The following is a 144,179-nucleotide window of genomic DNA, read 5'->3' as shown; positions in this document are numbered from 1 at the left end:
GAGTTCAGTGGGCGCGCACCGGAGTCAGCTGTACACCCGAGCTGTCAAGGGCCTATTAAGGCCATTTAACAACCAATTAAGCTAATTAACGGAGCTGCCCATCCAACCTTAATGTTGGCGGGCAGGCGAAGAGCCCAGGCGGCCTTTGCATTTATCATGAAACCTCATCCATGGGTGGGATGAAGTTTCATGAAGATTGTTAAAGTTTAATAAAAATTTTTAATAAAATTCATTGACATGTCCCAGCTCATGTGACACTGTCACATGAGGGGACATGTCTTAAAAAGTTTTTCTCTTTACAAAATTTTCAAATATCAAACTAATCTCCCTGAGGCAGCTCTGTGCCTCAGGGAGATTTCTGCTCTCTTTCGCACGCATGCCCCGACTCAGCCTACTCCTCCCGCCCACACAGCACTTCCAGGTGCGCATCATGCTGGGAGGGCCTTAATTGGTTTGCCCACGTAAAATGGTGGCGCGGAGCCGATTGCAGGCGGCAATTGGCTATGCACCCGCCCGCGCCCGCTTCTGTCCAACCCCCCCCCGATAGGGACAAAATTCTCCCCTATGTGTTTTTAGACGTTGGCCCATGAGTCATTTGGCTGGAGAGAATCCATTAGCTAGAGGTGTGGCTTGATAATGTAACAGGGCTGAATTTCCAGAATTTCAGGTCATTCACAAATTGTGGACCGTTATCCGACATGATTTCATTGGGGAAACCATGGATATAGAAGATGGTCTGCAGTGCTCTGATCACTGACTTGGCTGTAGTGACGTGGAGCCTGCCTGCTTCCAGACATCTAGGGTAATAATCTACAGCAACGAGGTGTGTCTTTCTTTGATGATCAAAGAGGTCGAGCCCCAACTACTGCCAAGGTCAGTGTGGAAAAGCTAATGGCACCAGGCTCCGTGGGTGTCTGGCTGTTAATGCAATAGGTGTGACAGGGTAGGACAAAATCTTGAACAGCTTGTGTGATGGATGCCTGGCCACCGCACAGATTGGCATGTACTCTGTGCTTTGCAATCCCTACGTGGCATCCATGGAGCCTGTGGAGGATCTTTTCTCACGTGGACTTAGCAATCACCAAATGGTGATCAATAACTAAGAGGTTAAAATGCTGTGGATGCTGGAAATCTGAAATTAAAAAAAGGAAATGCAGGAAAAACTCAGCAGATCTGCCAGCATCTGTGGAGAGAGAAACTCTGTGGATAGAGTTCTGAAGAAGACTCAAACGGACTCAAAACGTTAACTTTGTTTCTCTCTTCACAGATGCCATCAGACCTGCTGAGTTTTTCCAGCATTTTCTATATTTAGGCCACTTTGCAGGCAGAACTCTAGTACTTGAGAACATTCCACGTCCATTTTTTGTGCTCATTGGACATCTTGGAGCTTCGTGGTGGAGATAGGTTCATTACAGTCATGGAGAATGCTGCCACTTCACAGTGTGAAATCCAAGGCAATAATTTGGTATACTGTGGCTCAGGAGAGGGCAATAGCCATGGATTGCAACTTCCCTGGAAGCATCAAGTGAAGACGAATCTGTTGGATGCGTAGGGGCATTTTAACAATCTCCGTGGAATTCAAGATTACCCTCACCTGGTTTACCATCCCTAGGAACTGCTGGAAGTTTGTGATATATGTCAGTTGGTGAAAATGGGTAATGGCCTTTGTTTTGTGAGGGTCCACCATGACCCCATGTCTTTTGATGTTATGGCCTAGAAATTTGATGGTGGTCTTGGTGAATTTACACTTGTCATTCAGCATGAGGCCTGCATCCTGGAGGGCCTTAAGAACTTCTCAGACCCTATGGTCATGCTCTTGTCTTGTGGAGTCATGGATGAGGATGTCATCCATGTGTCAGATGACTCCTTGTTTTCCTTCTAGGATTGTGAACATGGTGCACTGGAATATCTCCGGGGCAGATGAGATGCCGAAAGGAAGGCGCTTAAAACAAAATCGGCCAAAGTGTGTGATAAAGGTTGTCAGCAGCCTGGCCTCCTGGTTGAGAGGTATTTGCCAAAACCCACTATTAGTGTTGAGTTTGGCAAAAAGGACATTTTTGGCAAGCTTCGTCAAGCTGTCGTCTACAGACACCATTGTGTGGACCTCCCTCTGGACTGCTTTGTTTAATTGCGTGAAGTCCATTCAGCTTAAGTTGAGCATTTGGTTTGGGAACTGTAACCAGCCTGGAACACCGTCGGGTTGGTTGTGTGACCAGTGAAATGAGACCCCTGTGCAGCATGTAGTTAAGTTCCTCCTTGACCTTCGGTAGTAGAGGATGTGGTAGCCTCCTGGGAGTGAATAGGCATACCGGCATGGTGTCTGGGAGCAGTGAAACATGATATTCATTTTTTAGCTTACCCAGCCCCTGGAAGAGCCGTGAAAATTCCTGGCGGAATTCAGTCCTGATGTCCGGTCAATGAGCGTATCTATTTTTTGTAGAGTGCCCAGTTGTATACACATATTCCTGCTGAGTAAAGAGATACTTTGATTACGCAGAATGCAGAGGGTCTCTGTTATCTGTTGCTCCTTGTGGGATAGAGTGGCTGTGAGCTGACCTTTGACATGCAGGTTAGTTCCCCCTGGACCTGGAGTTTAATATTTGATGACTGGACAGGAACTGTGTTGAGTCATGCTAAATGATCAGCCAGTGTGGATACCCCAGGGCCTATATTGAGCTTATAGTGGATTAGAAACCCTTTGATTTCTGAAGTGACTGAGCAAAAGTGTTGGCAATGGTCTCGTACTTCTCCCAGGAAGTCTGAGATGGCATTTGTCTTTTTGTGGTCTATATTCTGGGAGAACAGTGAGCTGCAGTTATTCTCTTGTTTTCTCCGCTTGTTAGAGGTTTTAAATGAGCAGAACCACTTGAAGTGCCCTGTCCTCCCACGTTGGAAGCACTCTGCACCCTCTGCTGGGCAGTCTCACAATCTGCATTGGCTCTTTGCATTGCAGCATAAATTGTTCAAGATGACAGTAGTACAGATCCCAGCTTTCTTGGCCAGTTTGGTGGGCTTCTGCGTGACCAGAGCTACTGCATACGGGCCTAAGGGATGAGTGGACCTCATCGATGTCTTGGTGTGTTGGAGGGTGATAGGCTGAATTCACGTACTTGGACCGAGATGACTAGTGCCATGAAATAGTTGAGTGAAAACGCAATTGTCTGTTGCGGACCCTTGTTCGCGAGGACTTGCTATGGTGCACAAAGCGGTAAGAAGTGATCTGACCAATTCTCTTGGTTTGTGGGACTCATGGTTGAAGCATGTTTGCCCAAAGTGGTGTCCTGAGATTAAGTAAAACTGTGTCGAACGCTTTTAATGCAGAGTGAAAATCCACAGAGGTCTCATTGAGCCTCTGGCTGCTAAGGATGCGGTCTGCGATAGGTCCTATGAAGTAAAGGAACAAACCGACCTGGAGTTGTTATGCTTTGTCAAGGAAACCCGAGACTGCTCGGTACTTCAAGAGATTATAGTGCCATGTCTTCCAATGGAAGGCTTTGTGCGGGTCCTCGAGACTTTCAAACTGGCAGGGTAGGGGCAGTGGCTGCTTATCCAGTGCTGCTATCACTACCCTTTTTCAATTAGCCTGTCACTTAGGCACACTTGCAGGATGTTGGTCTGATCAGGGATCGTTGCCATTGTGGTCTGTGGGTGTTCCTTCAATGGCACCAACTCTTGCTTAGATTGGTGTTACCGCCGCAGATACCATGTGTGATGGAGGCGGTAGGTCTTGTACCTTATGAAGAGAGACTGTAGCCTGACTCAGCGGGTTACTCAAAACTAGTTTATTTATGCACAATATATACAAGGTGGGTTGCTGAGTAGGCACGCCTGCTCTGAGTGATGCCTGTCTGCTATACAGAGTCTCTAGCACATGACTGCTGATGTCATAGATACATCATAGTCTACATCATATATTAGCATATCTCTTCTATTAACCCCTTACAGTACAATGTCTATGTATTTTTAACAAATTCAACTTTAGTAAAAAAAATTTTAAAAACACTTTAAGTGTGGAAGATGATTAAATTGAAATTTGTTTCAAACTATTAATAACTCATTATTTAATGTAAAATTTACATGTTTGAACTCCGCCACAACCTTTTGATGTGTGCCGCTAATTATTCTTTCAACAATCTTCCTCAGAAAACTTGTTTAGTAACTAGAATTTCTATCCATGCACTGTGAAGAATTGAATTTTGATGTGAGTTGCTGTCCTCACTGGGGTTTTGCAATTTGGGTTTTGAAGACACAAATTTGTTGCACATCATTTGCTCTTTAACTGAATAAAATGGGGAAAGACTGCAGAGAGAGAGAGAGAGAAAGGGGAGCTGGATGCTAAAGTTCACATGACCAGCTCAGCCCACATGGAGCATAATCATGGAGGGATTGGGAGTGTACCATTTGTGGCAGTGTGGGGTCGTCTATCAAGAAGACTGCCAATTCTGGGGAAGGAGGAAATTGGATACCTGATGGTGGTGGTGGTCAGAGGCCTGGTGATGGGTGAGGTTGGAGAATTTGGGAGAAAGTCGTGAGGGAGGTTTCCTGACAATTGGAAAGCTCAGCTGGTCAGTGTTAAAGTTGGAAACTGGAATGACAATGAGGTGCACAGTCTCATTGTCATATTTAAAGTTCCAAGCTATGACATTTAAAGCTGCAAGTGGGCAGACTGGAGGCAGGTTTGAGTTAGGAAACAGATTTTTCAGACTTTAACCCTGCCAGAGCCAAACCCACCCGTTTTTCTTAGGGTAGTATTCCACCCAGTAAGTCAAAAGGCCTGAGGAATAGACCAACAAGACACATTGGCAGAGTGGGACAGTTACCCAAATAGCATTTATGCATTAATTTAATTTAAAGGGCATGATGTAGTAACCATTTCAAAGATCTGGCTGCAAGCTAACCATCAACATGAGGCGATAGCACAGTGGTACTGTCGCTGGACTAGTAATCCAGAGACCCAGAGTAATGCTCTGGGGACCTGGGTTTGAATCCCACCATGCCAGATAGTGGAATTTGAATTCAGTAAAAAATCTGGAATTGAAAGTCTAATGATGAAACCATTGTTGATTGCTGTAAAAGCCCAACATTGGGTTCACTAATGACATCTCACTTCCTCCAAATAAAAGGTGTGGCTATGGGTACCTGCATGGGCCCCAGTTATGCCTGTCTCTTCATGGGATATGTAGAACATTCCTTGTTCCAGTCCTACTCTGGCCCCCTCCCACAATTCTTTCTCCAGTACATCAATGACTGCTTCAGTGCCGCTTCATGCTCTCGTCTGGATCTGGAAAAATTTATTAATTTTGCTTCCAATTTCCACCCCTCCATCATTTTCACATGGTCCATCACTGACACTTCCTTGACCTCTCTGTCTCAATTTCTGGTGATAGAATGTCCACCAATATTCATTATAAGCCTACCGACTCCCACAGCTACCTCGACTACAGCTCCTCACACCCCGCTTCCTGTAAGGACTCCGTCCCATTCTCTCAGTTCCTTCATCTCCGTCGTATCTGTTCTGATGATGCCACTTTCCAAAACAGTTCCTCTGACATGTCTTCCTTCTTCCTTAACCGAGGTTTTCCACCCACGGTGGTTGACAGGGCCCTCAACCATGTCCAGCCCATCTCCCGCACATCCGCCCTCACACCTTCCTCTCCCTCCCAGAACCATGATAGGGTCCCCCTTGTCCTCACTTTTCACCCCACCAGCCTCTGCATTCAAAGGATCAACCTCCGCCATTTCCGCCTACTACAGCATGATGCCACCACTAAACACATCTTCCCTTCACCCTCCACCCGGCGGCTTTCCACAGGAATCGTTCCCTCCGGGACACCCTGGTCCACTCCTCCATCACCCCCTGCACCACAACTCCTCCCATGGCATCTTCCCATACAACTGCAGAAGGTGCAACACCTGCCCCTTTACTTCTCCCCTCCTCACCATCCAAGGGCCCAAACACTCCTTTTAAGTGAAGCAGCATTTCACTTGCACTTCCCTCAATTTAGTCTGCTGCATTCGTGCTCCCAGTATGGTCTCCTCTACATTGGAGAGACCAGATGGAGACTGGGTGACCGCTTTGCAGAACACCTTCGGTCTGTCCGCAAGCATGACCCAGACCTTCCTGTCGCTTGCCATTTCAACACTCCACCCTGCTCTCATACTCACATGTACATCCTTGGCCTGCTGCAATGTTCCAGTGAAGCTCAACGCAAACTGGAGGAACAGCACCTCATCTTCCGACTAGGCACTTTAGAGCCTTCCGGACTTAATATTGAGTTCAACAACTTCAGATCATGAACTCTCTCCTCCATCCCCACCCCCTTTCCGATCCACTTTTTCCTATAATTTATAATTTTTCAAAAATATATTTTTCTTTTCCCACCTATTTTTAAATTTATTTCGATCTATTGTTTTATCTCCACCTTTTAGCCCATTTCGATCCCTTCCCCCCACCCCACCCCCACTAGGGCCATCTGCCACTTGCTTGTCCTGCTTGCTACCCTTAATGTCCCCACTAGCACATTCCTTAGCTAATATCACCACCGTCAACACCCCTTTGTCCTTTTGTCTTTGACATCTTTGGCATTGTCTTCTTTGCCTCCACCTATCACTGGCCCTCTATCCAGCTCTACCTGTCCCACACACCTCTACCAGCTTATATTTCACCTCTTTTCTCTATTTCCTTAGTTCTGATGAAGAGTCATACGGACTCGAAATGTCAACTGTGTTCCTCTCTGCAGATGCTGTCAGACCTGCTGAGTTTTTCCAGCTATTTTCAATTTTATTTTTGTTTGGGTTCACTACTGTCTTTTAGGGACATTGCCATCCTTACCTAGTCTGTCCAGCAATGTGGTTGTGTCGCGGAAAATGGAGTGAACACTCAGACCCAGGACGTTTGTCTTGGAAGTCTTTATTGAATCATGATATCATGGAGAGCCCAGCAGCAAACAATGGAGCTAGCCGGCATTCTGAGGAAGCATCAGAGTACACACATAGTTATAGCAAAAGCGTACGTAACAGAGGTCATGCAAATTACAAAGTTGCTTGACCTTTAGTAATTAATAACATTGAAATTTGTCTTTGGCATGCATACAATTGTTCTATCTTAGCTTATAATTACACAGAACCTTGAGTAGTTATGCAAAAACCTTGAGTAGCCCATCTGGCGTTTAGTCATCTGGACAGACAACAGATAGCATGACTAGGCCCTGTCTCATGTGCTGACTAGCTTGGTTTCAAGGGTGTTTGGTAGTTTGTTCATTATACTTGCTTTCATTCCTCCATAATAGCTGACAGCGCAGGATTGTCTATTACTTGACGTACTGGTGCAAGGACACTTCGTTGTAGTATTCCACTATGGTTTAACTACTTAACCCTTTGTTATCCTGTAGATGTATTTTATTCTCCTACAGGTTGACTCTTAACTGCTAGTAGCGCAGCAAGCCACATTGTATCAAACTGCTACAAAGCCTCAAAAAACTGGATGGACCACCCGGCATTGACTTAGGCACAAGAAACGACAACGACAAACTCAGCCCTGTCGACCCTTCTAAGCCCTCCTTACTAACAGCTGGGGGCTAGTGCCAAAATTGGGAGATTACAGACTTGTTGTCCTAACAGAATCATATCTTACAGATAATGTCGCAGACACCATCATCATCCCTGGGTATGTCCTGTCCCACCCGCAGAGGTGGTATACAGTGGGAAGGGAGCTGCCCTGGGGCTCCTCAACATCGACTCCAAAATCTCATTGCATCAGGTCAAACATGGGCAAGGAAACGTCCTGCTGATTACCACATACCTCAGCTGATGAATCAGTGCGCCTCCGTGTTGAAAAACACTTGGAGGAAGCACTGAGGGTGGCAATGGCACACAATGTACTCTGGGAGGGGGACTTCAATGTCCATCACCAAGGCCAGGATTTCCCAGTCGGCGAGCAGGGGGCGGTGCATGCTCGCCAACCCATAAAATGACAAATGGCGAAACTCCCGATGTCATCCCACCTCATTTCAATTTTCAGGTTGGGTGGGGCTCAGCAGAATCAGCCGCGCACCCGCTGACCTGTCAATGGCCAATTGAGGCCATTGACAAAGTAATTAACGTGATTAGTGGTCCTGCCTGTCCAACCTTAAGGGCAATAGAAAAAGCATGAAAACTCATCCACAGGCGGGATGAGGTTTCATGTAGGTTTTTAAAAATGTAATAAAAGTGTATTTAAAAGTGATGGACATGTCCCAACTCATGTGGCAGTGTCTCATGAGGGGACATGTCAGGGAAATTTTTTTTTCTGTTTTTAAGATTCTTTGTTGTGGAGCTGATCTTCCTGAGGCAGCACTTATCCTCAGCGAGATGAGTGCGGTCTTTTGCGCGCATACGCGAAAGAGCGCACTCTCGGCTCAGGGAATCCTCCCCCACCCCAGCCCGCACAGGGAGCGCATAGCACTTCCTGGTGGGTGTCATGCTGGGCGGGCCACAATTGGCCCGCCCACATAAAACGGCGGCGCACCCCTGATTGGGGGTGCCAATCGGAGGTGCGCCCGCTCTCGAACTTCCCCCCCAACGGGGGGAAAATTCTACCTCAAGAATGACTTGGTAGCACCACTACTGACTGAGCTGGCCAAGTCCTAAAGGACAAAGCTGCTAAACTGGGTCTGCTGCAGGTGGTGAGGGAACCAACAAGAGGGAAAAACATACTTGACGTCATCCTCACCAACCTGCCTGCAGCATCTGTCCATGACAGTATCGGTAGGTGTTAACACCGCACAGTTGTGGAGACGAAGTCCCACCTTCACATTGAGAATACCCTCCATTGTGTTGTGTGGCACTACCACCGTACTAAATGGGATAGATTTCAAACAGATCTAGCAACTCAAGACTGGGCATCCATGAGGCACTGTGGGCAGCAGCAGGAGGATTGCACTCAAACGCAATCTGTCACCTTATGGCCCAGCAGATTCCCCACTCTACCATTCCCATCAAGCCAGGGGATCAACCCTGGTTCAATGAAGAGTGCAGGAGGGCATGCCAGGAGCAGCACCAGGCATACCTAAAAATGAGGTGTCAACCTGGTGAAGCTATACCACAGGACTACTTGCATGCCAAACAGCATAAGCAGCAAGTGATAGACAGAGCTAAGAGATCCCACAACCAATGGATCAGATCTAAGCTCTGCAGTCCTGCCATATCCAGTCGTGAATGGTGGTGGATAATTAAACAACTCACTGGAGAAGGAGGCTCCACAAATATCCCCATCCTCAATGATGGGGGAGCCCAGCACATTAGTGCAAAAGATAAGGCAGAAGCATTCGCAACAATCTTCAGCCAGAAGTGCCGAGTGGATTATCCATCTTGGCCTCCTCCAGAAGTCACTAACCTCACAGATGCCAGTCTTCAGCCAATTCAATTCACTCCACGTGATATCAAGAAACAGCTGAAGGCACTGGATACTGCAAAGACAATGGGCCTTGATAATTTTCTGGCAATAGTACTAAAGACTTGGGCTCCAGAACTTGCCGTGCCCCTAGCCAAGCTGTTTCAGTACAGCTACAACACTGGCATCTATCCAGCTATGTGGAAAATTGCCCAGGTATGTCCTGTACACAAAAAGCAGGACAAATCCATCCCGGCCAATTACCGCCCCATCAGTCTACTCTTGATCATCAGTAAACTGATGGAAGGAATCATCAACAGTGCTATCAAGTGGCACTTACTTAGCAATAAACCCTCTCACTGACATTCAGTTTGGGTTCCACCAGGGCCACTGAACTCCTGACCTCATTACAGCCTTGGTTCAAACATGGACAAAAGAACTGAACTCTCGAGGTGAGGTGAGAGTGACTGCCCTTGACATCAAGGCCGCATTTGACCCAGTGCAGCATCAAGGAGTCCTAGCAAAACTGGAGTCAATGGGAATCAGGGGGAAAACTGCAGTGGTTGGAGTCATGCCTAGCACAAAAGAAAATGGTTGTAGTTGTTGGAGGTCAGTCATCTCAGCTCCAGGACATCACTGCAGGAGTCCCTCAGTGTAGTGTCCTAGGCCCAACCATCTTCAGCTGCTTCAGCAATGACCTTCCTTCCATTATAAGTTCAGAAGTGCGGATATTCGCTGATGATTGTACAATGTTCAGCACCATTTGCGACTCCTCAGATACTGAAGCAGTCCAAATGCAGCAAGACCTGGATAATATCCAGGCTTGTGCTGACAAGTGGCAAGTAACACTCGTGCCACACAAATGCCAGGCAATGGCCATCTCCAACAAGAGAGAATCTAACCATCGCCCCTTGAAGTTCAAAGGCATTACCACAGAATCAGAGAATTGTTACAGTGTAGAAGGAAGCTATTCAGCCCACTGTGTCTGCACCAGCGCTCTTGCCATCACTGAATCCCCCACTATCAACATCCTGGGGGTTACCATTGACCAGAAACTGAACTGGACAAGCCATATAAATACTGTGGCTACAAAAGCAGGACTGAGGCTAGGAATCCTGCGATGAGAAACTCACCTCTTGACTCCCCAAAGTCTGTCCACCATCTACAAGGCACAAGTTAGGAGTGTGATGGCATACTGTCCACTTGCCTGGATGAGTGCAGCTCTCACAACACTCAAGAAGATGGAAACCGTCCACAAACATTCACTCCCTCCATCACCGAAAAACACTGGCAGCAGTGTGTAGAAGATACACTGCAGGAATTCACCAAGGCTCCTTAGACATCCCCTTTCAAACCCACAATCACTTCCATCTAGAAGGACAAGGGCAGCAGCCACATGGAAAAACCACCACCTAGAATTTTCCCTCCAAGTCACTCACCATCCTGACTTGGAAATATATCAATCACCATTCCTTCACTGTCGTTGTGTCAAAATCCTGGAACTTCCTTCCTAACAGCACTGTGGGTGTAGCAACACCACATGGACAGCTAGGGATGGGCAATAAATGCTGACTCAGCCAACGAAACCCACATTCCGTGAATGAATATAAAAAAAAGTGGAAGCTAAATATTCCAAGCCATAGGATCTTTAGAAAAGACAGGCAAATTGGGAAAGGAAGAGTGTAGCGGTATTAATAAGGTGTACAATTACAGCAGCAGTAAGAAGAGATTTCATTAAGGCAATAGAAACTCTATGTGCAGAATTTTGTAGTCCTCTGTAGATGGGTGCCTGTTAAATTCTGCCAGTGTACTTCCCGCTCCCTATCTGCCCCCGACCTGGCAGAGATTTTGGGGATGGGGGTTGCCTAGGGTGGCGCGCTCAGCCTCACCTAAATTGAGGCACTTAAGTAGCCAATTAATGGCCACTTAAGAGCTACTGCCCACCCAGCCGCAGCTGTTAGGCTGGTCGGAAGAGGTCAGGGCTGTGAGGGAGGGAGCAGGACTAGTTAGCCTGCTCTGCCCTCGGGTGCAAAAGGGAAACATCCCCAAAGTCTCCTCCCCTCGGATGGCCCTCTACCCCTGGCCTTTGCAACCCGGCTCCCAGCCCAATGCCACCCCTCAGGGCCTCCTCTCCACCCTGAGCTCATGGCACTCTGATCTGTAGGACTCAATGTTGTCCCTGCAGTGGCCACACTCCCAGTGGCATAGCTTATGTATGACTTGTGTATGAATGTGGCACAATCAGATGGCCAGTAGCTCTCTGATGAACTCCAACCTGAGTTGGAGGTGGAAGGCCTCACTCCAGCCAATTAACTCTTCATGGAGCATTAAATGGCTGCACGGCAGCCAGCAGGAGTGGGGTTGCATTCCCTGCCAACTTTTTCGGTGCGGGGTGGGAAACCATACCATCCAAAAGATTGATCCGGCCCTATAGATAGAGTTAAGGAATAGCAAAGAATGCAACTCTGTTGGAGTTGTTCATAGAAGTCCTGATAGTGGTGATGCTGTCCAGGGGAAGTGGGGGATGGGGGAGATGTATAAATATGATGATCAGAATAGCATGTAACAAAAACAGTGTGGTATAATGGAAGAATTTAATTTCCACGTTGACTGGGAGAACAGAATCTTGAATATATTCAGGATAATTTTCTTGAATAAAACTACTTAGAACAGACAAAGTACCTTATGTAAATTTTAGTGATGTGTAACAAACTAGGAGTGGTTAACGATCTGATAGTAAGGAAACATCCTGCAAATTGTGAGCATAATGTAACTGCAATTGATAATAAATTGGAGAAGGTAAAGAGAGAGTTACAAACCATAGTTTTGAATTCAAGCTGTTCGTGGGTAAATCTACAAAGTAATCAAAGGACTATTTGTACAATACAAGTACATTCAAGACAAAGGTAAAGCTCAACTTGCGTAGTTAAGCAACCGTGGTCAACAAATAAAATAAGATACAGTATCAACTAAAAGAAAAGGCTTTATATAAAGACAAGGAAAACTTGCACTCCAGCACACTGGGAGAGCTATTAAAAAGCAACACAAAGAAAATAATATCAGGTGCCAAAAGGGAATATGAAAAATGCAAGAGATATCAAAGCTAATGACAGAGGTTTTTCTGGTAAATACATTAAGAGAAATAGAATAGTACAGGAGAATGTGGGTTCATTAAAGGCAGGTGAAACTATAATGGGGATAATAAGGAAATGGCAGATTTGTTAAGTGATTTTCATTTTCACAGTGCAGAAAGAGGACAAAATAATGTACTGGAATTACTAAATGTTAGCTACAAAATGTAATCAGAAAAGACTAATAGAATGTTGGCCTTCACCTCAAGGGAGGTGGAATACAATATTAAGAAGCTGCTCTTATCAGATTTCAATTATATAGTATTTAATTCATGGTCTCAATATTAACTGCTCAAGACTGCCAAACAGGTTTTAGACCTTTCCAATTACATACAGAAATACATAAATTCAAGTGCATTAAGGTGCTTCATAATGCACCTATGTCTATATATTACGTTATAAATGGAATTATTACATATTTTCTTTGAATGATTTCCAATATTAACACTGATGACTTAACGGGAGATTTTCTCTCTTGGTCTGATTTTGGGTGTATCCGGAATGAGCAGGAATATAAAATCTACCCACTCTTCAACACCTTTCACCAATCTCAGATTTCTCATCAAAAGTGAGCACAGATATTCTATACATCTGCTTAAATATAGATGGTCATATTAAAATAAATCACAAATTACAGAAATAAATAACAAGGTGTACTTCCTGCATTTTGTACCACAGCAACATCGGAATACCAAACGTTCCTGGTGACACCATTGCTGTTCTCTAAGACAATCAAGTCAACTCCCTGACCTGAAATAAATTTCCAAGGCTCTGGGCGGAATCGTCCCAGATTTGCACTAAGTGCGTTAGCGGGCAGGAAAAAGAACATTTTACCCTCCAGCCACAATGGTGGCTTGTCATGCCGTATTTATTTTATTCATTTGCGGCATGTGGGCGTCACTGGCTAGGCCAGCATTTAATGCCCAACCCTATTTTCCCACAGTGCTGTTAGGGTGGGAGTTCCAGGATTTTGACCCAGCGACACTGAAGGAACTGCGATATATTTCCAAGTCAGGCTGGTGAGTGACTTGGAGGGGTCCTGCCAGGTGATGATGTTCCTATTTGTCTGCTGCCCTTGTCCTCCTAGATGCTAGTGGTCGTGGGTTTGAAAGGTACTGTCTAAGGACCCTTGGTGAGCTCCTGCATCTTGCAGATGGTACACACTGCTGCCGTTGTGCATCGGTGGTGGAGGGAATAAATGTTTGTGGATGTGGTGCCAATCAAGCAGGCTGCTTTGTCCTGGATGGTGTTAAGTGGCTTGGAGGGGAACTTGCAAGTGGTGGTGTTCCTATGTATCTGCTGCCCTTGTCCTTCTAGTTGGTAGCGGTCATGGGTTTGGAAGGTGCTACGTAAGGAGCCTTGATAAGTTTCTGCACTGCATCTTGTAGATGGTATACATTTCTGCCACTGTTCATCAGTCATGGAGGGAGTGAATGTTTGTGGATGTGGTGCCAATCAAGTGGGCTGCTTTGTCATGGATGGTGTCAAGCTTCTTGAGTGTTGTTGGAGCTGCACTCATCCAGGCAAGTGGGGAGTATTCCATCACACTCCTGACTTGTGCTTTGTAGATTGTGGGCAGGCTTTGGGGAGTCAGGAGTTGAGTTACTCGCCGCAAGATTCCCAGCCTCTGATCTGCTCTTGTAGCCACAGTATTTATATGGCTAGTCCAGTTCAGTTTCTGGTCAATGGTAACCCCCAGGATGTCAGGGCTCCTTGATGCCACACTCAGTGAAATGCTTGTTGTCAAGGGCAGTCACTCCTATCTCATCTCCGGAGTTCAGCTCTTTTTTCCATGTTTGAACCAAGGCTATATTGTTCCAATCCCACCTCATTATTCATGCATTCCTGGGAAACACGCCGTTTCAATGGCAGGCGGGGTCCAATTCGCCCGCCCTGCCATCACCTCGCTGCTTCATTATGCCGAGGGCCACATTTAAGTGCAGCCACACGCACACCTCTCAGTGTTTCCAGCCCATGACTGCTACAAAAGAGACATGACCCCAAAAGGCAAGATCACTGCAGCTCCAGTTTAGTGGCACACCCCTAAAGCATCTTTTGGATGCCGTGGAGGCCTACCATGATGTCCTCTACCCCTGCTCTGGCCACATGGGTGGCAGCATCATTACCACTCTGGCTTGGTAGATGATAGCAGTGGTGGTCAAGGCCAATGTTGCACAGAAGATGTTGGCCATCCAATGCAGAAAGAGGATGAATGATCTCATTTGTGCCGGCATGCTAAGGCAACCAACTCATCACTCTAAACTCACACACTCAAGCCCATCACACATTCACTGGCATCTCACTCACCGCCAACTCATGGGACATCGCCATCCATTCTCACACACGTGTCCTCATATGTCCATCTGGCCTCATCTCTGCTGGAGACTGCCTCCTCAGCCCTCACCATCTTGAGGCCACTTGCACAGATCAACTTGTGCCCCCACACACACCCTGAGATACCCCCCTTGTCCAGTACAGCCCTCTCCCTGCAACCTGTTCCCTTGCCTGATGCCACTTCTCCCCCTTCCCCAAGCAAGCCCTAGCCCTGCAGCCATTGAAATGCCACCACCACCTTACGGCTGAACTGGTAGGTAGAGACCTGCCTGTGGAGCCCTTTAAAAGTGATGTGATGCTGCCTGCGAAGCCTGGCACTGATGACTGCGAGTACTGCCCAAAACAAACCTCGAAGCGCTGAGTGAAGTGCAGCTCACCAGGTCCACGTCATTTATGTGCAATTGTGAAGCACATTGATGTGCAATCACGTCAACACTCAGATGATCCAGCGTGGGAGGATGATTCTGGTCAGCTAGGTTTATAATGATATACAGGTGATTTACACGAAGTTCCCGATGTCCGATGGCAGGAAACGTGGGCAGACCAGATGATTGCAAACTGGTTTCACAACATTGTGAAACCGATTTTTGTCCTCCTCTCCATATTGTCCGCTCACGCCGCCAAACACGCCCAACGCCAATGGGCACGGAAAATTCTGCCCCCTATTTCAGCTGACCCAGAGGTAACCAGCCCTATTATGCTGCAGCAAGTGATGGGGCCTGCCATCGCAATTTTCCTCCCCCTCTCTCCATGTTAATTGCAGGAGGAAGCAATTCGGACTGAACCCTACCAATCTTAGCTAAATGACCGTAACTGTGGGGAAATTGGCTAGGTCAGCAGGAAGCCACTGGAGTGAATGGGAGTCCTGCCACTCAAACGCCTGTTGATCTTCAGCCATGGTGAAAAATCTGCCTCCCATCGTACATAGGGCAGTATTGAAAGATCCTCGTCAAAATGACTAGCTGATAAACTACGTTTAAGCATCCCTAAAAATGTTCTAATAGCATTGTTAAAAATCTAATAATCTAATGCTCACAAATATTGATTTTAAATTAAGGTTCCCTGGCTGGCTGTTTTCAGCTTTACCCCTAGTTTGCTGTTTGCCTATGGCAGGGAAGGCATTGGGAGATTTCCATATGTAGCGTCAATCTTTCCAGTTTAGAGGTATTGCGTTTGCACCTATTTTATTATCTTAGTAAAGATGGTTTGCTTCATGTAAGGAAATCAGGTGGCTGCACTACAGAGCAGGAGAAGTCCAAGGCTTAAAGATTTAATCTAAGCAATTGAGCAGGTTCAACTTCATCCATCCCCAAGCAAAGTTTGAGCAAAGTTGAGAAAGCCATTTTCTTCTGCTGGATGCTTTGAAATTTAAGGTGAGAGGAGGAGAGAAATACATGGAAATTAAAATATGGTAACATGCCATTTGGCCCAATTAATTCATGTTGGCAATTTTTCTCCACATGAGCAATTGTACAAATCTCATGTTCTTACACTGTTCTCACGTCTCTTTATTCTAATCTGCTGCAAAGTATTGATATTTTCACTGCTTTGGTCAACAATTCTGATGGTATATTTTGCAACCTCACAACCCTCAATGGAAAGAAAAACCTTTTGCTCTCTTTCCTAAATCTCTTATATTTAATCTTATATTAACATTCCCTTGTTCTATTTCCCTCATTACTGGGAACAGTGAGCTGGGTTTTTGCTAACGAGTTGGGAAATTTTGACCTGGCAGCCCTGTCTCCACATAAATAGCCCCCACGTGCATTATTTTCCCTCCCAGGGGACGGGGGTGGGATTGAGTCAGGTTCACCAACCCCAGCAGCAGGTTGAATGTAGCCACAGAGGCAGGTTAGTGCTGAGAAGGCCCTCCCCAGTTCTCTGGGGCTTTGGCTCAGTTGTGTTAAAGAGTGTTAGGCCCTCTGATCCTCACCCCTCACACGCAGCCACTTCCATGAACACATGCACTCCATGCCCCCAAGCCACCTCCAATACCACATGCCCCTTCTATGCCCCTCCATGTCCCCCTGCATCTTCTATGCCCTTTCCATACCCCCACATCACCTCCATGTGGCACTCCCCTTCCATTCCCTACATGCCTTCCCTGCACCTTCTATTCCCTCCATGCCCTATATGCCGCTTCAATGCCCTCCAGGCCCCCTACATGCATTCACCCAGTATGCACTATTTACAGAACCAATGAGCCAAATAATAAGTGATAATTCTTGAAAGGCTCATTCAAAAATCTCTTGAATATAACCGTTGCTCTTGCAACCCTATCCGGGAACTGATTCAATAGAAAGAGATGGCCAGTCATCTGTTTCTTCAGATGACTTCATTATGGATGTTTTTCTGAGGTCTAAAACTCACTGATGGGTTGGCTTAGCAAGGATCTGTTTAGACATGTGGCAGTGGGATATTTGCTTTGGTTGACATCTTTATGAGGTTATATTATTCTTTCTTTGATTTGTTTTTTCAATGTATCTATGTTTATTTGGACAAGATTAAGAGGTGTGAAGTGAGGGAAAGCTTCTGTTATTGATGCAATAATGGCTCTATCCGATTAACACTTCTTTAGGGTTGTGAGAGCAGCAGTTTTTTTCAAAGGAGATTTTGAATGGATGTTTCCTTCATAAGTATTTCAAGAATTGCCACTATTATTATATGGCTCATACTCTGTACATAATACATACTGGATGGATGGACATGAAGGTGGCACTGGGGCATGGGTAAGACCTTTTAAGCATACATTTTAAAAGGTTCCCAAATCTAAACTATGGTTCACGACTCCAAAAAGGGGCCATGAACCATGAATTCTTGAGAAGCTGTCTCAACTCTATGAGAATTGTTGGGGGGAGGGGATGCAGTTTGAGATTCCTACCCCCACAACGGAATCTGTCAGATCAGGAAAATTGCTGGTACAGGGAATGGGGACAGCAATCGCAAAATTTGGTCCTGTTGCCATTTTTAAAGACCTCCAGAGTCCACCAAACTCTACGAAAATCTGACAGTCTCTTATTTTCCCTGATCAAACCTTTAAATCTTTCAATAATTCAATAAAATCATCCCTTTAAATCTTCTATTTTAATGAAACAGTCCCAGTTTTTCAAGTCCTTGTTCATATTTGTACTTCATCCCAGGCAGCACCTGAGTGAATCTGATCTGACAGATTCCATTGCAGGGGTAGGAATCTCAAACTGCATCCCCTCCCCCCAACAATTTTGTACCCTCTGTTGCCTCAATATCTTCCCAATAATGTGGAGACTGTAACTGCCCACAGTACTCCAGTTGTGGTCTTTCTAAGGTTCATTTACAATTACATCACATATTTTAGAATACAAATCTCTTGTCATAAAGCCCAGTAAAAATTAGCATTTTTAATGACATTATCCACTTGAGGTACTGTTTTTAATCTTACCAACCTGAACCCCAAATGCCTCTGTATTTCCACATCATCCAAGAAACAGGTGCTTGTGCACATCTTCAGTGCGATAGGAAGATTAATTAGCTCACTGTTGTATAGGGAGGCACTGTGCAGAGTCTGCATTTGTGGCTTCTCAACCTCCGTTACATTGCTTCTGCTTTAGATTGCATGGCATTCAAATACCGCATCCTTGATCTCAGGAAGACTGTTTAATTTTATCTTGGAGATCCACAGATTTGCTGATTTCCCAAATTCATTTTCTGTCTCTAATGCCAGTTGTGCTATGAACCTAATTATCTGTAGTCTTTTTTATCTGAGGTTATAAAAACCTGATCCAAGCATAACATTTTGACAAAATTCAAGATGTTATATATCATATGGAATTTTAAATTTGAAATAATTTTATTCCTTCTGTGAAGCTTTTGATGGTTTCTCAGCATCACTGAATACGTTCTTAATTATGTATTGTGTATTCACATTTTTAACCTCCAGTCCCATGAGTCTCAAGCATTTGTACTTGCAGAATTGTAACCATGATGAATTCAAGTTATGTGCTAGTTATTTTTCTATTAGGTAAGGAAAACACTGGGGATATACTGTTTAAAATACACAAGAGTATTAATTATATTATTGTTAATCAGAAGCCTCAGGCCTAGAACTGGGTCAAATTATCATTTCTCTGGCAGTTTGTATTTAAGGCAGTTCTATTCCTAAAGATTTGTAACTTTAATAAGTTACTATTTCTCAGAAATGCATTTATGTTTAAATATTGCATTTTCCAAGGTTAACCATTGCATTGTACGATGGGATCTATAATTTGTAGGAGGTTGTCTGAACAGATGACTTGTTGAATGTTCTGTTGGGTCTGTTGCACTGACCCTGGTTTCAAAGTTTGTAAGTTTTAAGTCAGGCCCTAACTGAAAGGGAAACTGAAACCTCAGGTTTCTGGGGAAACTGAAACTGGTTGAAACCAATAAAGACACAGAATCATCTGAGCTCACAGCACCTAGTGGCACAGCACAGGCAGACTGAAGAAAATGAAGGCTTACCCAGGAGTTGTCAATAGGCAAGTATAAGGTTGTTGTAGCTGTTTCTGTTACTTATAGTATTTGACTGACCGGGCTTGGCCATACAGTGCACAGGGCTATCACTGAGGGTTCGGATATAGGTGCTTCTGGTGGATCCACACCATAAAGACTGTTGTAAGCACAGTTATGGAGGTTTTGGAGAACTATGCCATTTAGTTGAAGATTGTACCCATGGAACTTGGATTGATTGGGAACTGCTGTTGGATGATAATTAATGGATAAATCTTTGAAGGAGCTGGAATTCTACCTGAGGAAGATCAGAGCATTGGAGAACCTTGTGGCTGAAATTGTTGTCATATATGTTAAGTAGACTACCTAGCAAATCTGTGAGATCTTTCTTTGTTGTATCTGCTATTTAATGTGAAATTATCATATATATTGACCATGATTTGCCTGTTACTTCAGATTTAAATTCTATTAATTTTGGTTTGATTGTTAAAGTGAAGGTTATAAAATGTGAAAGCTTGTCCATTGGCTTCTCATTGGGATCATTCAGTAAAATTTGCTTCTTTTGGTTTGTTGATCGCCACAGGGATGTTTCTGAGAACTTGATACGTTATGCAAAATGTTTCTGTTAAACTCTTAGGTATAAACTGTCAGTAGGGTAATTTCTGGTGAGATCATTTACCTCTGGTTAATTGCCCAATGGCTACAAATAAAACATCATGTGACTAAAAGTTCATTCATGACAACCTCCTGAAAATTGCTTTAATATCATTTTGATACAATATTACTGTATTACATAATGCATTGGGTTTATCTGCAACATATTAAATATCTTTAAGAACTGCTTGAATTAAAATATAACCAACATTTTAATAAAAGATAAACAATTGAGGTGAAATTAAGATTTTTATTTTAACAGTACTTCTTTAAATGCCATCCCGTGCCATTCTATCCTTCCCATACCATGACTCTCATGCCATAGCCATCTCATTTCTTTTATCCCTATTATATCAACCCCATTCCATCCCCCATCATCTTCCTATGCCATCCCATTCCCCATTCCATACCTCCCAAGATATCCCAAACCCCTACCAGGACACTCACTTTCCCCCTCCCATGTTATCCCCTCCTCTCCTGCCATCTCTACCCCCTCCACTCCCATGCCAACCCTCCTTCCATGCCATCTCCCCATCCCCTCTCCCATCTATCTCACCTCCAACCCCTTCCATAACATCCCCCAACTCTTCCATCCCTCATGCCATCCTGCCCCCACCAATGCTATTCCAACTTGAATGTGGCCCTCCCCATGTCATTTACTCCACCGCCCCTCATTGTCAATAGCCTGGTAAGTGCAAGGTTTGAAGCAGCAAGTCCCACAGGCCAGTAAGGGGCGCTGAGGAGTGGCGCAAGCCAGGGGCCAGTAGGGGAGGCTGGGGAGTGTAGGCCAGGGGCCTGTAAGGGACCCTGGGGAGTGGTGCGGGCCAGAGGCCAGTAAGGGAGGCTGGGGAGTGGTGCAGGCTAGGAGTCAGTAAGGTAGGCTGGGGAGTGGAGCAGGCCAGGGGCCAGTTAAGGAGGCTGGGGGCCAGTGCACTGTATACACGTCAATCTGTTTTTTTGAAAGTCTGGTGGGTACGGGGATCAATTATTACAGTCAAGAGGAAGGCTGCTAAAAGGTAGTTAAGAGGCTTAGTCAAGTAAAAAAGCAAAAGCGTCCTTGGAAGATTTGCAGCACTCTTTTCCAAAAATGATACATCATTGATGGAGTCATTTAGATTCGAGGGCACACACTTTACCATCTTGAAAAATGGATTTTACAGCATTATATAATCTCCAAGAGTGCTCTATAATGGGTTAGCAAGCCTCTAGAGGACATCGCACAGGAGGCTGGTCCAAATTTTGATTTATATCAGTGTTAAGTAGTTCTGATTGATGAAAACTTCAACTTACACGAAGATCTTTGGAGATGCAGAGGGAAAAGACCAAAAAAAACACAAAGGCCAGGATCTTTCCCTTGTCAAGTGGGGGTGGGCGGGAAGCCGCCCGCAGCCCGCGATTTAATTGGCCCGCCAGCATGAGATGTGTGCTGCAGTGCTCGGCGCTGCCTGTGTGTGGGGGGTGGGGGGGAGGAGGGCGAGAGTGCAACTTTGTGCATGAGCGCGAGTGCACACTGGAAAAGCTCCCTGAGGCACAGAGCTGCTCCGGGAGCTGTAGGGTTTCGCAAATTAAACATAAAGATTTTTAAAATGTTAAAAACATGTCCCCTTGTGTGACTCTGTCACATAAGGGGACGTTAGAAATTACGATGAAATTTTTTTATTTTATTTAATGATGGATTGAAATCTCACCCCACCCGTGGATGAGGTTTCGCAAAAAAATGCAAAGGCCGCTTGGCCTTTTTGCCTGCCCGCCTACTGTAATGTTAATGTTGGATGGGCAGCAAAAAATTTAATTTGATTACTTTTTAATGACCTTTTAATTGCCGACTCCTGCGCATGCCCGCTGACCTAAATATCGCACGAGTGCGCGATGACATCGGGACGCTCACCCGACATCATCGCGTGTCATTTTATGCTTGAGCGGGTCGGACCCACGCCCGCCTGCTAAGCGAAAAATCCTGCCCAAAGACTGCTTTAGTCTTCTCATCTTTCTTCAGTAATACCAAAGTCCCATTGTAGCTTTAGCTATTATCGAATAAAACATTTCCAGAAAGATTTATGCTTTGGTTCAGAACTCTAAGAGTTTTTTTTCTTCATTCATGGGATGTACTGGCTAGGCCAGTATTTATTGTCCATATCTAACTGCCCTTGAGAAGGTGGTGGTGAGCAGCCTTCTTGAACCGCTGCAGTCCATGTGGTGTAGGTACACCTACAGTGCTGTTAGGGAGAGAGTTCCAGGATTTGACCCAGTGACGGTGAAGGAATGGAGATATATTTTCAAGTCAGTATGGTGAGTGACTTGGAGGGGTCCTGCCAGGTGATGATGTTCCCATGTGTCTGCTGCCCTTGTCCTCCTAGCTGCTAGTGGTCGTGGGTTTGGAAGGTACTGTCTAAGGAGCCTTGGTGAGTTCCTGCATCTTGCAGATGGTACACACTGCTGCCGTTGTGCATCGGTGGTGGAGGGAATAAATGTTTGTGGATGTGGTGCCAATCAAGCAGGCTGCTTTGTCCTGGATGGTGTCAAGCTTCTTGAGTGTTGCTGGAGCTGCACTCATCCAGTGCAAGTGAGGAGTATTCCATCACACTCCTGACTTGTGCCTTCCAGATGGTGGGCAGGCTTTGGGGAGTCAGAAGGTGAGTTACTTGTGTCAGGACTCCTAACCTCTGACATGCTCTTGTAGCCACATATTCCAGTTCAGTTTCTGGTCAATGGTTAACCCCAGGCTGTTGATAGTGGAAGATTCAGCAATGGTAATGCCATTGAATGTCAAGAGGTGATGGTTAGATTCTCTCTTGTTTGAGCTGGTCATTGCCTTGCACTTGTGTGGCGTGGATGTTACTTGCCACTTGTCAGCCCAAGCCTGGATATTGTCCAGGTCTTGCTGCATTTGAATATGGACTGCTTCAGTATCCGAGGAGTTGCAAATGGTGCTGAATATTGTGCAGTCATCAGTGAACATCCCCACTTCTGACCTTATGATGGAAGGAAGGTCATTGAAGAAGCTGAAGATGGTTGGGCCGAGGACACTACCCTGAGCAACTCCTGTAGTGATGTCCTGAAACTGAAGTGATTGACCTCCAACAACCACAACCAACATCCTTTGTACTAGGTCTGGCTCCAACCAGCGGTGAGTTTTCCCCCCGATTCCCATTGACTCCAGTTTTGTTAGGGCTCTTTGATGCCATATTCGGTCAAATGCTGCCTTGATGTCAAGGGCAGTCACTCTCACCTCACCTCTGGAGTTCAGCTCTTTTGTCCATGTTTGAACCAAGGTTGTAATGAGGGAAAGAGCTGAGTGATCCTGGTGGAACTCAAACTGAGCATTAGTGACCAGCAAGTGCTGATTGATAGCGCTGTTGATGATCCCTTCCATCGCTTTACTGATGATCAAGGGTAGTCTGATGGGACGCTAATTGGATTTGTCCTGCTCTTTGTGTACAGGGCATACCTGGACAATTTTCCACATTGATGTATAAATGCCAGTGTTGTAGCTGTACTTGAACAACTGGCTAGGGCCGCGGAAATTTCTGCAAGCACGACAACCCAGGCTGACATTCCAGGGGGAATGTTGCACCGTAAGAGGTGCTGTCTTTGAGACGAGAGGTTAAAATGAGGCCCCATCTGTCCTTTCAGGTGGATGTAAAAGATCCCATAGCACTACTTCGAAGAAGAATTACCCCTGGTGTTTTGGCCAATATTGATCTCTCAATCAACATCATGAAAACAGATTATCTGTTATATGATAAGTATTTATCATATTGCTGTTTGTGGGAGTTTGCTCTGTGCAAATTGGCTGCCAAGTTTCATATATTGCAACAGTGACACTTCAAAACTCTTCGTTGGCTGTAAAGCCCTTTGAGATGTCCAGTAGTCATGAAAGGTGTTATATAAATGCAAGTCTTCCTTCCTTTATCAAACTGTAAGATAGATTTGAGGATAAAGAATGGCATTGTTAGGATGAAAGCCTGTCACTGACTACTCTGGAAAGGGAAATCAGTCTCATGAGAAGCAAGTCCTTTTGGCAAAGGATCTCATGGATACTTGATTTATGCAACAGGCAATGATTAAGCCAGTTATGGTACTGTGCTTAGATATCTAAACATCACGTTGCAGGTTGCAAGCTACCGATATAGGATCTTTCACCTTCCTGAAGACAATTAACTGTCATGGAGCCAATATGGAGATTCTTACACTTGGGACACCAGATGCTGTAAGGAGTTTTTTTTTAAATTAATTCACAGAATGCGACTGTTGCTGGCAAGGCCAGCATTTGTTTCTCAACTCTAATTGCCCTTGAGAAGGTGGAGATGAGCAAACATCTTGAGCCCATGGCAGTCTGGTATAGGTACACCTATAGTACTGTTAAGAAAGGAGTTCCAAGTTTTGACCCAACAACAGTAAAGAAACAGCAATATGATTCCAAATTAGGATAGTGTGACATGGAAGGGAATTTGCAGGTGGTGGTGTTCCCATGTATCTGCTGTCCTTGTTCTGCTAGGTGATAGAGGCCACCAGTTTGGAAGGTGCTGTCAAAGGAGCTTGGCAAATTGCTTTAGTACATCTTACAGATGGTACATACTGCTGCTACTATGCACCAATGGTGGAGGGAGTGAATGTTTAAGGTGGTGAACGGGATGCCAATCAAGCATGCTGCTTTGCCCTGGAAGGTATCAAGCTTTTTAGGTGTTGTTAGAGCTGCATTCATCCAAGGAAAGAGAGAGTTGATACTTGTGCCTTGTAGATGGCAGACAGGTTGTGCCGAATCAGGAGGTGAGTTACTCACCACAGAGCACCCAACCTCTGACCTGCTTTTGTAGGCACAGTAATTATGGCTGTCCAGTTAAGTTTATGGTCAATTGTAACCCTCAGGGGAATTCTGGGGAATTCAGTTATGGTAATGTAACTCTTTCGAGTACATTCACAGTTCTTGACTTTTTTTGTTCAAGTCCTGGAGTGGGACATGAACCTACAACCTTCTGACTCAAAGGTGAGGGTGCTATGAACTGAGCCACCTGAGCTGACACCTCTGTGATGCTAATGTAATTGAGCATCAAGGGGAGATGGTTAGATTATTTCTTGTTGAAGATGGTCATTGCCTGTCACATGTACCATGAATGTTACTTGCCACTTATCAGCCCAAGCCTGAATGTTGTCTAGTTTTTGCTTCATTAACACATAGACTGCTTCCAGACTGAGAAACACATGCTTACATACCCAGACTTCCATATCTACCATAATTGGATTTGAGAGAGAGGAACCAATAAGGCTGAAGCTCCCAATCTCCAACTGGCAGTACAACGATTTGATGAGATGTAATTGAAGTGCACCCACAGAATTGTACCATGCACCATGCTGTTACCAAGTAGCTATTGATAGCTGCTGTCCACCCGACTTGGCTCTGTTGCCATGCCAGCCACTGCAAGGCAAAAGTGATCAGCCAGAGTGAGCTCGGCGAGATAAGAGGGAAAATTGCTTGTGTGGCTATAACCAAACAAGCAGTGAAAGCTACCCAGTACTTTGGGGTGGTAAACTCTGTGGTTTTATCTAGTTATACTCCAGCAGTACCTCTGATCCCACTTATCCTTGGCCCTTGCTAACCCGCGCCTTGGGGTTTAGACATACAGAGCGAGGATCCACACAGCGAGAGTTGATTCTAATCGCTCAGGTTCCTCTGGTGGTGTGGTCTGTTACCCAGGAGACGCTGTCCTTTATACTCTCTCCTTCACCTTGCCTGTGCCAGCCGGAGGTTGATTCCTCTATGATCCCGGCTCCTTTATGATCTCGGCTCCGGCCTCTATGATCTCGGTTGCCGAGCAGCGACAGGACGCGGCTCCTGGCCCCGGTGCTGGACTCTCCTCCTGGGCTCCGGGTACAGGAGCAGAGCAGCTCCGACCCTCACACTTGGCTCTCTCACTGCGGGATCCTGAGCTTTGGGAAGGGGAAGCTGAGGGTGCAGCTGCGGTCATGGCTCCGGCTGTCAGCCTGGCCCGGCCAACGGCGCCGATGGCTCAGACTGTGATCCCCTATGTGAGGGGGCCCGAGGACCGGCATTTCTTCACCAGTTTCCAGGAGCAGGATAATGTCGCGTTCACCCGCTGGAGCCCGGACGCGTCGGCTCCGGACGAGTTTTACCCGCTAGCTCCACACCGACGTGAGGTGCAGCTGCTGGACGTCAGCTCCGGCTTCAAGAGCCCGGGAGCCAGCGCCGAGGCCGGCACCAAGAGGATCCCCAACTTTGCGTTTTACAGAGAGGCCGGCGGGGAGTGCAGAGCTCACACCGCCATTCCCGTCAGCTCCCTCCTCCAGCAGGATTCCGAACCCGGCCGCTGGAACTCCAGATCCGTGTCAGCGGCAGCCATCCGAGCCAGGGTGGGAGGTACAGACTGTGAGATAGGGGGAGACTGCATCATGGGGGTGATAAAGGAAAAAGACCATAAGATGTAGGAGCAGAAGTAGGTCATTCGGCCCATCGAGTCTGCTCCGCGAGTCAGTGAGATCATGGAGGATCTGATAATCCTCAACTCCACTCTCTTGTCTTTTCCTCATAACCCTTAACTCCCTCACTGATTAAAAATCTGTCTATCTCAGCCTTGGATATACTTAACGACCCAGCCTCTACAGCCCTCTGTCATAAACAATTCCACAGATTCACTACCCTCTGAGAGAAGAAATTCCTCCTCAGCTCTGTTTTAAATGGGCGCCCCCTTACTCTGAGATTATGCCCTCTGGTCCTAGACTCTCCTACGAGAGAAAACAACCTCTCAGCATCTACCCTGTCAAGCCCCATTATATGTTTCAATAAGGTTGCCTCTCATTCTTCTAAACTCCATTGAGTACAGACCCAACCAACTCAGCCTCTCTTCATAAGAAAACCCCTCTATACCCTGGATTAACCTAGTGAACCTTCTCTGGACTGCCTCCAATGCCAGTATATCTTTCCTTAGATCAGGGTACCGAAACTGTTCATAATATTCTAGATGTGGTCTAACTAGTGGCTTTTATAGTTTTAGAGTCAAAGAGTCACAGAGGTGTACAGCACAGAAAAAGGCCCTTTGGACAATCAAGTCTGTGCCGGTGAAACAAGTACCTAACAATTCTAATCCCATTTTTCAGCACTAGGCCCATAGCCTTGTATGCCATGGCATCACAAGTGCATATCCAAATACTTCTTAAATGTTATGAGGGTATCTGTCTCTACCACCCTTTCAGGCAGTGAGTTCCAGATTCCCACCACCTTCTGGGTGAAAAAATTCTTCCTCACATCCCCTCTAAACCTCCTGCCCCTTACCTTAAATCTATGTCCCCTGGTTATTGATCCCTCCACCAAGGGGAAAAATTTGTTCCTTTCTACCCTATCTATGCCCCTCATAATTTTACACACCTCAATAATGTCTGCCCTCAATCTCCTCTGCTCCAGGGAAAATAATCCCAGTCTATCTAATCTCTCCTCATAACTAGAACTCTCCAGCCCAGACAACATCCTGGTAAATCTCCTCTGCACTCTCTATAGTATAACCACATCCTTCCTATAATGCTGATTCTAGAACTGAACGCAAAACTCTAACTGTGGCCTAACCAGCATTTTATACAGTTCCAGCATAATCTCCCAGCTCTTATATTCTATGCCTCGGCTATTAAAGGCAAGTATCCCATATGCCTCTTAACCACCTTATCTATTTGTCCCGCAACCTTAAGGGACCGGTGGACATGCACACTAAGATCCCTCTGATCCTCGGTACTTCCCAGGGTCCTACCATTCATCGTGTATTCCCGTGCCTTGTTTGTCCTGCCCCAGTGCATCACCTCACACTTATCCATTTGCCACTGATCAGCCCATCTGACCAGCCCGTCTATAACCTCCTGTTATCTAAGGCTATCCATCTCACTATTTACCACCCCACCAATTTTCGTGTCACCCGCGAACTTAGTGATCAACCCCCCTACATTCAAGTCTAAATCGTTTATATAAAGCACGAACATCAAGGGACCCAACACCCCATTGGACACAGGCACCTAGTCACAAAAACACCCCTCAACCATCACCCTTTGCTTCCTGCCACTCAGCCAATTCTGCATCCAATTTGCCAAATTGCCTTGGATCCCATGGGCTCTTACCTTCGTTATCAGTCTCCCATGTGGGACCTTATCAGAAGCCTTGCTGAAGTCCAAGTGGACTACATCAAATGCATTGCCCTCATCTGCACACCCGGTCACCTCTTCGAAAAATTCAGTCAAACTGGTCAGACATGACCTCCCCTTTACAAAACCATGCTTACTGTCCTTGATTAATCCCTGCCTCTCCAAGTGTAGATTAATTCTGGCTTCAGAATTGCTTCCAATAGTTGCCCCACCACTGAGGTTAGACTGACTAGCGTGTAGTTCCTTGATTTATCCCTTCCTTCCTTCTTGAATAACAGTACCACATTGGCTGTCCTCCAGTCCTCTGGCACCTCTCCTGTGGCCTGAGAGGTATTGAAAATTATTGCCAGCGCCCCTGCTATCTCCTCCCTTGCCTCATTCAACAGCCTGGGATACATTTCATCCAGGCCTGGAGATTTATCTATTTTTAAGCCTGCCAGACCACTTAGAACCTCCTCCCTTTCTATGCTAACTTCTTTAATTATACCAAGACGCCCTATTTTTCTGCTCCATTCCCTTTGAACTAAAAGCCAACATTCCATTTGCCTTCCCTATTACCTGCTGAACTTGTATGCTAGCTTTTTGCGATTCATGCACGAGGACCCCCAAACCCCTCTGTGCTGCAGCTTTCTGCAGTCTTTCTCCATTTAAATAATATTCAGCTCCTCTATGCTTCCTGCCAAAGTGCATGACCTCACATTTTCCCACATTATATTCCGTGTGCCAAGTTTTTGTCCACTCACTTAACCTGTCTATATCCCTTTGTAGGCTCTTTGTGTCATCCTCACCACTTGCCTTCCCACCTATTTTTGTGTCATCCGCAACTTGGCGATAGTATAATCACTTCCCTCATCCAAGTCATTAATATATATTGTAAATAATTTTCGCCCCTGCACCGATCCCTATGGCACTTGATTAGTTACAGGTTGCCATCCTGAAAATGTCCCCCTTATTCCAACTCTCTGTCTCCTATTAGTTAGCCAATCCTCTATCCATGCTAATAAACAACCCCCAACACCACGGGCTCTTACTAAGTAGCCTTCTGTGTGGTACCTTATCGAACGTCTTTTGGAAATCCAAATATATTACATCTACTAGTTCCTCTTTTATCTATCCTGCTTGTTATCCCCTCAAAGAACTCTATACTAAATTTATCAGGCATGATTTCCTCTTCATGAAGCCATTCTGACTCTGCTTGATTATATTATGCATTTCTAAATGGTCTGCTATTACATCCTTTATAATAGACTCTAATATCGAATGGATAATGGGGATGGATCAGGGACTAGATAATGGGGATGGGACAGGGACTGGATAATGGGAATTGGGGAGAGATTGGATAATGGGGATCAAGGGAATGGATAATGGGGATGGGACAGGGACTGGGATAATGGGGATAGGGAAGGACTGGATAATGGAGATAGGAAGGACTGGATAATGGGGATGTGGGAAGGACTGGATAATGGGGGTAGGACAAGGGATGGGAGAAACTAAATAATGGGGACAGGGGAGAGACTGGATAATGGGGATGGGTAGGGAGTAGATAATGGGGATGGGGTAGGGATTGGGTAATGGGGACGGGGCATGGACTTGGTAATGGGGATGGGGCAAGGACTGGGTAATGGGGATGGGGCAAGGACTGGATAATGAGGACTGTGGATTGGGAAGGGATAGGAGCTGGGTTTGGGGATCGGGTAGGGGCTAAATGGTGAAAGTGGGGTGGAGACGGGATGCTAAGGTCTGGGTAACTGGAGTTAGTGCAGGAGGTGGAAGCTGTTGTTGGAGTCTAGGAGCAGTATGCCAGGGGGTGAAGGCCAGAGCTTGGGTGGGGACTGTAGCAGTGTGGTGGGGGCAGTGTCCTTTGTGTGAAATTTGGGTAGTATTTATCTTCATGAATGACCATTGTCTCATTCCCTTGAACCATCCCGCCCAATGATGATGCGTGTTCCCCACATTAGTTTTCATTCTCGCAATATTTTGTTTCATATATTGTGAGAGTTTTGGTAAAAGAATGAATTTAGCATCATGCACAGTTAATTGCGCCCTAAAGTCTTTATTTCTGCACCTTTAACTTAGGACAAGTGAGGCCAACCTTTCTGGAGCCATAAAAGGAGGAATTGTGTCTGCACCAAGTGTATTTGGGCCCTTTAGTATTATGGCTTCATCCTGGGAAAGCAAGGGTAAAAGTGGGACTCTGCCACCACTGCTGGACAGAAATGAGGGTTTTTAGGTTTGAGATTGCTCTAGTAGTATTTCACTTTCTTACTTTAAGACGCTAACCACCTTGCTGCCCCCTCACCACTCCCTCCTCCCTTCCAAGAGCATCAACATTCAATGCCATTTACTATCAATATCTTTGAGTGACCATTGTGCAGAATCTCAACTAGACTAGACAGATAACTGGCTATTATAGCAGATCTGAGGCTAGGCATTCTGTGATGAGTGGCTCACCTTCTGACTCTCCAAATTTTTTTTATTCGTTCATGGGATGTGGACGTTGCTGCCTAGGCCAGCATTTATAGCCCATCCCTAATTGCTCTTGTTCAGAGGGCATTTAAGAGTCAATCACATTGCTGTGGGTCTGGGGTCACATGTAGGCCAGACCAGGTAAGGGTGGCAGATTTCCTTCCCTAAAGGACATTAGTGAACCAGATGGGTTCTCACCACTTTTAAGGTACAAATCAGGGATATGATAGAATACTCTTCACTTGCCTGGTTGGGTTCAGTGCAACAACACTCAAGAAACTTGACAGCATCCAGAAAATGCAGCCCTACCTGATTCTATCCACCAACTTAAACATTCACTCTCTCCACTATGGGCATACTGTGGTTGCAGTGTGTGCTATCTACGGAAATCTCTGCAACAAGTAGCCAAGATTTCTTCAGCGGCACCTCCCGAAAGATGTTCTCCACCACCTGAATGGATGAGAGCAGAATTACATCCACATTTATTGCCATTCTTTCATTGTCCCTGGGGCAAAGTTCTGGAACTACCCATCTAAAAACATTATGAAAGTACCTTCACCACAGTCGCAGTTCAAAATTAAGGCCCACCAGCATCTCATCAAAAAGATGTGGGAGGGTTGTGGGGAAGAGGCGAGTGGGGGAATCAAAGATTGAATCCATGTTGAATTCTGGACCTGATCTTGTAATGCTGGTATGTTCACCACAAAGCCAGTTCCACAGAATTGGACAACATGGATTAAGCAATTAAGGATGAAGTTACACAGAATACTCAACAAGGGATATCACATTACTGTTTTCATTCATTTTTAATACTATTCTGTCCAGTGATATAGATGCTTATTGTAACTTCAACAAAAATCCATATGCTTTGTCAAGAACATGTTGCAATGTGACTTCCACCATTCTTTGTAACTTAAGAGTTGTGAAAACAAAAACCCCAGTCATCGAATATTTAGAATGGTTGGCTATGACTTTCCAAAAATTGCAATAGCCCCACCAATACACAAGAATGAATAAAAGAGAAACAGTTAAGCTATGAAACAAAACCACTGCTGATGCTAATATGCAAAGGGCTATTCTCACTCTAACTGCAGCAAAAGCATTGCACGCACAGGAATCAAAGCCACTTTTGACACACATGGGGCTGGATTTTAAGATCATGACATGCTAGGAATGAAGTGCTCCAGTAGTTTGCAGAAAACCCAGGGCCAGGACTTTACAGCCCCTCCCGCCCGGCAGGATATTACGGTTCTGCCAGGGAGAGACAGGCAGCGGCGGGGCCGTAAAATCCTGGCCCAGGGATCAGTGAAGCGCGCCTGTCAGTGGCATTTTAACTCAGTCACTGCATGACCACGTCATTTCCAGGTTTCCCGATCAATTAGAGTCAGTGAGTGTGATGATGACTCCCATGGCACAGCTTCAACTTCAGGATTTAAAGGGGCACGCCAAAGTTGCAATTTGAGTGAGTTTGGACTTGGGAGCTAAAGGGAAGAAATTAGGAGAGTGGAGTTAAGGATGGCAAAGGCTGTGTCTTGGTTCAGTGATGCCTCCCTGCATGTGTTGCTGGGGGCTGCGAGGAGCCAGGGTGATAGACTGTTCTCTAGTGATAGGGAAAGATGGCATGGTTGGTAGCAGGGAAGGTGGTCACCAGCAGAAGTGTGGTGCCATATTCCTGGATATAATAGGAAGAAGTTCAATGGCCCAAGCAGGGCAGACAAGGTGAGGTCAATGGCGCATTAAGTTGCATCCTGCGCATATCACCTCAACCTCCTCACTCCACCATCTCAAACCTACATCAGCATATCACTCCTGAAACCTACTCACCATGGAAATACACTCACCCTTCTCTATCTGTACACTTTCTCACATCCCCACCTGCCTGTTCACCACTGGTCTTCACTGTCATCCTCTCCCTCGTAGTCACCCTCAACAAATGTTTTCCATACATTCATTCAGCACATGACATCACTTTCACTCAGGTCTCTTTTTTCCCTTCTTACAGAAGAAGAGAGAAGAAAAGAGCACAGATTATGAGAGAGAGAAAATCTGAGGTGAATCCTCTCCATATCTCACAGCTACCAAGTGCAGAGGTGGAATAAGTGGAATCTCAGCATGCCTATCTGTCGGAGATGGGGAGCTGAGGCCCTCTCAGCTACCTGGTGGCAGAATTAAAACTCTTACAGCCACAACACTCACTCATATGAACTTGATGTCAACAGTGAGTGAAATATGATAATGTGCATAACGATAACATCAAACTTGCCTACGTTGATCATAGTCATTCATGCAATTTATCTCCCACGGGCCCGTCACATGTGCCACATGAGGTGATCCAGCTGGCAGCTGCTGCGGTTAACTCCTGAGAGGAGGTCACTCCCTCTCAGAGTACACCATCACAAGACACATTCTGACCATGCACCAGCTCGGTTTAGTGGGACCTGTAAGGAAGATGGTTGGCAGTTGATGCTCACAAGTGAGCATGAACACATGTTGGAGACAGGGAGACCAGTGGAGAGTCAGTGTTGAAGGGGGCGAGATATTCCAAGCCCTGCTCAGTTGAACACAGATGCTTTACTTGGGCTGTTGATGAACAGGCTACTTGTGAAGCAGCAGCAGAGAGTGTCCAATGTACTGGCAGGCATTCCAGCCACACAGTGCATGCTTGCAGAGAAATTGGAGGAGTCTGTTTCAAGCATGAGTGGTATGTTGAAGTTTTTTGGGATGATGTCTTTGCCTATGGAAAGAATGCTCTCAAATGTGGCAATAATGCAAGCACATGCAGGCATTCGTCAATGGTTTACAATGCCACCTAAATAAGGCAACTGAAACCCTCGCCTTGGCCATTCAGCGCCCCATTGATCTGCAGCAAAATACTCCCCAGCTCTTTACTAGGAGGAAAGTGTGGCTGTGCCATGAGAGGATTGATGCTGGAAGGGTGAATGGAAGTGGAAACACCGCACAGAGGCCTGAATTTTCAGCTCGGCAGGAGGGCACGATCGCCCGGTTGGGGAATGGACCGTGGACCACGATCAGCTCCTGACCAAGATTTCAAGCTGGCTGGCCAGTTAATGGCCAGCCAGTGTGAAAGGCACACTGAAATGCTCAGCGCTGCCGAGGTGGGGGCAGGAGGAGGGTGAGCACTGAGGTCAGCGCAGGTGCTGGGGAGCACTCACTGAAAGCTCACTGAAGGCAGAGGGCTGCCTCAGGGAGCTGAAGAATTCAAACCCAATAAAAACTGATTTAGTTGACCCTGTGTTCAGGACATCCTTTAGGTATATGACTACTCGGGGGAATATAATGTAGGAAAATATGAGGTTATGCCCTTTGGCAGGAAGAATAGAGGAGCAGAATATTATCTAAATGGAGAAACACTGCAGAAGGCTGCAGCACAGAGGGATTTGGGAATCCTTGTGCATGAATCCCAAAAAGCTAACACACAAGTTCAACAGATAATAAGGAAGACAAATTGAATGTTGGCTTTTATTTCAAAGCGAATGGGTTATAAAGATAGGGAAGTCTTGCTGAAACTATACAAGGCACTAGTTAGACCACATCTAGAATACTGTGAACAGTTTTGGTCCCCTTACCTATGGAAAGATATACTGGCATTGGAGGCAGCCCAGAGAAGGTTCACTAGGTTGATCCTGGGTATGGCGGGGTTTTCTTATGAGGAAAGGTTGAGTAGGTTGGGCCTGTATTCATTGGAATTTAGAAGAATGAGAGGCGAACATATTGAAACAGATAAGATTCTTAGGCGGCTTGACAGGGTATGCTGAGAGGTTGTTTCCCCTTGTGGGAGAGTCTAGGACCAGAGGGCATAACCTCAGAGTAAGGGGGCGCCCATTTAAAACAGAGATGAGGAGGAATTTCTCCTCTCAGTGGGTAGTGTATCTGTGGAATTCTTTACCGTAGAGGCTGAGTCATTAAGTATATTCAAGGCTGAGATAGACAGATTTTTAGTCAGTAAGGGAATCAAGGGTTATTGGGAAAAGGCAGGAAAGTGGAGTTGAGGATTATCAGATCCGCCATGATCTCATTGAATGGCGGAGCAGACTTGATGGGCCGAATGGCCTACTTCTGCTCCTAGCCTTATGGTCTTATGGAAAGTCTTTGCAATAAATTTTCCGTGGCCCTTTGGAAGATTGGACATGCAGATAATACACCAAAGGTAGGCGTCTGTATTGGTACAGGCCCTTGGGTGTGTTGATGGTTACGTACCCTCTAGATGTACTATCCAGCTCTAGCTGTTGGTGTGCATGGCTCATGTCCAGTTTGGTGTAGGTTTTGCCTCCAGCTAGCTTTGAGTACAAGTCCTTGGGATAGGATATTGGTGGGAGAGCACACATTTAAATACCTAAATGAAGGTACCAAGCCACTGAATCTGGAACAAACTATGGCTCATTGAAGGCATACACTGGAGAGTCAATGAAGATAAAGGGCATCGCCACAGTAACTGTGTTCAGTAGGCAACAGCTTCCAATGATCATAGTGACAGGTGAAGCCAGATTCAGTGGCTTGGTACCTTTATTTAGGTATTTAAATGTGTGCTCTCCCGCCAGTGTGGTCGAAGCTCCAATTCACCTCCATGATTAGAGGCTTCCCATTCACTTGAATGGTGACAGTTATTGGTTCAGTTTTTACTGCTTGACATTGTATAGGGAATAGATATCAGTATCGGCAGCTTCTGGTTCTATTGTATTATGCACTTCAATCATCTTGGTTTGCTGCTTGATGGGCTGTCTCCATTTCTCCCTGCATTGTTTTATAACGTGCCCTTTTTGTGGCAGTAATAGCATTCTCCCTTCTTGAATCTGCAGGTTTCCGGTACATGGTTACCCCCACATCTGTAACAAATTAACTTTGGAGTCACCGCTGAAATGCTTCCACTAGGCCTTTTCATTTTTCAAGCAGCAGAGACTGCCTCTTGCTTTGCTGCTGTCTCTCTGGTTTTTGCACCACACTTGACGGCAGGTTCTCACCCCAACTGAAGAACGGCGCCATGTTGCACACTCTGTAAGACCTGTGAGTCCCTCGCAGCAATTTCCATGGCTAGCGCAATTTCCATGGCTTGCTTCAAATCGATGTTAACTTCTGCGAGTAAATGGCACTGAATGACATCATTGTGAACGCCACGAACCAACCGGTCCCTCATCATGTCATTAAGTGTATCTCCAAAGTTGCAGTGCTCGGTCAACTGCTTCAGCTTCACTATATAAGTTACGATAGACTCTCCCAGGACCCGTTAAACTTCTGCATCATTACCGATGGCTTCGGCTGAAAATGTGTCTTCACGAGGTCTACCAATGCGTTAAAGGATTTAGAATTGGGCGCATTTGGGGCCATTAGATTGTGGATCAGGTTATACGTTCAATCACAACAGCCTTGCACCATCTTCACTTTTGCTAGTTAAACACTCCTGCCCTCTACCCTATCACATACCCTTTTGTTCCTTTCCTGACCCATTTTCCACAGCTTTGTACTAGTTCAAAAGCTGTTTAGTTTGATGTCTTGCAGTACTGATGAAAGATCATTAATCTGCGATGTTAACTCTGTTTGTCTCTACTGATGCAGCTTGACCTGCTGAGTGTTTCCAGGATTTTTTTGTTTCTATTTCACTCATCCAGTAAGGGCTCTGTTGATAAACATGCAGTAGCAATTTTGCTAAGGCCAGGAGTGGGGATGAGGAAATAAGATGGAAAGAGATTTTGTTTGCAGCATGCAGGGTTAAATAGTGGATTTGTGAATACTGTGGAGTTTTGTTTCATTATGTTTGGGAATCAGGAATTGGTTATAGTGAACTTTTCCACAGGTGGTTAAGTCGGTGTGTTAGATTCCGTAACTGAATAAATTGTATGTGGCCTGTCAAAGAGTGTGATTGATGAAATGATGGTCCTTTTTAATTCCATGTTTTTTTAACAGGAATATTAATATGCTGGTTAATTGTTGTGAATCTTTTTTAAAAATAATTTGATCAGCAAAACGCTTTCAATAGCATCCATTGTCAATGAGTTTCTTTGTTTAACTCTTCCATCAGTTCAAGAACTTAAAGATGGAGAACTGAATGCAGTAGCAACACATTCAGTGGAGAATTACTGATTGAAGTAAAATAAATATTTTTTTTTAGGTTGGACAAGTCCAGTCCGAGTGACACCATCACCACACTTAATTCCTGATTCTTTCAAAACCCATACTTTTAACTTCAATGTGGATCCTTCAGTTCAGGTATGACCAGTCAATACAGTGTTAGAACACAGATACTTTAATACAAAGTTTTATGTTGTGTTTGAACGTCAGTCTACAATTAATTATGCAGTTTTTAATCCTTGTCTTGTGTATTGTAAAATGTGCCTTATCTATATTGTATCATAGACTTCATATGATGCAATATCTGAAAGTACGAGAGATGCAACAGCAAGAAAATATATGTATGCAACAACCACCCAGAGGTGAGCAAATGTCATTCTGTTTAACCATGACGATAAATGCTGTTGAAATTTCTCTGCCAAATTTGACACTTTATCATATAAGATTGTCTGACTGTTTAATTTACATACATGCTTTTGGCCAGGAATATGTAGAACATTATGGCAAATTGCTTTTTAAAAATATGGTTTACAAAAATGCTCTTAGTTCCTCTCTAATTTTGAAGCACAAATTATGCTAATTCAGAACATGCCTCATGAAATATGATTAATATACGCTATATCACTTAGATTTTCACACTGACCTTTTCCGTCTTTATGGGCCAGCTATCATAAAAAGATTATCCTAGAGTTTCCGTTCCTTTACATGAATAATGTCAATGTAATCTTGGCAGAACCAATAATACCAGACGACTGGGTAATTTTAAACAGCCAAAAACACTTAGGTTTATGTTTTCCACAACTTTTATGCTGGTTTAAGATTAATTTTGTCAAAATGTCCACAAAATTGGCCCTGCCTCCAGGTCGACATTGTGAGTTTCTGCTGATTATGCTGGTGAGGAAAAGCTCTTCAAATTACGTTGATTTCCTTAGTTGCATAAGCACTACCAGGCACGTTTTAAAGTTTTTCATATCAAAATATATTGAATTTACTCATAAACTGACAGTTGTATACCAGTGAAAGTAGTAAATGGCTCATATCTTTTATAAGTCATTTTCAGGGATTTTAATTCAGGCTACTCACAGGTAAAAAGGAAGAGGCTGTACAAGCGTCCCATCCTTAATGATGCAAAAGACAAGGCTGAAGCAGAAGCAACCATCTTCAGCCAGAAGTGCCGAGTGGTTGAGCCATCTGGGCCTCCTTCTGAGGTTCCCAGCATCACAGACACCAGTCTTCAGGTAATTCAATTCACTCGTGATCTCAAGAAACAGCTGAATGAATTGTGTACTGCAAAGGCTACAGGCCCTGACACCTCTTGGCTGTGGTACTGAAGGCTTGTTCTCCAGAACTATCTGCACCCATAGCCAGGATGTTCCAGTACAGCTATAGCACTGGCATTTAACTGACAATGAAGCAACTTGCCTGAGTGTGCCCTGTCCATAAAAGTAGAACAGAATGAATCCAGCCAACTACTGGTCTACATTCAATCATCAGCATAATGATGGAAGGTGTCATCAACAGTGCTATCAAGCAGCACTTATTCAGCAATAATCTGCTCACTCTTGCTCAGCTTGGATTCTGCCAGGGTCACTCGGCATCTGATCTCATCATAGCCTTAGTCCAAACATGGACAAAAGAGCTGAATTCAAGATGTGAGGTGAAAATGACTGCCCTTGATATCAAGGCAGCATTTGACCAAGTGTGCCATCAAGGAGCCTTAGCAAACTAAAGTCAATGGGAATCAGGTGGAAAACTCTCCACTGGTTAGAGTCATACCTAGCACAAAGGAAGATGGTTGTGGTTGTTGGAGGACAATCATCTCAGTCCTAGGACATCGCTGCAGGAGTTCCTCAGGGTAGTGTCCTCGGCCCAACCATCTTCAACTGCTTCATCAGTGATCTTCACTCCATCATAAGGTCATAAGTGGAGATGTTTGATAATGCAGTGTTCAGTTCCATCTGAAACTCATCAGATACTGAAACAGTCCATGCCTGGATACAGAAAGACCTGGATAACATTCAGGCTTGGGCTGAGAAGTGACAAGTAACTTTTGTACCACACAAGTGCCAGGCAATGACTATCTCCAACATGAGAGAATCTAATTATCTCCTTTTGACAATCAACAACATTATCATTACCGAATATCTCACCATCAACATCCTAAGGATCATAATTCATCAAAAATGTAACTAGACCACTCACATCAACACTGTGCCTGCAAGAACAGGTCAGAGATTGGATATTCCATATCGAGTGACTCACCTGCTAACTTCCTAAATTTTGGCCACCATTTACAGACACAAGTCAAGAGTGTGATGGAATGCTCTCTACTTGCCTGGATGAGTGCAACTCCAACAACACTCAAGAAGCTCAGCACTTTCTAGGACAAAGCAGCCTGCTTGATTGGCACCTCATCCACCACATGAAACATTTATTCCCTCCACCACTGACACACAGTTGCTGCAGTATTTGCCACCTAGAAGGTGAACTGCAGCAACTCCCCAAGGCATTTTTAACAGCACCTTCTAGAAGGGCATGAGCAGCAGATGCATGGGAGCACCACTGACTCCAAGTTCACCTCCAAGCCACACACCACCCTGACTTGGAAATATATCACTGTTCCTGGCCCAGAATCCTAGAAGTCCCTCCCTAACAGCACTGTGATGTACCTTCACCACACGTAATGCAAATAGTTTAAGAAGGTGGATCACCACCACCTTCTCAAGGACAATTGGGGATGGGAAATAAATGCTGCTCTTACCAGCGACTCACTCATCCCATGAATGACTAAAAGAACAAAGTCCCCTCACACCTGACTTCAAATGAGAAAGAAGAGTGCTTGCATTAGGAGCTACATGATGGTAACAGTGGTCCTCACATTTCTTTTGGGGTTCTTTGTGCACAACTCAAGCCTAAATTGGGAAAGTTTACTCTGTCTGAAAAGTAGCATTTCAAGCACTGTACAAAATCATTGCCATTCTGTACATACCGGGTAGAATTTAATCTGGGGGGCAGTGGCCCTGATGGCTGGCTGGATAGCAAGGGGAAACCCCATGTCAGCTGTCTTCATGAGCCCCGACCCGATTCTGGAGCCATCATGCAATTAACTGCCCGGCATCGGAGCTCCCATCCCTTTAAGGATGGAGATCACGCCTCAGAGAGTCTTCAGTCTCAGCAGTACCACCAGGAGCAGTGACATAGCTGGGACTGTACCCAGCCTGGTACAGCATTGTGGACACTGTCCTGGATCCCATGTGAGTGCAGTTGGGCTCACCATGTCCAGTCAGGCAGGCCCCACCCTTAAGTGGCCCTTAATCACTTGGGAGCCTCAATTGGCCACTGAGCAGGAAGGCCGTCCTCAACCTTTCCGCCTCTGAGTGAATTGCATTGAATCGGCAGGCGACGGACACTCTACTCCTGCCTTCCCTCCTGACTCTATGACACTACCTGCCTCCCAATCCCCTGCAGGAGGTCAGATTAAATTCTGCCCATTGTTTTATTATACCTCAGCTGTATAATTTTTATAATGATAGACCTAAATGGTGTTGGTGTATTTGGTGACTGCTTTTGTGCCTTCGGAAATGATGTGTTTGGCCAGTTCCCCTGGCAGCGTGATGCGGATGGTGCTCTGGATCTCCCTGGACGAGATGGTGTGGCGCTTGTAGTGAAAGAGCTGTGAGGCCTCAGAGGCGATGTGCTCGAAAATGTCGACAATGAAGGAATTTATAACACTCATGGTCTTGGACGAGATCCTGGTGGAAGGGTGGACCTGGGTCAGCACCCTGTACTCGTAAGTGGTCTAGCTCTGCTTGCAAGACTTCTTGGTGACTTTAGTAGGAAAAGTGTGGGGTTGGCAATCAAGGGACAGCAAACAGATGCTGTTATATCAAAGCCAAGGTGCTCTTCCGTTGTTACCAAATTTTTCACTGAAGTCACCAGCCGTGCATGCAAAGGGTAGCTTTGTTTCTCTAAGAACAATCCAGCCAACATTCCATCTCTTTCAAATAATGTGTGCATCATATAACGTTGCCTCCTACAATCTGCTTGCTGAATAATAACCACTGATGTGCATAATATTCCTAAGGTCAGGTGTGACCTGAATATTAATATAAAATAAAACCTTTCTCCTCATGAGGCTATGAAGTTGATTTGAGAACCATGATGCCGATTGTCTGTAATGCATCGCACTCAGGGTGTGGTCAAAATGTCTCTAGGATCATCGCACTTGCATTTGTTGGTTCCTCACAAGCACCTCCCCCTTATCTCAATTATGCACCATATTTGGAACCCTATTCTTGTTTTGTTGCTATATTCAAAGTCAGCCTAGCAGGAATTACAAATATTGAAGAAAAGTATTGTCAATGGGAATATCAAAAGTAGAACATTTCCCAGAAGAGCTGAGTAAAGCAGGGAACAAAGTGAACATGAAAACACAGGAGTCTTTTAAAGATCTTTACCTTCTCCCTTTAAAAAGCTGATTTTAGCAGACTACATTACAGAACTCCTGTAGGTCCATTTTTTACAAACAAGGATTGTGTTGTGGGCAGAGCCTTGGTAAAGATGTAAAATGTGAGGCCTCAATTAAAAAGGGAATTTTAATATTTAAATGAGCTTATGCATTATTCACCTGCAAACTGCCCGACAACCAATTTTCATCATCAGGGTCACTGCCTGCAAGACCCCATCAGTAATGCAGTGTGCTCACAAAATCAGAACATGGTGTAAACTAGCATTTGGATTTGACAATAAATATCCCGAAGTGGTTATTGTGGGGAGCTCAGCAAGATATTTTTCTACATCTAACTTTAATTATGATACTTCTTGTATATGTATGCAAAATACTTACATAGTACTATAAATGAGATTTCATGAAGTAACTCAAGCTGGGACCTAGGATAAGTTGAATTGGAGCACTTGCCTTTCATGGAAATAATGCTCAGAAACCCTCAGTAGCCTTCAGCCTCCCTATTTCTGTAATCTCCTCCAACCTCACAACCCTCTGAGATGTCTGCGTTGCCTCTTTGTACATTCCCAATGAAAATTGCTCTACCATTGGTGGCCATGCCTTCAGTTGCCTAGGCCCCAAACTCTGGAATTCCTTCCCAACACCTTCCTGCCTCTCTACCTCACTTTCTGCCTTTAAGACACTTCTTAAAACCTACCTCTTTGACTAAGCTTTTGGTCATCTGACTTAATGTCTCCTTCTGTGGCTCAATATCATACTTTGTTTTATAATGCTCTGATGAAGCCTGTGGTACGTTTCATTATGTTACAGGCACTGCATAAATACAAGTTGTAAAATTTACATTTCTGAGACATATAGGATTAATGTGATGCACATACCTGAAGTGATAAGACTTACATCTACACTACTTAGACATGCATTTGATTATCTCAGTAAATGTGATTTCAGACATCCCACTCACAATACTTTTAGTATAATATTTATATAGGTAAATTAACATTGATGTAGCTTCATATATTTCTTTTCAGTACAAAAATAATTAACATATGTTGTACCATAATTCCTGTCAATGATAAAGATACCATAAAAAACAGTGCTTAAAAGTGTGATTTATTTTTTTAATTTATCACACCATATCCATAGATCTGAAGTGTCAATCATTAAATACCGATTATTTTCAACAATTCAGAACGATTGGATTGGAATTTGCGGGCAGTAGCGAAGCAATGGCATTTGCTGTTGGCCTCAAGGAAAGCTGCCCGTAAAGATCAAGCATCCCATGGTGCGACTTTCCCCTTTATTGATGTGAGTTTGAATCTGGCATCAATTCAAGGGAATCTCAAGGCATCAAGCAGCATCAAACAGGGTAATCAGCCGGTCACATTGAAGTATTCTTACAGACTGCAAACTAGGAAGCAAAAACCATTGAATCCCTTCAGTTTTAATGTTAAATTTTACTGATAGTCAAATAAATGATTGGAACGTACACATAGGCCAGGATTTTACGGCCCCTCCCACCCGGCAGGATGTTACGGTTTTAATGAATTGTTTTAAGTTAATGAGACATGCCGCAGCGGGGCCGTAAAACCCTGGCCATAGAATTAAGGGAGAAGCTAAAACGACATGAAATAAAAATAAAATAATTTTCAAAACGTGTTATTTCTTATCATAATGGAGAAATATGACTTCAACATATATAAAATTACTCTTTCAGAGCCAGTGGAGCTCTTTAACAGTAATTATAACCTTACTATGTTGTTAAAAGCCCAGTTACACCTCATTCATCAAAGTGTAAACTTTTCAAGGGTTTTCACAGTGAGCATAAGAGTACAGGATTGGAAGCTCTCATCAGCTCAATTATTTCCAATTGTTTGCATTATGAGAGGACCTCAACAGTGCTCTGCAGAAGCACATAATCGCTGATAGCAACTTCTCAATTTCCACATATAACTCTGCATATGCAGATTCCAGAGGTTGCTGTCAGTTTCCGAAGATTAGAGGCAGAATTTTGCTCTTGGTGGGCGGGCGGGCCCCACTGGCTGCCCCTACAGGTGGGCAGCCGACCCCTGCTGCCGAAACGGGGCCCGCCGCCATTTTGAGTTGGTGGGCCAATTAAGGTGCCCAGCGACCTGCCCGACAGGAAGCGCTATGCGCTTCCTGTGCGGGGTGTTGGGGGGGGGGGAATTCCCAGCTGTCAAAGTGCGCTCTTTCGCGCATACGTTCAAAAGAGCGCACTGCTCCCTGAGGCAAAGTGCTGTCTCAGGGAGTTTACTGACAGGTAAGAAAAGTCAAAAAATAGACAAATATTAAAATTATTAACATGTCCCCCTCATGTGACAATGTCACACGAGATGGGACATGTTAATAAGAAACACATAATGTTTATTAATTTTTTAAAAAATGGACATGAAACTTCATCCCGCAAGTGGATGAAGTTTCATGAATAATCAGAAGCCCGCTGGGGCTCCTGGCCTGCCCACCAGACTTAAGCTTGGACGGGCAGGGTCTTTAACAAGGTTAGTTAGCCTGTCAATGGCCTTAATTGGCCATTGACAGGTCGGTGGGCAGACAGCTGATTTTGCTGTCCGCCCGCCTTCCTGAAGATTTAAATGGACTGGGACGATGTCGAGGGTTCCTCCCGATGTCATCCCGCGTCATTTTCCCCTTGGCGAGCGGGCCCCGCACCCAAATCTCCGAGGGGAAAATCCTCTTGTAGGTATGACGAATGCTGACATCGGATGCTGCAGTGTTGTTGAGCTCACAAGCATGTTAATGGAATTTGCAACCTCTTTCATGCTGGCAAGGATGGGCTCCAAGGCCTGTGCCATGTTGTTGCAACTCAGCAACTTGCCAAGGCTCCTTTAACAGCACCTTCCAAACTTGTGACATCTATCATCTCGAAGGACAAGAGCAGCAGATGATGGGAAAACCACCACCTGCAAGTTTCCCTCCAAGCCACACACCATCCTTTCCTCTCGAAAGGCTCTCTGGGTACCTATACCAAATGGACTGCACAATTCAAGAAGGCAGCTCATCACCACCTTCTTGAGTAATTAGAGATGGGCAACAAACGCTGGCCCTGCCAGCAATGCTCACATCCCATGAAAGAATAAAAAATTGCTCCTGGACATTGAATGCTTGCTTTCTGACAAACTCCCCAAAGCAGGAAGGATTTTATTGTGCATACCCATCAGCATTCTCCTGTAGGCTGCCCCGTTGAAATGCTCATCTGAGTTCTCTGAAGTGGAGCCAGTGCGTGACCTCCCCCTCTGATGAGCTAGCACCTCTGTTACCCTTACCCCCTTCCCCCTGACTTGGCCACAGCCCACCTGTGCCCAGTGTCTCACCACTTGCAGACTCCACTTCTAAACTGTCCTCTAAGATATGTCTATATCTGAGCGTGTGGCTTCAGGTGTGAAGTTTGGTGGCGGTACTGTGTCTTCATTAATGTTCCATGTAAGCCTCGTGAACATGCAATGTGCAGCAACTCTGAAGGTACTGAGCCGGCTGCTTACAAACTGCCCCCTTTAAGATACCATGCATGTATGGCCACGCAAAAAAATTAAAGCATCTGCACACAAAAATGGAGAGGCTGTGCACAACAGAAAAAATTAGAATGAACATTGGTCTTCATCTTCACTCCTCTGTTGATGTTCCTCCTTCAGTATCTGAAGGGAAAAAGGCAGAAGGGCAAAGTTGTGGTGTGGGGACAGTTTTACACCTGCCGCATGTTCACACCTCAGGATTATGGTTGAGAAAACGATTTAAAATACTAATTTTTCATACAATGACTCAAGCTTTTTGTTTTATTTCATGTATAATATAAAAAGAGTTACAATTTTGGAAACAATTTTATGTAAAATCGACTTGTAAGCTCAGAAGATAGTAAGAGTTGAGTGGGAGGTGAGATGTGAGGAGGAGGATTTAGCATGAGGACACCATCATCTTTGATGATTTCAAGTTCACTGCTGGCCGTTGCATTCACTAAACTTGACCACTTGTAAAGTCCTTGAGTCTTTCGGCACTGCATCCAGATCCTCGGGGCTTGACTCCTGATGTTTACCTCCACAGATTTCTGCTCCTACTGCCTTTTGAGCACGTGTCTGGAGGGCCTCCTGGCCCTCTGCAGATACAAGACACCTCTCCTATTTTCCACCTCCTCCCACGAGGCCTCCAGTGCAGCATTCAAAAATCTTGGAACCCGGGTTCTCTCATGTTATTGTCATTCTTCATTGTTCCCCAGTTCAGAGTAACTTTCTGCACAACTGCTAGGACCTGCTGCAACACAACAGACTTCCCATTTAAATGGTACAGAAAAACTTTTAGCAGTACAGTTTAGTTAGTGATGCTACGAAGTTATGATTTTAGGCCCCCTGCCAATGTCTGTAGCGATTAGTAGCATGGTCAGTGCAGGCTACATGCCACTCTCCCACTTTTTCCCCGTAGCCCAGCAAATATTTTCTCTCCAGATAATTATCCAACTCTCTTTTGAAAGCCTAGATTGAACCTGCCTCCACTACTCTCTCAGGCAGTGCTTTCCAGACCCTACCAACTTGCTGCGTTAAAAAGATTTTCCACATGAAGTTGTCTTTCTTTTGCCAATCAGCTTAAATTGATGTCCTCTGGTTCTCAGCATTTCCACCAATGGGAACAGTTTCCTCTTATCTATTCTGTTCCAACCCCTTATAATTTTGAACACCTCTATCAAATCTCCTCTTAGTTTTCTCATCTCCAAGGAGAACAGCCCCAGCTTCACTATTTAAAAAATAAGGGGTCGCCCATTTAAGACAGAGATGAGAAGACTCCAGAGGATCGTCAGTCTTTGGAACTCTTCCTCAAAAGGCAGTGGAAGCAGAGTCTTTAAAATATTTTTAAGGCAGAGGTAGATAGATTCTTGATAAGAAAAGGGATGAAAGGTTATCAGGGGTAGGTGGGAATATGGAGTTGAGGTTATAATCAGATCAACCATGACCTTATTGAATGATGGAACAGGCTTGAAGGGCCGAGTGGCCTACTCCGGCTCCTAGTTCGTATGTTTGTATGTTCTCCGATCCACATAACTGAAGTTCCTCATCCCTAGAACCATTCTCATGAATCTTTTCTGCACCCTTTCTGATGCTTTCATATCCTTCCTAAAGTGTGGTTCCAAGAATTGAACACTATTTTAGGCCAATTCAGTGATTTATAGAGGTTCACCCATGGCTTCCTTACTTTTGTATTTAACCTTTATTATAAAGTCCAGGATCCCTTATGCTTTGTTAATCACTTTCTCAACCGGCAAGCCACCTTCAATGACTTGTACACATTTACCCCAGGTTTTCTGCTCCAGCACCCCCTTTAGAATTTTATCCTTGATTTTTTATTGCCTCTCTTCATTCTTCCTACCAAAATGAATCGCTTCACACTTCTCTGCATTAAATTCATCTGCCACAAGTCCACCCATTCCACAAGCCCATTTATGAATCTTGAACTTTAATCCTATCCTCCTCAATGGTCACATTACTTCCAATTTTTGTGTCATTTGCAAATTTTGAAACTGTATGCTGTACACCAAATTCTAGGCCATTAATACAGATCAAGAAATGTAGGGGTCCTACACCGACTCCTGGGAAACCTCACTATATGCCTTCTGTCAGGGGACTGAAACCTCACACTATGGGCAGAGTCTTTGGGCCATTGAGCGGGCCCGGGTGTGGCCAGGAAACGGTCCGCCACCCATAATCGACCCCTGGCAAATTAATGGCCAGCCAGCATGAAACACAAGCTAAAAGGCTCTGCACTGCCAAAGAGGAGGTGGGAGGAGGACGAGCACTGAAGTCTGCGCAGGCATGGGGGAACGCCCAATGAAGGCTGCCTCAGGGAGCTGAAGAATTTTAAGATCAAAAAGAAAGATTTGGAAATTCTGAAAAAAATGTTCCCACATAGGTTTCACTCACATGAACATAAACATAGTAAAAATTATGTCAAAGCATTTTTATTAAACATTTTTTTAAATTAATGTTGGAAACCTCATCTTGCCTGTGGATGAGGTTTACTCAAAAATCCAAAGGCCGCCTGGCCGATTCACCCACCCGCCAACCATAACGTTGGATGGGCAGCGAAAAATCTATCTTAATTAATACTTTAATGGCCTTAATAGGCCTCTTAATGGCCAAAGGGTGTGCTGCCGACGCTCGCATGTGCCCGCCGACCGAAATATCGTGCAAGTACCTGATGATGTCGGGACGCTCACCCGACATCATCACGCGCTATTTTATGCCCAACGGGTCAGGCACGCACCCAGCAGCGCGCGGTAAAATTCTGGCCTATATAGTTTTATAGAATATGTATAGATATCCTCATGGCTAAGTTCTAAAATTTTAAAAACTGGACAAAGACCTTTTAAAATGGCTGAAGCTATGCCTGTCTATAACCCTTGAACAAAAGGAGCTATCATGGCAGTATCGCAGAAACTTTCAGCTTGTTATCTCTGAAGAGACACTAACAACTCCCTGTGAGCTGCAGAGATCAAATTCATAGGCATTTCATAACCCAGATGGACCAAGTGGAAGCGATCTGTTTGCTAGGACAAAGGACCCTGCAACCTTCTTTTCAAGTCACAATGGTTGGAACGTTTAACCATCTTGGGAACCCAGACAGAGGAATACACATCCTTTGTCAAAGACACCGTGAAAAGGTGGGAGTCATGTGACATAGACCTCTAGCTGGTGGAACCAGTCATATTGCCTTGCTGTACTGCAAACTCAGTCTGCCATTTTACCATCTAACTAGCAGCAACACAGAAAGGGAGCTTTGTCCAGATTGAATACCTGGTCACATCTACACTGTTTCAGCTGGAACTTCTGTATCATCACCTGCAAGACTGATTCATCTCTGCATGCCCTTCCCATCGTGTGAAATCAACGCCACCAAAAAAGAGAATTATACAGTATCAGTTTGTAGCCTGCCGACCTCACTGAAGGGTAACCTCATTGGACATTGATTCTGTACTCCGGAACCCATGTAAAACATCATTTCCTTTATCTGTGGCCTCTGTACTGTTAATCTTTCTTTCCTCCATCCCTTTTTTTACTGTATGAGGGCAAAGGGGGCTACATTTTGACCCTCCTCCCGTGTTTTGAGTTCATCCTATCACAAATTTACTGTGGGGTTATTAATTGAAATGGGATCACGCCAAAGCTGAGGGGTTAGGAAATATGCCACCACTTTAAAAGGGGGAGCAAATCAAAACACCTTTCTGTTTACGGATGGGTGGTGCCAGGAGAAAGCAGCGTGGTTAAAATTAACCCCCTCCTGTCCATAACACTTCCTTCAGTCTGAAATACAACTATTCACAACTACTCTGTGTTTCGTGGTACTCAGTCAACTTAAGATCCATGCGACCACTGTCCGTTTTATTCCATTTATTTAACTTTGCTGACAAGCCTGTTATGTGGCACTTTATCAAATGCCTTTTGCAACTCCACGTACACCACATCAATTGCATTACCCTCATTAACCCTCTCTGTTACTGCATTAGAAAACTACAGCAAGTTGGTTAAACATGATTAGCCCTTAGCAAACCTGTGCTGACTTGCCTTAATTAATCCGTATTTGTCAGAGTGACTGTTAATTTTGTCCTGAGTTACTGTTTCCAGAAGCTTTCCCATCACTAAGGTTAAATTGATTGACTTGTAGTTGCTAGGTTTACCCTTGTGCCCTTTTTGATAAAGGGTGTAACACTTGCAATTCTCCAGTCCTTTGATACAACCCCTGTATCTAAGGAGGATTGGAAGATTATGACCAATACCTCCACAATCTCTAGCCTTACATTCATTAGTATCCTCAGATACATCTCATCTGGTCCTGATGACTTATCAGCTTTAAGTGCAACCACCTTACCTAATACCTCCTTTCTATCGATTTTTAGCCCATCCAATATCTCAATTTTCACTATGACTTGGTCAGCATTTTCTTCCTCGGTAAAGACAGATGCAAAATACTCATTATTATCCCAGTAATGCCCCTTGTCTCCATGTATAAATCCCCTTTAGGATCTCTATTCAGCCCCACTCTTCCTTTTACTGCCCTTTTACTCTTTATATACTTATAGAAGACTTTTGGATTCCCTTTTATGTTGGCTGCCAATCTCGTCGCATTATCTGACTTTGCTTCTCTCACTTGCGTTTTCAATTCCCCTCTGAACCTTGTATACTCAGCTTATTCTCAATTGTATTATCAACCTGACATCTGTCATCCACGCCCTTTTTTTGCTTCATCTTGTTCTCTCTTACGTTATACAGGGAGCTCTGAATTTGTTTGCTCTACGTCTCCCCTTCAAGGAAATGTACTTTGACTGTACCCGAGCCACCTCTTTAAAAGCACTCTGTTGTTCTGTTATAGTTTTATCTGCCAATCTTTGATTCCAGTTTACCTTGGCCAAATCCGTTGTCACCCAACTGATGTAGGTCTTTCTGCAATTAATAATTTTCCATCTGGATTGCTCCTCATCCTTCTTCATGGTCAAGTTAAAGCTTATAATACAATGATCACTGTTCCCTAATTGTTCCCCAACTGACATCAGATTCACTTGACCCACCTCATTGCCCAGAACAAGACCCTGCAATACCTTCTTCCTCATTTGAATGGAAGCATACAAAAGTAGAAAATTCTCCCAAAGTCACTTTAGGATCTCTTCTCCCCCTCTGTCCTATACGCTATTACTAACCTAATCTTTATTAAGATAATGCACATGCCCCATTAGAACTTATATAATTCTTTTACCTGTCCATAATTTGCTTGCAAATTTGTTCTTCTAAATCTTTCCCACTAATTGTCGGCCTATAAAATATATCCCTCAGTGGCGTAATGGTACACCTGTTGTTTCTTAGCTCAAACTGAATTGATTCTGCCCTTGACCCCTCTAGGACATCTTTCTTCAATACTGTAACATTCTCCTTAACCAATAATCTTCCTCCTTTCTTTCCTTCCTTAATTTTCCTGAACACTTTGTATCCAGGAATATTTTGTGCCCTATCCTACCCTTGAACAGAGCTTTGATCTTATTCGTTGGTAATGGAATCACTTTGTTTATCACATGCTGCTTCTGCTGTTTAGCATGCATGTAGTCCTCTGTTGTTGCTTCATCAGGCTGGTACCTCATTTTTAGGTATGCTTGGTGCTTCCCCGGTCATTCTCCCCTACACTCCTCATTGAACCAAGATTGATCCCTTAGCTTCATGGTAATGGTGTAGTGAGAAATATACAGAGCCATGACATTACAGTTTGTAATGACTATAATTTTGTTGCTGCTGATGGTCCACAGTGCTTCATGGATACCCATGTTTTGATCTGGTGAATGTGTTCTGAATCTATCCCATTTAGCATTGTGGTAGTGCCACACATCACGATGAAGATATCCTCAATTTGAGCATGGGGCTCCATCTCCACAAGGACTATACGGTGGTCAGTGCTACCAGTATTGTCACAAACAGCTTCATCTGCCACAAGTAATGCTATGTAATGCTACCCCAGTGGCTGTAGCATGTGGCTAGTAGAAAGATACTGACCTTTAGCGGAGAAGACTGCAGATGGCCTTGATGATCCCCTTGAACAACACTGGGTCTAGGAGACGCAGTTGCAGACTTGACCATTTCAACGTGGGTAGCACCTGCCTGGGTTGGCTGGCTTGGAAGCCACGGCAAGAGCACTGAGAGAGTGCCAGGGGTGGGATAATGAATGCTGCTTTTCTGACAGAGGACAGCACATTGTGCTCTTGGAACCACTACCCCTCCCTTGAGGTGGAGCCTCAGCAATTCCAGTAATCTATTAGAGGACATTGCAATCCACAGCCACACTAACAACTGCCTGAGCTTCTGTGGCAGTAAGCTGATGTTGCATGGCAGCAGTCTGAGTTTCTACTGTGGCACTCAGATGATGTGTGACTGCTGCTTGTGCTGCAATGGAAACTGCAACATCAGCCATAAGATACATTATGGTTGAGTCCACAAGTGGGCAAACTATTGGCTACCACTTTCATGCTGGAAAGCATGAGTTCCAAACTCTGTGCAAACCCATGTGCCACATTGTTGCTGGGCTGCTCCATGCTCCTTGATTTGATTGCAGACTTTCTGGCAGGCTTTCCAGCGCACCGAGCTTTTTGTTGTGCATGGTCATCCGCCTTCTTTTGTACTTTGGCCCATCAAAGTGCTCATCTGAGGCCCTGCACCAGGGTCCATGTGCGAGCTCACCCTCTGGTATACCTTAGGTATATCCCCTAAGAAATGCCGTGTCAGAGCCGATGGATTTGATTGGGAAGCCAAATGTGCTGTGTCTTCAACTTTCCTCTCTTGCTGGTGTTCCTCCACTACCTGACCAGCTTGCACCTCTTGGATTTCTGAAAGGAGAAAGGCAGAAGGGGGTAAAGCCGTGGTGCAGGGAAGGAGAAAAGTAAACATTCCATGCTTGCACCATCTGCAGATTTGAATCAGAATAGATTGTGGGATGAAGGGAAGTGGGATGTGAGAAAGAAGATTCGATATGAGGACGATCATAATACCATATATGCTTGTGTAAAAGTCAAGTTCCTGAGACTGAATTTTTAGCCAAACAGTAGGGGTCGACTTTTCCATGAGTAATAGTTTCAAGGAGTTTAAACCCACCCTCTCCCATCATCTTGCTACCACAGAGTTGCCAGGCCGGAGACTTCCTGCCTACCAAAAATGCAGTGTAAAAGGAGCCAAAAGGTATTTTTATCATTGAATTTTTATTTATAAAATAACAATCGCCATGGCGACTCATTAATTTGTGTACCCTACATTCATCAAATTTCTCAAAGTAATCAAAAACAAAAGCCATATATACAAATTTATACAATTTCATTCCGTTTTTTTCACAGTACAGAAAGAATACTTCTCATCAGCAGAGCATGCACTGAACGTGTATTAAAAGCCATAAAAATCACCCTCCTCTTTGTCTTCAGAACCAAATAACATGCCTTGTTCTGCTTCTTAAATTGCGTCATCATATTCCTCTTCATCAGCAATCATGTCATCATTAGCCTTATCATTCCACAAATAATTGTCTTCTGTGCTATCAAGTGCATTGGATATCTAACATTCCTTGAATAATTTGATGACAATCTCCATTCTGATTTCACCCCAGACCTCTGCAACCCATTCATACAGGGTTGCTAACATCAGAGCCGGTGTGCTGCCTCCCTTGGAGAATGTCTCCTCTCCTTCGACCATCCAGTCGTTCTACTTTTTTTTTCATGCCATCCTTGAAGGTTTATTTAGAGAGACATCCAGTGGTTGAACAAAACAGGTTAGACCACCATGAATCACTGCAACATCACTGTTTTGTGATCTAACTTCAGCAACAACACCACTGAGAAATGTGATCTGAACATGTTCCAGATGAGAAGATTTTTTTCTTTACGTGATCCTTCTGGTCAGAAACTCTAAACTTTCCTCAGCCATATTATCAAGCAACCGTCATCCACTTATCCTTATTGTGAATGTGAACCCTTTTTGGTAATTGCTGTTTTGAGATGGTTTTCTCTTGAATATCAGCATTGGCTTAAGCTTTAGCCCATCACACATACACAACCAGGCAATGATGAACCTACTCTTCTTATGGTCAGTTGCCTTTATTAACACTGCTTTCTCTCCAACTTTGCGCAGTATTTAACTGACTGGCATGTGAAAATTCATGGGAGTCTCATCGATGTTCCCAATACAGGCCAATTTGTATCCATTCTTTTGCTGATTTTTGATCATGAACAGCTGAAATGCAGTAAGCCTGTCATCAAGTTCTGCTGGAAGATGCTGTGAAATCTTGGTCTCCTGTCACAGTGCAAGATTGTTTCTCTTCATTAACCTATTATACCATTGTTTGTGTCTTTTGCTGTTATGAAAAGGGGGATATTTGGGTTTTGAAATGCAACAGGACAACATATCCTACCTGGCTTACCTTAATCATGTGACCTCTGCCATGAGATCGTCTCTCTGTAAGCAGACATCTTGATGAGTTCAATAAAAGCCCCACACTGAGGAAGACACTGAGAGAGTGCTGCTGTCTTTAAAATTACAACACGGTGTCAGAAGTGGGATAAAATAGAGTTTTGAAACCTTGGAAATTCTTCAGAGAAGACACAACTCACAAAGGCACACATAAATGTTCAAATCTGCTAAAAGCTGCTGAAAAAGGACAAGGAAAAGCAAGCAGATACCAAAAGGTGCAAGTAAAAAACTGGGCGAGTTAAAATGACAGTAAACTTTCCACTCCCAGCTCCAGTAGAAATGAAAGGTGATAAAAAGAGAACTGGCAGTTTTTCCACTTGCAATGGCACAACTATGACCGTGCAGCAGATTTAATTAATAAGCTGGAACCGATAAGAATAGCCACCCTCTAACATTGCTGGAGTTGGTGGGGGTGGTGGGACAGCTACAAATTGTACACCACCCTAAATCCAACCGACAAAGAAAACAGACAGCAGAGATTTTGAAAGCCTTTAACAAATGCTTTGAACCCTGAGTGAACCTTATGTATGAATGCTATGTATTCAACACTAGAGTTCAAATGAACAGGAAATCATTAATCAGTATGTGACTGCAGTAGCACAACTTGCAGAATCATGTGAATTCAGGCAGCTAAAAGTTGATTTGATTAAAGACCGAATAGCCTTAGGCCTACGAGACCCCTCAGTGAGAGAAAGATTATGCTCAGGAAAGCGATAGACGTGTGTAAAAATGCAGAGCCTATAAAACGTCAGCTAGAGTACATGTATGGCAGAATATGGCAGAATAGACCAGGAGATACATTATGCTGAGAGGCATTCCAGGCCGAAAGAGCAGAACAATCACGGCTAAAGTGAAGGATTCAGATGCTGCAGTGAAGGGAATACTGCAGAGGACATCATACAAAGGAAAAGAAGGATTGCCTAGTGTGGGGAAAGCAGTGTTTTAATTGCAAGAAGCAGAATCATTTCACACACAAGAGTTCAGTGAGAAAAAAGCAAAACAAGCCTATACAGATGGCCACTGGAGAGGTATCAGCAGAAGAGTCTGATAAAGAACTATACACGATACAATAGGTTGGTTCCGTTAAGTCTATTGGTGAGAAATGGTTTATGACAGTTACAATGATGACTGCAGGAGGAGAGTATCAAGTGAACAAGAAGTGTCAGATAGACACTGGTGCGTCATGCAACACCATGATCTTCATAGACCTGTGCGAAGTAGCTCAGCATGGCGATCCAACACTGAAGCACTCGAAAATTAGGTTGAGGCTATATGATGGCATGATACGCATACTGAGAGGACAAATTAGTCTGAGAGCCCAATGCAATGGCAAGAAGGAAGATTTAGAGTTCCAGATCAAAGATGGGATGCAACAGCCACTCATCTCAGCTGGAGCAAGTCTAAAGCTTGGCTGGTAACACTAAATGTGCCGACAGAGATTCAACATGAAGCAGCAGCTCAACATGATCTGGAAGTCATCAACCTGGCAGAGACATTGAATTTGACAGACAAGGACCTTGCTCAAATCAAGTGAACTACCCAACTTTCCAAGCACTACAAGAAGTAGTGATGAAAGGATGGGCTGAGAGCATCAAAGACACACCTGTGGCCACAAGAGCATATTGGGCATTCCAAGATGAATTGACAGCCCAAGATGGCATCTTATACAAAGAAAATAGAGTCATTATCCCTAAGGAGATGAAAGGAGAGATGCTGAAACACATCCATGCAAGCCATCAAGGAATTGAATCTAGTCTGAGAAAGGCATGAGAAGTGCTCCACTGGTCAAACATGAGCAATGAAATTAAAGACCACATCGGCCATTGTGATGCTTGTAACAAGTACCAAGCTAAACTCGCTAGAGAGCCATTGATGACACATGACATCCCAAACAGACCAAGGATGAAACTAGGAGTAGACCTCTTCACTATAGCAGGAACTGAATATCTTATCGCTATCGACGACTATTCTGACTACTGGGAGTTAGACCAGCTGACTTCAATGATGACAAGAGAAATAGTAGAATGCCTGAAAGCACATTCAGTCATTACAACATTCCAGACATTGTGATGAGTGACAATGGTCCTCAGTTCAGTTGTTTCACAATGGGTTGGGAAATTCAACACTATACATCATCTCTGCACTATCCCCAATTGAATAGAAAGGCTGAGATGGCAGTGAAAATCACCAAAGGAATCACCAAGAAATCGAGCAAATCACAGAATCACACAGTGGGGAAGAGGCCCTTCGGCCCATCGAGTCTGCACCGACACGTGAGAAACACCTGACCTACCTACCTAATCCCATATACCAGCACTTGGCCCATTGCCTTGAATGTTATGACGTGCCAAGTGCTCATTCAGGTACTTTTTAAAGGATCTGAGGCAACCCACCTCCACCACCCTCCCAGGCAGTGCATTCCAGACCATCACCATCCTCTGGGTAAAAAAGTTTTCCCTCACATCCCCCCTAAACCTCCTGCCCCTCATCTTGAACTTGTGTCCACTCGTGACTGACCCTTCAACTAAGGGGAACAGCTGCTCCCTATCCACCCTGTCCATGCCCCTCATAATTTTGTACACCTTGATCAGGTCACCCCTCAGTCTTCTCTGCTCCAACGAAAACAACCCAAGTCTATCCAACCTCTCTTCATAACTTAAATGTTTCATCCCTGGCAACATCCTGGTGAATCTCCTCTGCACGCCCTCCAGTGCAATCACATCCTTTCTATAATGTGGCGACCAGAACTGCGCACAGTACTCCAGCTGTGGCCTCAGTAAGGTTCTATACAACTCCAACATGACCTCCCTACTTTTGTAATCTATGCCTCGATTGAATGCCTTTTTCATCACCCCACTAGCATGTCCCTCCGCCATCAGAGATCTATGGGCACACATGCCAAGGTCCCTTTGTTCCTCAGAACTTCCTAGTGTCATGCCATTCATTGAATACTTCCTTGTCAAATTACTCCTTCCAAAGTGTATCACCTCACAATTTTCAGGGTTAAATTCCATCTATCACTTATCTGCCCATTTGACCATCCCGTCTATATCTTCCTGTAGCCCAAGACACTCAACCTCACTGTTAACCACCCAGCCAATCTTTGTGTCATCCGCAAGCTTACTAATCCTACCTCCCACATAGTCATCTATGTCGTTTATATAAATTACGAATAATAGGGGACCCAGCACAGATCCCTGTGGTACGCCATTGGACACGGGCTTCCAGTCACTAAAGCAGCTTTCTGTCATCACCCTCTGTCTCCTACAAATCTAGCACAGATGTACACAAAGCAGTCCTCGAGTGGAGAAACACACCAACTGAAGGCACGGAAAGTAGTCCAGTCCAAAGACTAATGTCACACTGCACCCAAACTACTCTTCCAATAGCAAAAAAGTTACTGAAACCAGAAGTAGTAACAGGCGTGAGTGAAAAAATCAAGGTGAAATGGCAGAAAGCCAAACTTCATTTTGACAGGACTGCCAAACCATTGCCAGAGCTGAGCATTGGAGAGCCAGTCAGGGTACAAACCTTCAACACTCTCAACAGGATTCAGCCCACGTAGAAACTTGGGACCTGCGTAGGGAAATTGTCAGCTCGATTGTATGTGGTAGAAGTGAATGACCAAATATACTGCATATACAATCAGCTAGTGATTCCCCTTGACCACAGTCATCCAGTCAGGAAGAAGGGATCTCACTAGCTGTACTGAGTACAGAACTAGCATCAATCCCAGAGATCCACATGTCCCCAGCACGGCAATGGAACCACAATAGTTACCATGGCAACAAGTCCCACGGGAACGACACTCTGCGTAGAGGGAACATCAGCCAGACAAACAGCCAATAACAATATGAATGTGCATCATTAAGAGACCTGCACAATTTAACAACTATGTATGCAATGCATGTGCAGTGACAGACAAGAATAACAACCAGGTTGTTAATGCGTGCAAATAGTGGTCGCATTGTGGATAATTTGGGTAACTCACGTTCATTAGGAAAAAGGGAATGTTCATACCTTTTGTTCGTTATGAAAAGGGGGATGTTTGGGTTTGAAATGCAACAGTGTTACATGTCCAATCTGATCTGCCGTAGTCATGTGACATCTGCCACGAGGCAGTTTCTCTGTAAGAGGACACCTTGATGAGTTCAATAAAGACCCCACTCTGAGGAAGATACTAGGAGAGAACTGTTATCTTTAAACACAAAACAAGCATCAGGGCTATCTTTGAAATTTGCAATGCCTAATTTTCTTACTTGTTTCATGGTGAAGATTCAGATAGATCCAGGATAAACTGAGAGCCCATTTTGGCAATATCATTGGCTGTAGCCACATGCAAGTTTTCCCCTATTTGCACATTTATTCTTAGGCATCCTCTTACGCTGTGTGGAGAGCTTCCTCCAATCTCTAACGTTCTTCTCTGATATCTTGAATACTCTAGCTGCAGCACAGTTATTTTTCTGCTCTGCAATTTCAACGACTGTAAGTTTGAACTGAGCTGTGTATCTGCTGTTCCTCCTTATTACTGTGTTGCTATATTAGAGGATCGGATTGGCAGAAACGCAGCATGCATTAGTGAGGTGGCAGCCTTGAGAGCACTTGTTGATGTGTGCAGACACGAGGAGCTGAACAGCTGCCTTTGACGGTGTGCTATTCTATGATTCTATAAAAAGGTTTGCACCAGGGTGAGTTTGACTTCAGCGGCGAATGGGTGGTAAGTAGAAAGAGTTTGGAATTTTTGGCCAAAAGTCAGGGATCATCTTTTACACAGGATCAATGATTACTATGTACAATACGTTGATGAACTTATTAGTCTGCAGTTTTGCTTATGAGCAGATTGACTAGCACCATAGTCTTAACTGGAAACATGGCCAAATTAGGATGATGAAGTCACTTATCTGTATCTAAAATGTCACAGCATCAAATGATATGAGTTTGGATTTTCAAGAATGCCCAGAATAACTATTCTTCCTACAAATGTTCCGAGAACAACTCTAGTTTTTGTACAGTTCACCTGACAAGGTAAACTCGGTTTGGCATCCTATGTGACAGTGTATCCCCCCTCATCTTTCTGGGCCTGCCTCCAGCTTTTAACATGATTGGCCATACCATCTTCCTCCAGCCTCTCTCCTCTGGATGGGACTACCCATGTCTGGTTCCATTCTTGTGTATCCAGTTGGAGTCAGAGAATTACCTTCAATGACTTCTCTTCCCACTCCTGCACAATTACTCTAGAGTTCCCCACGGATTTGTTCTTGGCCCACTCCCATTTTTTGTTTACATGCTGACCCTCGGTGACATTATCTGAAAGGAAAATGCAACATTATATTTCACATTGCAAACTTATGACGCCCAGCTCTACCTCATCACTACCTCTCTGAACCCCTCCACTGTCTCTGATGTATCATTCTGTTTGTTCAACATCCCATCCTGGATGAACAGAAATTTTCTCCAGCCAAATACTGGGAAGACCGAAGCCATTGTCATTGTTTCAGTCACAGAGCCCGTTCCATAGCCACTGAGTCCATTCATCTCCCTGGTCACTGTCTGAGGTTAAACCAGACCATTCACACCCTTGACATCCTACTTAACCTTAAACTGAGCTTCTGACCACAGGTACAATGCATCACCAAGACCACCTACTTTCAACTTAATAACATTGTCCATTTCTGCTCCTGCCTCAGCGCATCTGTTACTGAAATCCTCATCTATTCCTTTGTTACCTCTAGACGTGACTATTCAAATGCCCTACTTGATGATCTGTTACCATTCATAAACCTAAGCTGATACAAAACTCTGCTTCCCATATCCTAACTCTCACCAAGTCATGATCACTGTGTGTGTTCATTGACCTATGCTGGCTCCTGGTCCAGCAATGCCTCAATTTTAAAGTCCTCATCCTCAAATCCCTCCATCCGCTTTATCTCTGTAACCTCATCCAGCTCAACAATCCTCCTCTAATTCTGGCCTCTTGCACATCCCTGGATTTAATCGCTCCACCATTGACAGCCCTACCTTCAGCTGCCAGTGGAATTTCACCCCCCCCCCCCCCCCCCCCCCCCGCCAAGCCTCTCCTTCCTCCTTTTAAGACCTTCCATAAAAATCACCTCTTCAACCAAGTTTCTATCACCTGTCCTAATATCTCCTATGTAAGTTTGAGTCAGAACTTTTATTCTCTAATGGGATGCAGACATTGCTAGGAAGGCTGGCATTTGTTGCCCACCCCTAATTGCCCTTGAACTAAGTGGCTTGCTCAACCATTGCAGAGAGCAGTTAAGACATTACATTGCTGTGGGTCTGGAGTCACATGTAGGCCAGACCAGGTAAGGACAGCAGATTTACTTCCCTAAAGTGGATTAGTGAATCAGATGGGATTTTATAACTACCAATGACAGTTCCATGGTCCCCAATACTGAGAATAGCTTTCAATTCCAGATTTACTAATTGAATTTAAATTTCACCAGCTGCCATGGTAGGATTTGAACCCATGTCCCCAGAGCATTAGCCTATCAATTACTAGTTCAGCCATATTACCACTACACCACCATCTCCCCTTCATGTCTGATAATGGTACTGTAAAGTGCTTTGGGAAGCTTTATTACATTAAAGATGCTATTGTTGTTGTAGCGTCTTATCCAAAACACTGCATCTCCAATAGTGCAACACTTTCTTCAGTACTGCTTTAAGGTATCAGCCTGGATCAGGGATTCTCAACAAGGGATCCACTGCCTATGGAAAGGAAGGTTAAAAGGAATGGCCCAAAGCTTCAGATTATTTCTAAAATGGTTTCACATGGGCTTCCTATGGTACAAAAATGGTGGATCATCTTTCATAGAATAATCAAAGGAAGCCAGTCATCCCATCATTTCTGTGTCAGCTCTTTATTTAATTGTATACCACATTTTTATACAGAAAAATATACATACATAGATTGACAAGGATCTGTGGAATTTTTATAATATAAGAGAGAATCCTCAAAATCAAAAAGGTTGTGAATCCCTGGCCTAGATTATGGGGAGAATTTTCCCCCGTTGATCGGGGGCGGGTGCGGACCCAATCGGTGCCCCCGATCGGGTCCACGCTGCCATTTTACGTGGGCAGGCCACGCGCCCAGAAGTGCTGAGTGCTCCCTGTGCGGGGGGAGGGTTCCCTGAATCGGGGCCTGCGCTTTTTCGCGCATGTGCAGAAATCTCCCTGAGGCACAGAGGTGCCTCAAGGAGATTAGTTTAAGTTTTAAATATGTAAATAAAGACATTTTTAAAAAATTTTAAAAGTCCCCTCATGTGTCACATGAGCTGAGACATGTTAATGAATTTTAAAAAAGTTTCATTCAGTTTATAAACACTTCATGAAACCCCATCCTGCCCATGGATGAGTCTCCATGAAAAATGCGAAGGCCACCTGGGCTCTTTGCCTGCCCGTCAACCTCAAAGCTGGACGGGCAGCATTCTTAACTGCTTTAATTGATATCTTAATGGCCTTTATTGGCCGTTGACATTTCAGCAGGCGTGCAGCCGACTCCAGCGCGTGGCCGCCGAACGAAATATCGCGATGAGTCCGGGATGCACGCCCGACATCATCGTGCGTCATTTTACGCATCGGCGAGTGGGCCCCGCCCCCGCTTGCCGACCCGAAAATTCTGCTCTATGTGTCTAGTCTTCGCCTTATGACTCACAGGTGGCAGGTTTATTAACCAAGCCAACCTGACAGTTGCTAAGAACATTTTTTAAGAGAAGTAAAACAAGATTTGACCCTGAGGTGAGCTTCCAACCTCAAATCTGTGCCATCTCTAAGATGACTTTTTTCCACCTGCATAACATTGCTCGACTTTGCCCTGTCTCAGCTTATCTGCTGCTGAAACCTTCACCCATACCTTTGTTATCTCTATACTCAACCATTCCAACAGACTGCAGGCTAGCCTCCCACATTCTACCCTACTTTGAGGTCATCCAAAACTCTGTTGCCTGTGCCTTAACTTGCACCAAGTCCCATTCCCTGATCACTCTGTACTTGCTGACCTATGTAGGCTCCTGTTCAAGTAACTTTTGATTTTAAAATTATCCTTGTTTTCAAATTCCTCCATGGCCTTGCCCCTCTCTATCTCTGAAATCTCTTCCAACCCCACAACTCTCCAAGATATCTGCACTCTTCTAATTCTGGCTTCTTATACATACCCAATTATAATTGCTCCACCATTATCAGTCAACTATCTAGCCCAACCTCTGGAATTCCCTCCCTACACCTCCCCGCCTCTCTATCTCACTTTCCTCTTTTAAGACAGTTTTTTAAAACCTACCTATTTGATCAAGCTTTTGGTCATCTGAACTAATGTCTCCTTATGTGACTCGATGTCCTACTTTGTTATATAATGCTCTGAAACACCTTGGGATGTTTCATTACACTAAAGGCACTATATAAATGTAAGCTATTGTTGGTGGAGAGACAAAAAGAAAATCAGGAGAAAATATTATGACCTCTTAAACCACATCTGGCATGCAAAATGACAGTTTGTTTTTATTACCCTGATATGAGCTTTCACTGCTGTAAAATGGACCCCACCTACAGTGCCAAAGGGTCATCCCATCTGGCTGTACCTTGCTGCTCTTCTTTCTGCCAGTAAACCTATATCTGCCTATAGGGAACCATTGTCCCTCACTATCATGGTGTTTCTCATCATGGTTATTCTGCACCTTTCTCTTTTCACAATTTTCTATGTCAACATTTACAAGATTGACTTCACCAAATCTTTACATCTCAGCTACCTTCTTTCCTCAGTTTTCAACATCAAACTGTGGAGCACAAAGTTGGGTAGCTCCAGTTTTCTTTTCCAGTTGAAGAAAATAGGAAATTTTATATTAAACTTGCACCCATCCGTGTCACTGTTCTCACGGTGGAAGAATCGAGAATCAGAGGACATCGATTTAAGGTGATTGGCAAAAGAAGCAACAGTGATACAAGGAAAAGCTTTTTTACACAGCAAGTGGTTAAGATCCGGAATGCCCTGTCTGAGAGTGTGCTGGAGGCAGATTCATTCATGGCTTTCAAAAGAAAATTGGATCATTACCTGAAGAGGAAATATTTGGAGGGCGAGGTGGAAAAAGCAGTGCAGTGGCACTAGGTAAATTGCTCTTGCACTGAGCAGTACAGACACACCAGGCTGAATGGCCTCTTTCTGTGCTGAACTGTTCTATGATTCATGAGTTTCCAAGAAAGCTGAAAATATTAAAAATTGATCATTTCTTTATTTGAATAAAGGGAATGTGTTGTAGAAATCAAAGTGATATTTGTAAAAGTAAACCTTAAACTAGAGAGATAATCTATAACTTTTTATTTTGTGATAGATTATAGGGTTTTAAGTTTTCAATATCACTTGCTTTGTATCTACTAATTCACCATTCCTCATTTGCTACACAATCAACATATACTAGGGCCTGAATTTCACACTTAGCATACACGCCAAGTTGGCGGGCCTGAAAGCGGTTGCAAAATGCGCTTCTGCCTGCGATCATCGCCCGAACGCAATTTCAGGCTGGCTGGCCAATTAACGGTCAGCCAGTATGAAACACATGCTGAGAAAGCCTCAGTACTGCTGAGGGGGTGGGAAGAGGGTGGGCACCAACAGAAGTGAGGGTGCAGGTAGGTGCCTCTAGTGAGCTCCCTGAAGGCATCCAGCTGCTGTGGAGCTGCCTCAAGGAGTTGCAGACCTGGACAAATTAAATGAGAAGAAATTAATGCAGCAAACTGTCTCTGCAGCACATTCAAGCACCTGACAGCAGAACTCAAAAAACATCAATCCCCAGATATCACTTTTTATTACATTTCACCCCGGACATTTCATCCCGCCCTTGGTGAGGTTTCATTAAAAACGGGCTGCCCGCTTGCCCATTTTTCCTGTGCAATGAGCGCAAAATCGCATGGGCAATGCAAAACTGTGGACAATAGGCTTTTTAATGGCCTTACTTGGCTCTTTAATTGTCGGCAGGGGCGGCTCCAACTCCTGCGTGCACCTGTCAACCTCTTTTGCTCATGTGCGCAATGATGTTGGGACACATGCCTGATTTCATTTCGCTCAATTTCATGTGCGTTCAGGTCGGGCGTGCGCCCGCCCGATCAACGTAAGATTCTGGCTTAGTTGCTTTGTTACGTGTACCACAAAATTCCACTATTTTAAGATTTTTGAAACCCATCAGAATATCCTGCAGCTAGATTTATTTGTCTATATTATAAGAATTGTGCTTTCTGTTTTCAGACATCTAATTAGTCTCTAAAGTAATCACCTCCCAATTTGAAGTCAGTTGCACTTGTTGCCATTTATTGGTTCTCAATTGATGAGTTTTACCCATTCATATCTATCAGATTTTAATGTCGACTGTAACATATATTTTTCCTAAATGTATAGGAGTTATGAGGATGTTAACTGGGACTGTAAGTTGGCACCAAAAATCAAACCAGCAGATACAATACAGGACAAAATAGCCGACCCCATGTCACGACATGCTACTCTAAAACGATACGATGCAAGCCCTCATATGTGGCAAGTAAGTATTTACATGTTTGCTTGCATATGTATTAAAGTGTTAATATTGAAACCTTCAAAATATATTCACATAAATTGTTTTTCACTTCGTAAAAAGCAGAATGCAGAAAGCAGGGTATTTTTTACAGGTAGTGTTCTTACAGTGTAGTTCTGAGGAGAGTGTACGCCAGTTGCCCAGAGTGTACTGATAAAGATTTTTGTCTTCTGCTTGGGGTATCTTAAAAAGCTGGCTTAATCCCGTGAGAGATTTGCAGTTTGCAGTTGCAGTCTGCAATGCAAGTTACTTTTTAGAATCCCAATATACCTAGTTTATTTGGAGGAAAGAGTACATTTAGATGTCAGAGGGGTGAGGCAGCACAGGAAGAGGAGGGAATCCACTTGGCATTAACTAGTGCCTAAGGATTAGTGACTCTTTAAAACACATTTGGCCTAACCTGAACAGTAATGGATTTGATGAGTCCATTTTGCCTTGGAAGTGGCAAGGCAACCTTTGCTCTATTAGAAGATGATTTTTGCCCCAATCCAACGCAAGAAACAGTGAAAACTAGCATTGCACTGAACTTCTTTTCACCAAGATCATTTCAGGTTGGCAAAGATGAGTTGAATATCTGTCACTCATCTGTGCATAGGTGCATCCAGCAAATGACAGAAGCCCTGTTCACAAAAGACGATAACTATATTAAGTTCCTTGTAAAAGTTTGGGAGAGTCCAAGCTTAGCTGGTGGAAATTCCCACCCTCTGGCCAGCAAGATGTATTTTTCTATTAATCTTCACCTGGCGATTGACAATCAGGCTTGAATTATTCAAATGGCTGCCGGCCATCCAGACAGTTGTCATTGGCAATCATGATGAGGTAGTTATCTGTACTCTGCCACACTTTTGTAAATTAAGATAAAGATGAATAAGATAGAGTAAACCACTTGTGGTTATCCATAGCTCCCTTGTTAGACATTCACATCATCCTTGTCGTATTTTAATAATGATATAAAGGCACCAATCACTCATAATGGACTGTGTGAACATGTAATGGGTTCATTTATTCAGACTAGGCACATAAGAACATGTATTCATGGATAGAAAGCTTGAAGACCTCAGAGCTGTGCTGTGTCTGCTGTGTTCTGCTCAAGGGTGAAAGTGAAACTAAGGCTGGAACACATGGCACACTTCCTTTCTGGTGATGACATGCTGCTGCCCCTTTAAGGCATATCATAACAATCCTAGTTTGCTCACTCCGCCTTGACAATGGCAGAGTTCTTCTGGTCCTTGGACAGGTCGGGGGAGATGTTTGAAAAGCCTTCTGCATCATTAAAATACATAGAAATTACAATGTAAGGAGGATTGAAGGATTTGTGACCAGAGCCTCTACAATATCTACCCTTAATTCCCTCTGTAATTTAGAAATCATTTAATCCAATCTGTGTAACTATTCTATTTTTTGAGCACTACCAACATTTTAAGTACTTCCTTTTTATCTATTTTTAAATTATCTAATGTCACTACTACCTCCTTTACTGTGACATTAGTACGCTCTTCATTGAAACATTAGCATTGGCCTACCTACGATCTTTGACCAGTCATGAGCTAGGAGTAGAGAGCGCACATCAGAAGGCAAGTGTTCGGCATTCTGATGCAGTGGCCTGTCCAGCGCAGCTGCTGTGCGAGAATGGTTGCCTCTATGCTGAGGAGGCCTTACTTCTGGAGGATGCTCGTGTTTGTACGGCGATCCATTCAGGTGATGCGTAGGATCTTCCATAGACAATGCTGATGGTATGCCTCAAGCTTCCTCAGGTGTCGACGATACATCACCCAGGTTTCACAGCCATAGGAAGTGTCGGGAGGACGACTGCCTTGTAGACTTCGACTTTTGTATCCATCTGTTGGTGATGGTTAGTGACAACAGCGGGGAAGAGAGTGCGCTGGACCGCCCACAATGGCAATCCCTTCTTCACCAAGGTGTAGCTGGCTTTGAAGCAGGGCAAATGGCAAAGGTCAAGGACACAAGAGCACAAAGAAAGCTCAAGAAGGCATGCAAGCCCCACCACCACAGACTGACCAACCGACTGACTAATGCCTGACTGCCGATGTGGAATGTGGTTTTTGGATCTTTGTTTTCCCCTTTTAATGCTGTTTCTCCCTTAATCTTTTACATCCCCTTTTCCACCTTGTTTATTTTGCACTATCTTCACCCTATATCTTCCAGTCACTCTCTCTTTGTCTCCCCCTTTCTTTTTCTCCCTATCTCCCTCTCTCTTCTCTAGGACTCTGTGGCGAGTGTCCTCCCCACTTCGAGGGACTGCCAATTATTATTATTATTGCTATTAATATCCTCCTCGGTAATAAAAATTAAAGTAAAGCACTACTTAATACTTCAGCCATGCATGACCTCTGTTTCCACAAGAAAATCAGCTTTTTGTTTCCTAATTGTCCCCTTCTTCCTTTGACGGTCCTTTAACTATTTATTTGTTTAGAAAAGACTTTTGGATTCCCTTTTATGTTACCTGCTAATCTATTCTTGTACTTTCTCTTTGATCCTCTTATTCCCTTTTAACATTTCCTTTGTACTTGCTGTATTTAGCTTGGTTCTGTATTGTACCATGGATCTTACATCGTGAGCATTCTTTTCCTATTCCATTCTAATCTTTATATCTTGAGTCAATAAAGCTTTAGCTTTGGATGTCCTTGCTCTCCCCCTCGTGATTATGTGTCTAATATGTACCCAAACCACCACCTCCTTGAAAGTCTCCCATTGTTCAATTGTTGTTTTGCCTACCAATTTTTTTATTCCAATCCTCCTGGGCCAGATCCCTTTTCAACTCACTGAAATTAGTCCTCCATGAGATAAGTATTTTTACATTTGACTGTACATTGTCATTTTCCATATTTCTAGCAAATCTGATGATACCATGATCACGACCAGCTCCTCAAATGGTATTTCATTGAAACATGCTTCACTTGCCCCACTTCAAGCCTCAGAACTAGGGCGGAATTTTCCTGGAATTGCGCTGAGTGTGGAAGCTGGCGGGTAAAATGGAGTTCTACCTGCCGATAAAAATGGTGAGTTTTCATGCAGTATCACCCCAAGCCTGCCTCATTATTTATTCTCTCCTGCGAAACATGCCGTTTCCATGGTGGGCAGGCTCTCATTCACCCGCCCGCCATCACCCCACTGTTGCATCACGCCAGCCGCCATGATTAAAAGACAGTCGCCAGCAAAACGCTCAATGCCACCAGCTCACCACCGCTGCCTGGGAGACATGGCCACTAAAGGCAAAAAGGCTGCAGCATCCCGGCTTCAACGACGAGTCCCTCAAGTGACTGCTGGATGCTGTGGAGGGCATCCGCCGGGATGTGCTGTGGCCACAGGATGGGCAGCAACGTGAGCAACCCAGCTTGGGAGCCGGTGGCAGTGATGGTCATCGCAAATACCCTGCAGAGGAGGACAGCCACCCAGTGCCGCAAAAGCAAGAATGATCTCCTCCGTTCCACCAGGGTAAGTCACTCTTTTCATCACTTCCAACTCACACACTCACAAACCCATCCACAGGGCCCTCACTCACTGTCAGTGCAAGGACATCACCATTCACTCTTTCACACACACCGTCATTGTCCTCATCCCATCCACGGGTCCACTCACCACCCACACAGGCCAGGCATACTTATCATCTGGCCCAGCAGGCATCCTGATACACTCTCCCCATCTCTATCCATGCAGGATAAACTGGCTCACAACAGGAGGGAAAGGTTGCAGACAGGTGGAGGGATGCCGGAGTCCAAAGTTCTGACAGAATTCGAAAACAGAGCCATCCAGCTGGTCGGCGATGACCAGGACCGGTCCTGTACTGACGGTGAAGTTGGCGCTGCTCTTTCAAGTGAGGTTCCAGCAATGCAACATCCATCAGACAACGAGAATCGTGTGTCCTCTTTCACGGGCCAATGCTATGGACTAATTATCTCCCCTTGATTTCGCAGGCACATCTGCTAAGCAGCCGACAGAGTCCATGACCCAGGGCCTCCAATCAAGCCCCGAAGAAACCTCTGAATCTGAAGGCACCCTCCCTGAAGTCCTGTTACAGTGCTCACCCACACCCTCCACCAGCGCAGAGACACATACCTCAGTGGGACCTAGCTTTAGAATAATCCTGGGATCACAATCCGGTGAGCACATCGCACTGTCTGATCCACAGCAGGCGGAGGCAGGGACTTCCCAGGTCCCCGACACTCGGAGAACTGCTGGAGACCAGAACATTGCTGAGTCCAAGTCAGATGATGAGCCTCTGGACTTGGTCATGTTACAGTTGCTGGAGCTCGGGAACATCAGGAAGGGATATCTGCTGCACTCCTCAGATTGCAAGGCACGATGAAGGAGTCCATCCGTCTTCAGGCTGAGGTAATAGTGCTGGCATTGCTAAACACCGAGGTCAACTCTATCAGGATGGCGGTCGCAATGGAGACCTTGGTCCAAGATGTCACTCCTGCACTGCTCCGTGGGCTCAACTGCATCTCTGATGCCATAGTTGGCCTCCAACACAAGAGGGCTGCTGGGCAGCTCGATCATGCTCCAGCTACCCTTTCCACTCACGGAATCAGCCGGGGGTCATTGGGCACCCATAGGAAGGAGGATCAGCAGGTGCACACTCCAGGGCCATCCACCTAGGAGACTCTGGGAGTGACCAGCCCATCAGAACCTCCTCTTCCTGTGACCTCCACAACTCCAGCTTCACAGGCCGAGGAGGGTGCCACTGCCACACAGCAGGATCCCGAAAGCAGGCCGGAGCCCACCAAGTCTCAGCCCTCCAGAGGACGCCTGCCAAAGTCATCACAGACAGGGTGTTGCAGTCAGCAGGCTGCCTCCACCTCCGCTGTGGCTGGCCGGGGAGCACCAAGACGTAGTGGCAGAATTAGGAATGTTAGGTATAAGTAGTTGCACAGCCTGGGTTTTGATCACTTGTACATACTGTTCACTATTGTCAATAGACTAAGAATGTCTACCTGCCTGTGGCTCCTTGTTCTGATGCGCAATGTTCTTGTCACACAGATGTGAAACCTTTCTACACAAAATAAAAATGCAGGTGCCTCAGTCCAGGCCTCTTCCCTGTGCTCTGTGCAGCCTTCAGACCACAGTGATGGTCCAGCCCCACACTCTCTGGAAACATTACTGATGCCTGCATCTCGGCGGTGCTGGTCATTGTTGCTAGAATGAAGTGGGCAGGCCCCACAGAGTTCTCTCATACTTTCTGTGTGCTCTCAACACCTTTAAGGTGGGGCTGGCTCCCATCACACCAGCATCTGCAGCCAGCGATGCTGTGCACCAGCTCCTGAAAGGCTGAGGTGCTGAAGGCATCAGATGTGACTAAAGCTTCATGGCTGCGTCTCTGAGATGGACCTGATCATGGAGCGCAAGCAAGCTGCCCTCAGCCAGACAGGAGTCAGACATTCTCAGAGGCTGTATGAAGATCTATGGAGTGTCCTCACTGCATGTTGTCGTCATCCTCCTGCAATCGAGCGACTATTAGGGCCTCCACTGCATCTCCATGACAGGAGCATTCTCACAGAGGGTACTGGCGCTGCCATAAGCCAAACTAGAGTCAAACATTCACAACTGCGATATGAGGATCTATCGGGACACCTCATTGCATGTCATCATCATCCTCCACAAATCTGACAGCTATGAGGACCTCCCAAGTGCGCCTGCCTCGTCTCGCCAGTGCGAGAGCCTCATCCCTATCGCCGTCATTACCGAGGTCCCCCTCACCGTCATCCCTGTCAGCATCCTCCTCATCCAAGGAGACCTCCAGCTCCTCTATCTCCTCCTCAGCCAGCTCCTCTCCCCATTGCAGCGCCAGGTTGTAAAGGGCGCAGCAGAAGACGATGATGCGTGACACCCTCTGCGGACTGTATAGCAGGGCTCCACCAGATCGGTCCCGGCACCGGAACTGCATCTTCAGCATCCTGATGGTCTGATCCACCAAGTTGCAAGCTGCTGCATGAGCCTCATTATAGCGTTACTCTGCTGCAGTCTGAGGCCGCCACACGGGTGTCACCAGCCACGGCCCCTGCGCGTAGCCCTTGTACCCAAGGAGCTAACCCTGCAGCCTCTGTGGACCCTGGAAGACTGCAGGGATCTGTGACCGACTCAGGATGTAGGCATCATTGCACACTCCCTGGAAACCGTGCGCATACTTGCAGGATGTGTTTCTGGTGGTTGTACACCAGCTGCACATTCAGTGAGTGGAAGCCCTTGCGGTCGATGAAGTCCACTGAGTGCAGCGATGGAGACCTGAGCACCACATGAGTGCAGTCAATCGCACCCTGCACCTGTGGGAGTCCCAAGATCAGGGTGAATCCAAAGGCCCTTGCGTCCTGGCTGTCCCAGTCCCAGGTGAAATGCACTTCTTCCTGAGGTTACTGGTCCTGCCTTTGCACAGCCTGGAGCCTCAGTCACTCTCTCCTTGGTATTCTATGGTCTCTGTAGGCCATCAGGCATACAGCTAGGTCAACAGGATCCATGATCCTGACGTGGTCTTCCTGCAGCATGAAAGAGAGAGACACGTGGTTATCATGGCTGCACTTAGCACCTTTCCTGCCCCTGTGTGACCATCCCTTAATGCTTCCCAGACAGTGCTGGTCACCCCTTGGATGGCCAGTGATGAGTGTGTTGCGTGACTGCCCTGTCAGCCTGTGACATGGGGAACACTGGTCCAAACCAGGACGCTGAGATTGCAAGGGGCTGTGAGCACCTCCAGCAGTGACTGCTACATGGCCAGCGTTGGCGAGGAGAGTGTACAACGTGTGCAGCCCAACTGCTCCACGGTCCAATAAAGTGGTGGCGGACTCGAAGTCTGTGCTGGGGATGGGGGGGATAAGGTATGGAGCACTTGGTGGCCCTTTGGTGCCTCTACGTTGCTTGCATGGGAGGGCAGGCTAGGAGCCTGACCCCAACCATATCACTGCGGCTGCAACTGACCTGTCTCAGTTGAGAGGCATGGTCAGTTTTTACAGGTCACCCTAATGCGTGGCCACCTCCCTCACTTAACCTGACCCCCACCTCAATTGTGTCTGCACGGGATGCAGCGCCAGGGCAGCACTTGACTTCCCCCCGACCGATAGCGGTTGCCAGCCCTTGTCCCTGGACACCCTCCCTCCACCTCAGCAGTCGCCTCCCAGGCTAGCCAGCACTTGTCCCCGCCCCCCGGTGCCCCTGAGGCCTGTAAACAACAGGCGAGCTGTGGAGAACGCTGTTGCTCACTAACGTCAGTTCCCCAAAGTGAAGGCTGCCAAGTGCGTGCTGTTGTGAAACATGGCGGTGTGCTTTCCTGCCAACGTGGACAGAGTATATGGTGGGGTTCCAAGAGCCTGGCGGGATGTCCTTTTAATTATATGCTGATGTATTACAATTAGCTCCCCACTGACCAATGGCGGGAAACATGGTCTGCCATCAGTGGGCTGAGTGGACGATCGCGACCTGCCTTCACGCCTTTGTGAAGCAGGTCGCGCCATATTTTCTGTGCGTGCCACCTATCACGCGCACTGCCAGCGGGCTTGGAAATTTCCACCTAGATCTAGCATTACTTTCTTCCTTATTGGAAGGGGCCTCCTTTTCCTCCTCTTCCAATTTATGTGTTCCTGCTTTCCACTTACCTGTGCTCAATGTATCAACTCATGAACTACCTTCAAACTGATTTTCAGGATCCACTTGGGTAACATTTGAACTGGTGTCCGTGAGTATAGTACGCAGTGCCTGGTGAGTTAACTTAGGACTATTTCTGTGAGGGACCCTTTTGCGTGAGTGACTTCTTATTTGTTAGTGGCACTTATACTTAGTGGATAACTCTACACAGAGTCCTGATTTGCCCACAGGAAGCTAAAGCTTCAAAGCTATTTGAGAGTGTAAGTTTTACTGAACCTTTCCGTTATAACATTTCCATCCTACTTTTCCCCACTGCCCAGATATTCAGCTTTCTCCACTGCCTGCTCCTTATCTCTTATAGGTATGACTATTCTCTCAAACTCCAGAACCTCTTTTCTCATCCTGATGTCCCATATTACCTTCATCCCCTTCTCAATATATGAGATGTTGAATTATCGCAATATAAATTGGTGACATTCTCACAGACTGGTCTGCTCAAGTCAACACCTGGTGCTCAACTTTGACTTCTTGCATTGACACATAACTGTCCCTTCCTTTAGGTTTAGTTAGTTTAGGTTAATGTTAGGTAACCTAACATTAATTAGTCTACTTAGCATCCTCTTCTACCTCTGCACCTAATTCCCACTCTTACCAAATTCCTGTTTTTGAAGACCTAATTTTTACTCCTTTCCCACCTTACTCCATGGTGAGTTCTGCACTGAGTTCTAGAGAGGTAGATATGAAGCATTTGAGTTGGGTTTCATGTGGCAGCATTAGGTGCAGGCAGTTTTGGTGTTCAGGTTGCATTCTGGAGAAGAGGCAGAATTGGAAAGAAAGCTGTGGATCACATGCAGCTAGGTATGAGGGAGGTGGCTTCAGGTACAGCACTGGTGAGGTTAGAAATGGAATAAGACCTGGATGTCTTGGCTGCTAGGTGAGTTGATAAGGATATGTGTTGCAGGTTGCTGTGGGATGCTTAACTTTTCCAATCACTGGAGCAGCAGCCAACAATCAAATAAAATGCTGAACCATATAACCAAAGCAAGCAGTAACTGAGATTTATACAGCACATTTTGCATCGTTAAATATTTCACAGTGCTTAACAAGAGCAAGACAAAAAAAACATTTTGACATTTTTTGACACAGCTACAGAAGGAGAAATCAGGAAAGATGATCAAAGTCTTGATCAAAGTGATAGTTTTTAAGAGGAGGGAGGGATAGGAAGGCTGGGAGGTTTAGGGAAGGAATTCCAGAAGATAGGACCTAGGCAGCTGAAAGCACAGTTGCCAGTGGTAAAGTGAATAAAATCATGGATATGCAAGAGGCCAGAATTGGAGGAGTGCAGAGATCACAAAGGCTTGCAGGGCTGGAGGAGGCTGTACAGATAGGGATAGGCAAAGCCATGGAGGGATTTGAAAACAAGAATGAGGATTTTAAAATTGAGGCATTGTCGAACAGGAGGCAGTGAAAGAATGCACAGGCATGCTAGGTGAATGGGATTTGGAGTGTATTAAGATACAGGCAACAGAGTTTTGGTTGAGCATAAGTTTATGTGGTGCAAGATGGAGGCTGGCCATGAGAGGATTGAAACAGTTCAAATGAAAGGAACATTGACGAGGTTTTCAGCAGCAAATGAACTGAGCCAGGGTCAGAATCGAGCAATGTTACAGAAGTGGACGTAGGCAGTCTTGGGATGATGATGTGGATATGTGGTGGGAAACTCAGCCCAGTGTTCAGTGCTACACCGACATTGCAAACCATCTAATTCAGTTTAAAGAGAGTTACCAGGGATGGTGATTGGTGGACAATCACAATGTGTATTTATATAGCGCCGTAAACATAATAAAATATACCAAGGCACTTCACAGGAGCGTTATAAAGAAAAATGTGGCACTGAACCACATTTTTTTTGTCCAAGGGCTGTGAGCATCACCAGCAAAGTCAGCATTTGTTGCCCATCTATAATTGCCTTTGGGGAGGTTGTGCTGAACTTTCTCCTTGAACCGCTGCAGTCCATGTAGTGTAGTTACACCCACAATGCTGTTAAGGCGGGAGTTTCAGGATTTTGACCCAGTGACAGTGAAGGAACTGTCCAAGTAGGTTGGTTTATGCTTTGAGGGGAACTTACAGGTGGTGGTGTTCCCATGCATCTGCTACTCTTGTCTTTATAGGGGGTAGAGGTCCTGGATTTGGATGGTGCTGTTGAAAGAGTCTTGACAAGTAGCTGCAGTGCATCTTGTAGATGGCACACGCTGCTCCACTGTGCAACTATGGCGGAGGGAATTAATGCTTAAGGTGATAGATGGGGTGCCAATTAAGTGGGCTGCTCTGGCCTGGATGTGTTGAGCTTCTTGAGTGTTGTGGGAATTGCACTCATTCAGGCAAATGGAGGGTATTCCATCACACTCCTGACTTGTGCCTTCTAGATGGTGGACAGGTTTTGGGGGTCCGGAGGTGAATTACCCGCCACAGAATTCCAAACCTCTGACCTGCTCTTGTAACCACAGTATTTACATGGTGGGTTCAGTTAAATTTCTGGTCAATGGTAGCCCCCCAGGATGTTGATAATGGAGCATTCAGCATGGAAGTGCATTGAACGTCAAGGAGAGATGGTTAGATTATAGGCAATGTCAGGGCAGATGTCCAAAAGCTTGGTCAAAGCGGTAAGTTTTAAGAAACCTCGAAAAGGAGGAAAGAGAGATAGAGAGGTGGAGAGGTTTGAATATTAAATTCCAGAGCTTAGAGCCTAAGCAGCTGAAGGCAGCGCCACCAATAATGGAACCATTAAAATTGGGGATACTCATGAGGCCAGAATTGGAGAAACGTAAATATCTCAGAAGGTTGTAGGGCTGGAGGAGAATCCAGAGATAGGGAGGATGAGGCCACAGAAGGATTTGAAAATAGGGATGATGCTTTGCTTAAGCCATACTAGGTCTGTGAGCTCAGGAGTGAATGGGTGAGAATAAGGACATGGGCAGCAGAGTTTTGAATGACCTGAATTTTACTAAGGGTAGAATGTGGACACCAGCCAGGTGTTCATCAGAATAGTCATGTTTACAGGTAACTAAGGCATGAATGAGGGTTTTGGTAGCCAATGAACTGAAACAGGGCCGGATAATTAATAACCTTGTTGTAAAGGAGCCTTTGGGAAATAGTGATCATAATATGATAGAATTTTGCATTAAATTTGAATGGGATATAGTTCATTCTGAAACTAGGGCTTGAAATTTTCGGTCATTGGGCGCGTGTGATTAGTGGGCCTGGGATCGGACAGGAAATGGGCCACTGGCCGCAATCGGCTCCTGACCGCGATCTCACACTGGCTGGCCAATTAATGGGCAGCCAGTATGAAATGCGCGCTATAATGTTCAGTGCTGCCGGGGTTGGGGTGTGAAAAGGGTGGGCGTCAACGTCACTGAGCGTATGGGTGAGTGCTTTGCGAGTGCTCCCTGAAGACAGACAGGTGCCCCAGGGAGCTGCAGACCTCCACAGACTAAAGGACACGACAAAAACACTGCAAAATATGCCCATGCAGCACAATCAAGCACCTGAAAGCATATCTCATAAAAAACCAGTACCCAGATATCTCTTTTTATTTTATTTCCTCACGGAGATTTCATTCTCCCTGCATTGAGGTTTGAGCAAAAATGTGAATGCCGCCTGGCAGAATGGCCCATCTGCCAACCGTAAATGTGGGTGCACGTAAAATCACTGTTGATTGCGTCATTAATGGGCTTAATAGCCCACTTAATTGTCGGTGGGTGCACGCGGCAGTCGAAAGAAATAATGCGCGACTGCGCAATGATGTCGGGACACTCTTCCGACATCACCTTGTGCTATTTGTGGGCGCGCCTGCCCACTGGACGTAAAATTCTGGCTTAGTGTCTTAAATCTAAAGAAAGAATATGATGAAGGTACAAGGGGCAAGTTGGCCACGGTGGATTGGGAAAATACTCTAAAAGATTTGACGGTAGACAGGCAATGGCTAGTATTTAAAGAAATACTACACGGTCTACAATGGATATACATTTCTCTATGGCACGAACGCCCAAAGGGAAAGATAAATCAACCACAGTTAATGAAAGAAGTTAAACATTGCATTAGATCAAAGGAAATGGCTTATAAGGACGCCAGGAAAGGTGGTAAGCCTGAGGATTGGGAGCAATATAGAATCCAGCAAAGGCGGACCAAGAAACTGATCAAGAAAGGGAAAACAGAACATGAATGCAATCTAGCAAGGAACATAAAGGCGGACTTTAAAAGCTTCTTTAGGTATGTGAATAGAAAAGATTAGTGAGGGCAAATGTGGGCCCATTACAGGTGGGGACAGGAGAATTTATACTGGAAAACAGGGAAATGACAAAGAAACTAAACCATTTGTCTTCATGGGAGAAGATACAGAAAATTTGCCAGAAATACTAGGCAGCTAAGGGACTTGTGAAACTAAAGAACTAAAAGAAATTAGGATTAGTAAAGAGATAGTACTTAAAAAGTTAACTGGATTGAAAGTTGATAAATCCCATGGACCAGATGAGCTTCATCCCAGACTGTTGAAGGAGGTGGCTAGAGGGATAATGGATGCATTGGTGGTTACCTTTCAAACTCCTATAGATTCTCGGAAGGTTCCTGCGGACTGGAAAGTAGCAAATGTAACCCCCCCACCCCCCGCTATTTAAGAAGGGAGGAAGAGGGAGAATGGAGAACTACAGACATGTTAGTTTGATGTCAGTGGTAAAGAAAATGTTAGAATTAGAATCTATTATAATGGGTGTGATAATTAGACATTTAGAAAAGAGTGGTAAAATTGGGCAGAATCAACATGGATTTATGGAAGGGAAACCATGTTTGACAAACTTGTTGGAATTTTTTGAGGATATTACTTGTAGCATAGATAAAGGAGAACCAATGGATGTGGTATATTTGGATTTTCAGAAGGCTTTTGATAAGGTCCAACACAGGAGATTAGTAAATAAAATTAGAGCACATGGGATTGGGGGAAAATATACTAGCATGGATTGAGAATTGATTAACAGATAGAAAGCAGAGAGTAGAAATAAACGGACCATTCTCAGGATGGCAGGCTGTTACCAGTGGGGCACCACAAGGATCAGTGCTAGGTCTGCACCTGTTCATAATCTATATAAATGATTTCAATTTGGGGATCCCCAATTGTGATATTTCAAAATTTTCTGATGACACCAAACTGGATGGGAACGTAATTTATGAGGAGGATGCAAGGAAGCTTCAAGAAGGCTTGGACAGGCTAAGTGAATGGGCTAGAACATGGCAGATGGAATATAATGCGATTAAGTATGAAGTTATTCGCTTTGGTAGAAAAAACAGAAAGGCAGAATATTTCTTAAATGGTGAGCGATTGGGAAGTGTAGGTGACCAAACGGACCTGGGTGTCCTTGTTCATGAGTCACTAAAAGTTAGCATGCAGATGCAGCAAGCAATTAGGAAGGCAAATGATGTATTGGCTTTCATTGCAAGGAGATTTGAGTACTGGAATTAAGATGTCTTGCCGCAGTTGTATGCAGCCTTGTTGAGACTTAACCTTGAATATTGTGCACAGTTTTGGTGCCCTTATCTAAGGCAAGATATACTTGCCATAGAGAGAGTGCAATGAGGTTCACCAGATTAATGCCTGGGATGGTGGGATTGTCTTATGAGGAAACATTGGAGGGTCTATGTCTGTATTCCCTAGAGTTTCGAAGAATGAGGGGTGACAGGGTGGATGTAGATGCGGTCTCACCACTGCCCTGTATATCTGAAGCACAACCGTCCTACTTTTGCATTCAATTCCCCTTGCAATTACTTCCTGTATCTGCATATTAACCTTTTCTGATTCATGCACTAGAACACCCAGATCCCTCTGCATCTCAGAGCTCTTCAACCTCTCATCATTGAGATAATATGCTTCTTTTATTCTTGCAGGGAGGTTTGCTAATGCTGTTGGGGCAGATTTAAACTAAATTGGCAAGAGAATGGGATCCTGAAAAGTAGTTCAGAGGGGAGAGAAGCTGAGATGGAATTAGAAGTTAAAATGCTAGTAAGTGAGTCTGGAAGGGAGAGGAAACATAGGCTAGATAAGAAAGAAGTGAGTTTAGCAAGGCTAAATGGAATATATTTTAATGCAAGGAGCGTGAGGAATAAGACAGACGAGCTGAGGGCACAGATAGGCACATGGGAGCATGATATCATAGTTATGATCGGGACTTGGCTAAAAGAAGGGCAGGATTGGCAGCTCAACATTCCTGGTTATGGGGTATTCAGACGAGATAGAGAGGGGGATAGAAGGGGCGGAGGGGGGTTTGCAATATTGATCAAGGAATCAATTATAGCAGTGAGGAGGGATGATTTCTTGGAAGGATTATCAAATGAAGCCATATGGGTAGAAGTAAAAAACACAAAAGGGGCAAACACGCTGTTGGGTGTGTACTACAGGCCCCCAAACAATCAGGGAGAGATAGAGGATCAAATATGTAATCAAGTTTCAGAGAAGTGTAAGAATAATAAGGCAGCAATAGTAGGGCATTTTAACTACCCAAATATTAACTGGGATAGTTTTAGTGTGCAAAGTAGGGAGTGAGCAAAATTCTTAAGTTACATCCAGGAGAACTTTTTTAGCCAGTACGTAGAAAGCCCAACAAGGGAGGGGGCAGTTGTGGACCTAATATTCGGGCCCGGGCAGGTGGAAGGCGTATCAGTAGGGGAGCATTTTGGAGATAGTGACCGTAACTCTGTTAGACTTAGGATCGTTATGGAAAAAGATAAGGTTGGGCCGGGAATAAATGTTCTCAACTGGGGAAAGGCGAATTTTACTAAAATGAGATACAATTTGGCCCAAGTGGACTGGGAGCAGCTACTTGCAGATGAAACTGTGTCAGAGCAGTGGGAGGCATTCAAGGAGGAAATAGTGAGAGTACAGGGCAAATATGTTCCTGTAAAGACAAAGGAGGGGAGACGAAGTCCAGAGAATCCTGGATGTCAAGGGACATAAAGTTTATGATTAAGAAAAGAAGAGAAGCTTATGGCAGATACCAACAGCTCAATATGGCAGAGTCCTTAGAGAAGTATATAAAGTGCAGAGGGGAACTTAAAAAGGAAATTAGGAAAGCTAAGAGAGTGCATGAGAAAGCATTGGTGGGTAGAATAAAGAAAAACCCAAAGGGGTGTTTTAAATATATAAAGAGCAAGAGAATAACTAGGGAAAGAGTAGAGCCAATTAGGGACCATAGAGGTAATATGTGTGTGGACCCAGAAGACGTGGGTGCAGTCCTGAATAAATACTTTGCGTTGGTCTTCACAATGGAAAAGGACGATGCAGGTATAGACATCATGGTGGAGGATTGTGAAAGATTAGAGGAAATTAACTTAGAAAGAGGAGGTACCAGCAGGATTAGCAACCTTAAAAGTGGCTAAATCCGTAGGCCCAGATGAGATGTATCCCAGGCTGTTGAGGGAAGCAAGGGAGGAGATATCAGGGGCCCTGGCAGTAATTTTCAAATTCTCTCTGGTCACAGGTGAGGTGCCAGAGGACTGGAGGACTGCTAACATTGTCCCATTATTAAAAAATGGAGGAAGGGATAGACTAGGAAATTATAGGCCAGTCAGTCTAACCTCGGTGGTGAGGAAGTTACTAGAAAGAATTCTGAGGGACTGAGTATATCTGCACTTGGAGAGACATGGATTAATCAGGGACAGTCAGCATGGATTTGTTAAGGGAAGGTCATGTTTGACAAATTAGATTCAATTTTTTGAGGAGGTAACCAGGAGTGTTGATGAGGGTAATGCATTTGATGTGGTCTACATGGACTTTAGCAAGGCTTTTGGTAAGGTCCCTCATGGCAGACTGGTCAAGAAAGTAAGAGCCCATGGGTTCTAAGGCAAACTGGCACATTAGATACAAAATTGGCTGAGAGGATGGAAGTGGGTGGTGATGGTGGAGGGATGTTTTTATGACTGGAAGTCTGTTTCTAGTGAGATTCCACAAGGCTTAGTGCTGGTGCCCTTGCTGTTTGTGGTGTACATAAATGATTTGGACTTAAATGTAGGGGGTATGATCAAGAAGTTCGTGGATAACATGAAAATTGGAAGGGTGGTAAATAGTGAGGAGGATAGCCGTAAACTGCAGGAGGATATCGATGGACTGGTCAGGTGGGCAGAGCAGTGGCAAATGCAATTCAACCCGGAAATGTGTGAGGTAATGCACTTGGGGAGGGCTAACAAGGCAAGGGATTGCACTATGAATGGTAGGACCCTGGAAAGTACTGAAGATCAGAGGGACCTTGGTGTGCATATCCATAGATCCCTGAAGGTAGCAGGGCAGGTAGATAAGGTGGTTAAGAAGGCAAATGGGAACTTGCCTTTATGAGCCGAGGCATAGAATACAAGAACAGGGAGGCTGTGCTGGAACTGTATAAAACGCTAGTTAGGCCACAACTGGAGTACTGTGTGCAGTACTGGTCGCCACATTATAGGAAGGATGTGATTGCACTGGAGAGGGTGCAGAGGAGATTTACCAGGATGCTGCCTGGGTTGGAGGGTCTGAGCTATGAGGAAAGATTGGATAGGCTGGGGTTGTTTTCCTTAGAGCAACGAAAGTTGAGAGAGGATCTGATAGAGGTGTATAAGATTATGAGGGGCATAGATAAGGTAGATAGAAGGCACTTTTTCCATTCGTAGCAGGGTCAATAACCAGGGAGCGTAGATTTAAGGTAAGACATAGAAGGCTAAGGGGAGGAGTTGAGGAGAAATATTTTCACCCAGAGGGTGGTGGGAGTCTAGAACTCACTGCCTGAAAGGGTGGTTGAGTCAGAAACTCTCATAACATTTAAGAAATTTTTAGATATCCACTTGCGTTGCCATAGCTTCCAGGGCTATGGGCCAAGCGCTGGAAAATTAGATTAGTCTAGGCAGATCTTTGTTGACTAGCACAGACATGATGGGGCGAATGGCCTCCTTCTGTGCTGTAGACATCTATGAGACCTGAGGACTTGTCAGCCCGGAGCTCCAACAATTTTCTCCATACCACTTTCCTGGTGATTATGATTTTCTTGTGTTCCTCCCTCCCTTCCATTTCCTGATTTACAGCTACAGTGAAGACCAAGGCAAAATACCTGTTCAGTTCATCTGCCATCTCCTTATTTTATGTTATTAATTCCCTAGCCTTACTTTCTAAAGGACCAATGCTCACTTTGTTAACTTATCTTTTTAAATATCTATAGAAACTTTTACCATCTGTCTTTATATATTTCCAACTATTTTTCTCTCATACACTAATTTCTCCCTTGTTATTATTTTTTTAGTCATTCTTTGCTGTTTTTTATATGCTGTCCAATCTTCTGACCTGCACCTATCTTTGTGCAATCATATACTTTTTCTTTAAGTTTGACATTACCTTTAACTTTTCGAGTTAACCATGAATGGTGGGTCCTCCGCTTGGAATTTGTCTTTCTCGTTGGAGTGTATCTATTCTATGTATTCTGAAATATCCCGTTACATGTCTGTCACTGCATTCCTGTTGACCTATCCGTTAACCTAATTTGCCAATTCACTTTAGCTAGCTGTGCTTTCATGCCCTCATATTTGCCCTTATTTAAGTTTAAAATACTAGTCTTAGACCCACTCTTCTCTCCCTCAAATAGAATGTAAAATTCAATCATATTGTGATCGCTGCTACCTAAGGGGTGATAGGAGAAAGCCACCCTCCCAAACACAGCAGGCATGGATAGAGGTGGTAGAGAATGTGAGCAGGCAGAATGTGGACAGGAGGAACTGGGTCCAGTGCAGGAAAAGGTTCAATGATCTTCATCAGTCAGACAAGGTGAGTGCAACACCTCATGACAGGTCTCTGTGTATTCAACCTCGAGCAGACACACCAGTCGAGGAGCCTGAGGGTGCCTGCTGCTCCTGAACATGGAAGGAATGTGTACCCAGGGCACTTATTGACTCCTCAGCAAGACTCAGAGCCAGACTGCTGTTGAGGACTTGCTTGCACTGATACATACAACTTCTTATGCCAATAAGGGAGATGGCAGCACAGTGGTAATGTCAGTGGAGTATTAATCCAGAGGCCCAGGCTAATGCTATGGGGACATGGGTTCAAATCCCACATGAAGTAGCCCATGTCCAAATGTAGGAAGACCTGGACAATTTCCAGGCTGACAAGTGGCAAGTAACATTCACACCACACAAGTGCTAGGAAATGACCATCTCCAACAAGATGGAATCTAATCATAGCCCCTTGACATTCAATGACATTACCATTTCTGAATCCCCCCACTATCAAAATCCTGGGGGGGGTATCATTGACCAGAAGCTGAACTGGATCATCCATATAAATACTGTGGCTACAAGAGCAGGTCAGAGGCTAGGAATTCTGTGGCGAGTAACTCAACTCCCCGAAGCCTGTCCACCATCTACGAGTCAGTACTATGTGGCACAAATGTTACTTGCCACTTGTAAGCCCAAGCCTGGATATTGACCAGGTCTTGCTGCATTTGGACATGGATTGTTTCAGTGTCTGAGTTATCGTGAATGGTGCTGAACATTGTGCGATCATCAGCAAACATCTCCATTTCTGATCTTATGATGGAAGGAAGTTCATTGATGAAGCAGCTGAATATAGTTGGGCCTAGGACACTACCCTGAGGAACTCCTGCCATGATGTCCTGGAGCTGAGATAATTGACCACCTGCAAACACAACCATCTTCCTTTGTGCTAGGTATGACTCCAACCAGTGGAGTGTTTTCCCAGATTCCAATTGATTCCAATTTTTCTAGGGCTCTTTGATGCCACTCTCGGTCAAATGCAGCCTTGATGTCAAGGGCAGTCAGACTCACCTCACCTCTGGAGCTCAGCTCTTTTGTCCATGTTTGGACTAAGAGTTAAATAAGGTAGGGACCCAGGCGAAACCCACCTGAGTGTCGATAAGCAGGTTATTGCTAAGCAAGTGCCGCATGATAGCACTGTTGATGACCCTTTCCGTCACTTTACTGATGATCAAGAGTAGACTGATGAGGTGGTAATTGGCCGTGTTGAATTTGTCCTACCTTCTGTGTACAGGACATAAGTAGGCAATTTTCCACATAGCTGGGTAGATACCAGTGTTGTAGCTGTACTCGAACAGCTTGATTAGGGGCGCGGCAAGTTCTGGAGCCCAAGTCTTCAGTACTATTACCGGAATATTGTCAGGGCCCATAGCCTTTTCAGTAACCAGTGCCTTCAGCCATTACTTGATATCATGTGGAGTGAATCGAATTGGCTGAAGACTGGCATCTGATGCTGGGGACCTCTGGAGGAGGCCAAGATGGATCATCCACTCGGCACTTCTGGCTGTAGATTGTTATGAACACTTCAGCCTTACTTTTTGCACTGATGTGCTGGGCTCCTCTATTGTTGAGGATGGGGATATTTGTGGAGCCTCGTCCTCCAGTGACTTGTTTAATTGTCCACCATCATTAACGACTGGATGTAGCAGGATGACAGAACTTAGCTCTGATCCGTTGGTTGTGGTTTTGCTTAGCTCTGTCTATCACATGCTGCTTATGTTTGGTAGGCAGGTTGTCCTGTGTGTTGTAGCTTCACCAGGTTGACACCTCAGTTTTAGGTATGCCTGGTGCTGCTCCTGGCATGCCCTGCTGCACTCTTCATTGAACCAGGGTTGATCCCCCTGGGTTGGTGGTAATGATAGAGTGGGGGGATATGCCAGGCCATGAGGCAACATATTGTGGGTGAGTACATTTTTGTTGCGGCTTTTGACCCACAGTGCCTCATGGATGCCCAGTTTTGTGTTGCAAGATTTGTTCAAAATCTGTCCCATTTAGCACAGTGGTGGTGCCGCACAAAATGATGGAGGGTATCCTTAATGTGAAGACAGAGGCTGTGCAGTGGTCACTTCTACAGATATTGCCATGGACAGATGCATCTGCAGCAGGCAGGTTGGTGAGGATGAGGTCAAGTGTGTTTTTCTCTCTTGTCGTTCCCTCAGCACCTGCTGCAGACCCCGTCTAGCAGCTATGTCCTTTAGGACTCGGCCAGCTCAATCTGTGGCGGTACTACTGAGACACTCATGGTGATGGACATTGAAGTCCCCCACCCAGAGTACATTCTGTGCCCTTGCCAGCCTCGGTGCTTCCTCCAAGTGGCGTTCAACATGGATGAGTACTGATTCATCAGCTGGGGTGGGGGGGTGGGTGGGAGGGGCGGATGGAGAGGGAAGTCAGTGCGTGGTAATCAGCAGGAGGTTTCCTTACCCATGTTTAACCTGATGCCATGAGACTTCATGGAGCCCAGAGTTGATGTTGAGGAGTCCCAGACCAACTCCCTTCCGACTGTATACCACTGTGCCTGTCCTTCTGGTGGAACAGGACATACCCAGAGATGGTGATGGTGGTGTCTGGGACATTGTCTGTAAGTGCCATCCGAGGATTGAGGTGATCACCAAGGAAGATGAGAGTGCCACCCATCACAGGACACCATTATCATCATCCTTGGCTTTGGCCCCTCTGACTGAGAGACCATCTGTACAGCAGGACCCAGTGACGGAGGCAGCCCCTTCAATCATGCCAATAAGGTGCAGGGGGGCATCTCTATGGTGATGACCACGTGTATCTCAGTCCCAAGTAGAGACAATTGAGCACAGTGCCTATAACTCCTCTGAGACCATAAGGTGGGGGGCAGGGTACCGCATAGAAGTGACTGAGTGCAGAGGCCAGCGCATTGTGCAGAGCACTGAGTGGGTCATTGGGGTTTGTTTCATCTATAAATGGGCACTTTTTCTAGTTTTCAACACCATATAATTTTTGAAACATAATAACTGACATGTGAGCTTGCATTCTTTAATGTTGAGACAGGAAAGGAGGGATGAATTGAAGAGGAGCAAATGTCTTTTAATAGGGGCAGTGAAGCACCTGGACAGATGTGCATCATTCATTGGCAGTATTCGTGAATCTATTCCAAGCTGCACCTGCAATAGCAGTGTTCCCACAGGCAGATGAAAGTGAATTCCAGAACATGCCATCCCCCTGGGCCAGAAGGGCTCAGTTGAAATGTATTTGGATCAGATGATCCCTCACATTAATGACATCCTGACGAGGCCATCGAGCCCTGTATCAGGCTCGATCACATCCCCATGCAGCCAGGGCACTTTGTGTTCTGCGTTTTCCTCCTCCTCTTCCCCTTTCTCCTCCTTGTCCATATTCTGCTCCTCCTCTTCCTCCGATGAGCTTTGTCGAACTAACATTCAGGCCTCTTCAAGGTCCGTGTATCACTGGAAGACTGTGTTATGGAGATCCTTGCAGGAGTGTACTACAGGGTGCCACCTGACTGATTTTTAATCCACCAGCTGGAAACCTGAATTGAACTTTTAAAACCAGGCTTTTGAAAAAATAAAGACTGAAACTGACTTGAGATCATAGATCAAGATGGTTACCCCAGTTTACATTGCTGTACATTCCAATCCATTTGGAATGGAAACAACCAAAGTAGAGGAAACCGCATTCGCTGCTCCCAATGCGGTTTCCTTTACATTGGAGAGACCAAACGCAGACTGGGTGACCACTTTGCAGAACACCTTCAGTCTGTCCATAAGCATGACCCAGACCTTCCTGTCGCTTGCCATTTCAACACTCCACCCTGCTCTCATGCCAACATGTCCGTCCTTGGCCTGCTGCAATGTTCCAGTGAAGCTCAAAGCAAACTGGAGGAACAGCACCTCATCTTCCAACTAGGCAGTTTACAGCCTTTCGGACTGAATATTGAGTTCAACAATTTTAGATCATGAACTCTCTCCTCCATCCCCACCCCCTTTCCGATCCCCCTTTTTCCCAATAATTTATATAGATTTTTATTTTCCCACCAATTTCCATTATTTTTAAATGTATTTCCATCCATTGTTTTATCTCTACCTTTTAGCCTATTTCGATCCCTTCCCCCCACCCCACCCCCACTAGGGCTATCTGAACCTTGCTCGTTCTGCTTTCTACACTTAATGTCACTTATTAGCACATTCCTTAGATAATATCACCACCTTCAAAACGTCTTTGTCCTTTCGTCTATGACATCTTTTGGCTATCTCCACCTATCATTGGCCCTCTATCCAGCTCTACCTGTCCCATCCCACCCCCCCACCCCCACCCCCCACCCCTTAAACCAGCTTATATTTTACCTCTTTTCTATTTTTCCTTAGTTCTGTTGAAGAATCATACGGACTCAAAATGTTAACTGTGTTCCTCTCCGCAGATGCTGTCAGACCCGCTGAGCTTTTCCAGGTATTTTTATTTTTGTTTTGTCCACGGATGATCCTTGGAAAGACCCGGAGGCCAAGAAGTTCAAGGGCACAGTGACTTGATGGGTACTAGCAGGGCATGGCAAGCAGTGCTGCGAGGTTTGGGCAGCTCTGTGACGAGGGCACAAATCTCTGAGATCATGTGGCTAGAAAGCCAGAGTCTCCTGTGACACTGGTTCTCTGACATGACCAGGTAGCTCCATCTGCGACTGTAGATTCTATGCTAATGATATGGCCTCCATGGCCCTCCTCCCTCTCCTCATGCCCAGGGGCCTGTCCTTCCTGTGAAGGATGTTGCTCCTCACCGCCACTGTGCGTGAAACCTGAGAGTCATGCTCTTTTTGCCAGCTGATCTCTTGCTTGCAATCAGGTGGCTTCCGAATTGTGCCTGGAAGCCCTGCCCCTCCTCTTATGCCCCTTCAATGCCAGGAGGGTGACGACCCCCTGAAATGCCCAAAGGCATAGTCAACACTCTACCTGCAACCTGTGCACACCCAAAGGCACCTGTGTCCAATGGCTAAGTGCCCTTTTCAGCCTTTTTCTCTCTTTCATGGGGCCAACATAATTTTATGGGGCAGCCATAATTGGACTTACTTGTGAATCAGGCAGGTTCACAGCAACGGCCTGCCCCGCCCTGCTGAAACTCGCTGGCAGCAGGAACATTGTCAGGAAACAGACACTCCAGCCATCGCTGCTATTTTCAGTAACTGCCCACCTCTGTTCCCACCCTGGGCAGGACTTCAAAATCCAGACCCAAGTTTTTAACCACAGTATTTGTCTCCGGAACATATCTTCATGATTGAATTCTGGTGCTAATCACTGTGGAGATCAGCAATGTGTCTTAATATTGTTAGGTTCTACAAGCATAGTGTGGTTGCCTTTCAGTTATGTGAATTTAAATGATACATTATTATGCCTATTACCCTTTAAAGACCAGCTTCCTCATTGAATTCTTATAACCAATGCCAAAAGATTTGAATGGGATTTAATATTAGGGAAGTGTTCTGTTTGATTAATTATTAATGTGATTAACTTCTTCAAAGTGGAGCTTTGATATGCCCATCTCATTGCCATATAATTTCAGCTATTGATATTTTCTACTTATTTCTCTGGCATCACAACTGTGTTCTTAAAATTTATAGATTGTGACAATACACTATGTTAAGTGCACAAAAATTTCCCTTGGGTAAATGTAGCAATAACACTTAAGAAGCCAAGGACAAAACATTTTGCTTGAATAGCACCTCTACCACTGAAATCATTATCTACCCTGATCAACAACAGCACACTGTGGCTTCAGAATGTACTACAGGATACACTGCAGCAGTTTACCAGATTTACTTTAACAATCCAAAACCCTTACTACCAAGAAGTGCAAAAACAGCAGCAACATGTTAACAACATTCCTGCTCATTCCCCTTCAGGTTATAAACATTCCTGATTTGGACATGTTGCTGAGTTAAAATTTTGGAATTCCTTAACAGCAGTATAGCACCATCACTACAAAGACTACAGTAGTTCAAAGAGAAGGTCCAGCATAACTTTCTATGAACAACTAGGGGTGAGCAAAAACACAGTTTTGCTCTGGCCACCTACATTATGAGAATTAATAGATATTTTTTTATATAATTGAGTGAGAAATGCCATGGGACATGCTAGATGTAAATAGTGGAAAACTGTAATGGTTGTTATCACTACATGGATAGAATGCAAATTTTGAATCCTGATTAAAACAATCTAGAATGTTTAACAGGCTTTTCACATAAATAAGTCAAGCTACCTCATGCATTATTGCTCTCTTGTGGGAGCTCTTGAAACTTAATGATATGAAATGTTGGCTGTGCCATGGCATAATAGGGATGTTAAGACACCTGAGGGAGGGTTAGAATTAACTTCTACATAGCTTCTCCTACTGTATTGTCATAACACATTTTATCCCACTTCATTGGGTTTCTACCAAAATCATAGTGGGCGCTCGCCTGTAGAAATTCTAGGTGGGAACATGAAATTGTTTTTAAAAATTATTAAAAAGTTCCTGGATAAATGCTAACAACTCTCTCCACACTTTCAGTGCGCAAAGTTTGTAGTTAATGTGACCATTATGGTATACCTTCACATGATCACAACTTAAATATACGGTTAACAGAAACAAAAATACCTGGAAAAACTCAGCAGGTCTGACAGCATCTGCGGAGAGGGATACAGTTGACGTTTCGAGTCCGTATGACTATTCATCAGAACTAAAAAATATTTTTTAGTTCTGATGAAGGGTCATACGGACTCGAAACGTCAACTGTATCCCTCTCCGCAGATGCTGTCAGACCTGCTGAGTTTTTCCAGGTATTTTTGTTTTTGTTCTAGATTTCCAGCATCCGCAGAATTTTGCTTTTATCTTAAATATACGGTTGTTGTTTGACCAAATCATTGATGTGGTGCATATGAAAATAGTTTGTGTGCAAGTGCGTATGGACACGAAATAGAAAGAGTTGGCATTTTGAGAGACCTGAAGGAGAGTGAAGTCACCCAACTCAAATTATCCCTCCTCATTCCTGCCCAGTCATTTTAAATTTGTGTCACATCAAACAAGTGATACTTGTTTAAAACAACTTTGTGCAAAGCATGTGCATAAACTTTTACTTCATAACATCATTTTAGGTACTGGGGAAACCTACTTCCTGTTCTTACTTTCTGTAAAATCTGAGCACTTACATTATAGCAAAAAGTTATTTGCTCCTGACATCACAATTTCCAAAATCTAGAGCAAGGCCTTTCAGCTGGTGATATTGTTGAAAGATAACAAAAGCTTTAATGATATTTACTGGTGTTTAATACTTTTGCACTATTTTACTGTTTTAATTGTGTTTTTTGTTCTGCTCTTTGTTCTTTGCTCTTCATGAAGAAACTTGATATGAGCCAATATGAAGTGACTCTGTCAATTTCACTGGCTAGGCCAGCATTTATCGTCCATTCCCTAATTGCTCTTGAGAAGGTGGCGATGAGCCACTTTCTTGATTCGCTGCAACCTTTGTGACTTATTTACAAATCAGACAGGTTATCAGGCCGATAACAGTACTGTTAGATAGGGAGTTTCAGGATTTTGGCCCAGTGATGGTGAAGGAATCATGATATATTTCCAAGTCAGGATGGTCTTTGGGCCTGTAGCCTCTGCTCTATCCAGTTTTCAGTGTTCAGCTGTTTCTAATTTTAAAAAAAATCTTTCATAATATGTGGGTGTTGCTGGCAAGGCCAGCCTTTGATACTCACCCTTAACTGCCCTTGAATTGAACAGCTGGCTAGGCCTTTTCAGAGGGCAGCACCATATTGCTGGGTGTCTGGAGTTACATATAGGCCAGACTGGGTAAGGACAGCAGATTTCCTTCCCCAAAAGGCATTAATGGAACACTCAATGATAGTTCCATGGCTACCATTATTGATGTTCCAGATTTATTAACTGAATTTAAATTCCACCAGCTGCCATGATGGGATTGGAACTCACATCCCCAGAACATTAACCTGATGCCTGAATTACTATTCCAGTGACATTACCACTAGACCACAGCCTCCCCCATCCCATAGAATGAATCGAATTGGCTGAAGACTGGCCAATGGTGGGAACCTCAGGAGGAAGCAGAGACGGATCATCCACTCAGTGGTTGTAAATGCTTTACCCTTTTTGCATTCACATGCTGGGCTTCACCATCATTGAGGATGGGGATGTTCATGGAGCCCTCTCCACCTATCAGTTGTTTAATTGGCCACCACCATGACTGGATGTGGCAGGACAGCAAAACTTTGATCTGATCTGTTGGTTGTGGGATTGTTTAGCTCTGTCCACAGCATGTTGCTTCCAAAGTTTAGCATGGATGTAGTTTTGTGTTGTAGCTTCACCAGGTTGACACCTCATTTTCAGGTATGCCTGGTGATGCTCCTGGTATGCTCTCTTACACTCTTCATTGAACCAGGCTTGATCACCCTGACTTGGTAGTAACAGTAGAGTAAGGGCTTTGCAAGGCCATGAAGCTATAGATTATGGTGGAATACAATTCTGCTGCTGCTGATGGCCCATAGCACCTCATGGAGGCAAAATGATGAGCTGTTAGATCTTTTCTGAATCCATTCTATTTAGCAAGATAATAGTGTCACTCAATACAATGGAGAGCAGTTATAAGTCCACCACTTTGCTCTGGGTTGGAGTTCTCTATATGTCAGAACTGGTAAGGACAGCACATTTCCTTCTCTGAAGGACATTAACGAAGCAGATGGATTTTTACGACAACCTGGTAGTTTCATAGTTACCATTATGGAGACTAGCTTTTGATTCAATAATTAGCTAATTATTTAATTAACTGCATTTAAATTCTCCAGCTGCCATGGTAGCATTTGAAATCTTGGGCTGGATTCCATGGGATGGGGGGAACATATACACTGCTCTGCTCTTGGACGATAACACGATAGTGTCCAGAGTAATTTCAGATAACAATAAATACCTAAACTTATTGGGGGAGGGGAATATTGCACAAAAAATGATAAGCTCTTGTGAAAAAAAGGGATTGGAGCATGACACCTGTCAGCTGTAGCAGTGGATTTGACACACATTTCTGAAACTTGGAGTGCATGGGCCCACTGAACTACCTACTATCAGCTACATGAGGGATCCCCAACCAAGAGCATTATTTAAAGGACCAGACATTCAACTTGCAGGTGATGTGCTTTTCACTTCTGCTGTAGCAAATTTTGTTGTTGTACTGTTACTTGTTTTATAAGTCTGTTAGTGAGCTCAAAGGCAGAGCTCCCAAGTTTGTTGGCATTAACAGAGGTGACTTCGGTGGATGCCCCCCCCCCCCGCCCCACCCCCGCTCATCCCTGCCCCTATCCCCCCACCCTTGGTTGCATACCAAAGGACCTTCTGTTGGTGTGAAAAGCAAAAGGCAGCCAGAGCCAGAAAACTAGTAGGACACCCAAGGCTCTGCTTCAAGGATGCTTGCAAGCGTGACATGAAAGCCTTAAACATCATTATTGCACCTGGGAGTCACCAGCTGGTGAAAGAGGGAAATAGCGACACCCAGTGGGCTGGCATGCACTAGCAGGACAATCAGTGGCTACAGCAGCTTGGCAATAGGTGCTAACAGCGAAAAACAGCAAGGTTAATTGGCAGCTTCATGTGCGGCATTTGTGGCAAAACCTGCCCATCAAGGATTGGCCTTCACAGCCATCAGCAAATGTGCACCAAATGAAGGCACCCCCACTGAAATAGATCGTTTGCTGTGTGTCCATCATCTCTCATGGATGGAAGGATGCCAAAAACAGCAACAATAGTGAGCTTATGCACTACTTTTTTCATTCATGCGATGTGAGTGTTGGTGGAAAGGCCAGCAATTTTGTTTTTTTATTCATTCATGGGATATGAGCATCGCTGGCTGGGCCAGCAGTTATTGCCCATCCCTAGTCGCCCTTGAGAAGGTAGTGGTGAGCTGCCTTCTTGAATCACTGCAGTCCCTGTGGTGCAGGTACACCCACAGTGCTGTTAGGAAGGGAGTTCCAGGATTTTGCCCCAATGACAGTGAAGGAACGGCGATATATTTCCAAGTCAGGATGGTGAGTGACTTGGAGGGGAACTTCCAGGTTGCAGTGTCTCCACATGTCTGCTGCTCCTGTCCTTCTAGATGGCAGTGGTCATGAGCTTAGATGGTGCTGCCTAAGGAGGCTTAGTGAGTTCCTGAATCTTGTAAATGGTACACACTGATGCCACTGTGTGTTGGTAGTGGAAGCAGTGAATGTTTGTGGTATCGGTGCCAATCAAGCAGACTGCTTCGTCCTGCGTGATGTCAAGCTCCTTGAGTGTTGTGGGAGCTTCACTCATTCAGGCAAGTGGAGAATATTCCATCACAATTCTGGCTTGTGCCTTGTAGATAATGGACAGGCTGTGGGGAGTCAGGAGGTGGGTTACTCATCGCATGATTCCTAGCCTCTGACCTGCTCTTGTAGCCACAGTATTTATATGACTAGTTCAGTTCATTTTCTGGTCAATGGTAACTCCCAGGATGTTGATAGTGGGGGATTCAGTGATGGTAATGCCATTGAACGTCAAAGGACGATGGTTAGATTCTCTCTTATTGGAGATGGTCAGTACCTGGCGCTTCTGTGGCATGAATGTTATTTGCCGCTTGTTAGCCCAAGCCTGGATATTGTCCATGTCTTGCTGCATTTGGACATGGACAGCTTGAGTATCTGAGGAGTTGTGAATGGTGCTGAACATTGTGCAATCATCAGTGAACATCCCCAAATCTGACCTTATCATGGAAGAAAGGTCATTGATGAAGTAGCTGAAAATGGTTGGGCCGAGGACACTACCCTGGAACTGAGATGATTGACCTCCAACAACAACAACCATCTTCCTTGTGCTAGGTATGACTCCAAACATTGGAGAGTTTTCCCGCGATTCCCATTGACTCCAGTTTTGCTCGGGCTCCTTTATGCCACACTCGGTCAAATGTTGCCTTGATGTCAAGGGCCGTGACTCTCACCTCTCCTCTGGAGTTCAGCTCTTGTAACCATGTTTGAACCAAGGCTGTAATGAGGTCAGGAGCTGAGTGGCCCTGGCGGAACCCAAACTGAGCATCAGTGAGCAGCTTATTGCTAATCAAGTATTGCTTGATAGCACTGTTGATGACCCCTTCTATCACTTTGAATCAGAAGGTTGTGGGTTCATGTCCCACTCCCGGAAACCAAGAACTGTGACTGTACTCAAAAGAGTTGCAATCTGTGACTGTTGATAACTCGAAAGAGTATCACTTTACTAATGATTGCGAGTAGACTAATGGGGCAGTAACTGGCCAGGTTTGATTTGTCATGCTTTTTGTGTAGAGGACATGCCTGGGCAATTTTCTACATTGCTGGGTAGATACCAGCGTTGTAGCTGTACTGGAACATCTTTACTAGGGGTGTGGCAAGTCTTGGAGCACAAGTCTTCAGTACTATTACCGGAATATTGTCAGGGCCCATAACCTTTGCAGTATCTAGTCCCTTCAGCCGTTTCTTGATATCATGTAGAGTTGGCTAAAGACTGGCATCTGTAATGCTGGTTACCTCTGGAGGAATGCCAATCAGTATGGGGGGGAGACAGTGGTTTAGTGTTAATATCACTGGTTTTGTAATCCAGAGGCCCAGATGAACCTTCTGTGGACATGGGTTCAAATCCCACCATGGCAGCTGGTGGAATTTAGATTCAATTAACAAAATTGGAATTAAAAGCTAGTCTTAGTGACTGTGAAACAATCGTTATAAAAACCCATCTGGTTCACTAATGTCCTCTAGGGAAGAAAATCTGCTGCCCTTATGTGGCCTAGCCTACATGTGACTCCAGACCCACAGCAATGTGGTTGACTCTGAAATGGTCAAGTCATCCACTCAGTTCAAGGGTAATTAGGGATGAGCAACAAATGTTGGCCTTGCCAGCGATGCCCATATCCCATGAAAGAATTTTTTTTAAAAGATGGATCATCCACTCGGCACTTCTGGCTGAAGATTGGAGCAAATGCTTGAGCCTTATCCTTTGCACTGATGTGCTGGACCAGGATTTCCCGGTTGGTGAGCAAGGAGCGGGGCTCACTCGCCAACACGTAAAATGACGCGGGATAACATCGGGCGGAACTCCCGACGTCATCCCACCTCATTTCAATTTTTAGGTGGGTGGGGGCTCAGCAGAATCAGCTGCACACCCACCGACCTGTCAATGGCCATTTGAGGCCGCTGACAAAGTAATTAAAGTACTTAATGGACCTGCCCGTCCAACCTTAAAGTTGGCGGGCAGGCCAGGAGCCCTGGCGGGCATTGGAGAAAGCATGAAACCTCATCCATGGGCAGGAAGAGGTTTCATGTATATTTTTAAATTTTTAATAAAAGTGTTAATGAAAGTGATGGACATGTCCCAACTCATGTGACAGTGTCACATGAGGGGGCATATCAGGGGAATTTTTTTTTTCTATTGTTAACATTTTTAAATTTAGCACCGATCTCCCTGAGGCAGCACTTAGCCTCAGGGAGATGAGTGTGCTCTTTCACACGCATGCGCAAAAGAGCGCATTCTCGGTTTAGGGATTCACCCCCGCCCGCACAGGGAGAGCATAGCGCTTCCTTGCGGACGTCACGCTGGGCGGGCCTTAATTGGCCCGCCTACGTAAAATGGCGGCACACCCCTGAGTGGGGGCACCGATCGGAGGCGCACCTCCCCGGTGGTCCATCTTTTTAAAAAAATTCTTTCATGGGATATGGGCATCGCTGGCAAGGCCAACATTTGTTGCTCATCCCTAATTACCCTTGAACTGAGTGGATGACTTGACCATTTCAGAGTCAACCACATTGCTGTGGGTGGAGTCACATGTAGGCTAGGCCACATAAGGGCAGCAGATTTTCTTCCCTAGAGGACATTAGTGAACCAGATGGGTTTTTATAACAATTGTTTCACAGTCACTAAGACTAGCTTTTAATTCCAATTTTGTTAATGGCTAAAAGATTATCTGTAAGCTTGGAAATTTATTTTGTTACTTAACCTTCCTCCTAGGCTGTGAGTGCACATGGATACTGGGACAAAACTCAGTCTCGGCCCTTCAGTGCTGCAGCTAAACCAATCAACTTGTGAGTAATTCTCTTACTGCCATCTATATTAAATTAAGCCCTTCTACTTCAATTGTCAAACTAATCTCTTGCACATGATTCTAGCAAGTATTTTCAAGAAAATGGCATTTACCTTTTCATATGTATTGGATGTTATGTGTGTTAATAGAATGTATGTACTTAAATTTAACATAATAAATGAGCCCTACTACTGTGGTTAGTTATGTAAGTGAAGAGTGTGATTTTAATGCAATTCTGCAGAAATAACCATGTTGTAATCTTTTACAGTACAAGTCTTTTTCCCAGAATTCATCAAATTCCACTTTATAGGTGAGGCACCTAGTTCCACAATGAGTGAGAGTATTTTCCTGATGGTGTGCTCAAAGTAACATCCTTTTCACTTTTTCTTTGGTAGTGGCTCTGTTGGTGGGAATAATCTAGAGGATGTAGATAACCCTTACACTGAATTTACCCCCTACACTGTACCTCGAACGGAAAAGCCACGACATACAGATACAACTTAGTATGTATGCAAAAATGCCCTATTTAAGTACTAGAAAGGCTGTCTTTACTTAAGTTCTATTGTGTTGTGTTGTGTTTTATTGTTAAATCCTTTAAGCACTAAAAGAGATGCTTAATAATTGCACAGGTATATGCGGGATCCAGCATTTATTTAAGTGATAGTTCTCTTTGATAGTACTAATGTCCTTTGGCGAAGGAAATCTGCTGTCTTCATCTGGTCTGGCCTACATGTGACCTCAGATGCGCAGGAATGTGGTTGACTCTTAAATGCCCTCTGGAATGGCCTAGCAAGCCACTCAGTTGTATTCAACCACTAAAAAACCTATGAAAAGGAATGAAACTGACCGAGGCACCGGAAGGGACAATGGCAAACCCAGCCCTGTTGACCCTCAAAGTCTTCCTTAATAAGATCTGAGGGCTTGTGCCAAAATTGGGAGAGCTGTCTCACAGACTAGTCAAGCAACAGCCTAACATAGTCATATTCATGGAATCATACCTTACAGATCATGTCCTAGACACCACCATCACCATCCCTGGGTATCTCCTGTCCCAACATCAGGACAGATCCAGCAGAGGTGGTGCCACAGTGGTATATAGTCAAGAGGGAGTTGCCCTGGGAGTCTTCAAGATCGACTCCAGCCCCCATGAAGTCTCATGGCATCAGGTCAAACATAGGCAAGGAAACCTCCTGCTGATTACCACATGCCGTCCTCCCTCAGCTGATGAATCAGTACTCCTCCATGTTGAACACCACTTGGAGGAAGCACTGAGGGTGGCAAGGGTGCAGAATGTACTCTGGGTGGGGGACTTCATTGTCCATCACCAAGAGTGGCACAGGAGCACCACCACACACCGAGCTGGCCGAGTCGTAAAGGACATAGCTGCTAGACTAGGTCAGCAGCCAGTGGTGAGGGAACCAACGAGAGGGAAAAACGTACTTGACCTCATCCTCACCAACCCGCCTGTCCATGCATCTGTCTAGGACAGTATCGGTAGGAGTGACCACCACACAATCCTTGTGCAGACGAAGTCTCGCCCTCACATTGAGGATACCCCGCATCGTGTTGTGTGGCACTACCACTGTGTTAATTGGGATTGATTTTGAACAGGTGTAGCAACTCAAGACTGGGGCATCCATCAGGCGCTGTGGGCCATCAACAGCAGGAGAATTGTACTTAAACACAATCTGTAACCTCATGGCCCGGCATATCCCCCACTCTACTATTATCACCAAACCAGGGATCAACCCTGATGCAACAAAGAGTGCAGGAGGGCATGCTAGGAGCAGCACCAAGCATTCCTAAAAATGAGATGTCAACCTGGTGAAGCTATAACACAGGACTACTTGAGTGCCAAACGGCATAAGCAGCAAGTGATAGACAGAGCTAAGCGATCCCACAACCAATGGATCAGATCTAAGATCTGCAGTCCTGCCATATCCAGTTGTGAATGGTGGTGGACAATTAAACAACTGGAGGAGGAGACTCCACAAATATCCCCATCCTCAATGATGGGGGAGCCCAGCACATCAGTGCAACAGATAAGGCTGAAGCATTCACAACAATCTTCAACCGGAAGTGCCGAGCGGATGATCCATCTCGGCCTCCTCTGGAGGTCCCCAGCATCACAGATGCCAGTCTTCAGCCAATTCGATTTGCTCCATGAGATATCAAGAAAAGGGTGGATACTGCAAAGACTATGGGCCCTGGCAATATCCTGGCAATAGTACTGAAGACTTGTGCTCCAGAACTTGCCGTGCCCCTAACCAAGCTGTTCCAGTACAGTTACAACACTGGCATCTACCCGGCTAAGTGGAATATTGCCCAGGTATGTCCTGTACACAAAAAGCAGGACAAATGCAACCCAGCCAATTACAGTTTCCATGGCGGGTGGGCTCTCACTCGCCTGCCCATCGTCACCTTGCTGCTTCATCACATCGGGCATTACATTTAAAGTCCAGCCACAAGTACCACATCTCAGTGCTTCCAGCCCATGACTGCTGCAGGGAAGATGTCCACAAATGGCAAAAGACTGCAGCCTCCAGGTTTAGCAACACATCACTGGAACACATTTGGGATGCCATGGAGGGCCGGTGGGATGTCCTCTACCCCCGCTTTGGCCACAGGAAGGGCAGCAGCGTGACCAACCTGGCTTGGGAGGTGGTGGCAGCAGTGGTCAGTGCCAACACCCTTCAAAAGAGGACAGCCACCCAGTGCTGCAAGAGGATGAATGACCTCCTCCGGTCCGCTAGGTTAAGTCACTCTTCTCATCACTCTCAACTCACACACTCACTGCCAGTTCAAGGGACATCACCATTCACTCTCTCACACTCCCCGTCATTGTCCTCATTCCATCCATGGGACCGCCCACGTATGACAGGCATACTTATCATCTGGCCTGGCAGGTGACCTGCTTACAGTTTCTCCATCTCTAAGCATGCTGCCAGACTGGTACACAACAACAGAAGTATTTAGGTAAGCACTTGAAACGCCATAGTATACAGGGCCATGGGCCAAGTGTTGGAAAATGGGATTAGAATAGACAGGTGCTTGATGGCCAGCACGGACACGATGGGCCAAAGGGCCTGTTTCTGTGCTGTATAACTCTATGACCTGAAGATCGCGCGTGTGCATGATGACTTTGGGACGCTCACCTGACCTCTTCTCACGCTAGTTTACACTTGATTGGGCCGGGTACCCGCCTGCCTGCGAGGCGTAAAATCCTGTCCCTGCCGTGTGGCAGTCAGCCTGTGGAGCTGGAGCTGCTGAGGTCACAGGAGGAGAGGGTTCAGATGGGCCAGACACCCCCGGAGTCACTGGATGGATTGCCCTGAGGTGTGCACCTGTTAATCCTTCTCCCTATGGGTGCCTGAGGGCCCCAGGCTGACTCCTTGAGGAGAAGGGGAAGCTGGAGTGAGATCGAGCTGCCCGGCACCCATCTCACGTACACACTGTTGGAGGCCAGCTATGGCATCAGCGATGGAGTTAAGCCCACGCAGCAGTGCAGGAACGATGTCCTGGACCAAGGTCTCCATAGCGGCCACCATCCTACCAGTGTTGACCTCTGCGTTAGCATGCCAGCACTATCACCTCAGAGTGAAAGCAGACGGACTCCTCTATCATTTACAATCTGAGGAGAGCAGCGGACATCCCTTCCTGATGTTCCCGAGCTTGCCTTTAATAGCTCCAGCAACTGTGACATGACCAACTCCAGAGGCTCATCATCTGCCTCGGACTCAGCAAATTTCTGGCCCCCAGCAGTCCTCCGAGTGCCAGACATCTGGGAAGTCCCTGCCTCTGCCTGCTGTGGATCAGAAAGTGCAATGTGCTCATCAGATTGTGATCCTAAAGCTTTTCTCAAGCTAGGTCCCACCGAAGTGTAAGTCTCTGTGCTGGTGGAGGGTGTGGGTGAGCGCTGTGACGGGAATTCAAGGAGGGTGCCACCAGATTCCTCTTCAGAGGTTTCTTCAGGGCTTAACTGGAGGCCCTGGGTCGTGGACTCTGTCAGCTGTTTCCCAGATGTGCCTGTGAAAGTAAGAGGAGATAATTAGTGCATGGCAGTGGCCTGTGAAAGAGGACACATCACTCACAGCACGTTTTCTGATGGATGTTGCATTGCTGTATCCTCACTTGGTAGAGCAGCGCCGACCTCACCGTTAGCACAGGACTGGTCCAGATCATCACTGGCCAGCTGGATGGCTCTGTTTTCAAAGTCCGTGAGGACCTTGATTTCAGGGATTCCTCCACTGGTCAGCAGCATTGTCAGTGTGAGTAGTGAGAAGTTTTGGAGATAGTTTGCTGATGGTTGCTGATGAGTGACAGCTTCATCTTAGTTCTGAGCTTCATTCATAGCATTTCCAGGCTTTATTTCAGGACCCATTGGTGTATGCAAGGGCCCTGGAGGATTTTCACCATGTGGACCTTTCCAGATATCAGACAGCCTTCTGTAAACCTGGCAATGGGGATTGTGGCCTCCGCTGGAGGCACCTCCTCTGAGGAGGAAAACAGGGCCCGAAGGGAGAGGAGGCCAGGTGTCCCAATGCAGTTTCCAGGAGAACGACGTGTGGGAGGAGAGGTACAGGCACAAGTGGCGCAGGGTCAGCAGCAAGTCCAAGGTGGAAGGGCCCACAGAAGATGCCACTATCCTGCTGCCAGGGTTTACAGGCGGCGATGCAGCTACCTCAATATGTCCGAGGTGCAATGCCCAAGGAGGCTCCGCCTCTCCAGGGAGACCATAATCTCCATTTGTCAGAGGATTGGGCCTGAGATCAGCTCCAACTGTGTGGGTAGACACCCCATGCCAGTGGCTCTGAAGGTCCCAGTGGTCCTCAACTTCTATGCCTCTGACTCTTTCCAGGGGTCAGTGGGGGACCTGTGTGGAGTCTCTCAATCAGCTGTCCACAGTTGGGTCAAACTGGTGACAGAAGCTCTGTTCAGGCGGGTAATGACATTTATTCATTTCCATATGGATGAGGCCAGCCAGGCAGAGCGAGCCAAAGGGTTTGTAGCAATTGCTGAATTCCCCCATGTCCAGGGTGCAATAGGCTGTACACATGTGGCTATCAAGGCGCCAGTAGGTGAGCCCGGTGCCTTCGTCAACAGGAAGGGCTTCCACTTCATGAACGTGCAGATAGTGTGTGACCACAGGATGCAGATTTTACAAGTCTGCGCAAGGTACCCAGGCAGCTTCCATGACATTTACATCCTGAGATACTCCCAGGTGCCGAGGCCCTTCAGTGCTCCAGCCCGACTGGATGAATGGCTGCTGGGTGACAAGGGCTATCCATTGAAAGGGGGCTTATGATGCCTCTCCGCCACCCAAGAACAGAAGCAAAGCAGCATTATAATAGGAGTCATGCCTCCACAAGGGCGGTGATAGAGAGGACCATAGGTCTTCTGAAGTTGCGCTTCCGACACCTGGACCATACAATACCCCCAGAGCGGGTGTCACTGATAGTGATTTCATGCTGTACTCTCCACAATCTGGCACGGGCAAGGGGGGGACCCACTGGAGGAAGAGGATCTTGACACAGCTCCACAGGCCACAGATGATGAATCCAATAGTGAGTCAGAAGAGCAGCATGATGAGAAGAATGCTGAGGGCGTGGAGGCAGACCTCTGTACCCTCCAGGGAGGCAGGGACACCAGTTGATCCAACGCTCCTTCAGGCTGCCAAAGATCAACTTCTACCTCACGCCAGGGTTGCCGCCTCCATGCCGGATGTCTGAAATGACCCTTTCATTTGCACCCAAAGTCCAGTCAATGCCTGAACAATAAAGTATCCAGCCACTCACATCCAGCATTAGATACTGGCCTTCCGTGCACCAAAGAATAAAAAGGTGAAGCATACTCAGGCCATTACGCAAAAACAAAATTTATGTCATTTTCACAATCCAAACAAATTGATATAACCTCGCTGGCAGTGACAATGGAGGCAGCCTGCTGACTCTTGTTGGCCTTGATGACCTTGGCAGTCATCCTCTGGTCAGTGGAGTCTGTGCTGGCCCTGTCTGGGAGGGAGCGGTCAGTTCCACAGCTGGCATCTCCCCAGTCATCGCAGCCTCATCAGATGCCACGATCATTGGCAGAGGGGCAGAGGAGCTGCTGCCGTCATCCAGAGCGCCCTGAGAGGAGCCCGCAGAGACAACAAGCAGCTCATGCACCAACGTGAGGTTGCTGTGGACCTCCCTGCTCACCATTGATGGACAGGCACCTAGCTGGGATTCCACTGGGTGCCTCGTCCATCTGGCACACTGGCACTAACCACCTGAGGTCGTTGCCTATGTGAGGGCTTGCAGGTCTGAGCACAACCCCAGGAACCCCTGATTCTGCCCCTGGAGCTGCCTCTCCATGAGAGTCGCCACTCTCTCAAGGGAAGAGGCAGTGCACTCGGCCATGAAGGGTCACCGCAGTGCTTATTTTCTGCATGGCTCCTCCACAACGAAGACTATGGCATGCATACCCTCATGGATCTCCACTAGATCCTCCTGCACATCCCGCTGGATATCCAGCATCTGCCGCCTAATGGGTGACTCCAGAGGCTCATCATCTGCCTTCAACTCAGCATCATCCTGGTCTCCAGCAGTCCTCCAACTGCTGGCACCTTGGGTACTCTCTGCCTCTGCCTGCTCTTCAAGCAAGTGTGAGGTGCCCTCACTGCTGGGTTCTGATATTCTAGCCAAACATCCAACGCCCACCAAGGTGCTGGTATCTGCGCCGGTGCCTGGTTCAGAGAGCGGTTGTGACACAGGTACTTCTGAAGCCTGGCAGTCCTCTGGCGTAAGGGTGGCTCTTCGGGGTCCTGAATTTGGGTGCATGCTGGCAAATCTAAGGGAGAACAATGACATGTCATTAGTTTAAGTCATCACACAGTCAGTGTGCATGCAGGTGAGACCATGGAGATCTGCCTCATGGTGCCATCGTCTTTCGATGACCAATGGGGACTCCAGTTTTGAGGCTCCCATCAATGATGAGACTACACAAGAATGTTTGCGCCACCTGACACTCTCACCTCTGTGCACTGCACTCTTACCTTCATCTGACACCCCAGCCTCTCCACGACTGGCTGACTGAGGTGCGTGGTGCCTCTCTGGCTCCAAGGCATCCTGCTCAAATATTGTAAGGATTAGGAGGTTTGGGGTCCTCCGCCTGTCCGTGACCTCTCAATGTTGTTATGGCTCACCTTCTCCTGAAAGGACAGAGGAGCATTGATTAGTCCACTCTCTACCTTCAACGTCATTGCAGCCTGGCCAACCCCACCTGAGGAACGCCTTGCAGGGCACATCTGAGTTGTGGCCCTCGAGCCGCAAGGTACTCGGTCCAAACAGCCAGGGCTCACCCTCTTGGCCAGCTCCAGCGTCATTGCCAGTTGGCACTCAGACTCTAACATCCCTGAGCTCCATGGCGGGATGGCCAGACCTTAACACTTCAACACACTGACCCATGCCAACACAGTACTGACCCTTGTCGAGCGCAGCAGGTCATTAAACCTTTTGCCACACTGCACCCATGTGCGCTGCACAAAGTCGTGGCTGCTGACCTGGGCTGCCGCCTCCTCCCAAACCTTTTACGTCAGGTGAAGTGGCGGGACGAGGGTGTACCCCCTGGCAGCTACCTCCTCCAGGAGGACTGCGAGGCACTCGTCCAAAAACCAGGGGGCCAAGTGCCCACCCAAACTGTCCTCCCACCTGGCGTCTCCAGCTGCAGTTGAGGCCATAGCTTCAACCTTCAGCATGCAGAAGATATGTTCTTCAAGGAGCTGCTTGTGCCATTTTTAAACCTTCCGCCAGGCCAGTATTGGACCTGGTGCCCGACAGGTCCCCGCCCCTATCCGATCCTTCCCGACCATTGGGAAGACGCATTTCACACCGGCCGGATCTTAATTGGTCAGCCAGTGTGAAATCTCCATTGGGGGCCGATCGCAGGCAGGGGCCCGTTTCCCGACCGGCCCCGGTCCCGCCAATCACGCGCACCCACCAAGGATAAAATTCAGGTCCAGGAACCCGAAAGCAGGCCGGGGCCTTCTCGGTCTCGGCCCTCCAGAGGACGCCCGCCAAGGTCATCGCAGACAGGGCGTCGCAGTCAGCAGGCTGCCTCCACCTCCACTGTGGACGTCCGGGGAGCACCAAGACGTAGCGGCAGGGTTAGGAAAGTTAAGAAGAATTAGTCGCACAGCCTGGGAACAGGTGTTAATCACTTGTACATACTGTTCACTATTGTCAATAAACTCCCAAGAATGTCTCCCTGCCTATGGCTCCTTGTTCTGATGAGCAGTGTTCTTGTCACTCAGATGTGAAACCTTTATGCACAAGATAAAGGTAGGTGTCTCAGTCCAGGGCCTCTTCCCTGTGCTTTATGCAGCCTTCAGACCAAAGTGATGGCCTGGCCTCACACTCTTGGACACGTTACTGATGCCTGCACATCAACGCTTCTTTTCAATGCTGCCAGAATGTCATGGACAGGTGTCACCGAGTTCCGCCATTCTCTCTGTGTACTCTCAGCACCTTTAAGGTGGGGCTGGCCCCCATCTTTTCAGCATCTGTGACCAGTGATGCTGTGCTCCTGAAGGGCTCAGGTAATGAAGGTGGACAAAGGATCAGATGCTTCTAAAGTTTCATGGCTGCGTCTCTATGATATGACCTTGATCACAGAGCACAAGTGAGCTACCATCGGCCAGACAGGAGTCAGACATCATCAGAGGCTATGTGAAGATCTATGGAGTGTCCTCACTGCATCTCGTCATCATCCTCCTGCGATCAAGCGACTATTAGGGCCTCCACTGTGCCTCTGTGACAGGAGCATTCTCACACAGGCTATGCGCACTGCCATAAGCCAGGCTGGAGTCAAACATTCATAAATGCAACGTGAGGATCTATGGGGTCTCCTCACTGCATGTCATCATCCACAAATCTAACTATGAGGGCCTCCCGAGTGCACCTGCCTCACCTAGACAGTGCAAGGGCCTCACCCTGTCATCGTGCCTTCGAGGACCTCCTCACCCTCATCCCCGTCGACGTCCTTATCATCAGAGGAGACCACCAGCTCCTGTATCTCCTCCTCAGTCAGCTCCTCTCCCTGTTGCGGTGCCAGGCTGTAAAGGGCACAGCAGACATTGTCGACGCGTGACACCCTCTGCGGACTGTATTGCAGGACTCCACCAGATCAGACCAGGCACTGGAACCTAATTTTCAGCATCCCAATGGTTTGCTCCACCAAGTTGTGAGTTGCAGCATAAGCCTCATTAGAGTGTTGCTTGGCTGCAGTCTGAGGCCACCACACGAATGTCATCAACCACGACCTCTGTGGGTAGCCCTTGTCCCTGAGGAACCATCCCTGCAGCTTCTGTGGACCCCCGAAGACTTCAGGGATCTGTGACCGACTGAGGATGTAGGAGTCGTGGACACTCCTGGAAACCGTGCGCACACCTGCAGGATGTGTTTCTGGTGGTCGCACACCAGCTGCACATTCAGCGAATGAAAGCCCTTGTGGTTGATGTAATTCACCATGTGTTGCGATGGAGATCTGAGCACTACATGAGTGCAATCAATCACAACCTGCACCTGTGGAAACCTGAGGTCTGGGCAAATCCAATTGCTCTCGCATTCTAGCTGTTCTGGTCCCGGGCGAAATGCACAAAGTTGTGTGCCCTCGCGAAGATGGCATCCATGATCTCATGGATGCATTTGTGGGTGGAGGCTTGTGAGATACCACAGAGGTCACCTGTGGCATAGAAATTGAGCGCCGTGGTCACTTTCACAACCAATGGCGTTGGATGCCCCTCAAGACCCCGCGGTGCCAAATTCTGCAGCAGGTGGCAGATGTGACCAACCAGTTCCCTAGACACGCGCAGTCTTTGGTGACACTGGTTCTCTGTCATCTGCAGGAATAAAAGGCGGCATCTATAGACCCTGGGTGTTGCTAGGCGCCGACCAGCGATGGCTCGCCCTGGCTCTTCAGAGGCGTGTATTGGAATCCCAGCTGCACCTTCTTCCAGAGGGTGCTGCTCCTCCCTCTGCGCAGCCAAGAACCTCAGTCGCACCCTCCTCTGTCATCTTCACTTTCAGTAGGCCATTAGGCATACAGCTAATTCATCAGGCTCCAGGCTCCATACGCCTGATGTACTCCTGCAGGATGAAAGAGAAAAACATGTGGTTAGTACGTGTGTACAAAGAACCTGTCCTGGTTAAGTTGGAAGACCCCTTAATGCTTCCCAGAGAGTGCTGGAACCACTTGGATAGCCAGAGATTAGTGCGCTGCTTGGCTTCCCTAGTCCTCACCCACCTCCGCCCCAGTCCACCCGACCGATTGGCTGCAGCTTTGCCCACTGGACTGCATGCTGTGCTTTCAGCTCAGGCGCAGGCATTCTCCTAACCCGCACTGCAAGGCTGCACTGTTAGCTTGAACCAAGGGGGAGACTCGTCCAAACCGGTGTGAGCACCTCCAGTAGTGACTGCTCCTTTAGCAAGGAGATTGAACAACATGCCCAGTCATCCAATTATTCTGCAGTCCACTAAAACACTCATGACTTTTCAGTCTGTGCCAGTGAAAAGCCCTAGAGCACTTGGTGGCACTTTGATGCCTTTGCGTTGCTTGAGTGGGCAGATAAGCTAGAGGCCTGACTCCAATCATATCAATGTGGCTGTGCTTGAGCTGTCTGAGTTGCAGAGGAAGAGTCACTTCATACAAGGTTTACCTAACGTGTGGCCACTTTCCTCACCAACCCCGCCTCCCCTCCAAATGCTTGTGCACTATATTCAACTGCAAGGTAGCCTTTGGCCCCCCCCCACAAGTCATCTCAAGCACAAGGCAGTCCAATAGGCAACCCTGGTGAACGCTGCACATCGTTGCTGTATACTCACCTCCCAGTTCCCCTCAAAGTGCAGCCCGCCAAGCGCACGCCTTTTATGTGCTGTTGGGAAACGTCAGCGTTCTTTCTCACCGGCGTGGACAGACAATCCAGCGGGGGGGTGATACTAGCGGGCTGGCTGAATAACAATATGCAGATGTACTACAATGAGGTCCTGACGTCTGATAGCGGAAAACGTGGCCCGCTGTCTCGGCGGGCTGAGGGGACAATTGCAAACGGGTTTCACACCGTCGTAAAACTGATCACGTCATATTGTCCGCTCACGCCACTGAACACGTCTGGCGTCGGCGGACACGGAGGATCCCGGCTGATTACAGCCTTGGTTCAAACATGGACAAAGGAGCTGAATTGCTGAGGTGAGGTGAGAGTGACTGCCCTCGGTTTGACCGAGTGTGGCATCAAGGAAAACTGGAGTCAATGGAAATCAGGGGGAAAACTCTCCGCTTGTTGAAATCATACCTAGCACAAAGGAAGATGGCTGTGATTGTTGGAGGTCAAGCATCTCAGTTTGAGGATATCACTGCAGGAGTTCCTCAGGGTAGTGTCCTAGGCCTAGGCCTTCAGTTATTTCATCAATGGCCTTCCTTCTATCATAAGGTCAGACATGGGGATGTTCGCTGATGATTGTACAATGTTCAGCATCATTCGCAACTCCTCAGATACTGAAGAAGTCCATGTGTAAATGCAGCAAGACCTGGACAATATCCAGGCTTGGGCTGACAAGTGGCAAGTAACATTCACGCCACACAAGTGCCAGGTAATGACCATCTACAGTGAGAGAGCCTAACCATCGTCGTTGACATTCAGTGACATTACCATCGCTGAATCCTCCACAATCAACATCCTGGGAGTTACCATTGACCAGAAACTGAACTGAACTAGCCACATAAATACTGTGACTACAGGAGCAGGTCAGAGGCTAGGAATCCTGCGGTGAGTAACTCACCTCCTGACTCCCCAAAGTCTGTCCACATCTACAAGTCACAAGTCGGGAGTGTGATGGAATACTCTTCACTTGCCTGGATGAGTGCAGCTCCTACAACACTCAAGAAGCTTGACGCCATCTAGGACAAAGCAGCCCACTTGATTGGCACTTTTACCACAACATTCACTCCCTCCACCACTGACGCACATTAGCAGCAGTGCATACCACCTACAAGATGCACTGCAGGAATTCACCAAGGCTCCTTAGACAGCACCTTCCAAACCCATGACCACCACCATCTAGAAGGACAAGGACAGCAGATAGATGGGAACACCACCACCTGGATGTTCCCCAAGTCATTCACCATCCTGACTTGGAAATATATCACCATTCCTTCGCTGTTGCTGGGTCAAAATCGTAGAACTCCCTCCCTAACAGCACTGTGGGTGTACCTACACCACACAGACTGCAGCAGTTCAAGGAAGCAGCTTACTGCCACCTTCTCAAGGGGACTTAGGAATGGGCAATAAATGCTGGTCTAGGCAGTGACACGCACATCCCGTTAATGAATAAGAAAAAGGCTATAATTTAGGATATTAAAGCTTTTAATGAAATAATTAGAAAAATTTGAAGAGCAAAACTGCAGAGATTATGGGTGGGTTTTTCTGCTCCCTCCCACGACAGGCATCATGGCGGACGGGAGCGCAAAGTATTACGGGATTGATAAAATCAGTTTCCTGTCAGCGTTAAAACAGGTTGCAATGGCCTGCTCCAGTTCTCAGTGACGCACGCGTTTCCCACCGCACCATGTCGGGGATCACCATTTAAATATATTTGAATGTAATGAATGCTCATTATAACCAATGCTCGCCAGGGTCGCCCTCCACACTGGTGCCTAATTAGACCGGCATGTTTCACAATCGCATATAAGCAACGTGTACCTGGCCACCTGCACTTCGCTTGTGACTTCGAGATTTGGTTCGCCTACCTTGCATCGCGCAGCGCTTGTGGCACCTTGGACTCCGTGCCAGGCTTTGCAGGCAACACCACACCACTTTCAGGGGGTTTTCAGAGGCACTGCTCTACATAGCAGACCAGCGGTAAGCAGGGGTGGGCTGTAATGTGCTGCAAGGCGAGGGCTCAATGGGGGGTGGGAGGGAGACTGGGGAAGGTTGCACTCAGACATTTGACTGCGGCAGGGGGTGGGTGCAGGGGGGAAACATCCTCTGGGCCACAACAGGGAGAGAATCTCTTACAGAAGGACATAAGTGAGTTGGGGTCAGAACGGGAGGATCACAGAGCGAAGAAGTACTTCAGTTTACTTTGCGGAGCTTGTAGTGATGCCGAAAGGTGGCACTTGTGCCAAGGCAGCTAAGGACATTCCGCAGAAGTTACTCCATTTTGAGATCACTCAGGCCTCTGTTTCATCTTCATCTCTATCACATTGATATCCGGCATTCTCAGTTAGGGATGTGGACCTGCATTTAGCCGGATCTTTCGATCGAGGTGGAGCACCTCAAGATGACTATGTTCACGCACTTGCCTGCCAGACATTAAAATGCTTCCTCTTGAACGCAAACAATCTCCCCTAACGGCCAGCCCTATCCCTTGCAAACTCAAAAACGCAAACACACCATGGGGCCCTCAAGCTGACATAGTTTTGACAATGAAGAGCACACGTCAGCTTCAGTACATCCTCGTTTCTAGCCCATTGCTGCCCTTATTGTCTTCCAATCAAGCTAACATATGCACATCATTCACATGCTCAAAGGCTTCATTGACTACTACACATTACCATTTGGATTTATTATCACTGACCTCGGTAGGTGTTTAGGTGAGGGGATGCTAAGCAGAACATAGTGCTGCACCACTACATTGTGACGAGACACTTGTGGGCACAAAACAGACAACTACAAGGTGGGAAACAAATGCTCAATGTTGTAGCTTTGAGCACCAGGACAATAATGTGACTATGATGGGCAGATATGCGGCACATTGAGGTGGGAAGGCGCTCACACATATTGGTGAGCTTGGCAGGTGTACACTCAGAGAGCCATCAATGCGCAAGGCAGAAAGGAGAGGGCACGAGCTCTGAGAATGGGCTCAGAGAATGAAACCTGCCAGATGACAGAGACTACATGGAGTTCCAGGGACTATTCCCCTTCTTCAGGCATTTCCACATCTATTCTTCTACAGTACACCTTCACCTTTCAAGTATGCAGACGCATCAAGTAAATGCCTCAGCCTCAATCTTGCACAGCCAATAATGAACAAGACATGACCCAGCATAGCATGTGAATGAGGTGCCTTCCTCAAGGACAATTTACATTGAGGGTGAGGCATCACTGAAGTTAGAAATGATCTGAGAACAGACACATTGTGGTGAGATGATGGACGCAACATCGAACTGAGGCACATGATGGTGCCACCTGCGATAAGTGAAGGGAGAGACCATGGTGTCACACCTGATTGACTACAGCACAGCTCAACATAAAGAGATGTGAAATGGGTGCCATTCTATTTACAGTGGTGAGAGGTATATACATGTGGTGGACACCCGTGCCATCGTTGTGCTTCTAATATTTCTTGGTCTTCTTAACCCTATGGCTATGTCTTAGCGCATCTCCGACATCCACAGCGGTGATGGAGGCAGCCTGCTGACTGCTATGCCCTGTTGTCTGTGATGACTCTAGCGGGCGTTCTCTGGAGGGTGAGACCTAGAGGGCCCCGGCCTGCTTTGGGTCTCCTGCTATAGGGCAGGTACACGCTCCTTGGCCTGTGGAACTGGAGGTGGTGGAGCCACAGGAAGGGGGGATTGGGATCGGCTGGACACTCCTGGAGACATCTGTGTGGATGGCCCCAGGGCATCCAGCTGCTGGTCCTCCTCCCTAAGGGTGCCTGAGGGCCCCTGGGTGACTCATTGGGGAGAAGGGGCAGCTGAAGTGAAATCGAGGTGCCCTGGACCCCTCTTGCGTAGCCACTGCTGGATGCCACCAATGCCTAGAGCAATGGAGTGCAACTCCTGCAGCAGCACAGGCACTATGTCCTGGACCAAAGTCTCTATGCAGCCGCCATCCAACCTTGGAGCGCTGGCATGCTGGTGCTATAACAGACTGAACGCAGATAGACCATTGTATGTTGAAATCTGTGCATGCAGCTGACAACCCTGCCTGATATTCCCCTGACTGTCGTTGCCGCTCCACCAAAGTAGTTAGGACTGAGCCCTGAGGCTTGTCACCTCACTGGATTCAACAGAATCCTGGCCTCCAGCAGTCCTCCAAGTGCCAGCAAATTTGGATGTCCCTGCCTCCACCTGCTTTGAGCCAGATTGTGTACTGTGCTCACCAGTTTGTGACCCCAAGCCTGCTCTAGAACTAGGTCCCACCGAGGTGTGTGTCTCTGCATTGGTGGAGGGTGTGGGTGAGCGCTGTGATGGGTCTTCTCCACAACTTTGTTCAGTATCCTCATCTGAGATGTCCTCAGGGCTTGAGACGAGGGGTTGGCTCGTGGTCTCTCTGAGGGGCTTTTCAAAGTTGTCTATGAGAGAGAAAATTAGTGCAAGACAGGCAACTCGAAGACAGGCCAATGGACTCACAGAATCGTTGTCTGAGGGATCAGCTGGTGCAGGATCCACACTTAGGTGTGTGCCGCCAATCTTACCATCACCACGTGAACTGTTCCAGTCCATTCTGGCCAACTCAATAGCTCGTTCCTCAAAGGGAGTGAGGGACATTATTTCAGCTATGCCACCACCGGTCTAGGGCCTCTCCCCCCTATTGTGGGTGAGCTTGTCCTGCATTAAGACAGAGGGTGAGAGTGTGAGCAGGATGCATGCCAAGGCAGAGAATAAGGATGCCTGCTTTGTGTGGGTGGTGAGTGGATGAGGACGCGAGCTACACAGGATATGAGTATGGATGGAGATGTGTGTGTGAGAGAGTGAGTGATGCCATCCCTTGACCTGGCAGTGTGTGAGATCCCTGCGGAGTGTCATCCTGCGAATGTCTGATGGTCTTGTGAGTGTTTGCGTTGAGAGTGCTGAGCTGGTTGACTTAGCCTGGTGGAATGGTCTTTCTGCACTGGATGGCTGATGTCTTCTGTGCGGCATTGGCCACCGCCTCCCAAGCTGCAGTTGATACGTTTGTGGACCTCCTCTGGCCAAGTGTAGAGGGCCTCCTGGCAGACCTCCATGGCATCCAGAAGTGACCCAGCAAGGCGCCACTGAGCTTGCGTGAAGCATGTTTCTTCCCTTTGAGGCCATCTCAATTCTGTAGCAGTCCTGGGCTACAGACATTCAGAAAGCTGTGCACGCGTGCGGTTTAAATATGGTGCCCGGAGTGATGATTCACTGAGGTCTCGGCAGGGCGGGCATATCAGAAGCCGCTTGCCCACGATACGACATGTTTCCTGCTGATGCATATTTATTGAGGTGGGAAGCCTTTGCGCCCAGCGGGAAAAATGCCGTTTTTCCTGCCCACCACGGCACTTAGTGCACAGGGGGGAAAACTCCACCTTATAACTTTAGATTATGAAGTAGTAGCTGGAATTCTAGTGTTTATTGCAATTGTTTCCTTCATATTTGCTGAAGAATCATACTTAAATGTTTTACAAATTTGCTGAATTTTTAAATTTAAAGAAATACACTGTAACTTCTCCAGTCCAGAATGCTTGGGACCAAGTCTTTTCTGGATTTTGGAGTTTCCTGGATTATGGATTAATTTTAGAATGCCTAACAAGTGTGGGAACCAGAAAACACCATAGATATAAATATTTACTTGAAACATAAAACAGTGCTAAAACATTACAAAGCCATAATTTTTTTTCTCATCCAAAAACTGTATCTTCCATGTTTCCACTCCCAAAGTACTGTGCTAAAATGATGCTGTGACATCGAGGGAACGCTTGGGTCTGCTCAAAACATTTCTGTACAACTGGTGTTTCTGAACAATAGTTTTCCAAACTGGAGAGGTTACAGTGTACTTCCATAAGCTTCATTTGTATGAGCTTCATTTGATTTTGTTTCAGTTTATTCCTCCAGCAGAAATGCTATTTATTGTCTATATTATTTTCCTTTCTTCAGTTGCCCAAATATACCTGGTTATACAGGTAAAAGACAATGGACTGGCACGGAAACTAATACATCTAACTTTTCAAGACTGTTCCATCCACCTCCAGAACGAGTATGTGGGTAAGTAGTTAACTTCACTGATTCTATTCATCATTTACATAGAACAAATGATGCAGCACCAGGAGTGCAACAAAAATAATGAAATGAGCTGGCTTTACAATATAATGCGGCACACTGTGTTGAACTTGTATAACCATGATTGATCAACCAATTTAAAGATTTTTGTGGAGCTCCATATGCATTGAGAGCACCAGAGGGTTGGGGACCAGAATTTTGGGCCCAGCTGCTGTTGAAGAGCTTCTCACTGCCTTGAAAAGTACCATCACTTTTTAAATAGCAACATGTCCCATCCCCTTAACATGTAAATGTTAAGTATGTTACACATACTGTAACTAAAGCTAACCTTAAAATCCAAACTGCTATAGCCTTTAAGTGGTATACTGGGTCTCTGCATGCACATACAAAATGTGTGTTTCACTACAAGTTAGGCTTCCAAAGACCAACAGCACCATCTGCTGATGGAAAAGTGGAATTTAATTTATACAAGGTTTTTTTTAGAGATATTAAAGGCTTTGGCACCTTAATGTTCCACCATGAATGGTTGATTTAACTTGAATTAATTTAAATCATACCCATCTTAAGAATCCAACCTCACTGAAAATACTAATTTTTTTAAAATGACATAACAATCCTACCTAAATGTTATTTTAAGACATGTCAGTTTTTAGACTTATTTTCTATGGTTGGTGCTTGCTGCAAGAAGTGTAAATGCAAGCCCGAATCACCAAAATGCGCACTGTCAAACATTCTGAAAAAAATTAATCAGTAGACATTCATAGAAATATGCATTTTTTTTCCTTTTTATTTGTCCTTGGCCTGCAAAAGTTCCTGGCTTACAGAGCAAGTACTAATAAATACTAGTAAAATGCAGGGAGAAGGATTAACATGAAGTACAAAAGTTCATAAAAATCATATTGTAACCTTTTTTTCTTCCAGAATTCCACATGGCTCTGAAAAGCAGTCAAAATATAGGCATCAATCACCCTTTTCTAAGATGATCACAACAATTTCACCTTACAACCCCTTTAATACGAAAACATCCAAAGCAATTATTTTATAAGTAAATAAATATAATTATATTTGCATGTGAGACCTGTGTGAAAACTATGATTGCATGTGGATTTTGTTGTTTTTAAGTCTAGATTATGAAATTAATCTTTTTATTAAAGCTGCTTTCTCAGTACCATCAATTTTCTCCCCATTTCCCCTGAAGGCAAGTGACTTCTGCCAGGTTATAGACAGTGGACATTCGGCAGATTATTCAATAATTGGAGACGTCACATCTGATCCATATAAATGTACGTTACAGCAAGAGCCATTGAATAGAAGGGACCCTGTCTAAATTAAACTATAGAGACACTGGGGCAGATCTTGCTAGAAAAATAATGGATGTTACCAATGCACACATTATTAACGTGCAAATCAACTAGTAAATTCGGGGAATTAGGTGATATGCTGCCAGTTGCAAATCTCCAGAACTTGGTGGTCAATTTACATTGCTTCCCCATTACTTCTCTCAAATAGCATCTTGCCCTTAGCTTCCCCATTATTTTTAAGAACTTGCTGGGTTTTCACATAAATTGAATTAAACCTGTTGCATAAAATTAATTCTGGTAATTAAGCTTAAATATATTTTTAACAATAGTTAATGCAATGCCAAATCAACCTCACTGGTGCAGAAATTGAACAACTTATATTGTGGAGTTTCAATTCTTCAAATGGTAAATTTTTTTCTTAGAGATTTAAAAAATGTTTTCTTTTAAACTCTTACTTCTCTGTCCTGTCTCGTTTTTCTCTCAATGTAATTTATTTTCCCTCTCTTTTGCTTTAATATTTACTGGGGCGGGGTTTTGGAGTTGGACAAGGAGTTATAGTTGAGAAAACCAAAAATGTGAGTTTCCTCATGCATTGGGGACTTTTATCTCCAGAGCACCTGTGTATTTTCTTCCCATGTTCCCTGCCTAAAACCCAGCCTCAATGACAGGTTTTGATGCCTGTCAGATCGCCTCGGACCCAGGAGATTTAGTGATGGGGGTGGGGAGAGATTATTGGGCTGTGGGGCTAGAGGGAGACAGATTGCAGGGGCCATTGCATGGGGATCGTGGAAAAAGACATCACGGCGGGCAATGAAGCAAGTCAGTGATTGTGGGTGGGGATCGTTGGAGTTTATGGAGGTGAGGGGGACGTGTTTACAGAGTTAACTTGTTTGGACAAGATGAAACACACCTGCTCCTCCTGGCCCACAAGTAGTGGTACAATTGCAGTTACCAGATCGATCCATTCCTTCTCACATCATTTTACTTCCTGGTTCCCCAAGGCATTGGAAACCCAACCGATAAGATCTATAAGTAGAAACCATTTTTGAAATGGAGGTGTGTAGCCTCTTCAAAAGGTTTCAATGATCAAACTGCATCCTCAGAGAGGATTGGTTGTCCACCCCTCATCCCACCTCCGTTAAAACTGGAAATGGGGTCGACTCAAGGTAGATTAGATTCATGTTTGTATTTTTATTTAATTTGTATTTCCCACCAGACCCAAGCCTATTTTTGTAGTTGTATCCTTTATCTTTGTATACCTGGTTTGACTGTAATTCACTAATTCTAATTCACCCTCCTCAGTAGTGCCTCTGTGTCTTCCTCAATCCTTAAATCTCATTGATTAAGGATGCTGTTGATCCCACCATTCAGTGAGGTCCCAGATGGCGGGCTACCCTCACCACGCGATTATCAGCTCGCAGTTCCAGCAAGTTATGGTGCAAGACATTTCTGAACTGAATGGTGCAGAAAAAGCCTAAACAACAGGACTTGCCACGAGATGTTCCACTGCAGCAAGATTCCACCCATTGAATCTTGTTCTTCTTTGGGGATATTGGGTTGAAAGCTGTTTCAGAGACAGCTGGTATGAAATTGAATGACTCAAAATTTGGTCATGCTGTGCAGGCAAAATTTTAAATTCTTTGAACTCATTGCTACCACAGTGGTGAATGCCATAGCTGCTTCCCTATAGGGAGAGATGAAAAATGAATTGTCAAATCACTTGAAGCTGTCTTTGTCTACCAATGATTCGAACTTATGGATCACTTTTGACTTATATACATCCCAAAGTACTACATAGAGAAGAGATGGACGCAGCGCAGTAGTAATAGGTGAGATGGCCGAAGAAATATGTGTTGAGGCAATTTTTAAAGGCAAGGAGAGAAGGATTTAGAGAGGAAGTTCCAGAGATCAGGATTAAAATGACTGAAGATTTTGCCATTGGTCGCAGGGTGGAGGTTGGGGAGGGATTGCACAGAGAGTGGTGAATCTATGGAATTCATTGCCACAGAAGGCTGTGGAGGCCAGGTCATTGAGTGCATTTAAGACCGAGATAGATAGGTTCTTGATTGGTAAGGGGATCAAAGGTTACGGGAAGAAGGCGGGAGAATGGGGTTGAGAAACTTAAGAGCCATGATTGAATGGCGGAGCAGACTCGATGGGCTGAATGGCCTAATTTCTGCTCCTATGTCTTATGGTCTTATGGTCTTATGCATGTAAGACCAGAATTGGAGAATTAAAATGCCAGGAGATAAAGATAAATAAGGTTATTGACATGGCTGAATTTTGAACTCAATCAGTTAGGGGACAGAAAGTCAATGATAGTTGATAATCTTGGGTGATGGGTGAGCAGGATTATGTGAGAAAGGATGTGGCAATCGAGTTTGGAACAAGTTAGCATTTTTGTAGATGGCACAATGCGGAAAGTTTTTGTGAAGTCAAGTCTTGAAGTAACAAAAGCTTGCATATGGATTTCAGACTGCTAAGTTCCTAATAATAGATCGTCTGTCTGAGCCCTGTGTTGTCTATTGCACAACGTAAGACTAACAAATGCTCAGCTGCAGGCATTCATTATGGAAGTAACTTTATTTATACCTCCCAAACAGAGAGGGCAGCAGAGAGGGCAACTCCACATTATGCTTCATTCCCTCTCCACTTAAAAAAAACTTACACAACTTATAAAATGTAAAATGGTGCATGTTAGAAGTTCCCAGATTGTAATATGCATAAACCACAGTGTCCTTTAGGGAAGGAAATCTGCTGTCCTTACCTGGTCTGGTCTACATGTGACTCCAGACCCACAGCAATGTGGTTGACTCTTAAATGCCCTCTAAACAAGGGAAGTTAGGGATAGGCAATAAATGCTGGCCTAGCCAGCAACACCCACATCCCATGAATGATTAAAAAAAACCAACAGCAACAATACCTGAAAATTTAACCTATTGCGTTGCATAGTTGTTTTACTGTAATCACACCAAAATGTATGTGACTGATGCTGCCAGAGTAATTTACATGTAAAAAAAATGCTTTTCCTTAATTTTTGATTTAACAAAAATATCGCTATTTAATAAGAAAAAAATGAAACAAACAACTTTTTCCCTCTTCTCTCTTACATACTTTTAATTAATCTACCTGGCTTCTTTCTCTTTCTATCTCGCTATCTCCCATTTCCATTAGCTTAACTCTGCTCTCTCAACACGTCTGACTGTGTCAACCCTGAACTTTGATTTTGACTACCAACTCCACTTAATGGCTGGGGCTGTGACATTGGCGGAGTTGTCCTAATCAAAGACTCAGACTCACTTTGCTCTACCAGTGGATTTTCTGATACTGGCAAACTTTTAGTTTCTTTGTGACTTCCACTTTCCTTCTGACTTTCACTTGGAACTGTAGGAAGAATTGGACTATAGGAGGTTTATCATGCTCTTCGTTTGTCAGATTTCCTCTTTCAAGTGAATTATATAGAAGAAACTGACAGAGTTTCTATTGAACCTTCACTAGACATGTGAATGCACCTAGCCTCTCCACAACTCCAATCACATACTTCTCTTTATCACCTTGCTGGTTTTTCTCCATGACCTTCTGACTAGCTCTCTCTACCTTTCATACCCGGTGTATCATGATTCATCCTCACTTTGTCTTGCTTTTCTCTCACTTTGCTATTGACATCAGGCTTAAGCAAACCAAACCTTGTCCTAGGAGCATGTTTAAACATTAACTCATAAGGTGATCAATCAGTGGTAGACTGTGAAGTTATTCTTAAGAGAACATAAAATTGTCTAGCCTGTGTCAAAGGGAAACATGGAAATTACTGACTAGTTTGTCACCTAGCAAATACTTCTGCAAAACCTGTTCACAATCTGTCCACAGCACCATTCAATGTTGTGTGATATGGTGGTATTAGAATGTGTTTAACTCCATTCTTACTCAGAAATATTCTTCTGATGTAAACTGTGGACCATTATCTGGCACTAACACCTCTGGTATAAACTGCAAACCAACTCCTCAAAACCTCAATATTTTTGGCACTTGTGGTATTGGGCACAAACTCAACATTTATCCACTTGCTATAGCTATTGACCAAAACAAGGTACCCTCTCCCTTCTACTTCAAAGAAATTGAAATGTGCTCGATCCCACAGTTTCCTTGTGTTTGACCATGGAATGAAAGGAACATTGGTTGGATCATTTTTCATTCTGAGATGCACTTTACAACTTTGCACCAGTTCTTCAATATTTCTGTCTATCTTTGGATACAAAAAGTAGCTTCTTGCTATTGCTTCCATATGGACTATCACTGTGTGTTCTTGATTAAGTTCCTCTAACAATCTGTCTCTAAATCTTGGGGAAATAATGACTCTTAAACGCTATAGGAGACAGCCTCGATCTGCACTCAGTTCTTTTCTATGTGTGAAATACCCCTGCAGTTTCTCATCATCACACTCTTTAGGCCAGACATTCACGACATAATTGAACACTTTACTGAGTATCACCCCTTCACCTCTTCACTAATTTCTCTGGCAAGCACTGGTGTATCATTTGTGTACGTAAAATAATTCACAGGTAATTCAGTGGCTTGAAATGAATCAGTCTTCACGGGAAATCTCGAAAGAACATCTGCATTTGCATGATCAGCTGACTTATGATATTTAATACTGTACTGATGGCCAATTTTATCCCCTTTGCTCAAAGACCACTTCATGCTCTCTTAGAAGTTCCTAAATGTCAAACGTGCCCTTACTGATCCCTACTGTAAATAACTCAATCCAGTTTAATCGTATTTTCTTAAGCTAATTCATTCTCATCAGGGAGACTTTGTTCCCTCCTACTACTACCAACAGCAAGTAACAGGATCATATTCCACTTTAATACTAACTTCACCTAACATGGCAATATTGTTATTGGAATAACTAGTCAGAATCATACCAGTTTTGCATAAGGGAATGTGACTTAGGGACTTCTTGTATTCTCCTTCTGAGACTACAGACACTGCTGCAGCTTTATCAGCAATGAAAGTAAATTGTGAATCTCCGAATTTCATTTTCACTGTGGGCATTGGAATTATATCTTCGGCCTTTTCACCTTCATCTTCCATGTGCTGTTTTTCTTGTTCTCTGGCTGAGTACAACTCTTGGCCATCCTGCTTAATAACATCAACTTAATTTCCACATCGATCATATGCACATTCAAGGGATTCAGACCCCTGAACTAGCTTTAGATCTACCACGGCCTCGACTTGGTGCACATCTGTGACGTGGAGCTTTACATGACCTGGAGCATTGCTGTTTCCCTACTTATACATGTCGTCTGGATATGACCACCTTTCCCATGTGCATTGCACTTTGGAAATGGGACATTTAAATGATTGGTGGCTACCATGGCAACGATAACATGTAAATTTCTGACTCTGAGTCTGTGAATTTAATTGTTATGGCCTGGATCTCACTGAAATCCAGTCAACCTCCCTGCCAGTTTAGGAAAATAATTCCCTTGCAGTTTCCAACTCTCTCTGCCATTTCTGTGGCTGTGGCCTCATCACAAGCCTCCTTCCATGTCAGTTTATTGCCTTTGCTTAAAAGCTTGTTGTTTTATTGTTCTCTAAATCTCCTGTGAATGTGTTTCTGAGGTCAATTTCTAAGTTTGCACCTTATGCACGGTGATGAGAGAGTTTCTTTACTTCAAGAATGTAATCTGCAACAATCTGACTTGGCAACTGCTTCCTTTCATGGAATGTAACTCTCAAGTGCAAGCTCATTCTTAGTTGTGCTGTATAATTAGCCCAGAATTTCAGTAATTTCCACATGTTCCACCAAACTGGGGTCTTGGACAACATTGGTTAGACACCACCTCAAAACATCTGGCTCAATCATGGTGAGGAAAACATTTACATTACACTCATCTCAAATTTTATTTCCTTTCAGCCAAATGTATAAATTTTGTTTGTAATTCTTCTTAGGGTGGGTGTCAATGATTCTTTCTTAAGGTTCAATTCCCTCATGGTCCGCAAATATACCTTCACTACTATTTTTTAAATTATGTAGCATACTGACTCATGTGTACCTGAACACAATGTGCACACATAGAGCAATCTTTCAAATCACTCAAACTTCTTCAAAATCAACTTTAGGAGTTTTAAAAAGTGTGTCACAATGGTCTTGTGGCAGAAGCAAAAGTCGGAGTGATTTCTGCTGGAGAGCAGGGTGGCTGAACATGTGAGACCTTGCTCTGTTTAGTTCATTAATTATGCAGTCGTGAGGAGAACATTGAATGTCGTGGCGGGACAGACAGTAAATGGCCTGCCCCGCCGACACCTCATAGGCTCCAACATCCAGGCGCCATATTTAAAAGGCATTGGACAGCATTCACTCTTCCACTCTAGGCTTCTTGATTCCCCCCACAGTCCTACCTTGGTCTCACCCCTCCCCTGTGACCAGCCTTGGTACAGCTTGTGTGACAGGCAGCTGATATCTCGTGACAGTGTGAAAGGAAAGTGAAAGCAACATCTACTGACCTGAAAGTCCAGGAAGCCTAACCTCACCAGGTGTTTGCAACTTATGCACAGCCGTGAAACAGAACATTCTAAATTCCCGCTGGCAGGGCACTAAATTTGGTTGGGGGGTACAAGATTCCCATGTGTTGGGCTTTTAATGAGTATTCATGAGGTGCAAATGAGGTTCCCAACATAGGTGAGCAAGAACACGATCTGCCTTTAAGCTGCCATGAAAGTCGAGAGAACAAGATTCCAAACTAATTTCCCAATGTCGGGAAACTGATTTTTGGCCAAATCTTGATTCCACGCCTGCCTTGCTTCCCACTGCTGGCGGGAGCAGAAAATTCCACCCCAGCTTTCTGTTGTGTATTGTACTGAGTAAGACTAGCACACGCTCAATGCAGGCAGCCAATATGAAAATAATTATATCTATACCTCCCTAACAGAAGAGAGAGGGCAGCTCTAAAGTATACTACACCCTGGGTTTATAGGCTGATACTTACTGCAGGGTGATCTATAATTTAGGAAAGAATACTGGAAGTGGGATCAGTTCTTTTTTCAGGACCAACTTTTTGGAGGGCTATAAATAAAGGAAATGGAATATTATGGAGTGCATTAATTTTGAAGAATAATTTTTCTAATAATGTGATTTCCTATCTCCCAAGATTTACAATTGGGGGTCCCTCAGATTCTGTACATGGGTTGGCTCAAAACCTTACTTTACTCATCTGAACTGCTAAGATTTTCATGGCACATAATAGTGAAGATTCTCATATGGCATTTTTAATCTGATGTGAGTCACCCAGTTTCACAGCTCACAATGTCTACCAGGGCAGTGAAAACACAAAATTGTGCCTTGAGGAGGTGTGAATGGTACCACCAACTTCTTTGTCATTTCATCTCTCCTGTCTTCTCATTGATCTTCTTTTTGTTTTTCTCCACCCTTTCCCTTTTCACTTACTTAAAACCTATTACATTTTTAACATTTTTCAGTTCTGTTAAAATCAACCAGAAATGTTGAGCTGAATTTTACTGGCTGCCAGAAGGTGGGCTAGGAGGTGCCGGGAATGGTAAAACTGGGAAGTCAGGTTGGATCCGCTCTCCAACGCAGTCTCACCGAGGCATTTTACCGATGGCGAGATTGGAAGCAGACTGACTGCCCGCCTCAAGGGGCATACAGCCAATTTACAAAGTTAAAGGCTCTATTAAGAGCCATTTTACATTGCCGTCAGCATTTTGCCAATGGCATGACGACCCTCCCACTGGATGCCTAGGCTGCCAGCTTTTCACCCTGGCATCAGGATCCTCACTCACCTGGTAAAATGCAGCCTGTTAACTCTTTTTCTCTCTCGACAGATGCTCCTTGGATATTAATCCTGTTTTGCTGCCTCTTCAAAGATGCAATTTACTACATCTGGTGTATAAATTTAACATGATGAGCTTTCACCACTGTGATATCCATTTCCCCTCAATTTACTTGAACTGTTTTCGGTTCGTGGCATTCTTAGTAGCTATCTGAGCACTTTGGCTTTGGGTGATAGTTTAAAACGTTAGTCAGTGGAAATTAAAATAGGGGGAGATATCATCTGTTTTACAGTAACACACAAAATCAGTTTTACTCCCTTTATGTTTACACTCAGGCCCTGCCTTCTGATATAGTCAGGTGCTTTCAATATTGTGTAGTTTTAGCCCTTGATTTTAAGAGAATTTCAATATGTTGGTGTCATATAGCAGCAGAGAACTAATCAAATGATCTTAAGAAGGCTTGACCATATTAGAGGCCATGGTATGACCAGAGAGCATTACAATAAGGGGCTGCTATAAGTAATTATATGCTGTATGTAATTTACAGAGTTAAAGGCCCTCCTAAGGACCATTTTACATTGCCATCAGCATTTTGCCGATGCCATGCCAACCCTTCTGCTGGATGGTGAGGCTGCCAGCCCGGAGGTGGGGAGGCTCCATGAGCCAAAGGTTCATGATCCATTCCTAGAATGAAGGGCCTGTCTTATGAAGGAAGGTTGAACAAGTTGGGACTGTACTCATTAGAGTTTAGAAGAATGAGGGATTATCTTATTGGAACATGTAGGATCCTGAGGGGCTTGATAGGGTGGATGTTGGGAGGGCCTTTTCCAGAATCTAAGACCCTAGGGGCAGAAATCCCAAATCCCAGACCCTTGAGAGCTCCTGGCCAATCAGAGGCTGGCAGCTCTCCATTGCTGGCAATGCCATCAGGAGGGGTGGCTTCTGCAGGTAATGCTCTCAGGACTTCACCAGGGATCGTTCCTGGATCCCTAGACACAGGTGAGTGGAGCAGAATGGGGACATGGGGAGGGGGTTGCTGGAGAGGGGGGTGCTGGGAGTCGGAGGCAAAGGTAGGGGGTTGGCTTTCAGTGCCAACCTTCCCCTACCCCAATCTCCCCAATGCCGAGCCCAACGATAAGACACTGAGTGCCTATGAATGAGGGATCCCCCTCCCCCAACCCACGAGGTCACAGCCAAGACAGGGTTTGCTGGATGACCTTTGGGAGACACAAGAGAGCTGTATGACCCCATTTGATCGCTAAGCCACCACTAAATTCTGGTGGGCTCTGGAATAATTGATGTTAAGTGACTCATTAGTGAGCCTCAACTTGTGTGCCTTCCCACATCCATCTTAATCATGGAAGGTTTTCCTGTAACCTGCAAACTGAAGTGCAGCCTCCCATGTAATTTAGTGGGCCTGGCCACCGTGTTTCCAGCCGTGTGAAGCTGGATCAAATTCCACCAAATGAGTTAGTGAGTGAAGTTTTTGTTTGCGTGAAAGGGGAGAAACCTTAGCTTACTAAAAGAACACTGGTTATCTTGGAGTGATTAGAATGGAAAAAATGAGAGAAAGGTCATTGTTAACAAGACACGTCTTGGCCCTGTGTGACCAGTTATCTCATATGAACTTGACAATGAGATGATAGCCCCCAAATTATATCCATATATAATTTAACTTCTATAAAAGTTAATGCAGCTGGATTTATTGCATTCTGATTTACATTTTGCCAGCAATAGATATCCCACAGATAGACCAGACAGCTTGTTTCGTATTAGTGTATGATAATATTGATGCTGAGTTTTCTCACAGGCTGCAGAACTGTCATATGTAAGTGGGATGAGATTTCTGCCCACTGGTCACATGTACCATTGACTATTTTGGAATTCCAGGGGTTGAGGCATTTGCATAAAGTGGGTATATCAGTGCACATAGGATGCCTAATAAGTAGGGGTAGGAAATAGTGTGCCAACCAACTGCTAGGTGCTGGCCAATGTGACCGAGGAAGCTTAGCAGAGGAAAGAGCATTTCTGAGAAGCAGCTTTTCTTACAGCAATCAACTGCTTTTCATCTGGCTACCATAAGGAAATGTCATATTTGGTGAGCCCTACTTCCATCATCAGACAGGCGTTGTAGACATACATTGCACTGTTGTTCATGTAGATATACAGGGCACTGTTGTTCATGTAGATATACAGCGCACTGAGGTGGAAGTGGAAGAGTCAGAGGTGTAATTAATGGGAATTCTGCCATTTGATATGATCTTGCTGCTCATGGCCATAGTTTTTACATAAGCAGAAAAAGGACGGAATGTAAGAAATGCCTATCTCCCTCCCTGTAATCACCAGAATATCCAAAGCTGGGTGCAGATCTTGTGGAAATGGGTCACACCCTAATTTCCACATAGATCCCACCCACCCCCCATAACACCCCATGTGTATCAAGGATGATTTTTGCCAAATAATCCTGTACAGTTAGACTTATAACTTTGCTAGTGTATATTTGTTCTTGTATTCTTTGGATTGTGTTTTCTATCAGTTTCTCTGGTGATTATGACAGTGGCTAGGAATGTAATATGAGAGTCATACTTTTTTTCTCTTTTTGATATCATAGGGAAAGGGAATTCTAAGGTGGTTATGATAAATCAACAGGAATTAACTTTTGGCATTTTGAAAGATTGAGTGTCTTTGTTATTCACTTCAAGAGCCATTATAGCTTTAGGACAAAAGGTTATTTGAGGTTAATTAAGAAACTGTTCAAAACAGCAGAATAGGAAAATTAAGATAATGGGGTTATTTTTAAAAGATAAGAAATGTACAGTTGGCAAAAGTATTATGAAGAAAATATTAAACGTTAATTTTCATTAAATGCTTAAAATTTAATTCAGATAATGGTTAAATTTTGAACATAAATGCTCAGATAAATTGGGGTAGAGCTTCCACTCAGCTGGGCTATTTTTTTCAAAGCAATTAACTTCAAGTCAGTGTAACCCATGCAAAAGATTGCGGAATTTTACATGCAAATTATATTCAGCATTGTTTAAGTTTCCACAGTCTTGTGCACTAGTTTAAAAAACAATGCATTAGAAGTTGACGCCAACCTCAAAACTGGCCACAGCCCCAATCAATCACCATTGCCAGTTTCCTCTAATTGCACTCATTTGCTGGCTTAATTTTGCACTCGGATTGCAAATTGTGCCCAAAGTGTAAACTGTATCCCAAATCATGCTAGTTGATCTCTCTTGGTGTTCACACAGGGGCAGGATCTTCCTGGCCCCACAGAGGTGGTTTGGAGGCGAGGCCGGAAGTAAATTGTGAAATAAGCGCATTGGGTCAGCTCCTTGACATGTTCTCACCTCCAAGCAATCCTACCAGAGGCAGAATTTGTGCAGCAGATAGCCAATTAGGCTAATGAAGGGAACAATGTTGGGCATGTTGCAGATGTTGCTGGGATCTTCCTAACATCAGACAGATACCCCCACTGAGGCTGGAGTTCACCAGCTTCATTGAGGCAGCCTTCTGACAGCAGGCCATGACTGCCTTCAATCCCCCCATCACAGATCCACATAGCCAAGAAGGGTGCAGCCGTAAACACAACCAATGCTTTAGAAGGGATTCCCCTCCACACTGATGGCCCCACAGCTGTGGCCATTGGTTTTTTCATAAATTTCTAGAAGGCTTCAGAGAGCACCTCCCTATTGAGGTGCCCTCGTGAGCCCTAACTGCCTCGGCAGCACCTACCTCACTTGGTGAGGCTACTAGCTGCCCAGTGCTGCACATCTTCTGATTGGGCCTCCTGTCTTGTGAATCCAACTGCCATCCTTAACTGGCTGGTGAACGTGGAGGCGGCCTCTTAATTAGCCAACTCCAGTAGGATTGCAAAGCCGTGCAACCATCCCACACCAGCGAGGTCGGCACCCGAAAATGGTCCTAACACCTGAATAATTTTCAAAGGGCATAAGATTTTACCCAGGAAGTCTAGACCAAGTATAGCATTCAGGTAAAACATGATTGGAGGGTGGGTGATAATTGAACCAAGGCTCGCAGTCCGTATTCCATTCCCATTTTAAATTCATACATGCTGTGCTTGTATTTATATTCCTTATGAATTCCTAAGTCCACATTTATAATGGGAATGACTGATGCAAACTTACCACATAATAATTACATCCTCCTGCCAGTACAGCTCCACTGGTGGAAATGTGCAATTATAGTATGACAAGTTTACATTGACAGTTTGTACTATAAGTTTGGACATAGGAATGGTAAATATTGACAATATGTGCAAACAAAGAGGGGAGTTGCCCGCGCTGAAATATTCCATGGATCCTGCACAAAAGAGTGTTACCCATAACACCGGTCAATTTTTCCATTTGCCACATTAACCGTCCCTATGTCATTTCTACATGGAACTGCCAATTTGTGTTACACTGAGTATATTTATGCTCTGGCTAGTGCATACTAAAAACTGAGATGAAACTATCCAAAATAATTTCATCTGGTATTCTCATGTTTGGTCATTCATCCCATCAGCCTGGGCTATGGTTGGATACAGACCTCAGAAAGAAACAAGAGTATCTAATTACTATATCATCACTTCCCCCACTTGGACATCAAGGATGGCTAAAACTTGAAAGTTTTTGAAGTTTAGTGCATTAAATGTATGGAATAAGTGCCTCTGAATGCCTTTCAACAACAGTACCAATGGTTCATACCCCATACCAAAGAAATGTTTATTACTTTACTGCCAACTCCTTGTTTGAATATTTTTGTATATATTACCATTTCAAGATGCCTTTTAAGCTCTGATTATATTACTTGCTAGTAGTGAAAATGAAGAAGAGCTTTAATTTGGTTTGATAATAAATATTTCCGATCTTATCATATAAGTGATTTGTATGCTAAGTGATGTTAGATCCACTCAAAAACTAACACTGCCTCTGAGATGTTTTATATGCAAAACTGCAGGATGTTGAAAGCAAATTGCTCTACGTGCAGAAAGTGTTGACATTCATAACATTTGTCATGCCACATCAAATCACTTTTTTTTATGCTCTCTTTGAGCAGTGAAATTTGGGATTTGGTTTCAAAATTTTTTGTTGGTCACAGTAAAATAATTAAAAACAACTACAGAAGAAAACTTGTCACAATTGGCTTGTAAACAAATGATAAGCATACAAACAGTATGTCATCATTCCCTTTATTACCATTATCCTAATCCACTTCTTAAAATGCAGTGTTTAATTGAGAGATTTTGACGTGTTTTATTTTTGAGTGGCAAACTTATTTTTATGTACCTCAGAATATACACATTTTTCATTCAGACAATTTTAATTATATATAGGAGCCCAGAATTTGTTGAAAACAGCGTGCACAATAATGCAAGTGCAGAAGTTTCAGAAAATAATGGCATGAATGACTTATGCTCTCAAACCATTCCATAATTCCCTGAGGCTTTTTCACCACCCCTCCTTTACCCCTTGTTGAAAACAGCTAGAAGGTAATTATCATAGCTCTTCCCCATTAAACTCAATGGCAATCACAAACTTGCTGCATTTAAGCCATTCTTCATTCTGCTGCCACTTAGATTGAAAAACAGTGATGCTGGAGACCTTGCAGTGGTGTGGACTTATATATGAGGAAGAATATTTGAGAAAGGGGTTGGCTGAACCAACCAAAGCACAGCACATGCCACACCCGAACTCTTTCATATTGACTCAAACCAGGATGTAATGAACCGTGTTGGGAACATGGATAAACAATCCAGATCTCTTCCTTAATCAGTATAAAACTGTTGATTTTGGAAGTAGCTTGATGCTTTGCGAGGTATGTTCACATCTCCTGACTCCATGCAGATAAATCATTGCTTTCACTATATTATTATAAATCTGATAAATAATTTTAATCTCATAGAAAGGACACAGGAACATAGGACTTAGGAGCAGGAGTAGGCCATTTGGCATTTCGAGCCTTCTCTGCTGTTTGAAATAGCAGATCTGGTTGTGGTCTCAACTCCACAGGGTCTTAAGGCGAGACAGGGAAGGAGGTAAAAGAGGAGGGGGTATCACAATATTGATGAAGGAATCAATTACAGCAGTAAGGAGAGACGACATCTTAGAAGGCTCCTCAAATGAAGCCAGATGGGTAGAACTGAAAAACAAAAAAGGATCAATCACATTGCTGGGAGTGTACTATAGGTCCCCAAACAGTCAGAGAGAAATAGAAGAGTAGGTATGGAGGCAAATTTCAGAGAAGTGTAAAAATAATAGGGTAGTAGTAGTGGGGGATTTCAACTTCCCCCAACATTAACTGGGCTAGTCATAGTGTGATAGGCTTAGAGGGAGTGGAATTCTTCAAATGCATCCAGGAGAGCTTTTTAAGCCAGTACGTAGAAGATCCTACAAGAGAGGACCTAATTTTAGGGAATGAAGCCAGGCAAGTGGTAAAGGTATCAGTTGGGGAGCATTTTGCAGATAGTGATCATAACTCCGTTAGATTCAAGGTTGCGATGGAAAAGGACAAGGATGGGCCAGAAATCAGAGTTCTAAATTAGGGGAAGGCCGATTTTAGTAAGATCAGATATGATTTGGCCAGAGTGGACTGGGAGCAGCTACTTTTAGGTAAAGCTGTGTAAGAGCAGTGGGACTCATTCAAGAAGGAAATAGGGAGAGTAAAGGGTGAGTATATTCCAGTAAAGACAAAGGGTGGGACCAACAAATCCCAGGGAACCCTGGATGTAGAGGGACATACAGGATTGGATAAAGAGATAAAGGAAGGCTTATGGCAGATACCGAGGGCTCAAAACAGTGGAAGCCCTGGAGGAGTGTAGAATGTGTAGGGGGGAACTTAAAGAAGAAATTAGGAGAGCAAAAAGGGGCATGAAAAAACATTGGCAGGTAAAATAAAGGAAAATCTAAAGTTATTTTACAAGTACATTAAGAGTAAGAAGATAACTAGGGAAAGAGTAGGGCCCATTAAGGACCATAGTGGTAATTTGTGTGTGGAGCCGGAAGACATAGATAGGGTTCTAAATGAATACTTTGTGTCGGTTTTCACAAGTGAGAGGGATGACGTAGGTATGGAAATCAGGCAGGAGGACTGTGGTATAATTAAAGAAATTAGCACAGAAAGGGAGGAGGTTCTAAGTGGTCTGGCAGGCTTAAAAGTAGATAAATCTCCAGGCCTGGATGAAATGTATCCCAGGCTGTTGAATGAGGCAAGGGAGGAGTTGGCAGAGGCACTGGCAATAATGTTCAATACCCCCCTGGCCACAGGAGAGGTGCCAGAGGACAGGAGGAGAGCCAATGTGGTACCATTATTCAAGAAGGGAGGAAGGGATAAACCAGGGAACTACAGGCCAGTCAGTCTAACTCCAGTGGTGGGGAAACTATTGGAAGAAATTCTGAGGGACAGAATTAATCTACACTTGGAGAGGTAGTGATTAATCAAGGACAGTCAGCATGGTTTTGTTAAGGGGAGGTCATGTCTGACCAATTTGATTGAATTTTTCGAAGAGGTGACCAGGCGTATAGATGAGAGCAATGCATTTGATGTAGTCTACTTGGGCTTCAGCAAGGCTTTTGATAAGGTCCCGAATGGGAGACTGATAACGAGAGTCAGAGCCCAAGGGATCCAAGGCAACTTGGCAAATTGGATCCAGAATTGGCTGAGTAGCAGGAAGCAGAGGGTGATGGCCAAGGGGTGGTTTTGTGACTGGATGCCTGTGTCCAGTAGGGTTCCACAGGGATCGGTGTTGGGTCCCTTGCTATTTGTGGTATATATAAACAATTTAGACTTGAATGTAGGAGGGTTGATCAGTAAGTTCGCGGGTGACACAAAAATTGGTGGGGTGGTAAATAGTGAGGAGGATAGCCTTAGATTACAGGAGGATATAGACGGGCTGGTCAGATGGGTTGCTTAGTGGCAAATGGAATTTAATCTTGATAAGTGTGAGGTTCTGCACTTGGGCAGGACATACAAGGGACAGGAATACACGATGAATGGTAGGACCCTGGGAAGTACCGAGGATCAGAGGGACCCTTGGTGTGCATGTCCACCAGTCCCTTAAGGTAGCGAGACAGGTAGATAAGGTGGTTAAGAAGGCATATGGGATACTTGCCTTTATTAGCCGAGGTATAGAATAAAAGAGCAGGGAGGTTATGCTGGAACTGTATAAAATGCTGGTTAGGCCACAGCTAGAGTATTGCGTGCAGTTCTGGAATCCACATTATAGGAAGGATGTAATTGCACTGGAGAGAGTGCAGAGGAGATTTACCAGGATGTTGCCTGGGCTGGAGAGTTTTAGTTATGAGCAGAAATTGGATAGACTGGGGTTATTGGGGTTATTTTCCCTGGAACAGAGGAGATTGAGCGGGGACATAATTGAGGTGTATAAAATTTGAGAGGCATAGATAGGGTAAACAGGAAGGAACTTTTCCCCTCGGTGGAGGGATCAATAACCAGGGGCCATAGATTTAAGGTAAGGGGCAGGAGGTTTAGAGGGGATGTGAGGAAGAATTTTTTCACCCAGAGGGTGGTGGGAATCTGGAACTCATTGCCCGAAACAGTGGTAGAGGCAGAAACCCTCAAAACATTTAAGAAGTATTTGAATGTGCACTTGCAATGCCATGGCATACAAGGCTATGGGCCTAGTGCTGGAAAATGGGATTAGAATAGTTAGGTACTTGTTTGACCGGCGCAGACTCGATGGGCCGAATGGCCTTTTTCTGTGCTGTAGACCTCTATGACTCCACCTTTCTGTCTGGCCCCCATAACCCTTGACCCCCTTGTCTATCAAAAATATATCTAACTTAGCCTTGAATGAATTCAATGACCCAGCCTGCACTGCTTTCTGGGGAAGAGAATTTCACAGACTAACGACTCTCAGAGAAAAAAATTCTCCTCATCTCCATCATAAAAGGTAAACCTCTTATTAAATGGTATCTGCTAGTTCTCGCCTCCTCCATAAAAGGAAACATCCTCGCAGTACCTACCCTGTCAAGCCCCCTCAGGATTTTATATGTTTCAATAGGATCACTTCTTATTCTTATAAACCCAATGAGTGTAGGCCCAAGCTGTTCAACCTTTGTTGAGTGGTGTGCATTCAATTTTAAGCAAGTAACACATAAGCCGATGTAATATTTAAGTGAATAAAAATACAAAATACCATAACAACAAAATTAAATTCTTTATCTCTTTAAAATAATACCCACAAACTAAATTTAGACAGTGCATTTTCGATGACTGTAGCTAAATTTGTAAAACTGGAATAAAATCAGCTGCAATAACTCGTCTTTGGTTTTTCTGATTGAATATTAGTTTTCTATCCAACAAAGCCTATATTGTAAGCAACCATAAATAAGATTGTTCAGCCTACCCTTAACACTTTTCCTATTGGCAATGCTGGTGTTATAGAGCTGGAAGACCCAATGAGCCACCTACTGTAAATCTGAGACCACCAACTGCTCAGCCTTAAGTGCTCTATTCTATTCACACAATATGCCAGTACATTTTAATGCTAGCAGGGTAAACAAACTGCTTTATTGTTTGTACTTTAGCCTTATTTTGTATCGTGATTTGGGAAAAAATAATTTATTGTGGGATTGCTGTTGAGTTGAAGGATAAATTGCAGTGTTCAAGCAGGAAAAATACATTGGCCATTGCCTGCTTCTGATTCTCTACTAGCTCACTGCACCGTCTTCTAATTAGTTCTCTGGCAAATTTTGACATAGATTCGCAATGGAGGATTGGGGAACATACTGGTATTTGTAACCAGTATTGCCATTGCAGCAAATTCCAGGCCATGGGTTTCAAAGATCATCATTTGTTATTAAGTTAATCTTAAACTCTTGTTCAACATAAACTCTTGTTAGTGGTGCTCCTCGTTAAAGTCACAAATTGTAAATTAAATAAATTACGTTCTTATAACATTGTTTGTAATGTAGTCATTTACTTATTATAATAAGCCAAGCATACAGAAGGCAGCTAAATATTGGGCAGAATTTTGCCGTCAGCGAGCAGGGGGTGGGGCCCGTTTGCAGACGCGCAAAATGACGCGGGATGATGTTGGGCGGAACCTCCAGTGTCATCCCGCCCCGTTTAAATTTTCAGGAAGGCGGGGGCACAGCAAAATCAGCTGTGTGTCCGCTGACCTGTCAATGGCCAATTGAGGCCATTGACAGGATTATTTAAACAATTAAAGGACCTGCCCGTCCAACCTTAAGGTTGGTGGGCAGGCCAGGAGCCCCGGCGAGGAATAGAAAAAACATGAAACCTCATCCACCAGCGGGATGAGGTTTCATACAGGGTTTTAAAAAGTTTAATTAAGTTTTACCGTAATTTATGAACATGTCCCTTCTCATGTAACATTGTCACATGAGGGGGACGTGTTAAGGATTTTTTTTTTCTATTTTTAATATTTTTAAAAGTGTCAGTGATCTCCATGAGGCAGCACTTAGCCTCAGGGAGATGTGCGCACTTTCGAGCGCATGCACGAAAGAGCGCACTCTCGCTTTTGGGGATTCCCCCCCGTCCCCGCCCGCACAGGAAGCGCATAGCGCTTCCCGCCGGACATCACGCTGGGTGGGCCTTAATTGGCCCGCCCACGTAAAATGGCGGTGAGGCCCGCTTCTCCGGGATCAGCTCCCCGCCCGCCGCAGATTGGGTCAGGCCCATCCACCCGACAGGCAGAAAATTCTGCCCATTGTCTATAAACTACTAGCCTACAATGCTGGAATGTTGGTTGTTAAACCTTAGTTTAAATGCCAATCAGCACCATTCATAGAGAAACAAAGACAACAATTGGACATGGTGAGATCTTTCCTATACTGCCTTTACACTGATCAATAAAGTAGTGAGTTGATTGTATTAGAGTTCTTAGTTCAGACCATCTTACCAAGAAGGCATTAGTTGAAACATCAAACTGTTATGAATGTTCTAAAACATTATTGAATCAATAGGTTTAATTTTGCTTGAGTTACTGGATGAAGAACCCAATACTTGGACAGTGTGAAGTGGATTATAAACCTTGCCCTTTTTTGGGACTATTCCGGATGAAGAGAGAAGGCAACCAAGACTGTCCGTTTCTGGCCAAGCTATCCACAAAGAACTCATTGAATGAGATACCCATAACTGCCATCCCAATTTGCCTTTCACCAACAGTCTCAAATCTTACCGTCCCTCTGATACTGATCATCATAGCGTTCACTTGATCACAATATGAAAATAAAAGCCACCACAAAATAAACACTCCAAACCAAATTTATTTATTGTGGGTTCGGGGAGACCCTCCTATTCAAGAACCCTGTATCCAATGGATGCCTCATTCCCAGCAGAAAGGACCTCTCCCTCTTGAACATCCCCCCACCTCCTGATCACTGCCACCCCCCCCCAGCCCCTGTGCCCCCCTCTTCACCAGGGCCTGCCTGTCTGGCCCCAGCAAGGCTGCCCCACTTACCTTCCAGCCCATGGCTCCTTGTCGAGGACTGACTGCAGCCCCAGCAGTGGCCACAGCTCCTGATGGCACTGCTGGTACTGGAGAGTTGCTGGTCATCTGTTAGGCCAGCAGTTCTTGGAGGCAGGACATCCTCCCTCACTGGGGCAGAAGCTACAATCTCTAACTGCCTGACACCATAAAATGAGGTCATAGCTTCCTGGGCTGGTTCCCCCTGGTTTGGGGGACAGGAACCAGGGAATACAGTCTCAGAATAAAAGGTAGGCCATTTAAGGCCAAGATGAGAGGAATTTCTTCAGTCAGAGAGTGGTAAACCTTTGGAAGTCTCTACTCCAGAGGGCTGTGGAGGCTCAGTCATTGAGTATGTTCAAAGCAGAGGTCGATAGACTTCTAGATAACAATGACACCAAAGGATATGGGGATACTGCAGGAAGATGGTGTTGAGATGGATCATCAACCATGATCTAGTTAAATGGTGGAGCAGGCTTGAGGGACCAAATGGCCTACTCCTGCTCCTATGTACCTATGTTCCCATGGAGGCGGCTTGCCCTGATTTTTCAGCCAGTGGACAGTGCCACCACCTCCACATAAAATCCAGCTCCAGGTATGTTGAAAAGTTTACCTTAAATTGCATTTAAAATCTCTTGCATTTGACTCTCAATGAGAATGCACATGAGAAAATTGTTGCATACCTGTAACATCAATTAGGCCTGTAGGTAGTGCTGCAGTAGCCTTTACAATGCAAAAAGACCTGTGTCACATGTAATATTAGTTCCATAACTCATTACTCGGTCTGTATGCTAACCAATGAGACTCAACATGCAATTCAATACAAAGACACTGAGGCTCCATTTAACCTTTACCCCACCCAAACATTGTAAGAATTAATAGAAGAATGGTAAACATCTAGTTCACTGAAGTGAACTTTAATTTAAAAGTATCTAGGACCATTAGTCAGCATCCCTATCTACCTTAAATTGAAATAAAATTCAATCCACTACATTGAAGCGTTCTGAGTCTCACCTGAGTGCCTTATGAAAAATTGCAACTGACACCCAGGAGACTTTTATAATCCCAACAGTGACACACAGCCATCCTTTCTTCCTGAAATGGGAATGTGTAAAGCACCCACCCTAATCCACCATTAACTGAACTGTGCCAACCTTACCATTCCCAATATTTTTGCAGGAAAGCTTTTAAAAGCCTCTTTTCTCCAATGTAGGATATTGGGAAAGGTTCAATTTTCAACACCATTCAACTGAGGTCAAATACCAGCCCCATTGTGGCCAAAGAATAAAATTGGCATTGACACCTGTCCACCAATGCTGGCCCCCACCCATCGTCGGCACTGCCACTCCATTAACTGTAATGAATTTAACCATCCTATTTATATGAAGTTCTGCACCACCCCAGCTGAAATGAATTTCAGGACCAGAAGGGGAAAATGTTTTACTCATATTGAGTTATTCAGTGAGAGGATTTCAAGGGCTGTTTTTGAAATTCCCCTTTCTCCACCACATCCTGCCCCACTCCTCCTGCCCTCATAATGAGATCCAATCTTATCAAATATCTAGTCATATGTTAATGTACATGAGATTTAAACACACGGACAGGACGAAGGTTATAAAACAAGGTTTGTTTATTCCACTGGCATCAAAGCAGTATCATCTCTCAAGGGAAAGCGTAACTCCAGGAAACAAACTATCTATAGAGAATATTCACTGCCAATGCTCCAGACCTCTGTCCTATTCGGGGCCTCAGCTCCTCAATCCATTTACTCACCAGGCTTGTTTTGCAGCCCAGCTCCTGGCGCAGTCCTATTCTCTCACACTCTCTCTCTCTCTCATGAGGCTTCTCAGACTCGGGGGTGCTGCCAGTCAGTTTGACTAGGTTTCCAATTCCCTTCCTGGCTCCGTAGCCACACTCAGGGGCATCAAATTGCCCTAGGCTCCTGCCACACTGCCACTCACAAGTCCTGGCTTTGTCCTGCCTGCTTTCTCCCTCACCTCACAACATCTGGCTCTGTCCCTCAGCTTGTCAAGGATACTGGTCCCTGCAGGAAGGGGCCCACAGGGGCCGACCAGTCCCCCTGCTCGGTGCTGTCCCCCAACATTGCCACCTCCTGCCAAAGGTACTGCTACATTAACATCAGATCTGCAAAATTAACAATGAAACCTGGGCACATTACTGTGGGTAAATGGGGAACAAATGGGTATAGAGACTGATGCACTGTTTATTGTGATTTTACAACATAAGCTCTCATACCAGGAAGAGTGAAACACAGGAGAGCTGAGTGTGGGCCAGAGTAGCTCACTCATACTCTTCCATAATCCACATAAAAGGAAGTAAAAAACCATTCCCAACATTTCCTTTGGCCTCCAGCAGCCCCTTTAATAAGTATGATCCACTTAGCTTTACAGGCATTTTGCAAAGAGTGCTGAAGAAAGCCTTTCTTCAATATCTAAATTGATCCAACACTGATTACAGATAGCTGCCAGGTACACTTAAAAAGAGTGAAGACCAACATGGCACAGATTTGGTGCAGGATTTCACACCCAGAAATTGCCTTTTGTATGGTGAAAACAGACAAAATCCACACCAATTTGTAGCCCAAAGTTTTGCTGACGATCAGCCATATCAGATGCCAGGCTATCAGGTCAAGCAAACCATGTAAACTGAATTCCCTACCCCTGCTTGAAACCATGGTATCATTCCGGTGAAACTATTCTGGTGAATCTTTCTTGAGGTTTGGTGTTCAAAGCTGGTGCAGTACTCCAGGTGGGATCTGTTCAAGGGCGGGATTTTCCAGACCCATCCAGCGTCAGGATCATCCAGTCCTACCGAAAGCCAATGGGCTTTTGGCTGACCCGCCGCATCCCCCGCGGCAGGTCCCACCACGGTGGGGCCGGAAAACCCCGGCCTAAATCTCTGTACAACTGAAGCCTCACTTTTTCCTTCTACCCCCTTGCTTTCTCCTGAGATATCTAGCTGTTGCTGTTGATACTCCTCCTCTACATCCTCCTCGAAGCACTCCTCTATCCCGAATAAAATTAGCAAAAGCTCTTTTGATCAGCATAGAAAGCTTACTGAGGGTGATTAAGTGAAAAAAAGGAAAAGAAGTGATGTGGAAACTGGAAATCATTCAGGAAAACCAAACGAAACGGCTAATGAAATGGTGCAAAACAGCTCAAGTAGTATCAGTGTTTTGGATGGGGTAACCGTTTGACATAGAAAATTGTAAGGTTGTCAAGTGCAGAAAAAGATAACTGGCCTCAGTTTCATAGCTCCCCTCAGGTTTGCCATCTCCCCACACGAGGAGCCAAGTCATTTGTTTGTTCACAATATTCACACTATCTCCTGCCAGACTCTCCATTCTCTGGAGGGTTCCCCTCAGTGCCAAAAATAAAAAAAAACAGATGGTTTGGCATAGAAAACTATCCTGAAGAACTACTGCAGCAATGTCCTGGGGCTGAGATGATTAATCTTCAATAACCACAACTATCTTCTTTTACGCTAGGTATGACTCCAAGCAAATGGAGCCCCCCTTATTTTTCATTCATGGGATGAGAGCATCGTTGGCAAGGCCAGCATTTGTTGTCCATTCTCAACTGCCCTTCAGAAGGAGGTGGTGAGCCACTTTCCTGAACCATTGCAGTCTACCTGGTATAGGTACACTTACAGTGCTGTTAAGGAGGGAGTTCCAGGATATGGACCCAGTAACAGCAAAGGAACAGCGATATATTTCCAACTCAGATGGCTTGGAGAGGAACTTGCAGGTTATGGAGTTTCCATATATCTGTTGCCCTTGTCCTTCTAGGTGGTAGAAGTTGCGGGTTTGGAAAGTGCTGCCGAAGGAGGCTTCGCAAGTTGCTGCAGTGCATCTTGTAGATGGTACACACTTCTGCTACTACACGCCGGTGATGGAGGGAGTGAACATTTAAGATGGTGGATGGGGTGTTAATTAGGAAGCCAGTTTTGTCCTGGATTGTGTTGGGCTTCTTGGCTGTTGTTGGAGCAGCACTCATCTAAACAAGTGGAAAGTATACCATCATGCTCTTGACTTGTGCCTTGTGGACAGAGAACAGGCTTTGGGGAGTCAGGAAATGAGTTATATGCTGCAGAATACTCAGCCTCTGACCTGCTGTTGTGGTCACAGTATTTACACGGCTGGTTTAGTCAAATTTCTGGTGAATGGTGACTTTCAGGATGTTGATGGTGGGGGATTCAGCGATGGTAATGTTTTTCAATGTCAAGATGAGATGGTTATATTCTTTCTTGTTGGAGATGGTCATTTATGCATGAATGATTCTTGCCATTTGTCAACCCAAGCCTTGTTGCATGTGGGCACTTCTACAGCATGTGTAATCATTTTCTGGAAGGAAAATCATGTTTAACCAATTTATTGGAGTTCTTTGAAGGAGTAACATGTGCTGTGGATGAAGGGGAACCGGTAGGTGTTGTACTTAGATTTCCAGAAAGCGTTTGATAAGATGACACATTAAAGGTTATTGCAGAAAATAAAAGCTCATGGTGTAGGGGGTAACATATTGGCATGGATAGAAGATTGGCTAGCTAACAGGAAACAGAGTAGCCATAAATGGGTCTTTTTCTGGTTGGCAGGATATGATGAATAGTGTTGGGACCTCAACTTTTTACAATTTATATAAATGACTTGGGTGAAGGGATGGATGGGATGGTTGCCAAATTTGCTGATGACACAAAGATAGGTAGGAAAGTAAGTTGTGAAGAGGACATAAGGAGGCTACAAAGGGACACAGATAGGTTAAGTAGTCAGCAAAGATCTGGCAAATGGGGTATAATGTGGGAAAATGTGAAATTGTCCATTTTAGCAGGAAGAATAAACAAGAAGCATATTACCTAAATGGTGAGCAATTGCAAAGCTCTGAGATTCAGAAGAATCTGGGTGTCCTGGTGCATGAATCACAAAAGGCTAGTATGGAGGTACAGCAAGTAATTAGGAAAGTTAATAGAATAATATTGTTCGTTGCAAGCATAATTGAATATAAAAGTAGGGAGGTTATGCTTCAGTTGTACAGGATACTGGGTTGAGACCACATCTGGAGTATTGTGTACAGTATTGGTCTCCTTATTTAAGGAATAATGTAAATGCATTAGGAGCAGTTCAGAGAAGGTTTACTAAACTGATATCAGGAATGGCCGGGTTGTCTTATGAGGAAAGATTGGACAGGCTAGGCTTGTATCTGCTGGAAGAGTAAGAGATGACTTGATTGATACATATAAGATTCTAAGGGGTCTTGATAGGGTCCATGTGGAGAGAATGTGGGGTTACTATTTAAAAAGACAGAGATGAGAAGAATTTTTTTTCTCTCAGAGGGTAGTGAGTCTTTGGAACTCCCTTCCTCAAAAGGCAGTGGAAACAGTCTTTGAATGTTTTCAAGATGGAGGTAGATAGATTCTTGATAAACAAGGGGGTGAAAGGTTATTGGGGGTAGGCGGGAGGTTTCAGTCAGATCAGCCATGACCTTATTGAATGGCAGAGCAGGCTTGAAGGGCTGAGTGGCCTACTCCTGCTCCTAATTCGTATGTTTGTATGTAATCATCAGCGAACACCCCCATTTCTGACATTATGTTGAAGGGAACACCGCCACCTTCTCAAGGGCAGTTAGGGGTGTGTAATAAATGCTGGCCTTGCCAGCATGCCCACATCCCATGAACAAATACATTTTTAAAAAGCTGAAAATGGTTAGGCCTGGAACACTACCCTGAGGAATTCTTGCAGCAAGATCCTAGGGCTGAGATGATTGGCCTCCAATTACCATAACTATCTTCCTTTGTGCTCCAACTAGTGGAAAGTTGTCCCCCAATTTCCATTGCATCAATTTTGTTAGTGCGCCTTGAAGCTACACTCAGTCAAATGTTGCCTTGATGTCAAGATACATCCCAAATTAAGCACTTTTGACAATTTTTGGACCAAGGCTGTAATGAGCTCTGGAGCTGTGTGTCCCTGGCAGAAACCAAACTGAGCATTGGTGAGCAGGTTAGTTGCTGAGTAAGTGCCATTTGATAGCACTGAAGATAACAGCTTCCATCACTTTGCTGATGATCGAGAGTAGGCTGATATGGTGGTAATTGGCCGGTTGGATTTGTCCTGCTTTTTGTGGACAAGACATGCCCGAGCAATTTTCCATATTGTTGGGTGGAAGCTGGTGTTGTAGCTTGGCTAGGGGTGCAGCTAGTTCTGGAGCACAAGCCATGAGTACTACAGTCAGGATGTTGTCAGGGCCCATAGCTTTTGCAGTATCCAGTGCCTTCAGTCATTTCTTCATATCATGTGGAGTGAATCGAATTGGCTGAAGACTGGCATTTGTGATGCTGGGAACCTCAGGGGGAGGCCAAGAGGGACCTGTCTGAAGATAGTTGCTACTGACATGTTGGGCTCCCCCATCATTGAGGATGGGGATATTTGTGGAGCCTCCTCCTCCAGTTTGTTGTTTAATTGTCCAGCACCATTCACAGCTGGACATGGGGAGCTGCAGAGCTTTGATCTGATCCATTGGTTGTGTGATCCTTTAGCCCGATTTATCACATGCTGCTTCCACTGTTTAGCATGCATGTAGTCCTATGTTGTAGCTTCATCAGTTTGACACTGCATTATTAATAGAGCTGGTGCTGCTCTTGCACCAGGGTTGAACCAGGGCTGGTCACATGGCTTGACGATAATGGTAGAGTGAGGAGTATGTCAGGCCATGAGGTTACAGATTGTTGTTGAATATAATACTGCTACTTCTGATGGCCCACAGCACCTCAGGATGTTTAGTTTTGAATTGCTGAATCTGTTTTGAATCTATTTCATTTAGCACAGTGGTAGTGCAAAACAGAACAATAGAGGGTATTCTAAGTATTAAGGTGGCATTTCATCTCCACAAGGACTGTGCAGTGGTCACTGTTAACAATAGTGTCATGGACAGATGCATACGTAAAGTAGATTGGTAAGGACAAGGTCAAGAAGCTTTCTCCCCTTGTTGGTTCCCTCACCACCTGCCGCAGGCCCAACCTGGCAGATATATCCTTCAGGATTCAGTCAGTTTGGTCAGTAGTGGTGCTACTGAACCATTTTCAGTGATGGATTTTGAAGTCCCCCACACAGAGTACATTCTGTGCCCTTGCCACCCTCAGTTCTTCTTCTTTGTGCTATTCATCATGGAGGAGCACCAATTCATCAGGCTGAGGGAGCATGGTAGGCAGTAATTAGCAGAAGATTTTCTTGCTGGCATTTAACCTGATGCCATGAAACCTCATAGCTTCTGAAGTTAATGTTGAGGACTCCCAATGTTATTTTCATCCCAATTGTATACCACTGTGCTGTCCATCATCTCTTGTGGATTGTCCTGCTGATGGGACAGGATATAGCCAGGGATCGTGATGCAGGCATTTGGGTCATTGTCTGTAAGATATACTTCAATGAGCATTGCTATGTCAGGCTATTGCTTGACTAGTCGGCTGGACTATTTTGGCAAAAAATCCCCTGATGTTAGTAAAGAGGGCTTTGCAGGGCCTAATGCAGGTTTTGCCTTTGTCATTTACAGTGTCTAGCTTGATGTTGGGTAGTCTGTCTGGTTTTTCACCTTTAACTTCTCTTGGCCAGTTTATTACAACTGAGTGACCTTCTAGGCCATTTCAGAGGACAGTTAAAAATCACCACATTGTTGTAGGTCTGGAGTCACATGTCAGCCAGACTGAGTCAAGGCAGCAGATTCCCTTCACACACAACAAAAACAAAAGATGCTGGAAAAACTCAGCAGGTCTGACAGCATCTGTGGGGAGAAAGACAGAATTAATGTTTTGAGTCCGTATGACTCTTCTTCAGAGCTCTGAAGAAGAGTCATACGGACTCGAAACGTTAACTCTGTCTTTCTCTCCACAGATGCTATCAGACCTGCTGAGTTCTTCCAGCATTTTTTGTTTTTGTTTCAGATTTCCAGCAGCCGCAGTATTTTGCCTTTATCAGAAGATTCCCTTCCCTGAAGGACATTAATGAACCAGATGGGTTTTTCCATGATCATCATTACTGAGACTAGCTTTTCATTCCAGTTTAATTAAGCAGTTGCCATAATGGTATTTGAACTTATGCCCCCAGAACATTAGTTCAGACCACTGGATCACTAGTCCAGTAACATTACCAGTATGCCACCATCCCCCTAACAGTGACAGAGCCTCTTGTCGCTGTCAAGGAAGAAGGAGGAGCCTGACACAGGGCTTCATGCAGATCTTGGAGTTCATCCTTTCCAACAAGGAAATGGTGGCCAACTCCATGACGTCACTTGCTGACCAACAGTCATACACATTTGGTGGCCAATGTTTCCGTTTTCTTTGCCACACAGGCAGAAGTCACCCAACCTCTTAGTGCTGCTGTGAAAGCTCAGATTGAGGCCATGAGAGCCATGCAATCCCAACTTGGTGCTGTGCGTGTTCCAATTGCCGCTCACGACTGCATAAATCAGTGCTCAAAGGGGAATGCAGGCCCTCACAGCAATCCAACAATCTGTCCTCCAACAGATTATTCAGATCATTGATGTGCCACCCCAGAGGAATGCCAGTGTCTCTGTAAAACACAAACCTGCTGCCTGCTGTCCTCTCTCAGGATGACAGTCTTCATGCTCCTTTCCTTACCACCCTACGAGCCAGCACAGGATGCTGCCTCTCATGCCAAGTTGGTGCAGGCTGAAACAGGCTATTTGCAGTCTCCCCAAATGAAATTCAGCAACCTTCCTCTAACTATGCTGCAGCCACTGCAGTAGCACTATGTAGGAGCAGTAACCTAGACAAAGGCACCCATTATCAGAGTGCACCAGGATGAATAGCTCAATTTTGTATGTAATATTGTAAGTGTTGTTGGATAAAGTTAATATGGAATGGATTTTTTTGGTGGTTTTTATTTGAGGATTTTGGCCATGTGTACACTGTGATGGGACTTGGTAGATGAATTGAAAGGTGATGAATTGTGGATTTACTGCATGTGATCAGGGGAACCAGAATCTGAATGTCTGCTCATGTATAACCTGCCCAGAGCAAAGGGATCCCAGATGCCTCCTCCCTTTTTCCTCCTCCTCCTTAGGTGGCTTCAAAGGCCTGGTCACTAGGGCTGTGCCCTCATGATAACATGGTTACGGAGACTGCAGTAGACCATCTCGAACTTGGAGATATGAACTGGTGAGTACTTTTCAAGAAGTGGAACTGTCGCTTCAACCCACTGATGGTTTACTCCATGACATTCCTGAGGGTTTCATGGCTCTCATTATAGGTGTGCTGTGCTCCTGTGGCTGGGGTATAGCCAGGTGAGGAGAGATCAAAGGGGTCCCCTCTTTTCCCTCCCCTTTTGACCACAACAGGGTTTTTTTTAAAAAAAGGTTATCCTTGCCAATTCAGCGTACTTAACTCATTATGTGCTGTAATTATAAAGAACCAGTCAGACAAGTTTTCTTGAGTTTAACAAAGTAAGGAGCCAGTTTTATTACACTGAAACAAACACGGGGAGAAAAATATTTAAAATACATCTGATCTTCCACAAACACGCATGCGCACACACCCACATTGGAAAACCACACACACAAATGCAGATTACAGAGTAGAGGAGCATAAATTTACCAAACTAGAGTTCATAAAAAAGAAAAACAAAGTCCACGGTTTGTAGCTTGTGTAGTATAAGTGTATGGCATAGAAAGGGTTAATGTAGGACTGGGTAGAATACTGCCCACAGTGTGTGTAACAGAAGACATGACCTGAGTCTAGAGGGCAGTCTTGTACTGGGCACAGACGTGTGTACAGACAATCATAGAGACAGCTCTTAGCTTATACTAAGCTAAGCATTAGGGACTGTTTGATGTCACAATCTGCTACCCACTCTTCATGCTTCCAATGCATGCACAGCACACTCGTGCTAATGCCCCATCTGCCAGGGACTACCACGTGTGCATACCAGAAGTAGCTGGCCAAATTCTTTTGCAGAATTTGCAGAATGGGTCTATAATGGCAAATAAATTTCAAGATAGTTGTGTGAGATGGTGCATTTTGATAAAAGAAATAAGGTGGCTCATGTTCCTCAGAAACTAAAGGCTGGATTTTCCTGGCCCACGGGAGATGTATTTTGACATTGTGAGGGTTGGGGCCGGAGCGATGGTTGGGAAAATATGGAAGAGCCATATCAAGACGGCTCCCCAATGCATTCCTGCTACTAAGGGCTTTTCCAGAGGCGACCTGGGAACCGGTCCAGCATCTGGGTTTTTTCTTATTCATTTACAGGTCATGGGCTTCGCTGGCTGGTCCGGTATTTATTGCCCATCTCTAGTTGCCCTTGAGATGGTGGTGGTGAGCTGCCTTCTTGAATCGCTGTAGTCCATGTGGTGTAGTTACACCCCCAGTGCTGTTAGGAAGGGAGTTCTAGGATTTTGAAACCAGCGACGCTGAAGGAACAGTGATATATTTCCAAGTCAGGATGGTGAGTGACTTGGAGGGAAACTTCCAGGTGGTGGTGTTCCCATCTATCTGCTGCCCTTGTTCTTCTAGATGTTAGTGGTCGTGGGTTTGGAAGGTGCTGCCTAAGGAGCCTTGGTGAAATCCTGCAGTGCATCTTGTAGATGGTACACACTGCTGCCACTGTGCGTCGGTGGTGGAGGGAGTGAATGTTTGTGGAAGGGGTGCCAATCAAGCGGGCTGCTTTGTCCTGGATGATGTCAATGTTCTTGAGTGTTGTGGGAGCTGCACCCATCCAGGCAAGTGTGGAATATTCCAATCACACTCCTGACTTGTGCCTTGTATGGTGGACAGGATTTTAGGGTAAGGAAGTGAGTTACTTGTCGCAAGATTCCTAGCCTCTGACGTACTCTTGTGGCCACAGTACTTACATAGCTAGTCCAGTTCAGTTTCTGGTCAATGGTAACCCCCAGGATGTTGATAGTGGGGGAGTCAGTGATGGTAAAGCCATTGAACATCAAGGGTCGATGGTTAGATTCTCTCTTGTTAGAGATGCCATTGCCTGGCATTTGTGAGGCATGAATGTTACTTGCCACTTGTCACCCCAAACCTGGATATTGTCCAGGTCTTGCTGCATTTGGACATGGACTGTGTCAGAATCTGAGAAGTTGCAATGGTGCTGAACATTGTGCAACCATCAGTGAACATCCCCACTTCTGACCTTATGATAGAAGGAAGGTCATTGATGAAGCAGCTGAAGATGGCGGGGCTAAGGACACTACACTGAGGGACTCCTGCAGTGATGTCCTGGAAGTGAGATGATTGACCTCCAACAACCACAACCATCTTCCTTTGTGCTAGGCAAGACTCCAACCAGTGGAGAGTTTTTTCCCTAATTCCCATTCACTCCAGTTTTGCTAGGGCTCCATGATGCCACACTCAGTCAAGTGTTGCCATGATGTCAAGGGCAGTCACTCTCATCTCACCTCGGGAGTTCAGTTCTTTTGTCCATGTTTGAACCAAGGCAGTAATCAGGTTATGAGCTGAGTGGCACTGGAAGAACCCAAATTGGGCATCAGTGAGCAGGTTATTGCTAAGCAAGTGCCCCTTGATAACACTGTTGATGTCCCCTTCCATTACTTTACTGATTATAGAGAGTACACTGATGTGGCCATAATTGGACAGGTTGGATCTGTCCTGCTTTTTGTGAACAGGACATACCTGGACAATTTTCCACATAGCCGGATAGACACCAGTGTTGTAGCTGCACTGGAACAGCTTGGCTAGGGGCGCGGCAAGTTCTGGAGCACAAATCTTCAGTACTAATGCCGGTATTTGTCAAAGCCCATAACCTTTGCACTATCCAGTGCCTTCAGCCGTTTCTTGATATCACGTGGAGTGAATTGAATTGGCTGAAGACTGGCATCTGTAAGCTGGGGACCTCCAGAGGAGACCGAGATAGATCATCCACTCAGCACTTCTGGCTGAAGTTTGTAGCAAATGTTTCAGCTTTACCTTTTGCGCTGATGTGCTGGGCTCCCCCATCATTGAGGGTGGGGGTATTTGTGGAGCCTGCACTTCCAGTGATTTGTTTAATTGTCCACCACCATTCATGACTGGATGTGGCAGGGCTGCAGAGCTTAGATCTGATTCTTTGGTTGTGGAATCGCTTAGCTCTGTCTATCACTTGCTGCTTATGCTGTTTGGCACACAAGTAGCCCTGTGTTATAGCTTCACCAGGTTGACACCTTATTTTTAGGTATGCCTGGTGCTGCTTCTGGCATGCCATCCTGCACTCATCATTGAACCAGGGTTGATCCCCTGGCTTGATGGTAATGGTAGAATGGGGGATATGCTAGGCCATGAGGTTACAGATTGTGTTCAAGTACAATTCTGCTGCTGCTGATGGCCCACAGCACCTCATGGATGCCCAGTCTTGATTTGGTAGATCTGTTCGAAATCTATCCCATTTAGCACAGTGGTAGTGCCATGCA

The 144,179-nt window shown here is 45.1% G+C and overlaps 1 protein-coding gene across 1 annotated transcript; it reads left to right on the top strand.

The window, feature by feature from the left end:
• The first annotated feature begins 25,350 nt into the window (after window positions 1-25,350).
• spmip7 (sperm microtubule inner protein 7) lies at window positions 25,351-112,266 on the top strand. Its single transcript, XM_078534923.1, has 9 exons — window positions 25,351-26,326; window positions 36,680-36,777; window positions 36,925-37,001; window positions 63,509-63,647; window positions 94,128-94,201; window positions 94,469-94,510; window positions 94,596-94,703; window positions 111,070-111,177; window positions 112,114-112,266. Exons 1-9 carry the CDS (start codon window positions 25,726-25,728, stop codon window positions 112,235-112,237), a joined length of 1,371 nt encoding a protein of 456 aa, XP_078391049.1. The 5' UTR covers window positions 25,351-25,725; the 3' UTR covers window positions 112,238-112,266.
• Window positions 112,267-144,179: the final 31,913 nt, after the last annotated feature.

Source organism: Cetorhinus maximus, chromosome 3 (assembly GCF_964194155.1).
Source record: "Cetorhinus maximus chromosome 3, sCetMax3.hap1.1, whole genome shotgun sequence".
Taxonomy (NCBI): Eukaryota; Metazoa; Chordata; class Chondrichthyes; order Lamniformes; family Cetorhinidae; genus Cetorhinus; species Cetorhinus maximus.
The sequence above is the reverse complement of the archived record's forward strand: the minus strand, read 5'-3'. Positions and strand labels throughout refer to the sequence as shown.

Bases quoted from the DNA above. Each gene is read 5' to 3' on its own strand.
- spmip7 (XM_078534923.1), top strand. From the start codon at position 25,726: ATGATCTCGGCTCCGGCCTCTATGATCTCGGTTGCCGAGCAGCGACAG. The intron at 94,511-94,595 runs GTGAGGCACCTA...TTTCTTTGGTAG, and splicing joins CATCAAATTCCACTTTATAG to TGGCTCTGTTGGTGGGAATA. The intron at 94,704-111,069 runs GTATGTATGCAA...TCCTTTCTTCAG, and splicing joins CGACATACAGATACAACTTA to TTGCCCAAATATACCTGGTT.